General features: G+C 41.1%; 1 long non-coding RNA gene across 1 annotated transcript; it reads left to right on the top strand.

Annotated features, from left to right (window-relative positions):
- Nucleotides 1-15,618: 15,618 nt before the first annotated feature.
- LOC143436636 (uncharacterized) lies at nucleotides 15,619-81,879 on the top strand. The gene is made up of 3 exons (XR_013106520.1): nucleotides 15,619-15,705; nucleotides 48,142-48,262; nucleotides 81,421-81,879. It is a non-coding gene; the product is annotated as an uncharacterized LOC143436636 (long non-coding RNA).
- The last annotated feature ends 55,020 nt before the right edge of the window (nucleotides 81,880-136,899 follow it).

The following is a 136,899-nucleotide window of genomic DNA, read 5'->3' as shown; positions in this document are numbered from 1 at the left end:
TTGATACAATGTCCAATTAACCCTTTCCATCCATACCTTTAAAAGAGCCCTTATACAGCCTATCTCTGGAACAATAAAGTAGATTTGTCTCGCTGCAGAAGTCTTGGAAGTTCTTTTGTCATTCTTACAGTCATCTGAACCCTGCTGGTCATTTCTGATCCCTTTGTCCTCAGGGGCCAGTGGCCAACAGCCTCCAAGGAAAAGGGAGGGTCATGCCTGTTCCCTGAGTTGGCATCAGGGCATGATGGACCAAAAGAAAGGTAGAGATTGGCATTTGAGAAGTAGGTGGTAGCACAGTCAAGAACTAAGATTGGTTCCTGTCCCCTATTGCTGGAACTACAGACATTGATTTCACAGTTCCTGGAAGAAGTTCAGCCATAGAGCAGTGCAAAAAAAATAAATAAACACATCAGTCCACAGAGGCCGAGTAGCAGGAGGGAGCTGAAGTTGCATCTTCTAACTTGTTAGATGTGTCTAGCCTGAAGCTAGTGGATTTGCTGACTGTGTTTCCTTTCTGTAGGGACTGAACGTCTGTGTCTTGGAAGTGTACGCTGCTTTCAAGAGAAGCCCCAGGCAGCTGCTCTGACAGCACTAGCTAGAGATTTGTGCTCTGGCACGGTTTTATCTACAGCCTTTGCTGGCCCCTTCACCGTCTTTCTGTTTCTCCAGGGTCTTTCTACTTGCAAAATGGAGAAAGCACACATTTAGCCATTCCCGGAGAACGGAACAAGACTGCTTTATGGAGAGGAGACATGATCTCATAGAAGAGGGATGTTTATTTACCCCAGGCCTGGAGAGGTTCATGCTAAGAGCATAGTTTTAGCACCAATGAGACAAGCACCTGTGAGGGAGCTAGCTACACCAAACAGTATTTGCCTTACGGCTCCACCTTCTAAAGGAATCAGTAGGTTGGAAGACCAACTCTCAGAGTTACCTTTTCCTTTCCAACTGACTTCAATTTTTTATTCTTGCCATTTTCTTTTCTTTTCTTTTTTCTTTCTTTTTTTGGGGGGAGGGGTCTGGACGTCTCTTTTCATTTGGAGAGCAGAGAGGGTTTCTTGAAATTTATTGAGAGAGTGGACCTAGCAGACATTAGTGTAAGTGGTGTTTCTTGGAGAGACTCACAAAATAATGTACTGTGGACTTGGCTGGACCTTGTTGGCCTCCATGACTTTTTATTGGAATCTACTTTGGTGTCATCTTTTTCCCCACTCATCCTCCTGTGGCTAAGGGTGTGGGATCTCCACTGACATTCTCTGGCTCCTGTATGTTGAGCCTTGCAGTAGTAGGAGACTTGATTATTGGAGGCTAGGAGTAACCTGGTAGTGGGTATATTAACGATGATGGAAAGGGTGTGGGAGGTGATGGGAAGAACTGAGGTCTGTGTTTCCATGGTTACCAACACTCTTAGTGGTTTCTGGGGTAGGAGGCAATTTAATGAACACATGAATGAGCTGTTAGAACAAAGTAAATATAGTTTGTCTATGTATAGACACTAGATCAAGTAAATATTACATGTCCTCAAGAGACAATGTATTTTTCTCTTTTCTCTTTTCCAATTTCCATTTTCTGTTTCATTTCATGAAATAATAATAGCAACTTTACAACAACGATTAAACTAATAAATAACATTATGTATTGGTGCATGAGGACAAAAATGTGCATTATAATACTAATAGTTTATTTATGATATTGTCTCTACTCACCCTTTCTGTTTTTTTAGTAAGGTATCCGGGGATCTCAGAAAAGCTGTCAAAGCAAATACACACACACACACACACACACACACACACACACACACACGCACACATATATATTATTTATATAGTTATGTGAATATATATCTGTCTTCACCACACATAAAAAAGTAAGGAAACTCTCAGAATAAAAATCATTAGACATGGAAGACATTCACCAAATTTCTATATTACTGAAACTTGGTTCTATGATTCTCAAAGTCAATTTGGACATTCTGGAATATCAAGAGACAAAATCTTAGTTATTAACATTATTCTCAAGTTGAAAACCATATTCAGATGGCTTTTTTTTTTTTCTGGCAAAGCTTTTTTTTTTTTTTTTTTTTTTTTTTTTTTTTTTTTTTTTGCCAATTTCAGTGATTTACAGATGTTTAAATAGCTTGGACCAAGACATTGTTCATTGTTTTAAAAAGTCTTTTAGAGACCAATGTAATGTTACAATAGTTTGTTTTTTACCAATTAAGCTTATTAAAAAGTTCTCTCTCTTTTATTATCATGATTCAATAAAAGGAATGAAGATTTAACAACATAAAGGTAGGAACAATATAATTCCACAAGGACTTTAATTTCATTCAACGAATCCAATTTTAACATGTGAGAGACTTTTGGGATCATTTATTTCAGTTTACTAAGAATTGGTGAAAGATTTTGTCAGTGTAGGTGATATTGCTGTGTATGGAGAGAAGTTTAGGGAATAATGATGTAATGCATTGCTCTGAATGAGATAGTTAAGAAAATTTTAATTATTTCTACAAGTGAGATGGAAAAAGCATACCATAGAGTTGGGAGTCACTTGCTCTGGGGCAGCTATTCCGACCTGTTGCAGTTAGCAGGCCTTGGAGATCATCTTACAGCAGATTGCTTCCTACTCACAGTGTGTGTGTCTGTGTGTGTGTGTGTGTGTGTGTGTAATATATGCTCAGAAATTGCAGCTGCTAGTATGGAGTCCACCTCTGAGAAACACCGCTGTTTGTAAATCCAGGGCAATTGACTTGTTTCAAGAGAAGGTTATCCTGTGAAGCTGAGTGGAGAAGATCTGCTCTTAGTGTGTATGGGCAACATCCAAATCAATCATGGACCTAGGGAGAACACACATGAACTGTGGATGTATTTTTTATTCTCATTTTTCATGAGATCTGGAATGAACTCTTGGTCTGTTGCACTAGACATCAGAACCCCAAACTCTCTAGCCTTTTAGACTCTACATCTTAAAGCAAGTGGTCCCAAGCTTTTCAGGTTTACAACTGTGGTGTGAGAGTTACGTCATAAGCCTTCTTGGTTCTGAGGCCTTTAAGTTTGTTCTGGACCACCCTTACCAACATCTAGTGCTTCCAGCTTAAAGATGGACTGTCCAATGAAATCATAACTGCCACAATTGCATGAATAATTCTCCAAACAAATTCCTTCTCAAAGAATTGTATATTATCCCATTGGTTCTGTCTCTCTGGAGAATTTTCACTAGTATGTTAAGATGGATGGCAAAAGCTAGAATAATCATTTACTAGATTTTCTCTCTAAAGACTGAAAATTTCTCTTTCTTACTTCCCGTGATATGTAGCACAGTGTTATTTCCCTTAAATCCTGTATGGCTTCTTAATTTGCACATCTGAGAAGTCTCTCCTCTGGGAGTACACTGTATGTGCCAGCTGATTAAATAGTAGAGTAAGCATGGAAGTTCCTATCTCTATAGGTTACTGATGGTCTAACTGCCTTTCTTACACTGTAGCAGAATTGGAGAGTGTAAAAATTAGTGTATGATTCCTATGTGCTTTCGGTTACATCAAACTCTAATGGTCTAGAAAAATTTCAAAAATCTTTAAGAGATTTTGAAAATCAAAATATACAGAGAATCATAAACATGTTTGGATATTTTCCCAAGTATCATGGGTAATGTTGTGGTTTGACTATGCGATGCTCCTCATTGGCTTGGAAATTTTGGCCTCTAGCTGTTAAGGAAGGTTATAGAAGCTTTAGGAGGTGGAGGTTTGCTAGTATAAGCACATCACTGGGGATGGGCCTGGCGGTTTTATAGACCAATTCCTAGTCTCTCCATCTGGTTCCGGTGTGTGAATGAAATGCGGTCACTCAAGCTTCTTGACTACTCTGCTTTTTTTCTGCCGTGATGATTTGTATTCTTTCTGGATCTGTAAGCCAACATTAACTGTTACATTTTTTTTTAAATTGCTTTTTGTTAGGATATTCTATCATAGCAACAGAACAGTAACTAACACCGGTAAAAAAAATGAATCTTGGAGCCAACCAGAGCACAGGAGGTTTTTTTGTGCTTCAGAGGGTACACTCTCACCCATATCATATCACGATGCCCCGACTAGTCAGGAACTTTCAATGTAGACTAGGCTGGCCTTGAATTCACTGAATTCTGCCTGCCTTTGTCTTCTGAGTCTGGAAATGGAGATAGATGTTGTCACTCTTAGCCTCTCTCTATTCTTATGTGCCACCCTTAGAGTATAATGGGATAGACAAGTACAGACAGGTCCAAATATGACTTACACGGTGGAACTTTTTTTAAATCTTTGATTTTGTGGATTTGTTAGTTTAGTAAGGCTATTGTGGATAAAGATTCTTGTCTGTGTGACTTACCTGGTAAGGAGCTGCTTGGTTGTGGGAAAGAGAGGTTCACGGCTTGTTCTCTGCTTATCATTGTTTTACATTTTATAGGTTTATATAGACAGGGATGAGGGAGCAAATTGTGTTATAGATCTGAGCTGAGAAGCAGAGAAGGCAGGATGAGAGCAAAAAGAGAGACAAGTTACAGGTGGCATAGGATGGGACACATGAGTTAGAGCCCTAGGAGTTTTAAGTTATTTCTAAAGCTGACATAAACAGACTCCTTCTCTAAATGTGATATCATTTAAATGAGATCAATATTTTACTGATTTCGGCCAAAAATGTTGCATCTTCTGCCTGACTTCGTAAAGTGGATGTCCTCGTTTCTTCTTAGGCATGCTCACCTTGCTCAAGCTCTTTCATCTTGGAAACACAGAGTGTCCCTTCCTGAGAGCTGCAGTTAGTGAACATTTGCTTAGAGTGACATGCTACATTTCATTCAAACGTGTCTCCAAAATGCCACATACTATTAGAAACTGCAGTTCTTGCTTTGTTTGCAGACAATTCAATTATGGAAAATACCCAGAAAGAAGTTGTGAAAAGCATCTTATGAAGCAGCCAAATAGGTCTCTGCTTATATGTATTTTAAAGAGGTATCAGCCTGTGAGCTTGCTGGTAATTGACCACAGAATTGGGTTGTCTGTTGAGCAAGCAGGTATTGAAATTGCAAGGGGAGATTAAATGCATAACAGTCTCCCTTGTAAGAAGCTTTAGAAAGTTCCAGGACAAAGAGAGGGCAGAGTGAATCTGTGTCTGATCCTGTTTGGTTTTGTACTTTTCTGTGATTAAGGTTAAAAACCACTCCGATGGTATCCCGTTAGCAGAGTATAGTAATATAACCTCTGAGAACTCTGAGGCAGGAGGATTATGAATTTTCAAAAGTAAATATTACCTTTGTAAAAAATTATTTTCCTTCAGCGACATCACCAGCATTATCATTCTATGTTTGCTTTCTTAATTAATTAATGATAGATTGCATCAGATAAGCTTAGAGGGAGGCCACCTTTCTATCTGTTTGAGCCTTATTTACTCATGTTTGGATCATTTGTGTATTCAAGATTCACATGCAGTGTGGCCTCTTTCTAGTGTCCTCCGTGACTTAACCAGCATTTGGGTAGGCCACTGTCATGTTGTCATTTACAATGTCCTAGTCTGATGGTGGTACAATTCTAAGGTTCGTGTTTGGGCTTAGAGAGGTGGAAAAGGCCCATTTGACTTTCAGGTAGATCATGTACATCTTTATCCCAGTGGGCACTCAAACCTTCACAAATTTGGAAAGTTCCAGGTAAAGAGGGTTCATTTGTTTACTTCCTGAGTGACACTGTGCCCACGTGGGAGAATACGAAAAAGAGGCTGGCTAAGGCAGGATCTGAGAATTCCTAGGTGGCATTAGCTAAGAGTCTTAAGCCATGCAATTCTTACCATTTTTAGCTTTTTTTCCTTGTATCTCATCCATTTCAAGAAAATTTCCTGAATGTTTGTTGTATGTTACTAGCTGTGACAACTTTGGTGTTTTTTGGATGACAGGAGCTTTACCTTACGTTTCTTTGTGACCCTCCTCCTTTCCTTCTTCTCTAGATTGTAAAGTACCATGCATTCTGTAGGTCCTCGATCGTTACTCCAAATAGAAGACAACACTGAGCAAGTGTCCCACTTTCGTTATATTTCAAGCAAGAAGACTGAAGGTAGAGGAGGTGAAAAGAGCAGCGACTGAGTTCTGTGTCTATCACATGCCTTGTGTTATCCAGTGGTTCTGTTTGTGAGCCCAGAGAAAGGACTGGGGTCTTTGAGAAGTAGGGTAAATGTCCTTTATAAAGATATCTCATAGGTAAGAGCACCGAGGTCATGTTAAATGCTAGTGTCTAGAGCAATGGTTTACACACATACCCAGTGTGAGAGCCATGCATATGATCGCAAATGTGCTGGGGGCTCCAGGGATACAAAGAGGCTGCAATGAGAAGGCCCGATGGACAGCTGACCAAGAAGTGACAAAGAAATCATGAACTAAATGTCTGATTTTCTGCTCCCTGTGAGCCAGTGAAGAGAATTACTGGGTATATAGGATAGGCATTATAACTCTTAGCAGTCAAGAAAGGCATGTCTCCATTTGAGCCAGTTTCCTTGTGATTCATGGCTACTCTATTGAAGCATCCAGTTTTTATAAGAAATATAGGCAGTATGCCACAGAGTGCCACTATACAAAAATTCAAGGCATTTCAGAATATGAGATAGATGGATATTGGTTAAAATCTTTGAGTTTGTGTTTTTTTTTCTCACATGCATATATACAGTTTGTTTTAAGGTAATGTAAACAATTTAAACATGGGGCTGTATTAAATGTAAGGTCCTAGGCAAATGCTCTTCATAGTCCCCATGATAGCCATATCCTCATATGCATATGAAAACTGAGACTCAGAAAGAATGAGAGACCTGAAGAAGGTAGCACTAGCAGATGGTAGAAAGAGGGTTTAAACGCAAACCCACTAGCTTCTAAAATTGTTTTTATTTCCTTTTTAGCTACTCCACATTGTTCAGGCATCCAGAATACTCCAGTAGTCCCTATAACTGTTTTACCTTTATTTCTAAAGCCCAGGGAGTGGTGGCTGTGCCCCATACCAACACTGCTGCCTTTCTGGCTGTGTATTTTATTGTAGACCCAATAAGAAACATATTGAATAGTCTTTTAAAGCTTGCTTTTGTTGAGTCAAAGAACCTGCCACAGCAGAACAAATATTCCAGAGAGCCAAAACAATATCTTTAATGACTTGATAATTAAAACAACACGACACAAGCACGATTTAAATGTAAGCAAATTACTTAGAAAGGAAAAAAAAACTCTTTCAAATGATCTGCTATTTGTTTAATTAGAGAAGAATCTTGTTTTATATAAAGCCACAGACAATGAAGTCCTAAATAAATTGATTTCTTAAAAAAAAAAAAAGTAGTAATTAAACAAGTTTTCCCTAATAATGAGCTGGGGTGGGGGTAAGTATGAATTGTCAAGGATATTTGGCATGCAGGATGCATGGTGGTTGATGGTGACATATTTGCTTTACTCTTAATTTTGAGCTCCTTAGAGTAGGGCTGAAAAAAAAAAAGTTGGCAGAAGGAGTTTACTTGGGAAGTGGTCCCAGAAAGCACAAAGAGGAGAAGAAGGAAGTAAGAGAATAATATAATAACGTCTGTGTCAACACTATTTAGTGTGGGCAACTGGGACTCCATCCTACTGGGGAACCTCAGAGAGTCCATGTACAACAGGCCTTAAAATGGTCTTGCTGAGGAGATGCTGAAGCCTTGTAAGCAACCGTTGTTGGTCGAACGTTGCTATGAGAGTGTTAACTCCTAGGCATGTTTTAGTTAAGCTGTTTTGACAAGCTTCCAAGGAGCTAGATAGGGCTTTCACTCATAGAGGTAGAGAGATACCCCAAAGAAGGGATCTGGGAAGTCTTGACAAGTATATAACTGTCTTTAGTGTTGGTGTCTTAGAAATAGGTCTAGGAGACACGATGTAGAGTATCACACTGTCACAAGTAACTTTAATGACAACCTTGTACATCAGCTCAGGACAACAGGAGTATAATATAAACCATAAATGTGAGACCCACAGTTAATGTCCCCTTTTCTGTTAGACACATTAAAACATTAAAAGAATCAAAAACTAACTTGGTGTGTTTCTAAAGTATTATCATCTCAACACATATTCAATGGAAATGAATTATTAACAAATCATCACAAATCCCTTTTCTTCCCAATGTCTTTGAGATATACCTAGCATGCATTTCACAGTTAGAGCACATCTCCATCTGGCCCAGTTCCATTTTTAATGCTCAGGATCCGAACACGGCTTAGGGCTACTGTTTGGGTGCCACAATTAGGGAAGACATGAGGAAGACACTCACTGAGAAACTCATAAAAATGTCTATGATTGTCTTCAAAAATAATCTGCAAGTCATAATGTCTGAAGATATGTTTGTGTTGCTTTTCTTGTCTTATGAACATCTTTGAGGAGTGGCCTTTGGTACTTTATGGACTCTTTTATGCATATTCTCTGTGCTTTTGACTTCCTATTCTCTTCTCCTGATTTATGTGCCGATTCCATGATTCATTTCTTCTTTATGATACTGGTCAGAGAGCCTGCAGGCTCTCACCCTGTTTAGTATAGGACACCTATCAACAGGGCTTCCCATAAAGCTCAAGAGAGCAAAGGGATGGTAGAGGAACCATTCAACCTGCTCTTTCAAAGGTTAGTACTGACAAATCCGGTTCTGCCTTCTAACTACGGCATTAAAAACCTTAATTTTTACTTATGCAATGTATATTTGAACTAGACCACAGCTTTGATAACTTTTTCCTCTTTCACAGTTCTTTCTTTAACAAACTCTCTGGACACTCTGATAAACAGCCATACCTGTCTGTAGTTGATAGCTATGTAGGTAGCCTTATCTGACCAAGCTTTCACCCCAAATGTGTTAATTTCCTTTCTGCCTCTAGCAGCCTGTTTGTGAAATAAAGCACAACAAAAAACAAATCATACATTGAGCTTTCTTGTTTTTCTTGCAGTCAGCAATGACCATGTGACAGAGCTGGCAAATGCAGTGTTAAGCCTGCATTGGCTGGTGCCTCTTCTTTCTCTTCTCCCTTCCTGGAACTAACCTGATTCTGGTGATGTGGAAACCCCTCAGTGGTAGAGAAGCAACCATCAGGAGGATGAAGGTCAGAGTGTTAGGGACTGCCCAGAAAAGGTAGAGGAGACATGTTATTATGGATGGCTTTTGGACTTGCTTGCCAGCTTAAGAAGAGCTTCCAGGATTTTTATGTGTAGCATAAAACACATTATGTATTTAAGGCACTATTAATTATTTTTCTTATATACACAAAAATGAATTCCTATCTGAAATAGGGAGGCCTTTCCAAATCTACCACTGGGCGAAACTCAGGATGCAGTTGCTTTCCTCATACTCTCTACAAGAAGCTAATTAAGCAGCCATCCAGAAACACAATTAGAATAAACAAATACACAAAACACTGCAAATCTGAAGTTGACAGTTCTCAAGGGACCTAATTAGATATCTCACATCTTTGAAAAAGTATAAACCATCAAAGCATTTTTTACCTTCATGTTCTTGCCTAGAATTCCCTTACTTAAAATTACTGTAATTTCTTCTTTGGAACATCACTCTTTCCATTTAAAGGAGACAAAAATCATTGAAGATCACTCATCTTTGGGTCTCCATATCTTTGGTAAGCCTGGCACATACAAGGGGATTGGTAAACACGTATTGAATGGGTACACTAGACACTGTGCAAATAAGATCAGGATTTGTTTATTTTCATTCATGATTGGAAAACCTGACTTTTCACAAGCTGGCCTTGTCTGTGGATAGTATCATTATAAGCTGTACCAACCCTAGAGATGTCCTCTGGGGTTGCCCTCCCCTTCCTTCCCCAACAGGAGTAGAGACAGAGGGATGAACAATTCAAACTAGGGAGGCATCTCTGAAGACCTGCTCAGCACAGAATCACTAATAACTGTAAATAAGAAATGTTGTTTCCAACAGGATTAGCACACATATGAACCCACAGAGACTGAGGCAGCATGCACAAGGTCTGCAAGGGTCTGTAAGGGTCCAGGTAGAGTCCAAGAGCTGAAAGAAGTAGACACATTCCCCATCCCTAACCCAGAAGCTACTGTGGGAGTGTTTGTGGGTATTGAGATGAGACACAGGCTGATGATCTCTGGCCTTGTAACTCTCTCCAATCCTGCGGCTAAAAATCAAGCTTGATTTTTGTGTCTAATACAATTAGCCTGTGACACATGAAGGTTTACAGAGCTCCATTTGCAGCTTTTATTCTACAGAAGGCTTGAAATTAGGTGTATCAATTTAGGGAGTTCTATAAAATTATTGTCAGTAATTATGAATATGTCTACATAGTGTTATGTAAGAAGGTACATCTTCATATTGATTCTGTGGGAAATCTGTCCAATAGGGTGGGCTGATCCCCAGAAATCATCAGGTTATATAAGAGTGACAGGAAAGGTATATCAGCAGAAAGAAGCAGCTCACTATCACAGGCCGTGCAAAATGGTGGGCCATCTCCAGAAAACTTATTTGCTTGCCTTAATCTTTCCTAGATGGCTTCTGACAAGCTACCTCCAATTGTTAGTTACCTGCAAATAAAAAACTGGTTTACTTCAAGGAAGTCTCACAAGGGAAACAAGCTACTTTTAAGGGTGGGACTCATGCCCAGCAAACAACTCACACAAAGCCAACTCAATGGCATTTTTGGAGGTTCTTTATCTCCTAATGTAAAGTTATGGCTTTTTAAAAACCTTATATGTCCTATGCTATATATTATGACTTCTGATTTTTCTGTCTTTATGGGGTTCCTGTGTGTGAGAACATGTGTGTCTTTGTATTTATATGTGGTTCTTGTGTGTGTGTATGTGTGTGTTTGTGTGTGTGTGTGTGTGTGTGTGTGTAGGTTTTTTTGGTTCGTTTTCTGGTTTGGTTTGTTGTTTTGTACTATTCTGATCTCTCTCTCTCTCCCCTCTCCCCTCTCCCTCTCCCCCTCCCCTCTCCCCTCTCCCCTCTCCCCTCTCCCCTCTCCCGTCTCCCCTCTCCCCTCTCCCCTCTCCCCTCTCCCCTCTCCCCTCTCCCCTCTCCCCTCTCCCCTCTCCCCTCTCCCCTCTCCCCTCTCCCCTCTCCCCTCTCCCTCTCCCCTCTCCCCTCTCCCCTCTCCCCTCTCCCCTCTCCCCTCTCCCCTCTCCCCTCTCCCCTCTCCCCTCTCCCCTCTCCCCCCTCCCCCCTCCCCCCTCCCCCCTCCCCACTCCCCTCTCCCCTCTCCCCTCTCCCCTCTCCCCTCTCCCCTCTCCCCTCTCCCCTCTCCCCTCTCCCCCCTCCCCCTCCCCCCCCCCCCCTTCCCCCCCTCCCCTCTCCCCTCCCCCCTCCCCCTCTCCCCTCCCCCTTCCCCCCCTCCCCTCTCCCCTCTCCCCCCTCCCCTCTCCCCCCTCCCCTCTCCCCTCCTCCCTCTCCCCCCTCCCCTCTCCCCTCTCCCCTCTCCCCTTTCCCCTCTCCCCTCTCCCCTCTCCCCTCTCCCCTCTCCCCTCTCCCCCCTCCCCCCTCCCCCCTCCCCCCTCCCCTCTCCCCTCTCCCCTCTCCCCTCTCCCCTCTCCCCTCTCCCCTCTCCCCTCTCCCCTCTCCCCTCTCCCCCCTCCCCCTCCCCCCTCCCCCTTCCCCCCCTCCCCTCTCCCCTCCCCCCTCCCCCTCTCCCCTCCCCCTTCCCCCCCTCCCCTCTCCCCTCTCCCCCCTCCCCTCTCCCCCCTCCCCTCTCCCCTCCTCCCTCTCCCCCCTCCCCTCTCCCCTCTCCCCTCTCCCCTCCCCCCTCTCTCCTCTCCCCTCCCCCCTCCCCCCTCCCCTCTCCCCCTCCCCTCTCCCCCCTCCCCCCTCCCCCCTCCCCTCTCCCCTCTCCCCTCCCCCCTCTCCCCTCTCTTTATTTTTGAGCCAGGGATTCTCTGTATAACCACCCTGGATGTCCTAGAACTCACTATGTAGACCAGGCTGGCCTTAAACTCATGGAGATCCACCTGTCTCTTCCTGCCAAGTGCTGGGATTAAAAGTGTGCACCAACACACTTGAGTCTGTTTTCTAATGAGACACAGAAAGGTTGTAGATTTGGATGAGAGGAAGGTGGGAAGCAATTGGGCAAGTAGGGGGAGGGAAAATCATAAGCAGTATATATTTGTAGTGGTTTGAATGAGAATAGTCTCCATAGATTTGAATGTTTCCCTAGTGTCACCAGGGAATGGCATTATTAGGAGGTATAGTTTTGTTGGAGTAGGTGTTGTTTTGCTTGAGAAAATGTGTCACTGGGGAATAGGCTTTGGTGTTTCAGAAGCTCAAGCCAGGCCCCCTCTCTCTTTCTCTCTCTCTCTCTCTCTCTCTCCCTCCCTCCCTCCCTCCCTCCCTCCCTCCCTCCCTCTCTCTTCCTGCTGCTTGTGGATAAGATGTAGAACTTTTAGGTACTTCTCCAGCACCATGTCTGCATGCATGCCACTATGCTTCCTGCTATGACAATAATGAACTAAATGTCTGAACTGTAAGCAAGCCCCAATTAAATGATTTTTTTTTTCATAAGAGATGCTGTGGTTATGGTGCCTCTTCACAGCAGTTGGACAGTGACTAAGACAATATTGTATTAAAAATCTATTTTGAATTAAAGAGACAAGAAATAGTGCTTCACAGAGATACTGTCAGAGTATAGCCATGTCTGTGGCTACATCATTTACAAAAACCAGTAAGTTAAGTCAGCTTAGTTGTCTACCAATAGATAGACGAATGAATAGAGAAAAAAGTTGATATTGATACACTTTTGAATTTTATGCAACTGTAAAGAAAAAAGAAATTAATATTTATAGAAAAATGAGTGGAATTGAAAATCAGTAAGAGAAATAAGCCAGTTTCAGAAAAAACAAATATTTTTTTTCTCTCAGAGGCAGAATGTAAATATAAAATTCTCTCTCTCTTTCTCTCTCTCGCCCTCTCCATCTCTCTCTCTCTTCCTCTCTCTCTTTCCCTCTTCTTCCCCTTCCCCTCTCCTTCTTTCTCTCCATCTCCATCTCCATTCCCTCTACTCCCCACCTCTCTGTGTGTAGAAACACAAAAAGAAATGGCATATTTCCATTCTATACTTTCTTTGGTTAAAAAAATATCCTTATCCACGCACTTGTTGAAAACATGGGCATTTTCTCTCTTGTCCATGAGGATGAAATTTAAAGCTCTCACTTAGAAGGATTAAAACCTGGGAGCTCATCAAATATGTTCAGTAACACATGTGGGGTGGTGGGTGTTAAAATGAAGCCCCATTAGTTTACTCAAGATCTGTACGGTCTCCTGAGGATAAATCTTAGGAGCCTCACATTTGCCTTAATATACTGCTCAGTGGTTGAGCTTTGTGACTTAACTTTGGGTTGGAGCAACTGTGCCAGATGTCTTTCCCTGGACAAATCACTTATGTTTTCCTGAGCATTGGTTGAATCTTCTTCAAACTGAGAGCAATAATATAATAATATCACTGGTTTATCATGATGACTAAAGTAGGTATTAGATGTACTGTAAAATACACAGCACAGGACTTTGTGTGAACCACATCCTTCAGGAGTGCTGATTACTAGTGAATTGTATACTTACATCTTAAACTATGAATTACCTCGCAAGAATTTATTTTAGATTAAGGTAGGTGGAGATGACTGTCTTAGTCAGGGTTTGTATTCCTGCACAAAACACCATGACAGAGAAGCACGTTGGGGAGGAAACGGTTTATTCAGCTTACACTTTCACATTGCTGTTCATCACCAAAAGAAGTCAGGACTGGAACTCACACAGGGAAGGAATGTGGATGCAGTAGATGATGCAGAGGCCATGAAGGGGTGTTGCTTATTGGCTTGCTTCTCCTGGCTTGCTCAGTTTGCTTTCTTATAGAACCCAGGACTGCTAGCCCAGGGATGACACCACTCACAATGGGCTGGGCCCTTTCTCCTTGATCACTAATTGAAAAAATGCCTTACAGCTGGATCTCATGGAAGGATTTCCTCAAGGGAGGCTCCTTTCTCTGTGATAACTCCAGTTGTGTCAAGTTGATATGCAAACCCAGCCAGTCCACTTGTCTTCAGGAGTCCTTGGGCTTCAGCATAGTTTCTGTCACTGAGGCAAATGCTTGTGATAAATTTGCTTATGAGGAGGGAAAGCTGGGAGACAGCTCAGTTGTAAAGTGCTTGCCTCGTAAGCAGGAAGAGCTGCGTTTGATCCTAAGTACTGACATGAAAATAGCCCTATCATGGTGGCATACACTTACCCTATCAAAGCTTGGGAAGTGAAGCGAGGAGAACCCTGGGGGATTGCTGGCTAGCACATGCTGTGCTAGTTCCAGGCCAGTGGGAGACCCCATCTAAGAAACAAGTGGATGATTCCCAGGGCACAACATCTGAGGTTGATCTCTGATCAACACACCCACCCACTCATACTCATTACACAATTTATAGAAAGAAAGCTTTATTTTATTCTGCCTTGTAGTTTCTAAACGTTTTGGTCCATGGCTGGGTGGCCTTACCAAGAAAGCACATCTTTGTGAGACTGTGAGATAAAGGATACCTATTCACTTTATGGTAGCTGTGAAGCAGAGTCTGGGATGTGAATGTCTCCTTCAAGGGTGTATTCTCAGTGGACTAACTTCCTGTGCTTAGAACTTATTTTCTAAAGGTTCTACCATTTCTTTACAGTGCCATAAGTTGGGGACCAAGCTTTCAATACAGGGGTCTTTGGGTGGGGGGAATTAGAGAATCTATAACAATTTCCAAATTTTTTGTTCAAATAAATAATTATAGTGACATACCTAGAATACTCCTGGTTTTACTGTTTCACTTACTGGATGGCCTTGTTTGGAAACCATTACAGAAAACTAGAATAATAATAGTGGTCAAAGACTTTCCCTCTAACTTGACCTACAAAGTAACAGAAAGTTAATTTGATCTTCCTTTCCTTAGCCCAGGCACATGAATAAGAACAATGTCTGATGTTAAGTATTAAAGACTCTTTCTTTCCAAGTGCTTCCAACAGTATCCTTACAGTTATGTGAGCAGTATCCTTATAGATATGTGAATAAAATTGGAGTTTCTTATATCCACAGACCTCTTATTGGTGTCTAGTTCTAACCCTACTTGGGGGCAGATCAGCAAAGGTTGGCTTGGCAGTCGTGGAAGAATAAAGTGGCTCAATATCTTTAGACTTGAGAAAGCTTAGCCTTTAATTCAATCAGGGATATGGAAGAAAGAGGAGGAGGGGGAGATCTTTGTTTTGTTCCAACTAGTTTACCTTGAATCTGCAGCTGGTTAGAGTTTCTCAGAGGCTGTTAGTTCCAATTACTTTGGTATACACTCTCATATGTATGCTTGATGAATTTAGACGCAGCAATGAATTTATCTGTGCACCAGCCATAAAATTTCCATTACTTTTCTTAATGAATTTTACATTTGATTTTGAAAGCTTTTTTTTTTTTTTTTTAAGACGTTGCTCATTTGTTTCTCTGAGCCTTCCTCCCCAACCCCTTCTGCATAATTTGTGTCAAAATAAAGAGATTCATTTGGAAAGAGAATGGACCTTTATACGAGCCATTTTGTATTCAGGGACAGGGAGATCTTGCCTTTCCCAGTGTCAGGACACTTTAAAGACTGCACAGCATTACAAACGTCTTGGGCTCCAAAGCAGCATAAAATATGAAGCCTGAGGTTTTCCTGAAAGTTCAGCTATCAACTGCAAAGGGAAAGGTAACTATTTGTGTAGCAAGTCATAGAGGAGAAAGAGGGGAAATTCTGCTGCAGAAAACTCGGGTATGAGACTCCCACTCCTCAGTTTGGCTACCTTGACCAGATGAGAAGCACCAGGTGTCAGGCATCCGATGTTTGGCTAAACTTTGTCCCTAAGTTTCTCAGAGCATATAAAGAACTGCCAGAAGTAGATAAGCTGGCGTGTCTCTATGCTCTGAGCAATTTTCCTTTCACATATAATATAATGGCTGGACTTGACTCTAGAAGCAAGAGTTACTTTTGCTTTCTGGAAATACCAGTCGAACAAACACTTTTCTTTGCGAATTTCAATCATTCTATAATCAGAAAATGTGTTGTAGAGGCTGTGGCTCTAAGGAAGCAAGCTGTGAATGTTTGTGTTGTCAGGTATCTGAACACGCTATGTGTTTAGAGTAATACTATTTTTCTGTGCTGTGAAGAGGAGGCTCTGGCTTAGGAGTGTTAACGTCTGAGGAATGCAAGAGAACAGGAAGAGCTACAAGACTCTTAGAAGGGGAGCCAGATATGTCTGGGGAAGTCAATACTAGGGACTGTACCCTTAATCAACATGCTACACATGCTGTGGGGGTTGAAATAGCTCAGGCTAATAATCATGGCTCAGTCTTCTTGTTGATGAGTTGATCTGTTCTCATCCTTTTAGGAAGTGATTGGTTTCTTTGAGAGGAGTTGACATTTTCAACATGCCTATTGGAACTTGTGAGAAACAGAAGAAAAGGATCACTTTGAAGGCAGGTCTTCACTTGGAGCTCTCTGAGCTGTGGCCAATGGTCTTGATGATTACAGAGCAAGCAGTATTTTAAGCACAGGGGATGATTTTCTATCTGAGGAAAAGGATTTCTTAGAGTATAGCAGGCTTAAATTCTAACGACATTCATGTCTAGGAGCTGCATGCTTTTTTTCCTCTGCATCCAGTGTTTTCTCTTATCTCAAGGCCTCCGGTAAACTGTTGATGATAGTGTCGCATAATAATGAGCTTGGTCAACAACATATTGTATATACAACAATGAGAGGAAGTGGTGATGTTATTTTGCAAGGTTGTAGTAAAGCTGAAAAATTCTATTGCTTTAATGACATGGTAGCCATAGCAATATCATAATATAACACATAAAGTGTTTGTGGAGATGTAAACAAACCTATGCACAGCAATATAATTATGCATAAAATGCATGATACTTGATAGCAATGATGAGTAATTGTTACTGGTATGTGCATAGTCTGAAATATCCACCACAGTTTCATGTTTTGAAGGGTGTTCCCCAGCATCTCTCTCTCTCTCTCTCTCTCTCTCTCTCTCTCTCTCTCTCTCTCTCCCCCCCCTCTCTCCCTCTTTCTCTTTCTGTATGTATAGATGGATCTGGGGCTCCCTATCAGGAGTAGATCACTGTGATCAGGCATGTGTTTCTTTTTGTTCTCTGGTTTATTTATGATTGGTGCAATGCTCCTGTTGTCCTGAACTAAGCTCTTCCACCATGTCTACTCCACCCTGAAGGACTGAAACTGTGAAGCTAAATAATAAACTTTCTGTCAGGAATTTTGTGACTATGCTGTTCAAAGTAACAAACACTGAAAATTGGTATCAAGAGTAGGGTTGTTGCTGTAAGTCTATGTGGTTCTTAGACTTTTGGAGATGAGTTGAGGTAAGAATTTTGAGAAAATTGGAGATCCATGTTAGAGAAATTCTAAAATATTGTCAGTAGAATTTAATGGGCCATTCTGCTGGGAGCTTAAAAAGACAGTAACACTGTTAGAAATATGAAAAACAAAGACAGAGTTCAAGTACTTTGTTGGGAATTAAATTAGAGGCCATTCATGTTATATAATATCAAAGAATTTGTCTACAATGTCCTGACAATTTGAGTAAGGCTGGATTAAAAATGGCCAAGTCTGCTTAAGGAAGTGTTTACTTATGTTTAGCTGTCCAGATACCCATAGGCTGTAGCAGGTTTGGCTCAAGGGACCTGACTACTTCTTGATCTAGTGGCAGAGCTTGGCATCATTCACATGGTAGTAGTGGCTTTGTAGGAAAGTGGAATGAAAGAGTTTATGGAGGTTCCTACCAAGATTTTTGAGACTAGAGAATATGTAGCAGAGTTGTGTTCTCTACATGAGTCTCCTGAAGAGTCAGTGCATGAAGCTTTGATGGTAGAGCATAAGTTGAAATAGAGTGGACTGTCATCTGAAACTCTGATTACTACCTTCTGTATCACCCATCCCACTATGAGTAATTCTGCATTAATTGCATGCCCATTGTCTAGTGAGATGCTAGAGTGGACAGATGGTGAAAGATTAACTATGGAGTGTGAAAGTCTATCTTTGTACCTATGAGGAAATTATTATCCATGCTGTGGTGAGACTTTCTGGTGGTAAAGCTGTTTTGGGGTCACCTATGCTCTTGTAAGCAATCCCTGACCCATTTCTGTAAAGAAAGCATATTGGTGGAATCAAAGGAAGGGATAGGTTTTTTTTCTTTTCTTTTTTTAAATCTCCCCAGAGAGTGAGGTCTCCTAGTAGACTTATAGAGTTTCACAGTTAATAATTTACCTTGAGTATCAGAAAAGATATATCTGTGAACAGTGGAATAGCATTGGGACTGTTAAGACTTTGGTGACATGTGAAATTGGGCTAAGTGAACTTTTCATTTTGAGATAACTGTGAGTGAGCCTTTTAAGAACCACAATGATAGGCTATGATTTGAATCTGGATGTTCCTCTTAAACTTCTGTTTTAATGCTGCTCTCCAGTTGGTGGTGGGGGCTGCATATTGTTTGGAATGTGAGACATAGATGGGAGGAGTGGGTCCCCAGAGGTTGAAGGCTATAAACTCTCCCCTAGACCTTGTCTTACTCTTGTTTCCTAGTTGACCTTGGTATGAACAGCTTCTGCTGTATGCTTGTGCTTTTCCCACTACAATGGACAAAAATATATAATCATGTGAAACAATGAACAAAAATAAGTCTTTCCTCCAATAAGTTGTTTCTATTGAGTAGGATGGTCACAGTGATATGAAAGTGACCAATATATTACTAAGCCCACTTGTAATTATTTAAGGTGTACTCTTATATCCATAAAAATTTTGCATTGAAAAAATATGCAACATTATGCTGGCAGTAGTTTAGTACCTCTACTGTGCCAGTTATGAAGAGATGCTATGTTCAGTGATAGACTTGGGTTTGGGTATATATTCTCTATGATGCTTACACAATGACATATTGCTTACCTACAAATTGCTTAGATAGGGTATTATTTCTGTGAAGAGATACCATGACCATGTCTACCCTTATAAAGGAAAACGTTTAATTGGATCCGGCTATTAGTTCAGAGGTTTGGTCTATCATCATCATGGCAGGAAGCATAGCAGCATGTGAGCCAACATGGTGCTGGAGAAGGAGCTTAAAATTCTACATAGGGATTCAAAGGCAGCAAGAAGAGAGAGACATTGGGCCTGGCTTGAGCATTTAAAACTTCAATGTACTCCTCTAGTAACCCACTTTCTCCAACAAGGCCACACCTACTCCTACAAGGCCACACCTCCAATAGTACCACTGTCTTTGAGCCTACGGGTGCCATTTCCATTCAAAACACCACAACTGATTAAATTATACCCATCTTAGATCTTATACATCGTGGAAAATTAAGGCAAAATTCGAAGTAATTTTTGTTTAGATCTGTAAAAGAAGAAGAGCTACTCTGTACATGGAAATGAATGATATTTAGAAGGATTCTAATAGTAGATAGAACCTGATATTTGAAAGGTATTTATGATCAAAAATGATGAAAGAGTAGATAGGAAAAAGGAAATAGACAAGTAAGGAGGTTCTGGCAGTGTGTTGAAAAAAAAAATAAAACAAAGGCCTATGATTTCTTAAAGAGAGAGCACTGAGAGGATGCAGGACACTCCTTCCTTTGGAAACTCTGCTAGTTCCTGTATCTTAGAAAAGTTTTTTTCTACCATGGCTTTCTAGCACCATGACAGTCATTAACTGTAGAGCAGATATCCATATTGCCTAGGCTCAGTGTGTGCTACGTGCTTTTTAAGCTCTGTGAGGTGCACTCCCTTAGAGGTGAAGCAGCTGAAGCAAAAGTGGTAGTGTAGACCGAAAAATTATAAAGACCATTTTATGAAATATATACAGGCTTTTTCTTTGCCCTTAGACCTGAGCAAAAAGAGTGCAGGTTCCAGAAAGTGGAACTGGATGTAAGATTTCAGGCCTTTACTGCCCCGGGATACATTCAGGGAAGAGCAACATTCCTCAAGCCTCAGGGTGGGGAAGGCCCAAAGCAAGAAGACACATTCCTGACCACAGAGAAAGATGCAAGTCATCTGGGTAGTTCCAAGAACTAGCTAACTTTCTACTGTTCTTGGTTACCCCTCACCCCTTGAGGTCTTCTCAGTATTACAGCCTGCTGATGTTCAAAATTTATAAAACAACCAATCATATGTAACTGTGCGAAAATTCCTCCCTTTCCCCACCCTGTGCTATAAAAAAGCCCCTCAGCTTGCTGACCTGGGTCAAATTCTGTTCCTGCGTGGAAGAGCAGTTTGACTGTTGGCTAGCCAACTCTCCCCAATAAACCTCTGCTGATTGCATCCAGGAACGGTGTCTTGTGATTTTGGGGTGGCCGTGATTTCCTGAGACTTGAGTAAGGGTCTCCCGAGTTTGGGGGTCTTCAGTAGAATTACTTTCCCAAGACTTACCCTTTAGCTGTTGTGTTTTACTCCCTCAATGCCCTCTTCTCCTCAAGCTTGGTATTGTCTTTAGACAAATAAAATGAGATTTGTGAGATTTACATCCCTCTTCTTTTCGAAGACAAGTGTTTCATTTGTTATCAGCTTAGCTTCCCTTGAAGTTAACATATAGAAAACTTGAGTGCTCCTTGCACACTAGCCATCCGCCTCCCTCCCCCCCCCCCACACCTCTCCCTCCCCGCCACTTACCTGACTATGAATCCCAGAGACAGTAGCTGTTCCCAAGAACAGGGAAGGATTGAATTTGCTATGTTGGAGCAAATCACACATGTTGTATGCCACTCATTTGCAAATTCACTTTTGAATTAAATTACTTAATTTCTAGGTTGGGAGGTGATAACTTTTTTTTTTTTTTTTTTTTTTTTTTTTTTTAAATTAATGTGACTCTGTCCTAGACAGACTGTGAGAGAGATATGTGAGATCAGGCCATGGAACTCCAAGAGACCAGTTTCCATCTCTTCAGTCTTTGTTGTGACTTGATTACCTCTCATAGGCTCATGTTTGGAACATATAGACACCAGCTAGTGGTGCTGATTTGGGAGACTTTAAAAGGTGGGGGAAGTGGTCTACTGAGGTCAGGCCTTCAGGTTTTTAAAGGCCACCTCCTTCTTGTTTGTTCTCTGCTTCCTGGTCTCTCTAGATTTGAAGAAAATCAGTCACATTGTCTGGTGGCCATGAGCTTCACCATGCCTTCCCCACCACCATGGACTCTGAGCCCTTCAACCACAATCCAAAATAAATCTCCCTTCCCTTCATTTACACTTGTAAGGTCACAATGACTAATTTAGTCTTCTATGCAGATCTACTGCTATTGGAAAATAACAAGAGGCCCCTGCCACCACCTCCCACTGCATTTGTGACATGCTGGGTATTTCTGTATGGCTGAATGGTCGCTATTATGAAGGTGAAGAAGCTGCTTCCTGTTACTCTTGGGTGGAGAGCCCCTCTGGAGGCCCATGGAGCTAACTCACAGACCAAAGGAGAACCAGAGCTATTCACTTCAGCTGTGTTCACTCAGCCTGCTGCTGAGAGAATCTGACATGTTCCCCTCTTTAACCTTCCAGAACTGTCTTCACCTTTAATTTCTACCTGGGTCTCGAAAAACATTTGATTTGGATCTCTGTGCAGGATTGTCTTCCCAGTGGGATCAGGCCGCATCTCTCATTAGTCCCCCTTGCTGATCTTCACAAGAAAGGTCTTCCCAGTGGGATCAGGCCGCATCTCTCATTAGTCCCCCTTGCTGATCTTCACAAGAAAGGGCGTGTCCGCGAAGGGTCTCTGGGTAAAGACTGTTCAGGGCTCAGAGCTCTAAAGGGGCAGGTTTGGCTCCACATGATAAATCATTCCTTGACCCCAATTTTTACACCCTGTAACTGTGGGCTGATGAGGGTGGGAGAGGATAATGTCGACTCTGGAGTCCCGCCAGCAGGAAGTGTGGAAAGCTGGGAAATTACTCTACCTCTGAGCTCTCCATAGCATTATCAAACATGCTCTTTGGCAGCGGCTGGGTGTTCACATTAAAGAAGGGGTTGGAGGAAGGGGCAATGGTGTTTGGAGAGTAATACTTGTTATACAGCTGTAGGGGAGACACCTTTGCCTATCATGAAAGCCTCAGGTGTTCCCATTCCCTCTTCCTTGTAATTACTCACTATCTGTGGCTTAATAGACCAGCAGTTCCTGTGGAGAGTGGGCTCATATATGAGACCTGCATTCCTTGACCCAGGTTTTTGGCGGGATGAGTTCCAAAGGTGAATGTTTCATTTGAGCAACTGACAAAGCTTTTAAAAAAAATAAATAAATAAAAAATAAAAAAAAAGGGCTATGTACAATTCCTCCGGGAAGGGAGTAGACCTTCCCTCTGGGTGTGGGGTGTCTTTTCTCTGAATCACAACAAGGGCTGTGGTTTGTGACAGTGAGTTCTGTTTGGGCAGATTTGGAGTCCTGCTAACGAAAGCATTGGGTATCTTGAAGGATGAGGTCATTCTTCATGTACCTATCAAGGCGGGCAGTCACTTTTGTGGCTCTTCAGTTCCTCTGCCCCATCCTAGACAAGAAGCCGACAGACGTGTGCTGTCTGACTTTCAAGTTTGTATCCTCAGAGTCTGGAGAATTATCTACGATGTGAAGACATTGATTTTAATATAACTTTTGATGCAGTTGATTTCAAGTGGTAGATGAGACTTTTTTTGTTTTGTTTTGTTTTGTTTTTTTTCAACTGGATTTTCCTTGTAAAAGAAAAGTAAGTTCGTAGTCAAAACCGAGAGCATGGAAAAGTCAAAATGAAAATGAAGTTTAGTCTCTGAGGGAAAGCACAAACGAACAACCTTCTGTTTCTTTCCAAACTGCGAGTGAATCCACCTCACCAACACATTTTTGTTTTCACAGGTGGAGTCATGCTATGTTCATGTAGCTACAACATTTTTTTTTTTTTTGGTGGTTAACTATCTATCTTGAGCATCTTTTCCCAATCTTTGCAATGGCTACCATCCGCTGAGAGAGTTTCTGCCATTTCTTTAACTGATTCCCACTTGATGGGCGTGGAGGATATGTCGAGATTCTCAATTATTAAAAAAGCCGCTGCACCAAATATCTACTTATTTTTATGTTGCATATTTTGCATAAGCATTTGCACATAAATGCTTAGGAGAGTAAGTTTATTAGACACCGCCCCTTTCGAAATTGGCACCAAGTCACACGCTCACCAGTAGAGTGTGCAAATAAGCATTTCTTCACATCTCAGATAACACAGAGTGTTAGCAAATGCTTTCAACTTTGTCCATCGACTAGGGCACAGGTATGAGCCACTGACTGAGGAGTCAGGCTCAGTGAAACACAAAGGGTCTTGAGCCAGATTACTGCTACTTACTTTACCATTTGTATCTTTGGTCTTTGAGGGCTTGTTTGGAGATCCTAGCAAGGGTTCTAGCAGCTGCTTCCATAGCTTTAATAGAGACTGGCCCTCCTCTAACTGAGAAGATCTTCCTTTGCCATCAAGTATACAGCTTCAGAAAGGATGCATACGGAATGACGTGGTAACGGAGGAAGAGGACACCTGTTCATCCTTCCAGATCAGCTGATTCAATTCCGGTGATCAATGGGGTGCTACATATCACAGGCAGATTGCCTTTACAGCCTATCTTTCTTTAACTTGCCATAAAGAATTTTTACTATTTTATATAGATTTATTGATTTTTTTCCTTATATTTCTGAGTTGTACGTGACATCTAGTAAAGATGTTTGTCATTCAGGATTATAAGCAGGATTTGCTTAGCTTATTTTAAAAAGTTTTTATTGGATATTCTGCTTATTTACATTTCAGATGTTATCCCCTGTCCCCATTCTACACCCCCCCCCAACTCCCTATCCTGTTCCTACTTCCCGCTTCTTCTATAAGGGTGTGCCCCCACCCATCTACCCACTCCCTTCTGCTTGTTCTCAAATTCCCTCACAGTGGGGTATCCCGCCTTCAAGGGACCAAGGACTTCCTCTCCCACCAATGCTTGACAAGGCCATCCTCCACTACATATACAGCTGGAGCCATGGGTCCCTCCATGCATGTTCCCAGACTGGCAGTTTTGACCCTGGGAGCTCTGGTTGGTTGGTTGGTACTGTTGCTCTTATGGGGCCGCAAGCCCCTTCAGCTCCTTCAGTCTTCTCTCTACCTCCTCCATTGGGGACCCCATGATCAGTTTAATGGTTAGCTGTGAGCATCCGCCTCTGTATATGTCAGATTCTGGCAGAGCCTCTCAGGAAGCAGGTATATCAGGCTCCTGTCAGCATGCACTTCCTGGCATCCATAACAGTATCTGCGTTTGTTGACTGTACATGGAGAGGTAGGGCACTCTCCAGACGGCCCCTCCTCCAGTCTCTGCTCCACACTTTGTCTCTGTATTTGGTCCCTTGTGTATTTTATTACTCCTAAGAAGGACTGAAGCACCCATATTGTGGTCTTCCTTCTTCTTGAGCTTCATGTGGTTTGTGAGTTGTATCGTGGGTATTCTGAACAATATTGTGTTTAGCTCACAATATTGTTATCTGTATTTATGTATCTGCTACAATAGGTCTTAAGGCCTATTGTATGTGCTCATCTTTTGTTCAAAGAGCTATTCAATTTCCTTTGGCTCTCTTTTTCCTCATTGGTCTGGGAGGAAGCTTTCTTACTTGTTAGCAAATAAAATGCTTTTTGTTATACAATGGTTCAATATCTATGGGAGATCTGTTCTTATTGTACATACAATTCTCTCATTCTTTTTGAGGAGCCTTTTGGAATTCTTCCGGAATCTGGAATCTGAAGATTAAAAACAACGCAAAAGAAGAAGCTAGTCTTTTCCACAAGGCAAGAAATGGAAAGAAAACCTGGTCTAAGACCATGCATAGCATTCTGTATAGTTTGGGCTGTATGGAAAGACCAGGTAGGCTTTACATTCTGAAAAAGCTTCCTAGTTTTTCATCATGGTTCCAGCAGTGGCTCAGATTCCTCCTTGGAAATGCAAGCCTACCAAGTGACTATTCCTTCTAATCTGCTAGGTTTTGCTTCAGTTAGTAAAACATATCCCACATACACTGGGGGGGGTCAGTCATTGGCCTTCCTCTCCTGGGCCAGGTATGAGCCAGTGGTTGAGGATTTAGGCTCAGGGATGAGAACTGTCTCCTATCACCTATTCACTTTAAACACAAAGAGTTTTGAGCCTCGATACTGCTCTTTACGTTAGCCACTTGTCTGCCTTAAAGCCAAGGATCTGACTTACTAAGAAGCAATTAAATCAGCTCACTGTTTAAGAAACTAATAATGGTGGTATCTCAGTCTCAGAAAAGGGGACTCCTTGCTCAGGAAGCACATGTTTTAGGGACTGTTTCCTCATATGACTCTGCTCAGATTTGAATTCCAAACTTCCCCCCTTGGAAATGTTAACAAAACAGAGGAGTCTTGGCAGGAATCCCTCTTTGCTCAAAAGATCTAGATCCTTATGCAATAATTAGACTATTTACATCCCATAGACCCATCAGGGATACTTTGAAGCCTACCTACAGGGGATTTTTTAGCATGGTTCTTTCATTTTCAGTTAGAACTGAAATTAAGAAGATAATAATAAAAGTTCAAACTTTATATCGTACAGCGCACACACACACACACACACACACACACACACACTCACACACACAATCAGAAAAACCCAAAAGTTTACTTATAAACCTCAGTTCAACTGTTAAGGCTTTCTAATTTTCTTGTGTCTTTTCACCCAAAATGAAGAAACCCTCCAGGGATTTCTCTAGCAGTTTTCATCTGGTTCTGTCAAAGCACTTTATACTCACTATCTAATTAAGGCTCCAAACACCTCAGCAAGAGGGGGAAGAAGTATCAACACTGTAAACCTGACAAATAGAAGCTCGAGTCCTGGAAAAGCTAAATAAAACTGCTCTGGGTGCAGGGTAAGAGTGTGGTGGATTTAAAACATGGAAAAGTTTGCATTCTGTGAGGTTGTGCATTCCTCAGTGTCTCCCAGAGTACCCAAATTGCATAATGAAATTCGGTGTTACTGGAATATCTGACTGGAGTTTCAGAGAAACAGCAAGCTTTAAGTACATCAGCAAAGAAACCTTAGACAAAGAAACACAAAGAACCTAGGTGGCCTTCTCTGCTTGCAGGACTTATTTCTTGGTGGATGAGTAGGAGCCAGGCCATGGAGAGAATGGTTCCTTAGATATGCCTAGCCAAGGTATAGAGGGACAAGGTATGAGGGACAACGTAGAATCTTTCGTTGTGTGTCAGGCTTCTTAGTTGCAAGGAGCAGAAACCACCTCAGGCTTATGTAAACAAAAAAGGAAATTTGTCGGAAGGATATTAAGAACTTTCAGATTTAAGAGCAACATCAAAGACTGCTCTCTTCAAAGACAAAAAAGAACCAAGCAAACTTGTAGGTAGGTGGATGGGTGGTGGGTGTGGGAGTGGGCACAGGTGTAGAGAGTAGCATCGGAGGAAATGGTCCTGAAGAGGGAGTCATTTAGTTTGCGTTTTGCTAATATATTTCTGATAAGTATGACTTCAACAAGCCAATGGGGGCCACCAAGAATGGGAGTGGAATATGGTGGCTTGAATATGCTTGGTTTGGGGAGTGGCACAATTAGGAAGTATGGCCTTGTTGGAGGAAATGTATCACTGTGGGAGTGGGCAATGAGACCCTCCTTCTAACCACATGGGACCCAGTCTTCTCCTAGTGGCCTCCAGACAATGATGTAGAACTCTCAGCTCTTCCTGCACCATGCCTGCCTGGATGCTGCCATGCTCCCACCTTGATGATACTGGAATGAACCTCTGAACCTATAAGCCAGCCCCAATTCAATCTTGTCCTTATAAGGAAAAATAATAGTAATAAAAATGATTTCCATTGTCCCAGCTTTTTTGTGACCATAGTGATGTCATAGCAGTGTCTGTTTTGGCAGTCATTATCCATTGGTCTATCCCAAACTATTTGACCTATCTCAAGTCATTTTCCCTGAGGTTACTCAGGGGCAGGAAAGAGAAAGGATCTGGTTCCTTCAGCTTCTATAGCAGAGAGTAGTTTTATGACACAAGGAGGGTTCCACAAAGTATATCAGGAAGTATGGGGGGGTGGGTGGGGGCTGCTCACAGATGGAGAAATAGAAGACAGCCACCAGAATCACCCCACTCCATGTGAGCATTCTGCTTGGAACCAAGAAGTCCAGAAACTTACAGTATGTTGTGTGGAGAGAATATGCATGCATGAATACACCCAACCCATGCTCTTGTAGGGGGGTTCCTGGCTTATTTTTGTTCTGGTATTAGTGGGAGATGCATGGTAGAAGAGATCTGAGTTTGTGTGATGTTCCTTTTCCTGATACATCCTCCCTCCACTTTCCTTCATTAGTTATTTATAGTCAAACAGGTTGAGGTGCATAGATGTGTCACTCTCTGTTCCCTTTGGTGAGTAAGGACACTGGTAACATTGTTCTGTGAATAGATGCCTCTGTTATTTGTACCAGGATAAACTTTGACTAATCTGAAAATTTCCCTCCTGCTCGCAAATATCATATTTCTCTTTTATTGAGCCTACTTATTCCTGCTTCCTCTCAGTCCCTATAGTCTATATATTCCCTAGTAGACAACTGGTGTAGCATAACATTCTTTGTTTGCGGAGATGAACTGTATTTATTTCTTCTTTCCAGTACTTGAAAGACTCCTGGAGCACAATCTTTTTTGAGAAAGTGGTTTTCAGAGTGCTATAGTTGTATGAAAGTTAGGCTATTCAGTGACTCTTCAGTCACACAAATGTTTTGACACTGCACTTTCCGAATATACAGTGACACCAAATAATCAACAGAGGGTTTCGGTGCTCACTCATTCTGTACACTTCATGTCCTATCTTGTGATCACTCTAAAAAAAAATCACTTCCATCACTCAATTATTTTGATTCTGAGTTTGGATTTCTGTAATTTCTTATGCTGGTTTAGGCTTCCAGGACAGTTATAATTTTTGAAAATAGATTTTTTTTTGTATAATATATACTGATTATCGTTCTCCTCCCTCTGCTCCTCCCAGTGGGCCCCCCCCCCCCCCGTCTGGATCCATCCCTTCTCGTCTTTCAGAAAGCAAACAGGCAACTAAGGGAAAATAAAAATAAAATAAAATAAAATAAACCCAAACCAATACATTGGAATAGGACAAAACAAACAGAAGGAAAAGAACCCAAGAGTACGCATAAGAAACAGACATAAACAGAGACCCACTCATTCACACACTCAAGAATCCCATAAAAATGCTCAACTGGAAGCCATACTATAGATGCGAAAGACTTGTAGGGTAAAAAGATAGAGGGGAAAAATATAAGCAAGATAAATTAAGATAACATTAAAAAAGAAAGGAAAATTCCTGACACGGCATGACGAGACAAAGAGCCTCCAAAGATGCTGGTGAGTTGCTTCCGCTTCCTGTTGGCCATCTACCGATGGGCCTGCAGCCTACCCTTAAGAGTACTTTGTTTCTCCAGAGAGACTGCCTTGGAGGAAACTAAATTTTCATTTGAAAGTGATTAGTAAGTGACTATCACTTCTACTTAGGTATGAGGGCATATAGCCACTCCTTTCAGTTTTAGAATCCCACCTGGTGCAGACCTGTGTAAGCCCTGCATGTTGAGCCAGTCTCTGTGAGCTCATATGTGTGTTGAGCTTGTGGATTTAGAGAGCCTTGTTTTCTTGGTGTCCTTCATTTCCTCTGGCTCTAACGCTACTGCTAGCCCCTCTTCCTTGGGTACCCTGAGCATTGAGGGGAGGGATTTGATTGAGACGTCTCATTTAGGGCTGAATGCTTCAAGGTCTCTCACTCTGCATAATGTCTGGCTGTGGGTCTCTGTATTAGCTCTTGTCTGCTGTATGAGGAAGCCTCTCTGATGATGGCTGAACAAGGCCCTGACCTATGACTACAGCAGTAGATGGCTGTATTTTTAAGTCTATTACTGTCAGTGTAGCTTGTAAGATTGTAAGATCCCATAAAATTGGGGCCCAGACCCATTGTTCGGTCCAACGCTGAGTGCAAATGACTTCTGATGAGGGTGACGTTAAAGATGGTGCTGGTCTCTTGTAGATGGAAGAAGCCTGTCCTTCTAGACATATCAGAAACACCTCTTACTGCTTTCAGAGAGTGTAACCAGTTATACCACCTGTCAAAAAACAGGCTTCTGATATCTATCACCTTATTCCCGAATACTGTGTTTTTCACTAGCTAAATCTCCAGGTATTGGGAATACAATTTCCTGCTCTGTGAAGGGCTCTGTCTAAAGGCTACTATTTGCTATCCTTGACTGGGTTTCAGTAATAGGTTAAAGGATTTCTCTATGTGAGTTCTATTGAGCACTTTGGCTGTGTACGGAGAGCAGGTGCAATTTCTCAGCTATTAGCCTAGATACTTCTTGTGCTCCTGAAATATTGTCTTTGTGCAGGTGCCAGCTTAGGTTAGACACAGCATCAGGACATCCCGAGACCTGAGGAGTTCTCCATGCACTGCATGTCTGCTTTCACATTTGCTAAGCTCCCCACAGAAGGGCTGGTAAGGGTATGCAGAGAAAGCACTGAATGTTTAGTTTAATCCCCACTGACTGAAGGCTATACTAGCTATTGAAGAAGGAAGGCTCTGTTAAAGTTACGTCAGCTTCCAGGTATGGTGGCTTATTCTGCTAGTCCAAACACTAGAGAGACCGAGGCAGGAAGATTAGGAGTTCAAGGCCATCTTCTTCTACATAGGAGAGTTTGAGGCCAGTCTGGGCTCTATAACAACCTGTCTCTTAATAAAAGTAGTTGCACTTGCTTTTGAAATGGCAAATACTAACTCCTCTGCTTTGTGTTACCTTACACTAATTCTAACAAGCTTCAGTTGACAGCCATGGTGTTCTGTACTAAATCAATGCCTCCAAGAGTAGGAGGTCCAAGGTCTAGCCTCTCAATGTCTCATTTTTTTCCCCTTAAGGCATTTAGAACTTGACCGTGACCTTGGCAGACTCCTTCAGATTGCCATAAGCTTCTTGGTTACCCATTTGATTAAGTGGAGAGAATGGTACTGGATTGCTGCTGTGAGGATGCACCAGGCATTGCTTGCAAAGCTCTTCCCTTCTCAGAGCGAAGCCCTAGAGAAAGGATGTGCACTTCAGCTCAGAGCTGCACTGCACTCTGAAAAGAGACTTCTCTTTTTTTCCTCTTTTCCCTCGCTATTTATTGTTCAGTTTAGGGACAGGAAAAACATCGGCACAGATAATCAGGGGCCAAGAAAATCCAAGCAAAGGAATCATTATTGTTTCCCGGGTCTGGAGCCAGAGATAAAGCCTGAGGGCAGTATTGCTGTACAGGGACAAGGCTGGCTTCTACATTCTCCATGCGCAGTTGCATCTGACCTTGCTCCCAGTCCTCGTATCCAGCACATATTTAATTTTGTTCTTCGTCTGTTTTCACAGATATCAGGTAGAAAAAAAAGTATAATAAAGCAAAGACTTTACAGATGGAGGAGGCCTGGTTGCATTTAAAAAAAAAAAAAAGATTTTTAAGAAAGGAATTACACTATACAGAGGAACCTGGAAAGGAGTGAAGACAGACAACCCATCTGAAGTTTATGGGCCACAAAGGTAACCAAGAGACTTTGTTTCCAGGGAAACTGAGAGAAGATGGGTAATACATGGGAAGTGCTGAGAAGAGTGTCTGGCACACAATAGGCTTGCAATAAAGGAAACTGCTTTTGTCCCGCTGCTGTTATTATTGGTTCTTCCCCCCCTCCCCCCACTGTGTTCCAGGGTGCAGTTTTCCTGGAACCTTCCTTTTCTGAGTTTTGGGGATTCTCCCTCTTACTTTCTGTTGATACCATGGAATTATTTCACACGTAGAAATACACGGGCACCTGCATTAGCCAGTTTTGCATCACCAGGACCAAGGTACCAACAAAACCACTTAAGGGAAGAAAAGTTTAATTTGGGTTGTAGTGTCAGAGGGTTCATCTCATGGTTACTTGGCCTCATGATTTTGGCCAGAACATCCTGGTAAACTGGAACATTGTAGCAGAAATGCATAATAGGAAGTAAGTGAAAGGGAGAAAGAACAAGAGAGGGGGAGAGGAAGAGGGAGGGAGTGAGAGAAGAGAGAGAGAGAGAGAGAGAGAGAGAGAGAGAGAGAGAGAGAGAGACTTGTAGACTTGTATTTTGGTATAGTCTTCTAAGGATGGTCCCAGTGGCCTGCTTCCTTCAGTAAGGCCCCCACCTCTGAAAGTTTCCACAACCTTGCAAAATACTGTTACCAGCTGGGGCTAAGCAGTGGGAGACATTCCATATTCAGAATAAGCCAGGATGGTAGGATGGTAGGTTGGTAGCCACGTTGCTTATTTAACAGCACAAGACTGCTCTCCCCTCGTTATCCCACCGTTGAGAAAAGTTCACTGCCCTCCTTTAAGGAGGAGTTTGTCTAAGCATATCCTAAGGTCAATACTAGCCTTTAAGCCTTAGAAGTATGTAATCATATCAAATTAAACTTCAGGTAAATGAATTATACCAACTCAAGCTTTCAGTAATAAAGGGTTAAGGCAGACTGCATAAATGAGACGTCTAAGGCCAGAGGAAACAGGCAAAAGCACTATTTTTTTTTCCAGATCAGGTGCCATGGAAAAGGAGGTCATGATGGACAGTTGAGGGTTTAAGCAACTCTCAAGTGTCCCAGCTCCAAGGGAAGATGGGAGTATCTCCTTGACTCGTTCTCAAGTAGCAAGGCTCATAAATGAAAGGCTTCATGCTTAAGCCTGACAGGAGAAAGGGCCAGGGGTTTCCGTGTTTTAGCGCTACAGTTAACACTCCAGGCAGCAAGGCTGGCATGATTCATGGTGTTGTCAAATGCTGTTGTAGTCTGAAATGTCACATTAGGTAGCTTGGTTGCTGTCGTAACTACTGTGAAGTCCCAGTAATAGAGGATGAGGGCTCTGAATTTATGCATCTAATTCTGTCTATTAACCATGTCCTTTATTTTTGGATATCTGTTACTTTGACATCAAGAGCCTAAGAAACTTGCTGACCCTAGAGGGACTGCCCCTTCCAGACCTGGCATATTCTTAGAGATGGCTAACAGTTTGCCTGTGAGGACCATCAGTAACACTTGCAAATATAATCCAGGCAAGGAATAGCCCTCTGGACCTCTATTCTTCCAATAGGGGAAATCTCATATTCAGCACTGTAATTCCTTTTCTTAATTGCTCTAGGGCTGGGTACCAGGCAGCCAGACATAGTTTGTGCTTCAGAGACCACTGGAGTTTTTCAACATGGCCAAGTCTTTGCGTGTTTATCTTTTATCTCCTGCTTCTTTTACTGGGAACCCTGATAGCCAGGTCCTTGTCTGTATGGTCCTTCCTCTTGGGATCAACGAGTATCAAAAATTGTCAATATCAAAAACTGTTAATGGCAGCTGCCTCTTGATTGTTTGATTTTACCATACTTAAGCAATAAAAAGCCTACATTTTATGACAGTTTCCCTATCTTAAAGCAGTGCTGAGAATGGTAACTATGGGTGAAGTTGTGGCTGAACCATAGCAAATACATTAAACCACATGAGAAGTCACTAACGAAAAACTTGGAAGTGGGAACCTCAGGTTGTAGGGTGTCCACTGAAGAGTAGGTTGAGTGAGCATGGGCATGGACAGTGGCCAGTGTACGTAATTCTGATCAACAAATTCTGTAGCAATTGGCTCAGAACAGTCAGTGCTTTGCCAGTGATTGTCAGATTCCTCAGTTTTTGTTCCTGCCTCCAACTTAGAATATGCTTCTCAAACAGGTCATATAGGATGTCCTGACCACCCAGTTAGTCAACCCTTAGTTTTCCCATGCTGTTTCATGTGCAATATTCCTTCCTTCCTTCCTTCCTTCCTTCCTTCCTTCCTTCCTTCCTTCCTTCTTTTTCCTCCTATCTTCCTCCATTCCCTCTTTTCTTCTTTCTTTCCTCTTTATTGTATTAGCATAAATTAGTTATAGATAAAATGGGTTCATTATGATATTTTCAAATAATGCATATGATGTATTTTGATCATATGCATTCCCTTATACTTTTTAATCTCTTCCTACATCTGCTGATTCCTTTCTTCTTCCCAAATAGTTATCTTAATAATACTTCATGTGTGTGTGTGTGTGTGTGTGTGTGTGAGAGAGAGAGAGAGAGAGAGAGAGAGAGAGAGAGAGAGATGCAGTTAGTTATGTTAGAGCCTCTTACAGTAACATGGGTGAGGGACTTGGTACAGGAGCTTGGGTACTTTCCCAGTGGCTACACCATTGTATACAATGTCTTTTTCTCCACCATAATTATTAAAACTATGAAAAATAAACCTCAGTGAAGGGTGGGCCTCAGGGGTCTCTCTCCTAGCTTTCTACTTCCATTCAAGTGGTAGTTTCTGACTCCCTTGCTTTAGCGCTCCCTGAATAGACGGCCTCTCTTTCTTCTCAGTCTTTACTTATTTTTACTTAACCTTTAATAACAAACCAGTATTTCTAAAATTGAATATACTACATTATCCATCAAACTCATTCTCTTTTCAACTGTCTTTCAGGGGGCAGGTTCTTCCCTCCAGCAAACTCACAGGTGAATTTTAATAACTTCTCTCCTTATTTCCATCACCCCCGAGTCTTAGTTAGTTATTAACATCTGGTATTTATTCTCACTATTAACTCATTCCTCTCCATTCTCCAGCCACATCTATTGCTTGATCACCAACAATCTTCAGTTAATAGGTTCCTCCTGGGTCTTCTATTTTTTCCAGATAATACTTTCTAAAGTACCATTTCTTTATATGTATTCCTCTTTCAAGAAAAGACTGAATCTTGACTCTAACTATGCAGTGAAATCAAGAACTTTTCACAGATTACATAGTCTTAAAAAGAGTTATTTTTTTTGTCTAGATTGTCTCAGGATGACCAGGTCTATAAAGGATGAGTCTGAGAAGCTGTATGTTAGTCAAGTGCCCCAGTTGATTCTTAGGTACAGGATAGCTTCTAGTATCTTGAATTTTAATACATACAATGTTCACCCAGGGGATCTTGTTGATGTACAGTTTCTGGGTGAGTGAAAGGAGAGAGGGAGAGGGGGATCTGAAGAAATGTATGTACACTTTATACTACTCCATCGATTCCTTATGATGCCTCTCTGATGATGAATGTATCTGTTGCGGTTTGCATATGGAGTCTCTTCTCCAGGCTCCGTTTTGTAATTCCTTGAGACAGGGTCTCATATGTTTCGGGCTGGTCTGGAAAAAAACTGTTATATAACTGAGGATGACATTGAAGTTTCAGTCCCCCTGTTTCCTCCTTCTTCATGCTTAGATTAAAGGCAAGTGCCATTACACTCAGTCTGTGTAATGTTGGGAATCAAACCCTGGGTTTTGTTTATGGTAGGTAATCACTTTACCAACTAGGCAAGCACTTTCTCTACCTCAGGCTCATATTTTGAAAAAAAATTTTTTTTTTTTTGTTACAGCTGCTGGTACTATTTTGGGAGGCTGTAGGACCTAACAGGAAAAAGAAGACATTGGGAGTTGGTCATTGTAGGTTGTAGCCTGATCCCTGGTTGATGCCTGGCTCTCTTCTTCCTGGTCTACTGCAAGGGGTCTTAGCCACAGTCTTGTTCTCTTCCATAGCTGCAAATTGAGTGGTTCCGCCATACCTCCCTTCCTGTGAAGACTAAAGTATTGAAATCACAACACATTTTTTTTTTAACTCCTGCCTTTCTAGTCACACTATATAGTACGTCTTCTTCAGTGTCTTAAAAATGCCAAGATATCATCTCAAACTTAGGAATACGTTCAAGAAAACATTCCCTGGGTTAGACCTAATTTGACTTTATTTTCCACAGACTGGTTTGTTTTATAACTCTACAGGGGCATTGGATAACTTATCAAATTTATCCAATGGAGGTGAAAATAATAACTGTTTCTGGGAAGAGGTAGCTCCAAAGGTCATGATTCTCTGTCCTGTAAGACATTAGTCAATTTTGTGTTTGGAACAGCAGACTTATTCTAACATTTATTAATTGGGTTTATATATTACACCTTCTCCTCTATCAATCAATGAATTGAATAAAAATGCTTGACATATATCAACTGCATGGGCCATAACTTTACCTCTTTAAAAATATGCTTGAAGTTCCTGAAATTCTTAAATAGGAGTTTAATCAATGTATTGTAAAATTAATTAGGTTTGTGAGATTAAGGTGCTGTGTATTAATTTTCTCTGAAATAAAACTATTCACCTTGGAATGAAGCTTGTTAAGACATGGGATGCTAGAAGGGAGATTAAAGCAACAGGGTGTTGTAAGGGGATGTGAAATATTTCATCCTGCTGGGAAGCATGTTAAACTCAAGAAGTAAACAACTCAGTAGCTTCAGGATGCCCCTGAAACTGACCAAATTTACTAGGCCCTGTCCTCTACAACCATATATAAGACAGTGCTGAGGGATATTCTCAGACAAGCCCAACTGCCTGGAAGAAGCAGAGTCCAGCTTAACTAGCTGCAAAAGGATGCTCCCCAGCCTGTTGAGTTGTCTATAGGCTGTGCAGTGTGCGCCAGGTTGCTTTTGTGAGCTGACACTCATGCTGGAGGTGGGCTTTGGTGATATACCTGTCTTTGGGTCATTTCTCTCCTGTAAGTAACCCCTCACCCATTTCCCTATAAGTAAACCCAGCAGAATTAATTGTTTCACCAAGTTGGACTTCTAGTGGTCTCCCCAGGAATAATATTACACAACAGAAGGTAATAAAGGCTTACATTTGAATAGATGATACATCTTACAAATGCCAAGCAGACAGAATAACTGATAGATCAAACAACGCGTAAACAACCCAAAGGAGTGATAATTTCAAACATGAACAAGCCAGATGAATTTGTACACTCTTGCTTGCATACTAGGATGACGGTCGTTCTTCAGACTCTTTTCAGCTACTGACCTTTCTCCACGTGTGTGTCATCAATGGAAACAGCCAGTCTGAATTTGAGAGCATCTGTGAGGGGAGCTGCCTCCCTGAAATCAAACCGTCAGTTAAATCTTGGCTCTGCCCTTAGTAGCTTGTTCTCTGTAAATTGAGGTTAATAAATCCCCATGAAAAGTGTCTGGCACGTAATAGGTGTTCTGTAAATGTTAGCATTCTTTCTTGTGAGCATCTTTAGAGGATGAGAGGTGGACAAGGGTGGCCTCGATTGGAAAGAGTTATGGAGAAAGAGTTAAAATGACTTAATACTGTTTATGTGGGGCCATAAAAACACCATCTGCTGGAACTGGCCAGTTAAGCTACCACAAAGCTGACGGGCACCAGCGCTGTGCTGATCAAAGAGGAATGACCAAGGTCTTGCTGTTTCTATCATTATTCGATGGGCTGCCATCTCGGGACGAGCCTCCTGTTTACTTACTACATAACCGGGCTGTTCAACATTTAAAGATTTATTTTGGCCCTTAAATATTTATGCTATCCCCAAATCTTTTATTGCTACAGTTACTGCTGGAGGAAAAAAAAATAAGACTCAGGAGGTTACAGTGTGGTATCTCAGCAGTTCTAGACTTTACTATTAGATTGAGTTATGTTTGATGTTGAATTAGATTCAGACGAGCGAATTAATATTAAACTCTCATTTTGCTTGATGAGGCAGATGTGCCTGGGAGAAAAGGATAAGGTTTATTCTTTTTTTCCCCCTCCTCATCAGTCAATGAAGAAAAGGCTGCTTGTTCTGCAACTCACATTGCTGAGCTGTAAGTGAATAGCAGTGGATTCAGAACCTTGCAGGAGGTGGGGGGATGCTGCAGGTAAAGCATGATGCTGAAGGTTGTCCCAGTAGTAAAAGTAAACTCAGTGATTGCTCTGCAACCTCTCTCAGCACCTGCATTTTGATTCTTGGTACCCATTAGGCATAATGATAGTTGATTCCACATCCCTGGGATAGCTGGCCTCATTTGGATGATTAAAGAGAAGGAAATATATGTCCCAGACACCTGCCAACTTGCAATAATAATTGCCAATATTTGCATAATGTCTTTTTCTAAGAACCCCAAAGCCCTTTGTCTTTGAAAAATCTATTCCTGATAGGGAGGATGTAAGTTTATTTCCATTTTTGCAGCATCCAAGAGCCATGGTAGGTTCTAAATATTTGGTCATTCTGATAATCAATTTTTCCTCCAACCAAGTACTAACCAGGTCTGAATCTGATTAGCTTATGAGATCAGATGAGGGTAAGGCTGTAGCAATGATAACTTCAATGTACTACAAACTTTACTGCATATTGAAACCACCTGGAAGTTTTCAGCTATACGGATGCATGGCTGTCAAGTTTTCTGGCTGATGAACTAACTGAGCATCAAGTCTTTTAAAAGATTCTCAAATGATTGGAATATACACAAAACCTTGGGGACCATGTGGCTACATTTCTGTGAAGTGTTAAGAGTTGGAAGAATTCCCGATGGCTGTTGGAACTTCTCCTCCTCCTCATTACTGTTCTTTTTGTTCTTGACTGACTCTGCTAGTACATTGATACATTTACAATACAAGTATGTGCTCAGTATGTTTCAGTAATTGATGGACCTCTTTCTTGTATAATGATATGGCCCTGTAAGATTATAATACATATGAAAAATTCCTATCACCTAGAGACATAGACATCATGATGTCACATGTTTTTATTTTTATTTTTTGGTGACAACAGTGTATGTGGTCACAACCTACTACATGACCTGTTCTATGAAGGCATCGCACATACAACTACATAAAAAGCATTGTATTTGATACACAAAATTATCTTACTGATTATGTAAGTTGCTATTCTTCTATTGTCATTTTTGAGTGTATTCCTACTTCAGAGAAATTTTTCCTGTGCGTAGACTCTTATCTTCTGTTTACCATGTCTTTATATACATATTTATCTTTACTATTGGCATGTTTGGGCATGCAGGTTCTACAATATGAGTATGGAGTTCAGAAGACTGCTTTGCAGGGTCAGTTTTCTCCTTCCATTTTTATGTGGGTTCTGAGTTTTGAATTCAGGTCGTCAGGCCTGAACTGCCAGTGCCTAACCATTGGTCAGTCTTCCCATATCATATAAAGTGTTAGATTTTATTTTAGAATTTTTAAATGTAATTTATTTTTGTTGCTCTTTCCTGTTCTTTCTTCCTCATCGATCTGCCCTTCTTTGCACTCTTCCCAGTAGCCTCATAGATCCTTTACATATCACATGGGTTGTGTCCCCTTCTTCCTCTTTTTCAATATTTTCTCCCTCTTGGGGTCTCTTTTAAAAGTTTATGATATAGTCATATTCACATTCATCTATCTATCTATCTATCTATCTATCTATCTATCCATCCATCTATCCTCTATCATCTATCTATCTATCCATCCATCCATCCATCCATCCATTTATCTATCTATCTATCCATCCATCTATCCTCTATCTATCTATCTATCTATCTATCTATCTATCTATCTATCATCTATATATAAAAGCTAAGATCTTCACATGAATGAGATCACATAGTATTTGTCTTTTTGAAGGTAGGTCACCTTAAGAAACATAATTATTTTACGATCCATTTATTTTCCTAAAAATTTTATTTTTATTTATAGCTGAATAAGTCTTCACTGTATATATACATGCCATTTAAGTTATCTATTCACTCATTGATGGAGATCTAGCCTGGTTCCATTTTCTTGCTCTTCTGACCAATACAGAAATAAGGATGCACGTGTATCTCTTTGGTAGGATACAGATTCCTTTGGGTCCGTGCTTCAGAAACCATGTCTTGATTACACCATTTTCTCTTTCCTTCATTTAATCTCATGCTATCTTCTTTTCACCATGGTTTTAGGAGTAGTAGGCTATAGACTTGGTAAGTATCTACCAAGTCTAGGTTTGGGTGAACATACCAGTAGGAAAAAAATAGCCACCAATACATTTCTTAGAGTGTACCTGTGCCATTAAATGACCTATGATTGTGATTGTGCAGACCAATGCCCTGGGATGATGCCACCCCTACCTACAGCCAAGAGGAAGCTAATTCTGATCATTGTCTTCCATGAGGAATTATATTTGTTACATTCTAGGAAAGGTGATAAAAATCCATGCAAAGCTATGGTTCTATAGGCAATGAAACCAAATCCATCTTGTCAAAACTTGTAGTTTATGGAATTAGCTTTTCATCAGGGAATGGAGATTTAAGGCTGGAACAGCTGAAGTTCTGTGAGTCACAGTAAAGAAAGATCCTATCAGTGATGAATGAGTGTATGGAGGGCCTGTGTGGGAGGGGGCAGGGTGTTTTATTGTTAACCTTCCTAGCTGTTCTGGTTTTCACAGGATGTTCACTTATTGTTGAGAGTTGGGAAAGACAAGGGGATATCAGTGGGTCCTGGGTCCTTGCATCACTACTGATGACTGAGTCATGAATTCTGATGTGGGACCAACTCCATTTCAAGATGTATAGATTCTATGCTGACATTTACTGAGCTGTTTTGTGGAAACAGCTGTTGCCTGAGCAAGGCTGACTTCTCGGATGTCTCAGATGTCTCCCCATCTGTCTGATTCTGAAGAAGGAATAAAAGAAAAACAGTAAGTATGAAAAATGGGGCCTACACAGAATCCATGGAAAAGGCGGAGATGATTAGACAGAAGGCAGTAAGGTTTGAGTCATTTAACCAATAAAGGTTTGTTCTTTTAGTATCATCTTTTAGCGATAAAGATGAAAGTCATGTCCTTCAGTGACGCTAATGGGAGGGAAATGAAGTGACGAGAAGTGACATTAGGCAAGCCTGGACTCCAGCCAGCTGCTTGCTCCTGTGAGCCCCCAGCAGAGCCTAGAGCATCTTGTTCATCTGACTGCATCCTTTGTGAACAGCTACTTCTTTCTGTAGCTCTTTCTGTGTCCCGGAATGTTAGGACAATTGTAATGTATTCTGGAGGCACAAGACATCTGTGAACACGCTAGAAATTGAAACATTTCTAGGCAGATGTTAAGATGAATTGCTGGGAAGGTATATTAGTTTTCTAGGGCTACTCATAACAGATAACCACAATCCAGGTGTCTTAAAAGAACAGACAAGGATGCTCTCTCAGTTCCAGAGGCAAGAAGTTCAAAATTAAAGTGGCAGTGGGCTAAGTTCCTCTGATAGCCCTTTAGAAGAATCTTTCTTGCTTCTTTCCGCTGCTGCCTTCTGACATTCCTTTGGCTTGTAGCTGTAGCTGCTTTGCTCTGACCTTGGTCCTTATCCCCATAAGCTGTCATTTTCTTGCCTCTCTGTTTTCCAGTATGTTATCGCCGGGCAGTGGTGGCGCACGCCTTTAATCCCAGCACTTAGGAGGCAGAGGCAGGCGGATTTCTGAGTTCGAGGCCAACCTGGTCTACCAAGTGAGTTCCAGGACAGCCAAGGCTATACAGAGAAACCCTGTCTCGAAAAACAAAACAAAACAAAAACAAACAAACAAACAAACAAACAAAAAAGCCAGTATGTTATCTTCTTATCATCCCATCCATCTTGAATCTACAGCCCACCTTAAAATTCAGACTGTCATAGTGTGATGGCTATTCTTGGTTGTCCACTTGACTACATCTGTAATTAAATGAAACTCAAGTGGTTGTGTTTCACCTGTGAAAAAATTTTATTTATTGAATTATTTGAAGAGTGGATACCTTCACTGAATCTGGATCTTTTGAGGTGACAAGACCTACCTTTAGTCAGAGCCACACCTTCTGGTGGCAGCCCACATAAAGGACAGAGAAGAGAGAAGCTTTTGCTTTTTGCTTGTTTGCCTTTACCCTCACTGGCAAGTTCATTTTTTTTCAGTGGGATTAGAGCTTACTTCTTCAGGATTCTTCATATCTGGAATACCAGCTGAGACATCCAGTCTTGTCTAGAGTCACAGTCAATCCTGTCACTTAGAAGTGGCATGGTCTTGAGCAGGTTGCTTCTCCTTTGATTTGTGGGTTAGTTTGTTAATACTCTATTAACAAATTATACTATTGTTATGTTGGGTTGCTATTTGTACTTATCTGATCCAAGATGGTGACCCCGTTATTTCTCACAAATAAACCTGATCAACAATACGTTAACCACACAATCAAGTTAACACTCTAAGGTGCATGGCATGAAGTAATCATGGGCAGCGCTGGCTGTTTGACACTTCTGGTCATCTTCCCACTTGTTTTCTTCACACATCTCTAATATCTGCTTTTATGAATTACTCTGAAATATTAGGCCAATTCTACCTACAAAATACCTTTCTGGTTTGATCCCCAACTTCCATATAATGGAATTATAGGGACAAAGGATACTGAACTCCTGTTATGGGGTAGTCTCCGCTGCTCCTGCTGATGGAACATTAACTTTACTCTCCTGTCTGAGCCTTTAGTCACCTTCATAGATGATCGACACTTCTAACAGTCCCTAATGTCTTTCTGATCTTCCTTCTTTTCCTGAAGTAAGGCTCCTGTGGCTTATCTATTCCCTGCAATATCTTCACTCGAGAACCAAGGCAGTTAACTTGTTTATATCCCTTTTAGGCAAGACTCCCCCCACCCCCAAATATCTGTGTGCTCAGGAACTCAGCTTGGTAACTAGCTGTTCCAAAGGACACAACAGTTCCAAAGAACACAGACCCCTGCCCTCCTCACCTTCATGGTGTTGGTCCCAGAGCAAGTCAGGAGTTTAGGAGTCTCAAATACATGGAATCAGGAGTCTTTGAGCCGGGGATCATCATCTGTCACAAATACATCGGAACTGTGCTCGAAATAAAACCAGAGCAGTGGCACGTGAGTTGAGCTGACTCACTTGCACCCTGCGAAGTCTGGCATGTGTGGGTGTGTAATCAATGAAAAAGACACATGGGAACATTTCCATGTCAAGCAATGAAATTATGGCCTTAAGCTGTTGCCAAATGGAAAGTGACTTCTAACTGCTTGAAGAGACGGGTGAAGTTACTTTTGTTGAGAAACTGGAGACAGTGTCCAAGCCTCAGGTCACTTCAGCAGCTGAAGCAGTTGTGGGGCCCCTGTCCTCCCTCTACTTAAAGAATAAGAGGTTCAGCCAGGTCACATGGTTAACGGGAAGGCTAAAACAGACAGCAGAAATTAATGATTTACTCAATCAAAGACCTTTAAGTCAGGCAATAGAGATGACCCTGGCTTATTGATTATCATGCACTGGCTTTAAATTATCCTCTGTGTCAGAGAGGACAGCGAGAGAGAGGAGGTGGTAAGGAAAAAAAGGCTTAAAGAAGGTCAATAAGTCATCCTTGGACAAGTTAAAGGCATCAAGCCCAGGCATGCAGTTTCCTTTCAAGTGCATTTAACAACAGAGAGAGAAGGAATGAAATGGGCTTCTAATTATTTAAATTGGACCCACACTCTGCTGAGCAGTGCGGTAGCTAGCATTCTTCCTCTTCTCGAACTGTCGGTAAGGCCTGAAGAAAGAGATTAAACATGTCAGCCATAGGTGTGGATATAATTGGGGGCAGTAATTGGGAGAAATCCAGATACCCGACTGTGACTCTCGGCTAGTTCTCTCTTTCAAAATCTAAATTCATATTAACACGTTGATAGCCTTATCCAAACTGGATGGAATGTATTAACAATAGAAATAATTACAAAAGTGACTTGCATTCAGATAACCAGATAGCCACAGCCTGCTGCTAGTGTGACTTGACAAAGTGGGTGCCTACAGCGTCTCCCCTTTTAAAAAATATTGTTTTTTTTTTTTTTTTTTTTTGAATTCCAAGTTAGGTCTGGTTTTGGTTTTCTTATTTCACAACGTTCATCTCCTCAGTGGTTAGAGTTATTGAGCAGCTACAAATTATGTTTATAATGTATTTGACACTTTTTGGCATTTAAAAAAATATCTAGGTATTCAATAGAATTAGTTTAATGTGAATTACTGACCTAGTCAACAAATCCTAGAGGTTCTCCAGTCTCTACCTGTAGGCAGGCCACCATGCATGGCTTTTTCATTGTGGGTGTTGGGGATCAAACTAAGGTCCCCATGCTTGTGAGCCAAGCACTCTCTGGACTGAGTCCTCTCCCTCACCTTTTCTAATCAAGGTCCCTCCCCTCATTTTCCTTCCCATCTTCTTCATTTCTTGCATTAAACATTACGTGCATCCCGGGTAAGCCCCAAGGATTTGCTGTGGAACCCTGTATGTAAAACAAAACCAAGATTCTTGGTCTAGTGAACATGTGAAAAAGGTAAAAGAGAAAAACAGTAAATAAATGAAGAGTGACAGAGTGTTCTAGAAGTTGTAGTATAGTTATTTGCAAAGTGGAGTATTGAGAGATAGGGTGAGATTAGTCACTTGGCTATGTTATCAAAGTGGGGCAGGGCTTTGATGCGCAAGAATAACCTTCATCAGACATAAGGTTCTGGGAAGGTCTGAAGCAGAAGCAGGCGCAGATAGATCTAAAATTAGACTTTTCGTAAAGTGAATTACCATGAAAACTACAGAGCAGAATTTCTACGGTCAAATAATTTTGTGAAATATGGCAGGCACTATATCACAATTTTATACTCCTATTGGAATATTGAGGACTCTGGGAAACGCTTCAAAAAATAAATCTGCTTAACTTATACCATTCAGCCAGCGTGTGGGATTATAGAACCTGAGATAAAAAATTTTGAGCAAAAAAAAATTTTTTTTTTTGATAGTGTAATATTGGATTTTGGAAACACAAATAGGCTGACAGATCTTGGCAGGCAGCTGAAATTTGGTTCATGGGACGTTCAGAGATGAAGTGCAAGGAGAACGGGCCCACTTGATGAGCAGCAAACCCTAAAGCATCCAGAGTGGGTCATGGACAATACTGCCATCTTATCCAGAACGGGTCCATCCAGAGGAAAGGTTTCAAGGTTTCAGTGGGAAATGGGCCTGGGAAGGAGGGGCAGAGCTTGTGGACTGGTTTAGCTTTGTGCCTTCCATTTATCAGTCTGGTTCCTTGAATGGAGGTGGTAAGGTTGCTAGGGTCAGATGATTGTGGTGGGGTTGGCCCAGGGGGATAAGATGCTGTCCTGGGGAGGGAATAGAATGCTGGCATAGGGGTATGGTCGAAGGAATAGAATACTGGCCCGGGGATGTGTTCAAGGGGACAGGATGCTGGTTTTAGTGGGCAAACATCGCTTCTTCAAACAATTCCGTACCTTTCTGAGGTGACTCTATTTGGCAACAGCTGGGCAGGTACTGGGAATGTTCCTTAATGTAAGGCATTTGTTCCCCCTCTTCTCTTCATGAAATCTAAGTTCGTTCTGAGAGGAGATCCATTCCGCCATAGCTAAAACAGACCATCATCATGCCATGATCCAGTGTTACATTCCTACTAAGAGCTCTTCCTATTACATTTGTTTCAGGGAGAAACTTTGCTCACGTACCTAAAACGGTACTTCGCACACAGTAGGACTGAACATTTGTTGAGTGAAGGATGCAAATGCCTGGTTTTCAAAGAAATCTTGTGTTTCCTTTTTCTTTGGGAAATATGTAGATGAAGGCAAAGAGTACAGTAGGCAAAAACTAATGTTTGTTGAACTCAACCACATGTTGAAAGCCACACAGGCTTTCTCTAAGATGCTTCCTTCAGATGGTTCTTCCCCTGAGTGGGCACTGTCTGATGTCACCCAGGCACTATGCACAGGCTTGAACAAGGCATGAGGTCTCTCAGATTGATCCGAAGCTCCATCAATGCAGGGTCACAGAGAAGATATTGAGCTGAGCACCAGGAGATTAGAATCTATAGGCCATCCTATCATTAATCAGTGTTAGGTTTCTGCTATCTAACGTTTGACTATAGAGAAACCGTGGACTCCCAGTAATTTCTCTTATTTATATGAAGTACACAAAGATTTCCTCCCAAACTTGACAACTTGATAGTGTAACATGGCAGGGGTTACTCTCTCTGAAGTCTGATGGTTTGTATTGGTCACTGGTCCTGTTTCCTGTTTGTGTGCATTTTAGATTGGGAAACAGATACGTTCATGCTTCTTTTTTTTTTTTTTTTTTTTTTTTTTTTTAAAATTTTGATTTACTATTTTTTAAAGTTTTTAGAAAGAGGTCCCTCACTAGATGGCACTGTTGTATTAGAGTTCTCTAGTTTCTGGTTCTGGTTTTAAAAGTTCAGAAATAATACTGTCTTACTACCCAGAGTTTTCAGGTGCTGCTACAGGGGCAGGGTGGGAGATAAGCAAATATTATGCATACATTTTATTAGTGTGGGCCCTAAAACCTAGTTTAAGCTTTAGGACTATCATAAAAGAGTAGTTTTTGTGGCAATACACTAATGGTTGGCTTTACTGACAGACTGAAGAATAATGTCTATTTAGAGATTATGTAATTAAAAGAACGGTCTCTCTGCTTCCAGGGATTCAGTGGTGGTGCCAGTGGGGATGATTTCTGGAGGACTCTTGAGGCTGGCAGAGGCATGGAAGGGCTGAGAGGCTGGCACACTCAGTCTGTGATCTTACGCTTCAAGCCAGCTGACTTTACCCCCTTCCTTGAAAACCAGATTCTCTCAAAATGTCCCTCTTTCTGTCCAGAGTACTTTTTTTGTCCTTACTTAGCTCCCCAAGAAAAATGGAGTTTCAATCACTCTTTTATCCTTGTAGTTCTTCAAGACCCACAATTATTCATCCTCTGAAATTCCTGACCATTGTTTGCTTTTCTTTTCCTATCAAAGTCATGGTTGAGGTCTCTGCTGTTTACTCATATTGGGCACTGTTCGCTGGAGTTGAGTCCTTGGGTTGCTCTTGTAGCCCTTGTCAAGGTTCATCCTCACTTGCAGGTTTCATGCTCACAAGTCAGTAGGGCCTCCCATGTGAAAGAGATGCTCTGGCCTGGTATCCAGGGCCTCCCCAATCTGAACAAAATTTACTTTTCAGACATAGCTCCAATTCTTCTAATGAAATAAAAACACACACAGAGAGAGCATGTATCCTCCAGTCTGTTATGTAGGTGCGCTGCCCGTAGTAGGGGACTCAGCTCAACATGGAAGGCTGTGCAGCCTAATGAATCTGCCTCAGTATGTCAGTGGTCTCTCTACTCGGGTACACCTGAGATTTTTAATGTCACCAAGAAGAGTTTTAGGAAGGCTTGGGGAAGCCAAATTAGCAAGTTTGTTAGTTAGGAGAAAGGACCACCTTGCTGCACTTAAAGGGTGCCAGGGCTGGTGACAGGAAGAGAATCCATCCCCGCACCTCACTAACAGCTGTATAAGCAATTCTGGGACTTCTGGAATTACACGGTGTAAACGGAAGTGATGTATAGGAATGAGGAAGTAGAGGAAAAATATTATGGTCTATTCATTTCCTTATTGAAAGTTTTTTTTTTAAGTGAAATTTGAGAATGCTTTCTAAGGGTACTGGGCAGGTTTAGATTTGAGGAGGAAATATAATTAAGACACACTATGAATAAGATATAAAAAAATCAAAATAATTTTGCTATAGATAGGTCACATAAAGGAATTATGACATATATTTTTGGCCTGAGCATGGTTCACTGGCCTCAATGCTACTTTTGTTTGTGTTATTTTATGAAGGGGATTTAATTTCTGTGTGGGGAAGTTTCCAATTGGCTATGTTGAAACTTTTTTCTTTAAATATTAAAAAAGTGTATGGTGTATGCATATGTGTATGTGCTGATGTTCATGATCCTGCATGTATGTAAATGCCAGAGGAAGATGGCAGGTGTCCCACCCAGTCACTCTTCGCCCTATTGCTTTGGGACAGATCCCTCACTGAACCTGGGACTCACTGACTGTTTCAGCTAGGCTGGCTAGACAGCAAAATCTAGTGGGTCTACTGTCTTCATCCCTCACTCGATGAGATTACAGGAATGTATAATGTGAGGTCAAACAAGGTTTTCTGGACGTGTGTTTTAGGATTGAATTTGGGTCTTTGTGTTTGTACAGTAAGTACACATACCCATTGAGTCCTTTCTTCAGCCCTATGGTGAACCTATTTTATTAAAAAAAAAGTTGTGTGTGGAATTCAATGACCAAGCCAGATGCTGCACTCCCTGAGCTAGACAAGGCAGTGGTCTCTCATATCTTTAATTCCAGTACTTAGGAGGTCCAGGCAGGCAGATCCCTGAGTTTCAGGCCAGCCTTGTCTACAGAGTGAGTTCCAGGACAGTTAGGGATACATAGAGAAACTCTGTCTCAAACAAACAAACAAACAAACAAACTGTGTGTGTTGTATGTGCTTGTACGCTTGTGTGCTTACATGTGTGTATGTAAGTGCATTATCTGTTCAGGGTAGAAGAAGCTGTCAGATCTCTTCCAGTTGGAGATACAGGCAGTTGTGAGCCAGGCTATGTGTGGTGCTGAGAGCCAAACTTGGGTCTTCTGCAAGAGCAATATGTGCTCTCAACTAAGGAGCCATTTCTCCAGATGCATCTCTGAGCCCCCCTCCGACCCCCCACTTTGAAACTCTTGATTTAATGAGCAAAAGAGGTTAAGTCAGATCCAGGATCTTGGATGAGAGGCCCTTTCCTTTTTTGTGTTCCCATAATCTTTCATCTTTCTATCATACCACAGGTGCTATTATGCACTTGCTGATACATCCACAGGAGCTGTTTAGCTTCTACGAGACATTGGTTGTTGAAAGGCCATATTCCCTTAGTGTCATCAGAGCCTGTCCACTTTGGGAACCAGGAAACTTTATTTATGACTTTCCTTTACCTTTACAATGCAAGCCCATGAGTTTAGAGGCCTTGAGGATATATAGATCTGAAGCCTATACCCATACCAGGTTACAGGGACACTGGAATTCTTTGTCCAAAGACTCTTGTTTGTGGCTTGCCTGAGTTTCTTGACTATAGTTAAGACTATGTATCCATAGACCCAAGAAGTGACTGAAGAATATTGTTTGTAGGGAGGAGGCATGCGTGGCAGAGCTTGGACCAAGTTGGCCATCTGTAGTTGTGTGAAGTCTCAAAGAATTCAAAACAAAGGTGGTGGTAGAAGGAGAAGCAGTTAGGAGCAGAGTCAGCTTAGCCTGTGCTGTCATGTGCTAGTATACCACTCCGAGGAGCTGGGGATCTATAAACCAAGCCTGGGCTTGGTATAAAGATGTATTTGTCCAGATAAGAGGCTAACCTTTTCATTCTTTATTGACTTGGTTTGTGTCTTGTAGATATTCATGTGTGCAGCAAGCAGGCTTCTGTCAGTATTCCTCTCCTGGATCCTACAAGTGTTTCAGGTCGAATTGCCTATAATAACCATGTGACTTGAACATCCTCATCCTTACTCCATAGGTAAGAAAATTGACCTTCACACAAGCTTAAGTGCAATGTTTCATGGTCTTAACAGGCCTATATTTCTATACCTGAACAGCTCAGAAATCAGGATGGGTGTCACAAGCTAGGCTTTTGAATCATGTGTAAATTTAACTAACGCTGTCACGCCTTTGCTAGATGTGGGTAGAGCATGGTAGCTAGCTGTATGTGTTGAACTGACGATGCCATACCTAGATTCAAGGATGCCAATAGCATTGACCAATTCTTCTGGGGGGAAGCTGTGGTTCAAATTCCATCAAATTCACTTCAATGCCCATGACTTAAACTAGCCCCAGCATATATACTTTTCTGAGAAACCTCACCCCTTTCCACCTTTTGCCTTGAGTTCTCTCATCATTTTTGCAGTTGTGAAAACATTTCCAAACATATGCTTGCACGTTGCAGTGGGATTATGTTCCATTGACTCTAATTACGCATATCTTCAGCTCCTTGTGAGCTCTGTCGACAGACGTGCATGCATTTTCTAGATGTGGGTAGAGTATACTCAATGACAAAAGCAGAGGATTCTCAAGTTAGACCTGGGCTGTCTTTCCACCTCTCCCCTTTAAGCAGCACAGCAATATTGAAAACTTTAACGATCGTCACCAGCCTTACTTTTCTCATTCACGAACAAGGCTAATAGCTCCCATCTTAAAGATACATGGTCAGATTTAAAAGTGCCTTGGCATAGTGTAGGTTCTCATTAAAAACTAGACTCTTTGGACACAATGAGAGCTAAACAAATGAACAAGCAGAGACACACACAAGTTTCTGCATTGCCTTGTTTGCACCTGTGCTGGATTCTCTTATTTCATCAGCCGTTTATTCAACTGGTGCTTGCCTCCTATCTTGTGTGGAAGACACTGGGCTGGGCCACTGGGAAAGAACTGTGAACTAAAGCAATGATGGAGACTCCTGAAATGTGATAAGGGAAGGAGGAAAGAGAAGCCTGATGGGAGATGAGAAGGAGGAATGGAAAGGGTGGCGGAGGAAGGCTGGATGAACTCTGTATTCCCTGCAGCTAAGCATTCGATTTTCGGACTTAGAGTTTCCCACAGGGCTCATTGTTTTCTCTGTGCTATAGAGTTGGGCAATTCCTGTAGCAGCCCTTATTTAGGAAGTGTGCATCCTCTAACTGCCTTTCCCTCTGCACCCAGTCTGGGGAAAGGGCCCATCAATGTACTTCTTCCAGGATACAAACCATCTGCTCATGTCCGTGATCTGGACTTCAGATTCCCAGCACTTCTCATCCCCAACCCAATTCCCCCTAACCCAAATCTGTATTTAACTTACGTGGGAATTCAGGGTAAGTGGTGTTTTATTGTTTTGGTGGGGATGCCATCCTGTGCCTTATAGGATATTTAGCACCATCTGAGGGCTATCTGCCTCACATCAGTAGAAGCCTCTTCTTCCTTCAGGGTGTGACACTCGAACACATCTCTAGTCTTTGCCAAACATCTTATGGGGGAGTTCAGTCAACCCTGGTTGAGAATCGCTGCTTGAATCCCTGTGGAGATTTGCCACACGGAGCCTTTGCTTGGAAAATAACCCTCATTGATATGGCTGCTGGAACTGGAGACTGGGACGTTTGTCTCCAGAGTTTCCAGAAAGAGGATAAGACTGCCAAGGTGATTGGATTGCATTCCTAATGAGCTGAGCTGCCAACATCTGTTTGTGGTAATTGCAGACAGCTGTGAGGCTGGCATGGCTGAGACCTTGACAACCTTCCCCTGGCCCTTCAGGTATTCAAGCTGGCCTCTGCCATGTTGTTGCATCAGCCTCTTGCAGGAAGACACTGGCAATGTCATTACATTCTTTTGAGAGTGGTATCAATGCAGACAGCCTTCTAGGTTTGATGCTTCTGGGTTGGACACACACACCCTCACCAATGTGTGTGAGGTATTGTATAAAAAAAAGCAAAATGTATCCAATAATACTTACACAAGACAGGTATTCACTCTGTATGTGCTAGGTCCCTCAATATGACCTTTGCTTATATTATTTACACAACAATTTAAAAAGACTTAAAAAGACTTACTTTATTGTTGATTGTGTATGTGTGGGTATGTCAGTGTGTGGGTCTGTGCACATGAGTGCAAGTGCCCATGGAAACCAGGACACGTTGAAGCTCCTGAAGGTGGAGAGACATGCTGGGAACTATGTTCCGGCTCTCCGTAGGAAGAGTATGTAGTCTCAATTGCTGAGTCCTCTTTCTGGCCCCTTAATCTGTTTCTTAAACAACTTTCTGAGGTTTTTTTTTTACTGTACCATTTACCTGTTAGAGCCTAGCTCTTTCCAGTGAGAGATGGAATTAGGTTTACACCTAAGTAGCTGATTCCCAACCTGTTCAATATGAACTTGATTTCCTAACTTATGCTTTACTTTTATTGTGTTATGTGCAGAGGTATTTACTTATACTTAAAATAATATAAAAGTCAGGCAGCCAACCTACCAGTTGGTCCCGGTAATGTAGTAAGAGTGATTTTTGGGGTGGGGGCTTCTTTAAATATTTGTATTTTCTAAATTATTTCTTAGTTGGAGGTTACGTAAAAGTCCCGAAACTTGTGTGTTTGGGGGGGTTCTGAGGACGATCTATGAGCAAGAAGAGTATTTGAGAACCTGACTCCTGTCTTATTCTTCAGAGTACATTTTGAGGACAGAGGTGACAAGTGACCACCTGGGGCTGATTGTCCCTTCTGGGTGTGCAAGTAACTGCCTTGTAACTGGATTCATCTTGGCTGACATCACAACTTACCCTAGGGCATCGCAGATGGTAGAACACTGGCATTTCCCGGAATCAACTCACTTAAAAAGCAAGTGCCTCCTCTTTTGTTGTTGTAAGGCCATTGTCCCCGAGGGCATCCTGTGGCAGCTGCACACTCATCCTGATGGTATTCCATCCGGAGGCGGCAAGCCCGGTGGCTGCTTTGCAGACTTTGGGCACCAGAGGATAGAGAAGACTTGCCCTAGTGTAAGGCTTTATTTGGACCATGTCCAGATTCTTAGGAGTTGTATGAATTCTCATACGTCCTTCAGGACAGGCTGGAAAGATCTCTCGGGAACCTGTGTGGCTTGTCCCAGGAGCTTGTGCTACTGTGTAGGACCACTTCAAAAACACCCAGAGTTGATGCTTTCCCTTGGAGAGAAGCTGCTGTTGCATACTAAGGGGGAAAGGGGTGGGGACAACATTCTAGTCTGTGTTCTGTTTAACATTCGCACCCTATTTTTACTTTACCCTGAAAGCCTTATCATGCCTGTGGAAGTTGCACGGCCGCTTAGCATAAAGTAGATGAATCCTGCTCACCCTTTAGAAATTACAGAGCATGTTCATAACCATAACTACCAGTTTGCCTTGGACTTCTGGTGTCAATGCAGGGATAACACCCCCCCCCCCCCCAACCTTCTTACCACAGGTCAAACAATGGGAAGGAAAATGAGGCTTAGCTTTTTACTTCATAGTAACCGGGTAACCAGAGAAGCCAGAAGAAGCCGGGAGGCAATAATAATTTTCAAAGATACATTATCTCCATTAAAGCTAAAACCCAGCAGACCTCCAGCGACTCCAGGGATGTGCGTCAACACTGCCTTTAAACTCACTCAACCTATTTTGTCCCTTACTATTGCTAATTAGAAGTAGTGGGACCTGCAGCTCTATTGTTGATAATTTCCCTGCCTTTCCCACCTTGATCTTCCCTAATTTGTTCCACATAGAACTCTAAGGCTAGACATATTCAAGACTCCATTTGTCCTCTTTGGTCCTATGTGTAGCCCTGGGCTTGGGTATCCTGGCTTTTTCTGTTGTTACCGAGCCGTTTTCTCAAGGATGCTGATGTTCTCATTGTAATTATTCTTTGGGGGCATAAACATGAAATGTTTTTTTTTTTTTTTTTCTCTATAAACCTGCAACCACGCAGTGACAAAAGTCCCATAAATCCCCAAAGACAGTCTCTTTAGTTTCCTAGATGTTTATAAATATTAAAATAGAGCTCCACTTCGATTTGGGTCTTTAAATGTGACTCAGATCTTTTATTTGCCGCACCCTCACCACCTTCCCCTGGCACGCCTTATCTATTGTCTGGGAGCTAGAGCTCTCAAATCTGCTCTTCACTTTCCTCACCCTGGTAGGTAACTTGTTTGAGTATGGGCTGGAAGTGCCTTTTTGAAGGCTTAACTTTGCCTGACCTGGAGCGCTTTCAGAGTCTGGTGGCTTTGGGTTATCTCATGATAACAGTCTGGATGTCAGGCTAGGAAGGCTTAGTGTGGTTCTGCTCTGCTTCAGCGACTTTCATGGTTAGTGAAGTGAGAGAGACCAGACAGTCCTCCTCTCCATCTGTACGTTTGTCCAGGGAGGGCAACCCTCCTTCTCGATGCCCTGAGATTGGGCCATGTTTTAATCTCCCGTATAGGAAAGTAGCTTCTCACTTGGTGGTTCCAAGGTATCTGCCTTCTCTCTGTGCTATTTCATAGGCGGGAGATGCTGAGATTTTTTGCTGCAGGGTGATTGGATGAGGTGGTTTCCATCCTTTTCCTCTCAGGCATCCTGTCACGCAGCCCTTTTCACCTTGATGGGATGGGCATCTCTGGAAAATCTTACGGAATTAAGTGGGCACTAATCACTTTCTGAATATCACCTCTCACTAAAGGTCTAGATCAAACTTCTCCAGTAACTATGTATGACAACTGCAGAGAGCCTGATCTGTGACTCTGCCACTTGTCAGGGAATGTCTGTACCTGGTGGTCATCCTGTACCACCTAGGTATTCTCCAGAAGCCTTTTGTTTATTTCCTTGGGTGTGGGGTCCTGACATCCTATCAAAGACTCTGGAAACCATGGCAAAGGTAAGACCATCACAGTGACTCTGGACCCTCTCAGCAAACCCCCCTCAAGCACTATCATTTATGGACTGTGAAGGAAGAGAGATTTATGGCGGTGGAAAGTAGAGGAATGTGAGTTAGGCTTATGATCTCTGAGGGAGTTCCTGTGCTCCAGGTGTTGGCAGATCTGTTTAAAAAAAATGTGGGGTTTGTACAGCTGCTTCGTCCACAGCTTTGGACTTTTGTTGCCAGTTTTGAGTACACTCAAAAAAAAAAAAAAATCCCTTTTAACATACTATTACTTACTCCCAAGATTCCCAAGTGCTACTTATATGCTCCATGTGGGCATCGCCACTGATGAATTTATTTAACTTCATCATGACCCCGTGAGGGAGAGACTGTCACCATCGTCACTTTTTTTTTTTTTTTTTTGTAGATGAAGGATCCCTGGCACATAGACTTTTGTAAATTATCCAGAGCTCTAGAATTAGCAAGGGAAAGGAGGCAGAGTTTGAACTCGCATGTCTGATTCTACAAACTGGAAGCTGGGATTATGGTAATGAGCCAGTTAATAGAGTTTTAATAATGAGTGCAAGTAATAAAGAGGAAAAAAAAAGGTTTTGGTTAACATTTTGTTCTGGCGCCACAACACTGTGTTTGATTTACTTATTTATTTTTCACTCACTCAGTGATTCTTCTCAATTAACAGTACTTGTCCTTCAGGGTAGCCTCATGCCAAATGGAATGCTAGCCACGGGGAAAATGGCCTCAATGTTTTTGCTCAAAGATGCCTATGGATTGAGGAGGGATGAGTGAACTGCAGATAAGCGATGGGATTTGGGAGGGGATTCAGTTCAGGTTAGAGGAGGATATGAATTCTAAGCAACACATCGTCTTGCTCTTCCGGGAAGATCGTGTAAAGCATCACAGGTGAGATCAGAGTATTGTTTGTCAGATTATATTTAGTCTTTGTCCTTTAAGAAATGAAGCAAATCCCTTTAAAGGAAACAAGGGTAAGAGAAAAGTTGAATTTTTAAGAAGGCTGCTCTGGTGACCATGGGGAATAAAGTTTGGAGGGTCAGGTGAAGTGGAAGTTTCTGGTTGTGTCATGTGATACGGACTCAAATGAGGTTTTGCTGAGGCAAGACCCATGGGAAGACATGTGACATTTATAGAGAGTTTAAATAGGATTCAACTCTTCGTTGGCTACACATCTTTGCTCCAAGTGACTTGTGCAGATTCTGCTGAAGCCTGAAGGTTTCTGCTGGATCCTGCCACTGTTGCTGATTTGTGTTTGCTGAGCCTTTTGAACTGGATTGTTGGTCTCCTGACACTACTGATATGAACTGCTGGTATCCTGACAAACGGAGCTTGGAATCACCCCAAATAACTACTTTTAAATGGTCCCACATCCCCTTGTCCTATGGTAATCTTTTCTCCATTACCTTTGGATGATGAGCTAGAAGGGGGATCAAAGCATTCAGGAACCCTCATTAAAGTAGGTTTTGAAACATTTCAGCCTACAGTTGGGTTGAGATCACGTCTCATGGATGAGAGGACCAATTAGGAGGCAACAGCAGTACTGATAGATGGTAAAAGAATTCTGACGGAAGTGGGCATGGGGAAGAAAGGGAAGCTAGGCAATGTTAATTAAGTGGGTTAATTACCTTAGATGCTGTCTAGTTAGGGTTTTACTGCTGTGAACAGACACCATGACCAAGGCAACTCTTATAATGACATTTAATTGGGGCTATCTTACAAGTTCATAGGTTCAGTCTACTATCTTCAAGGTAGAAGCACAGCAGCATCCAGGCAGGCATGGTGCAGGAGGAGCTGAGAGTTCTGCATCTTTATCTGAAGGCTTCTAGCAGAATACTGGCTTTCAGGCAGCTAAGCCCACACCCACAGTAACACACCTACTCCAATAAGACCACACCTATTCCAACAGGGCCATACCTTCTAATAGTGCCACTTCTTGATCTAAGCATATATAAACCATCATAGATGCTGATTGGATGTAGAAGGGAAAAGAATTTTTTTAGAGAAATATAAATCTTTTTTAGTAATCTTTTTTATCAAAGGACTATTATAAAACAGTCAATAATTAATCAATCTACATAATATATCAATTAATGATAGCTTCTTCTACTTTTTGTAAAATTACTCCTCTTTTGTCAATTAAGTGATGAGAGAAATTAGGATTTGCATCTCTCTTGAGAATATTAAACAGAGACTTAAATTCTTTTGTGAAGAGCTTAAAATAAGATCTTAGCCAATAAGCATCTCCTGGAAACTTTTGAAAATCATTTGAAATAAGTAAACTATCTTTTTTTTGCCAGCCCCATTATGTTTTTTTTTAAAATTGGATATTTTATGTATTTACCTTTCACTGTTATCTCCTCTTCCATTCTCCCCCAAAACCCCTTATCCCATACCCCCTCTTCCAATTTTTATGAGGGTGTGCTCCCACCATCCTCCTAATCCCGCCTCCCTGCTCTCACATTTCCCAACACTAGGGATCCAAACTTTCGGGGACCATAGCCCTCCACTTCCACTGATGTTGGGAGCCAACTTTTAGCAGAAAGCGGTTATCAGCTTTGCAGCTATCTTGAGCCATATACCCTGACATGAGACTTGGATTACAATAGCCTAAAACAGCTGAGCACACTCTGATAACATCTTGCTTTAGATACCCAGGACTTTCCTTGGGTGTGTGAGATTAAAGGTGTGTGAGATTAAAGGTGTGTGACTTAAGAGTGTGACTTAGAGATCAGATTTAGAGACAAGACCTAAGGGCATGATTAAAGGTGTGACTTAGAGGCTTGGCTTAGAAATGAGACATATAAAGGCGAGAGGAAGACAGAAGAGAGAACAGAGAATCAGACACTTTAGAGAGTAGAGAACAATTTGGAGTAACAGAGATTCAGACACTAGGAGTAGGAGTAGACATTAGACACTCGGAAGAGAACAGATTGAGTACAACTAGGAACTAGGAACTCAAGACTTGGGACTTGAACTAGAAAGAGAGACTGAAGAATAAACAGGATTGAATCACACTCTGTCTGGTCTCCATTCTTCGAGTCTGTCCTCACTTTCTCTCTTGCTGAACCCCGACCCGAGGACCGGATTGGCAGCTTGGGCCAGGATACAGTGGCTGCCAAGCACGGAGTGGAGAGGGCCGCAACATTTTAGGCCACCTAAGATGGGCCAGCCTAGGCCCCAACATTTTTGGCCCCCAAACGTTGGGCTAGTGCGGTTCTCAACATTTTTGGCCCTGAACAGGGACTCGAGCTTAGGCCTCAACACACTGATGCCTAACCAAGCCACCCTCAAGAAGGGGAAAGAATTTTATAATTCAGACATATGTGAGAGCTAGTGGGCTACTAAGAAATGGGGTTCAAATTTTATTGTATAGTTTACATCTAGTTCAACTGGGCTGATCTCCCCCACCCCCATATAGTTGTCTAAGATTAAAAGCATTTCCTAACTTCTCTTGTAGAAGCAAAGGAGACTAGGTATGATCAGCTATGATAAACATAACAGTATTGATGGGTTTCTATATAGTTCATCATAATGGGGCCATTTTACAGGTCTGAGATGTTTATTCTCCTGGAATGCCACCAGAGAAGTGAATTGATATCAGAATCCTCTGATGAGCTCACATAATTTCTCAGTCATGTGAAATAAAATACATATATTTAAAACACCTTTTTAGAAGTTAGGAGGCTATCATTTGAAATGATTGCTGACTGGGAAGGAGTAGTCACTCTTCCTGTGCAGAGCCAGTAGGAAAGGGGCAATATTGACATAGAGCCTTGTCAATCCAATATATTGGGTTTAAAAGATGAGGGTACAACACACAAAAATGCCTCACAATGGCTAGACTGCATTATGATTCCATCATCTGTGATTTCATATAATGGGGCTTTTGCTTCTCACAACAATAATCTTCCTTATTAGGTATTTGCTTGGAATGGAGCAAAGTTATTCAGTGTCAGGGAAGGCCAGTCTAATAGTGTCATGCACAGAAAGGATTCTTGCTTTCATGGCATAGGATGGAGTCCTGATGTGTGGGGAGGTCAAAGCTGATCTTAACATGGCAGGACAAGAGATGTGCACTCCAGCATTTCACCTTCAACCTTAAACATGGCTTTGCCAGGGAGATAGTTCATCTCATTCAACGTGAATTTTCTAGAGAAAACTACCCTTCATGCTTGTTCACTTTTTACATCTTATTTCAGAATAAGGATCGCTGCCTTCCACTGCAACATTTTGGGCAAGCTCTCAGTTTCATGCCGAGCATTTCCTGGGTGTCTTATAGCTTGTGCTTTTCAATGTCAAAACAGCCCTTCCAGCCATTTATCAAGGACATTCAGTTTTTCTGGTCCTGTTTGAAGGGTATTACCTCTTCTGTTCTTTTAATTTTCATGAGAGTCCTGGCAATTAGAAATTATTATCTCTTATTGATGAGGGCTTAGAGGTTTAGGGGAATTAAACACCTTGCTCAAGGTCACATGACAGTGGTGTAATTAGAAGTCTGATTTGCTTTCCTTTCAGGCCTATGGGAATAAGCACAGATTAAATCGACTGGAGGGATATAAGGAAGAAGGGCCAACCTTCCTTGTGTTCTCATCATGCATCTGCTCTCTAACTGATGATCAAGCTGTCTCTTACCCACACTTGCAGGTCCCACATGTTTCCCTGATGCTTTGCCTTACGTTCACGCTGTAACCTGTAATTTTTTTTTCCAACACTAAGAGAAAGTGGTTTTAGTAATTGTTTTATCCTAATTAGGTCCACACATTTGGTGTTGCTAAGCTTCTTTGATAGGACTTGCTTCTGTCAGCTGGACACCTTCCTAATTCCAGGACCAACTTTGAGGATGGAAAAGGTAAGTTCCAAATGAAAAGTTAGATGCAGCATTTTGAGAACCAAGACAAAAATGTCTTCATCTTCATGCCTGTTGGCTACTTAGACACTGAGAGTCAAGGACCAATACCTCTGGCCCTGCGGTCCCATTAGACAACTTTTACTTTCAGCTCTTGCTGTCCTAGGTAGCTCCAAGTAGCTAAGCTACTCTTGAGCTACCAGGCTAAGAATGCTTGGCCTCAAGTATAATAAGCCATGTGTTCCTGCTTTCTGTCAGGGATGTCTCCCTGGCACATTGAGCTGCCCAAGGACAGGAGAAATACAGAGATAAAGATAGCAATACATAGATAGAGAGAACCCCTTGAGGACACCAAATAGTAAAGGGCCAAGATCCATGGATAAGAGCTTTAGGTTCCTGTCCTTCAGGGAGGCAACTCTAAAAAACCCAATTGCCTGAATCTTGTAAGTCCTTAGTAGAGTTTAGAGAAATGCTTTTTGCTGGGCAGCATTTCCTATCCATTATTATATCATATCTCCCGTCTCTTATTTCTGTTCCTGAAATCATCCCTGAAATAATAATAATAATAATAATAATAATAATAATTATTATTATTATTATTTGGTTTTTCGAGACAGGGTTACTCTGTGTAGTCCTGGCTGTCCTGGAACTCATTCTGTAGACCAGGCTGGCCTTGAACTCAGAAATCCGCCTGTCTCTGCCTCCCAAGTGCTGGGATTAAAGGCGTACGCCACTACCGCCCGGCTCATCCCTGAAATTAATGGCTTACGTTACATTATTTTCCCAGGCTCTGCTAATGGGAGAATCCAAGTCAAGGTGACTATATAAGCTGGAAGCAGAATTTTCATTACAAGAAGAGAGAAATATTTGTTAGAACTACCTTAACTAAATGAGACTCAGATGAGATTACTATATAAACATTATTGACAAATATTAATTTATGGGGAAGATTATATACCCAAATAAACCAGGGCACAATGTTTGGCCTAGGGCAAGGCTAGCAATAGACTTACATTCCAAATCTTTGGCTGATATTTTTTTTTTTTGGTTTTGTTTTTTTTTTTGCTTTTGCTTTTTAAACCATGCAATTAACTTCCACTCTATTAAAACATTCTTTCCTTGGATGTGTTTAGGCTGTGGCTTTTTTCACATGTAAGAAAGGTTCAATTTAATTTTGAAGGTACTTTTAGAGTATACTGGCTACATCTTGAGTTTATAATTCTTGGGGACTCACTTTTATGAAGTTCTATGTTCTGAAAACAATGTATCTTTTTCCATCTTGTTTTTTTTTCTTTTGTGGAGTGAGATTCTGAAACATATGGGAAAAAGAGAAAAATGAAAAATGTATAGGTAGTTGTATCTGTTGACCTGAAAGAACACTAAGTGTTTCCTGTTTAAAGATCACTATGCAAATGATATCCATAATAACAGTTTGAGAGTAATACAAACTGTTCCAATGTACTCTGTGGTATATAAAGATTTTTATTTCTAGATAGTTAATTGAGCATGTTTTTAGATTAAAAGATGCATATTGTATTTCTAGACAGTCAAACATGTTTTCAATTCAAAGAACATTGCTTCTCCAATGTGCTATACACTTTTTTCCAAATTGACTTAAAGCCACGGGGTCACCTATTTGGGGCCCCATAGTAAAAGGTGTCATGGCTTTCTTTAAAGTGAACATGAATGAATGGTTTTCAAGTGGAGGAGAGAGACTGCCTTTGCAGGAGTGGTTAGTGGCCCAGTCTTGCACCATAAGAATGTACGAGGATGTGACAAGAAAATTACTCAAAGACTGAATGCTATTATATAACTTCTTATAAGCTGATAAACATGCCAATATCTATCTGTAAAAGAATAATTGGTATTTACTTTAGAGTACATTGACTTCCTCGGGCCATCTTGACTCCTCAAGGAAGTCGGGTTTCATTTGTTTTCTAATAAACTCCACTTTTCCTGAGGTGAGATAGGTACATTTTTTTTTTCATTTAAAGAAGTCATTAAACAATGAACAATAACAACAATAACTATTGCATGCATACAAGAGTCACTTCTGTTAAGTGCATAACAGCTGGAAAAGGTCAGATGTCTGACCTTAGTCAGTCAATAGCTGGTAGAAATGCCTTACACAAAGGCAGTAGAAGATGTAAAGAAAAGCAACACACACACACACACACACACACACACACACACACACACACACACACACAAACACCCAAACCTGTAATTAAAGAAAAACAAATCCTTTTAATACCAAGCAGAGTTTTGTTGTCAACCCTAGTTTTTGTTTCCATCTTTCCTCGTTATGAGAGCCCAATATAACACTTTATAGAGAAATAAAACACTTACTCTTTATGTGCATAAGCATTTTGCCTGTATGAACATATGTCTACCATTGTGTGAAGTGCCTGTGAATGCCTGAAGGGGCCAATAGAACCCCTGGAATTAGAGTTGTAGACTGTTATCAACAGCCATGTAGGTGCTGGCAGCTGAACCCACCAGCTTTTCTGCAAGAGCAGTAAGCTTATAGAAGCATAACTAGAATACAATATGAAAGACAGTCCTGTGCCTAGTTCAGAGTTCTTGTATTTTAAGATTGAGTAGAGTTTGGAGTTTTGTCAGGCAAGTTCAACGCTAATCAGATATGCAGGAACTGCTTTTACAGATGTGCTGAGGACACTGAAGTTCCCTGGAAGTCATTTATGAGCACTTATCTTGCTTTTCTGGTCCCAAGAGCTTTCTAATTTGAGGGGGAAAAGGACAGAGATGGAAGCAACTGATGTGTTGAACATCTGAGGTGAAATTGTCCCTTGGCTTTATCCAGATGCATATTCTCTGGTGTTCTGCTGCTGGTGTTATTTCTCAACTTGCTTCTCAGAGGGATCTGGGTATTTCTTTCAAAGAGCCTGCCAGGCATTCGCTCTTCATCTCTTTGTTCTTTCTCTCTATTGTTTCCTCTACTAGCTAGTGAGTCAAAGGTTTGGTTAAGTTTCAGAATCACCCACGCATATGAACGAACTGAAATAAAACTATGCTTGTAAACATGCGAGGAAATAAATGTAACTATAGAGTTTTAAAATTTGTGGTGTATGCATGTGCATGTACATGCACAGTTGCGTGTGTGTGTGTGTGTGTGTGTGTGTGTGTGTGTGTGAAGGCAAATGTGGAGGCTGGAAAAGGGTGGTGGATTAACTCTACCTGGAGCTAGAGTTATAGGCGGTTGTGAGCAGGTTGTGGGTGATCAGAAACAAACTCTGGTCCTCCACAAGAGCAGCAAGCTCTCTTAACCACAGAGTCATCTGTCTAGTCTGACTCACTTTATTTATTTATTTATTTATTTATTTATTTATTTAGACAGGGTCTATCACGAATTTGGCTAGACTGGTAGGTTTCCAGTATCCAGACCCCATCTCCAGCTTTGGGATCATCACGGATCTGTGCTACCACTCTCTCAGATTTTACATGGATCCGTGAATTCCAACTCAGATTCTCATAATCACCCAGCAAGCATATTATCTGCCAATGACCTCCGAGCCATCTCCTCAACTCTATTTTTAGGTGCTAACCTAATCCTGTCTTTAGCTCTTCATAAGCAATTTGAAATTTTTCCCTTATGCGTGCTCTGTGTCTAGTTTAGGTCCTGGCACATGGTAGAAAGTGAATACTTATTGTATGAGTGAGTGATTCTCTCAATTCAACTTAACCCAGCTTATTACAATAGCCAGTTTAAAACAATGCATCTGAGAGTCTGCATTCTACTTTCTCATGCTCACGGCCACAGGCTAAGTGCTGCTCAGAGACTAGAGTGTTTGTCTCTGGGAGAGAAAAAGTTCTGTTTAGATTCTTCACCTTAGGTGTGGCATGAAACTTGCTGTGTGGAGTAGAATGCTGTGAACGTTGTCTGTAGTCCTATTCACAAATCTCAGGGTTACCTTGAATAGCACCCTCATGCTGATGAGGGTCCTGAAGTGGCTTCTTTCTTCTCTTAACATAGTAATTTTTATTCTTTAGGCCTTTCACTCATTCTTTTACTCATCTGAAGATATTTGTCACCAACTGAGCAGGTTTTGGCCTCCTCAAACATTTAATTTGTCCTTTGAAGGAGCTTGTGAATGCTGTCACTTATCATACTTGGGGGTCTTGGTAAAGTTATTAAATCTAGCCTCAGTTTCCCCATGTACAAATGAAGGTGACAACAGAATCTGTTTTGTCAGGCGACTGTAAGGATTCAATCTTTAACTTATTCAACAGTAAGTTCATAGAGCATTTTAGCCGTTAATTGTAATAATTCTGAATCTGATTCTTGATGATAAATACAGTCTCATGTTTTGTAGCAGGCACGAAGCTCAATCATTAGTTGGTACATTAGTTTTATCTTGCAAGGAAGTGAGGAGTCTTAATAGAGTGTAAAAAAATAACTCTGGGCTTGACGTTTTCTGTGTAGCATCATCAAAGCAAGCTGCCTCGGCTGATAAGAGACCAAGGTCTTTGATTCAAGAGGCTTAACCTTTTCGTTATTTTTTTCCCTCATAGCCTCTAGTTCAAGTGCTTAGCCTTTTACCTCCCACTGTCTCCCCGAGGATGGATTGGTTTAGGCTGACTGCTGGATCTTGATCTTTGGAGAAAGGTTTCTTAAAGACCTCTGTGCTTATATACAAACACTGTAGCACACTTGCTGAGCTGAGAAAGATCTGTACCAGCAGAATGATGAAGCAAATGGATAATAAACAAGCGAAACCCAAGGGTATCTATCATGTGAAAACTCATTGTGAGGACCTTTACTGAGTAAGTTTTCAAAAGCACTGTTATGCACTTAAAAGAAATATACTACTACTTTTAAAATTGTGTTGTCTGTAAATACAATAGGATACTTTTCAAATTGAGGCAATCATATTTCTACACTAGATTTGAGGAGAGAATTCTCTTTCTGATATACAGTGTGTTGTATGTAGATTGAAACAACATTCTTTTCAAGAAAACCCCGTGCAAGATAAAACAAAGACTAAAATGGGTAGAGTCTCTATTAAGCTGAACCTATTTTGGGCAAACCAGACTATTAGACGTAGCTGAAGATTCACAGAGAGATCAGCTCTTAGGTATCTAATTGAGAAGGAGGCTTCATCTTTTTTGTAATGGAGAGGTGCAGCCAGTGTTTACTCCAATATTAGCACAATTTTGTCTGTGTTGCTGTCTGTTTCTTCCTGTGTCTCCATCTTTCTCTATGTCTCTTCCTCTCTTAGTAAGTGTGTGATGAGAGACAGATGGGGGACTGCCCAGTGAAGACGGTGAGAGCCGTATGAAGTAGCTGAAGTAAGTTGGATGGAAATCAGGAGGCAGCTCTTAGTGACTGATGTAATTGGTTCCTGGTAGCCAGAAATACTTTTTCATAGGAAAGAGATTCAGCCTCAGTGTGGGTGCTGAGCTTCTTGAGTGTCCTTCACGGAGGTGGAGATGCAGGTGGATGAGACAGAGTCTTGATTCCAATGATCACCTACAGTTGATGACTCCCAAATCCATCCTTCTAGTCTGTCTTTCTCTGTGTTCTACAGCCACACTTTCAGTTCTTTAGGGAATGATGCCATATGTTCCAGTATGTTTGTAAACTGACAGGGTGATGCTTTCTGAATCTTTCCCTCCTGTTTAATTCCATAACCACGACTTGGGTACCATTCTTGACTCATGTTCTTGTGTTCTTCCAACCCAGTTATGAAATTCTGTCCATTTTACACCTTTAACAGCTTACAGAGTATCCATTATTTTTCAAGTCCATGTATAAGAACAAGAAGTGGAAGCAATGTACGAAAGGAGCTGCCAGAGGAGAGATATGGATTAGATGTAAGGTTTCAGAGCCATTCCCAATGATCATGTTCAAAATACAGTGAACAGAAAATGATCTAGGGACCTTTAACCAGACTGATAAGATGAGTAAGTCCTACCTTATAAATATGTAAAAGATGAACATGCCAAATAACTTAAGCTTCAGTTGTAGGTAGATATGTATGGGATCCATATTCCACCAACTACTGTAGAGTATGAGTCTAGCAATGGTCTGTGGGGCTACAGAGTTATGAATCTGACCAAGATGTGTCAGGGCTGATAGTGTGGTGTTAGTTGTAGTAAGAGTTTATCTCTGCCATGGAAATGGCAGTAGCATCTAGTAGCTTGAGGGCCCTCACTTGACTAGTTAGTTCTATAGTGTGCTTTTGGGCATTAGTGTTGGCTACTTAAACTTGAGCTCTCCCAATGAGTCAGGAAATATGTCAGCTAAGTATTCTTTCATTACAATAGCAGCAAATAGAACCAACAGTGGTGTAAGCTATTGCATTTTTTTCCTGCCTACCCCCCCCCCCCAAGTGAAATAACTGGAGTTAACTAGATATTGACATTTGTTCAATGCTTGAGAGTGCGAGACTGTTTGTCAGTCTCTTGGCCTTTCCTTAAGTTATGGTTTCTGTCAAGGCAGAGTGCAGGGGGCAAAGGCTGGCACCAGTTGAATCTTTCCTTTATTCTTAGATACAGAAGGCCCAGCTGACTCAGGTTTACATCCTGTTAGCTAGAGCTGAGTATTATGGACAACTACTTGAATAGAAATGTAGGGATTTAGTACTATGTTTAATGAGTGTTTGGAGTGCCCAACTTCTACCATAGGAGTCGGGAAGTGGGGGTGCTGAGAAAGAAACACTCAGGTTTAAAAAATGTGGGTACTGCTTCAGTCAGTCCTACAGATCTCTAATGCATTCTACAAACAACTCCGTAGGATCCAAGGCTTAACACTTGTGATGGTTAATGTTAACTGTCAATCTGGCAGAGTTTAGAATCACCTGAGGGATTGTTTTCTGGTCAGGCACGTGAGGAATTATCTTTATTATGTTATTTGATTCGGGAAACCCCATCTTGCTATGGTGGGACTATTCTTTGAGCAGGGGACCCTGGATTGTGTAAGATGAAGAGATGAATGCAAGCAAGCTCGAATTTCTCCCTCTCTGTTCTCTAATTATGGCAATGGTATAGCATCAAGCTTCTGCTAATGAGAGTTATCCACCATGATGGATTATACCATAAACTAAGAACTAAAATAAACCCTTTCTCCTTAGGTTGCTTTCGTTAGTGTGTTTTATAACACAGACAGGAAGGAAGCCAAGACAATACCTGCATGTTCACACAACAAGGGGGCTAGGGATTAAAGAGAAGGCTAAAAAGCATAGGATTACAGAGGGATGCTTGCTTATTGATGGAAATGAGAAAAACACAAAGGAGGAACTCAGTCTTACTTTACTAACTTCATTCCCTGCTGTCAGAGGGGAAGGGCAGGGCATGGTGTTTGTGCTCACAAATTTTTTGTCAAATTGACAAGCTGGGGTCATCTGGGTAGAGGAAGTTTCAATTCAGAAACTGCCCCTATTAGATTGTCTTGCATGTAAGCACATGGGGGCATTTTCCTTAATTAATGATTGCTATGGGGTAGTCCAGTCTACTTTGAGTAGTACCATCCCTGGACAGGTAGGCCTGGGTATAAGAAAGAAAGCAGGCTGAGCAAGCCATTAGGAACAAGCTAGTCAGAACATTCCATCTGCTTCAGTTTCCATCTTCAGGTTCTTGCCTCAAGTTTCTACCCTGATTTCCCTTTACAATGGACTACCAGTATAAGCTGAAATAAACGCCTTTCTTTTCTAACTTGCTTTTGGCCATGGTATTTTTGAAAGCGATAGGAATCAAATTAAGACAGTATATGCCTATAATCTCAACATTTGGGAGGCTGAGGCAGGAGGCTCAGGTGGTGAAGGTTACTCTCAGTTACATAGAGAATTCCAAGCCAGCTTGGACTATGTGAGTTCAAGAAAAGAAAAAAAAAAAAATAAGTGGAGGGCATTGATGTAGTTGAGTATCTAGTTGGTAAAATGCACAGCAATGGTATTTTTAAACTGGAAAAACTTACTTTATCTGTTTTGGTGCCATAGTTTCCTATTCCCCTTGCTTATGGTTTTCTCAGACATGTAGAGGCCATTCTGAATGACCAGCATCATCACAATTGTCTTGACAGCGTGTCTGTGTGAAGGCCTGGCTTTCTGAGGGAGAATTAACTACTTATTAAGGTATCAAGTGAAGTTGGTTACATAGTGATTTAGTAAATCAGTTACAATATAGGCTCATAAAACTACAATCCCTAGTTACTGATTTTATGTTTACTACTTTTTCTTTGGGATGAAAACATATTGGAAAGTGACAGTAAGAACATCCTCTCCCAGGGTCACCAGGCAGTGTTAGCACCCTCACACTGTCAGGTATTCTATACTTGCTGACTCTGTTTTTGGCTAGCTTTTGTTCATCTTTTTAAGAAACTGGATAGCCTTTCCTCTCCTAAGTGATGGAGACTTCTTTAACCAGCAGAGTCAGTCTCTGTCTCATTCCAGAAAGAACCCTGTATGAATGTCTAAAATATGGTTTGTGATAATACTGTGGACTCCTGCCATGATTGACTGAGACTCTCTTAAACCATGAATTAATGTCTTTTCAAATGTAACTTGTTCCTGTCACGTATTGTGATCAAATTAATGCAAAAGTTAATAATGCAATGTTCCTCACTTAAAAAGAAAAATCTCTCTAAACTATCTACAGTTGACATCTCTTTGCAAAGGAAAGAGCAGTTTTCTTTGATGGAGTCTCACTGGGCATAACCATACTTAAGGGTAAGCCCCATCTATGCCCAGTAGTAGATGGCCAACATAAACCAAATTCAGTGATATTTTCTGTAGAGTTTTTGGTCTCATATTGTTTTTTTGTCTTACTGTTCTTTTGTTTGTATACTACAGCTTCCAACTTTGTGTTTTTATGGGTTTTTCTTATGTGTGTATATTTCTTGAGTCTCTCTCTCTCTCTCTCTCTCTCTCTCTCTCTCTCTCTCTCTCTCTCTCCTCTCTTGTTCCTGTCACGTATTGTGAACGTATTTCTCTCTCTGCTATCTAAAGAGAGAAAAAGAGTGCAAGGTTGGGTGGAAGGAGAGGTGGAGAATACCTGTGAGGAGTTGGGGTCCTCTGGAAGAGAAGCCATTGCTCTTAACCACTGAGCCATCTCTCCAGCCCTCAATGTACAAAGCTCTTTCATGTTTTTAGGAGTTGCGGGCTGTTAAGAAGTCCTACTGCAGGTTAAGGCCAAACAGGCTTTCACCACCCATACTTCTGGAATTTGTTGTGCATAACAGAGGTCAACAATTTACTTCCTCCCCCAGGAACTCTCTTTTGGGTTTTCAGAGTACAGAGGGTGGTGGGGATGTGGCTGGATCAGAGTCGGCTTGCCCTCTGATAAGAAAATCAAGAACACACATTCTTCTTGCTTAGAGTCAAATTCAAGTGGCTTTTACATTCCAAAGACCATTATGCCAATATATTTCAAAAACAATTTATATTTGTATTTGGCTGACACCGGGCAAGGCTACCAGAGTGTTTTGTGATCATCATGCTACCTAGGGATGTGGAATTGTTCTGGGATCTTGCTAAAGTGATGGCTTGTTCTTCCTTGGGGGATTGTGAAAATATAAAAAGAAAATCCTTGTGGTTTGGAAAAATCCTTTTTCTGCTTTATTATTCAGAAAGCAGTGCTGTTAGCTTTTTTGGTGGAAATGTTTCCCAGGGATAGGTCTTAATTATTGATGGCCAAGTACTCATCACTTAATGGAATTTAAGCTTTAAAGGAAAACAGGAGAGAACTTTCTTTGCTAATTCATAACACATCGAATTATTTTCCTCACAACTATGGGAAAATAGTTGTTTTTCAGGGGTAGGGGAGAAGAAACACACACACACACACACACACACACACACACACACACACACACAGAGAGAGAGAGAGAGAGAGAGAGAGAGAGAGAGAGAGAGAGAGAGAGAGAGAGAGAAGATTATAAATTGACTTTAAGTCAGGGATTGCTTGAAACTTTTCCTGGCTTTCATCATAACATCCTCTTTACTCTTTTATGTGTGAGCATGTGATATAGAGGAACAGTATTGTAAGGCAGGCATCATGCTGCCCTTTGTGAGGATGTTTCTGTCACAGGAGAGGACCATTCTTTTTGCTGGATGCCTGGCCAAAAAGGCCAACTCATCCTCTGTAACATATGGAGACTTTAGAATCGGGAGGGCCGAGTGGCAATGTTGGAGATGCAAAGTGTATGACTGGAAGGAGCTCAATGCAATTCCTTTGGAAGATCCAGGCCAATTTTAAGGGTTGAAATGACTAATGACTGACAAAATCAAGCAAAGTGACAAGCAAAAATAGAGTGAAGTGGGTGGGCGGCAGGTAGGTGACAAGAGAAAATAACAGGAGGAGTAAGACTGAAATGTATATGCACCTGAACATATCATAATGAAATGCATCATTAGGTATAACAAATACATGGCAATGTAGCATATAAAAAGAAGTCTAAAAACATGGATGTCTAATACTCAATTTGAAGTTGTTTCTGTATATATTTTTTTCCAGAAGAATTCTTTGTTCAAGTCAGTTTTTGCTGAAGTAATTTTTATAACAATCATCCCCTCCTTTTGCCCTGCCCCACAAGTCTCAGTGGCTTACAAACACAAGCCATTGCTATTTTCTTCACAGGTCAGTGCAGTTGGCTACAGCAGCTGTGCTCCAGGCTATAGATGTTCAAGTTTGTTCTGGGGATTTTCATTCTGTGGCTTGGGTGAAGGAGCAGTGGCTACCTCAGGCCAGAATTTCTCAAGAAGCAGGTCAGAAGCACAAGAAGCCATGAAAGCTTAGGTAAGCACATTTAACGACTACTGGGCTCAAGATGGAATATATGGTGTCTTCTCACATTCTCAGGAGCCAAGGAAGTCACATGGTTAAACTTCTCATTCAGGTGGGAGGGGGAAGTCTACCCATCCACTTCAGGGAAGGGCAGAGTGAGTCCCGAACACTGGGGTCAACTATGTTTGCTCAACTCTAGTGAAATTAATATTCTCATATTGGCAGGGAAGATGTGTTTACTCACTGACATGCACATACACATGCCACCTGTGTTTAAGAATTTTTACTTTGTTGATTTATTAATAAAAAAAAAACACGAGCCATAAATCAGTGACTACACCATTCGAATTAGGGCAATACACCCCAGAGAGGTGGTTTGTGACCTCAGCTCATCACTTAAGCACGGGACTCCAAAGTAACATGATAATGAGAATGGGATTTTTCCACACACTGTAATTTCCAAACTAATTCACCCTTACCTCTGGAAAAGGCAAAGAGGAACTGAAGGAATTGGTTATTTGAAACCAATTCCCAGAGCACTAAAGGCAATCGTATTCATTTTTAAGGTTAAAGAGATCCTTACTTAACAATGCACTTACATGTGAGCCTTGAGTAGAATCATTCATGCTGACCCTGCGTATAGGCAACCAATCTAAATTCTTGAGTATCATCTCATTTTATGGGAAAGAAACCACATCTGATTGGCTCTATTGTACCTGCTAACAGGCTTTAAATGGGTCAATGCCTGACCTAGGCTTTTAGTATTACCTCTGCCTCCATAAAGAAATCTGGCAACAAAAGGGGGAAGAGACTTCTCTTGCCAATGGCTGTCAGCTGTTGGACCAGAGAGTTCATTGCCTGTTTCCCACACTTTTAAAATAGACCACATTAGGGTGTTCAAAAGCACACATAAAAGGGACAACCCCAAGCACATTGCATGCTTCCGCTTTCCTCCAGTGTACAGCTTCCTCTCAAGCCTGAGGTGCTTCCCTCTTAGATCTGAAGGGTTGCAAACTGTTAGTTTTTAGCAGGTGCAGCAGCCGCTGTCAATTTCAGACAAATCTCCCATCCTCATCATTTCTTTTCCGTAAACAGAAATTTTATTTCCTTTCCAGTTTCTTTTTTTCTCTGTTTTCGTAGAAGAAGCCTTTACTGTAGGGCCAATATTCTTTTGCTTCACCACAAAGCTCAGGTGAAGAGATGACTCAGCATATTTTTAAAGGAAGGCAAGGCTGAAGGAAAGAGACGGATGCACCTGATGACTGATGACACCCACCCCAAAGGGCCCTCCCGTGTGGCTCAGCTCTGGGTGGCTTCATTATTATTTCCATCTGCCCTTCTTTTCCTTTTTAAAACTTTGCTGAGTTACTTTTTGTTTGCTTTCCAGATCATATTTTAATTATAACATTTCTCTTCTCCCTTTACTCCCTTCAAAACTTCCCACATGCCCTTTCATGCTATCCTTAAAAATCCGTAGCTCTTTCCCTTCATTTACGTTGCATGCTTATATGCATTTGTGTATACATGTATATTCCTAAATATCACCTATTGAGTCCGTATAATGTTACTTGTACTATACGTTGAGGACTGACCATTTGCCACTGAACAACCAGTTGGTGGCTCTTCCCTGGGGAGGACCACCTCTCCTGTGTCCAGCTTTACTCACTTGTCTGTAGTTCTTAGTGTAAGGTTGAAGCCTTGCGGGCTTTTCCTTGATTTACTATAGGCAGGTTTATTGGTGTCTTCCTTGTTCAGCTTGAGTTTGGGCAGCCATGTTGGTGAGACCTTATGGGTATGACTCCTGACATTACTAGGAGACACAGTCTCACAGCAAAGTCCCTGATCCTTTGGCTCCTGCCATCTTCCTAGCTTCTCTTTTGCAGCATTCCCTGAACCTTAGCTGTGTGTCTCAGATTTATCTTGGCTACAATGTTGCATGCTGCCATCTTTCGCGTTACTGCAGCTTTCTTTCCTAAAGATGAGAAAGGCAGAGTGATAGCTCATTCCTTTTGTCATTCTGTTGTTCTTGGTCCACTCTTCTGCATGGCTGTCATCTCAGCCTTGCTGCTCACTGCTAGAGAAGGACCCCTTTCTTTCTCTTGACTTTCCCAAAAGCCATTTGTGTGTTAAAGAAAGTCAGGGTACTGAGTTCTTGTCTGTTAACACCAAATGAAGTAACAAGGAAATTACTACCAGCAATCAGTTGACTTTAAAATTTGAGAGCTCCTTGTTTCTAGGAGCCGAGGGTTTTAGAATCATATATACTAGAAGACTGTATCTCCCAAGCTTCTTGTTTTATAGATGGAGTCCCAGAGAAGTTGAAAGCTTTCCCAAGGTCGGATACTTTATTGGTTGCACTGGGATTAAAGCCCAGTTGTCCTAATTCTATTCTTTCCATTACATTTGATTTAATTCCAGAATCTCGATGACAATTAAAGGCGCAGACATATTAAAGTTAATCATTAACCTCTAAAACAGCAGATTGAGTTTTAATAGAGAGAACACTAAAATTCTCAGTAGGAATAATAAGGAAGCAACTGGGCGAGGATAAAACTGCTCAAGAATAAAACAACTTTTAGACTTTTCAGTTTTGGTAGAAATATACCTAACAAGAAAGTTTATTTCAAGGCTTGCAAACTTAAAGAAAGGAGTCTGGCAGAAAAGCAGAGTGTGATAGTTAAAGCCAACCTGGAGATTTCTTCCAGTGTCATTCTGGGAGGCTCCAGAACAAAGAAAAACAATGTCACTAACAAAGAAAGGAGGGATTTACAAGGGTTCTTTGTCTTTACACTTAAAAATGTATTTTCTTCCTTCTGGGTATATAAATATGATTTTGGGGGTGAAAATTTATTGCAAAACAACCCCGGTTTCTGGCTTTATTCCTGTAGCAATAACAGAATGCAAAACTCCGGTCTCCAGATAGGTGGCAGTACCTTGCAGATAGTGTGTGTGCGCGCGCGCGTGCAGTGAACATTACTGATGATCTTTAAGAGAGTAGGATTCCTAGGCTTGTCCTGTTATTCTGGGGGGTTGGGATGGAAACTGTAAGGCAGATGTTCAGAGTCGTGATTGAGTTGGAAAAAGACTTCTGAGCAGCCAAAGGCCTCTCTCTGCTCTCTTGTCCTTGCTGAGGTGTGTTAGTCCAGGGTTTCTTGCTCCTTGGAACCTATGTAGGCCATGAGCCCTACCACCCTCTTGCCGTAGCTATATTCATTGTCATGTCAGAAAAATAAGCTTTACAAAGTTGTCACTGAGAGCAATGCCAGCTCCGAAAACAAAGATGGAAGAGTGGGCATCACTGTTAAAGTCGCAGGAGACAACCTGGTTCTCAGTGTAGGTCAGGACACCATTTAGTGGGCCCTCAGATGCCTGCCTCACCTCCTTCTTGATGTCATTATACTTGGCAGGTTTTTTTTTTTTTTTTTTTTTTTTTTTTTTTTTTTTTTTTTTTTTTTTTTTTTTTTTTTTTTTTTTTTGGTGGAATGTCAGATCCATGACAGACACATTGTGGGTAAAGACATGGAAGGCCATGTCTGTGAGTGTTCTGTTCCGCTCTAGGATGATCTCGTCCACAGCCTTGGCAGCACCAGTGGATGCAAGGATGATGTTCTGGGCAGCCCCACAGCCATACTGCCACAGCTTTCCAGAGGTGTCATCTGTAGTCTTCTTAGCGGCAGTGATGGCATGGACTGTGATCATGGGTCCTTTCTCAATGCCGAAGTTGTCATAGATGATGTTGGCTAGAAAGCTAAGCAGTTGGTGGTACAGGAAGCATTGCTAACAATCTTGAATAAGTTGAATGAGTTGTCATACTTCTCATGGTTCACACCCATCACAAACATGGGGCATCAGAAGAAGGATAGGGGATGATGACCCTTTTGACCCTACCCTTTTAGTGGACCCCGGCCTTTTCCATGGTGGTGAAGACATGGTAGTCTTCACAACATGCTCAGCATCAGCATCACCCCATCTGATGTTATCATGATCTTGCTCCTGGAAGATGGTGATGGTCTTCCCATTGATGACAAGCTTCCCATTACAGCTTTGACTGTGCTGTTGAACTTGCCATGGGTGGAGTCATACTGGAACATGTAGACCATCATAGATCAGGTCAATGAACGGGTTGTTCATGGTGACATTCACTTTGTGCAGAATGCAGCCCTGGTAACCAGGTACCTAATATGGCCAAATGCGTTCACTCTGACCATCATTTTGTCTAAAGGATGATGCTGGCACTGCCAGGAAGATGTGGTTGTCTTTGGAACTTGCAGATGCTTCTGACTTGTTTGATGTGCTCATGCTGTGTGATCTTTTATATTTTTCAATAGCCTTCTTTCTCTTCTACCATATCTTATGGGAGAAAAGGGCATGGAAAACCATTTTGGTCATTTTTTTCCTCTTTCACACCATTTCTTATTGAGAAATTAGGCTGAAATTGGTTGGAGAGAACCAGGTAGCATTAACAGTCACAGACAGGTTGGGAGGTAATGGATGCAGCTGGAATAACACATGGCTACTTTGGCTACCCCCCATAACCATAGGATTTGGAGGACAAGGTACCCAAATATCAAACTGCTATAGAGGTTGGCTCCTCATGTCATCCCACTTGCCCCTTCTTCATCCCAATACTTTATTGTTTTCTTCTTCCTGTTCACTATCTCTAAGCTGAGCAGGTATGTGCTTGATGTATACAGTAGCCTCTGTCCTTAGCTTTAAAATAACATTTAATTAGACATGTAGCAGTAATGCTAATATTAACTACCTCTTCATGAGCACATTTCTAAAGTCTGTGCATAACTTTAATCACTATACCCAAATGACTGATAGCTATCCTCTCCCTATTTTACAAACGAGAAAAAGGAGTCGAGGTGGGATTTAAAAATTTAATGTATAGAAGGGCGAGGATTTAAGCACATGCTTTTCTACATGGGAAAGGCTGTTTTCTATGCTTTATCAAGCCTGCTGTCACTCAAACTTCTGTTCTTTCTTTAGCTTCTATGTTCACCATCAAGTTCCCTCATAGAAGCATACTATTGTATTTATCTTTTGAAACTGTGTGTGTGTGTGTGTGTGTGTGTGTTGTGCCCAAGGAGGCCAGAGGAAAACCTCAGGTGCCATCCTCAGGAACACTATCTACATACTTTAGGACAGGGTCTGTCATTGACTTAAAGCTCACCAATTTAGTCTAGACTTGTTGGAAAGATAGCTTTCTTTCTCTACCTTTCTAGTCCTGGAATTATAAGTGTGGGACACCATGTTTGGCCAACATTTTTATGTTGGGTCTGGGGATATAACTCATGTCCTTATAGTTGCAAGGCAAGTGTTTTTTAATGACTGAGCCATCCCTTCAACCTGATTTAGCTTTGGCAGTAAAGGTGGAATGGTACTTGGGTGCCTATGTGGTAAGAGTTAGCAAATCATAGCAAGAGATGCTGTGGTTAATTGAAGGCTTATTAGAAAAAAAATGAGACATGAATCCATTCCATTTATCTTATATACTATTATTGTTGGTGAGTTAGTGCCTTTTAGAAAAGAAAGCTTTTTCCATGAAAAAAAAAATCTCCTAGACAAGTCCTTTTCATTTTCATTTCTAGGTACTTACTAAGGTTTGCTTCAAAATACACCCTGCCCCCCTTTTCTAATGGAAAAGGCTTTAGGTGTCAAGGGGTTTCAGATCAATAGTTCCAATGGCAGTTTAAGCTTCTGTTTACTCCCAGGAGATAAAGAAAAGTTGTAGACTAAAAAATATAATGACTGTAGGCTAAAGAATGGAGTCTCCACCAAATCCCTCTACTCAGAGCTCAGGAATCCCCCTTTTCCCCCAATGAAAGAGGAGGCAGAAAAAAATGTAAGAGCCAGAGGGGATGGGAGACACCAGGAGAACAATTACCTCTAAGTCAACTAACCAAAGCTTAAATTAACTCATAGAGGGTGTAGCAGCAATCACAGGGTCTACACAAAAATGCATCAGGTCAGTTTTCAGTTTAGAATTTTTATGAGACTTTCAAGTGTGTGAATGAGTGGGTCTCTGACTCTTATCCCTTCTCTTGGACTCTTTTCCTTCTGTTGGGTTGCCTTGTTTAATTTTGATGTGATGGTTTTAATTTTATCTTATTATATTATATTATATTATACATTTTTATGTTATGTTGTTATCTCTTAGAAGCCTTTCTTTTCTAATGAGAACACAGGTCGTAATGGCTACTGGTAGTGGTTGATAGAGAACAAAGGAAGTTAACATGCCATGGTCAAGTTTAATTTTATTTCAGGATCTTTCTGGAATTCTACTGTGCTCTAGAGGTTAGAAGGCCAGTGCTAGCTTCCATGTTCCCTCGTCCTTGTGGAGTAGTGTTAATTAAGATAACAGTGTGACCATGCCTGCCATGCTATTTATTCATTTATTTCTAGAAAATACTGGAGATAGAAAACACTATATATTTTTTACAAATATTTCTATGAGTACTCATAATAATTCTATGACGTGTGTTATTTTTGCACAAGGAAGTCGGGTATTTATACCTTCTTTTAGAAAAACACAAAGTATGCTTACCTGTAAACAATGATACAATTTAGAATTAGAACACACAGTGAAAACACACACAAATAAACATACACATTTCTCAGTGTTTTCAATTCCTGGCATGTTACTCTCTGAGATTTAGGGATACTAAATTAGTATTCCCAGATATTCCCAGTGTCTCCAAAATTATGATATTTTAAACATACCTCTAACACTCTTCACCACTGTAATTTGAATTGCTAAAATTCTTATTTAAAGAATAAAATACACTAAGCTTTGTAGCACTTACCAGGAACTGTATCCTATAGGAACATTCCATGAAAACATATTTTGAAACTCAGGTCTCTTGTCTAGTAAGGTAACAGCCCCTCATGGTATCACATGTGCCAACTTCAGTAGTTATTTTGCATTAAAAGTGTGCTCTACCTTGAAAGAACGGTTTAAGGATTTACAAAAGTATACTATAGATGTAAACCCAGTTCACATATTGTTATAACATTTTCTTTTAAAGTCATGCTCAAGTAACTCAGAGTCAAAAGTCCTCAAACGTACAATTTGATGCAGTGATGGTTGCATCTATAACAATGGTATTTTCTGCCCTTTAGAAGGAATGTGAATACGTGTGCGACCTTGACGGAAATAGCTAAGCGTTTAACGCTGCAAAGAGGGAAGAAAACAATTTCTTTGGAAAAAGTATACTCAGCACAGTTGCAGGTAATGGCAGCTTTAGTGGTAGACACTCAAAAATTGCAAAAGCAAGGGGCCCAGGATTTACCTGGCCTGGAATAAAGGAATAGGAAGCATGCTCAGTATCACTGTTAAAGAAGAATCCATTATAGCCAGGTCTGGTGATGCTGACCTGAAATCATAACTACTCCAGAAGCTCGGAAGTTCAAATCCAGCTTATGCTACGGTCTCCATCTTGAAAAATAAAGAGGGCTGGGGATGTATTTCAACAGAAAAGTGTTTGCCTAGCATGCATAAGGTCATAGATCCAATGCCCAGCACTGAAGAAAAGTTGGACAAAAAGAGGGTAAGGAGAACATTTCAAGAGCCTGAATTTTTGTAGTGGTTTAACCACGAGGCCATAGTGTTTGAAACCTCATTTCTTATGATTTTACTAAGGTTGCATGATGTCTTAGTTAGGATTTCATTGCACAACCACAGCAATGCTTATAAAGGAAAACCTTTAATTAGGGCTGGCTTACAGTTCAAAGGTTTGGTCCATTATCATCATGGCAGGAAGTATGGTGGCACAAAGGTAGACATGGTGCTGGAGAGATAGCTGGGAGATCTACATCTGGATCCCCAGGCAGCAGGAGTGACAGTGACACACTAAAGTCTCTGAGACCTCAAAACCCACCCCCTAGTGACATACCTCTTCCAATAAGGCTAGACCTCCTAATAGCGCTACTCCCTATGGGCCTATGGGGGACATATTTATTCAAACCCCCATAACAAAGATGTTAGCTTTTTTTTGAAATATTAGAGATTTTCTTCAGATGCATTCCATCTTCTCATTTGAATACACCATAGAGTTAATAACCCATTAATTTATCTATTATTCTTTTTGAGACTGAACACATTTAAAAATAGTATGTCATTTTATTGTTATATGATCTTTAATTCAAATGATGGCTGTTCTATGTGGAGTAGGTACTTTATTGTTCTGCTTTCTTTCTTTTTTTTAATTCTTTGACAATTTCATATATATAGTGAATTCTAGTCTTATGTACGCCTCTCACCTCTCCTCCTTTTTTATCTACTCTTTTTCTCTTCTGCCGATACCCTTCTTTCCTCCAGTAAGTCACCCTCTTACTTTCATGTCTTTTTTGTTTGTGTGTGTGTGTATAAGTTTAATGAGGGCTGCTTTCATGAATGTGGTGGGAAATTTACCCTTAACAACCATTAACTGCCAATAGTCCTCGACAAGGGGTGGGCTCATGAGCCCTTCCCATGTCCATGATGAAATGTTGGGGCTCATCTTGTGCAGGTCTTCTGCTGGTGACCACAGATGCAGGGAGTTTATGAGTGCCGTTTCCACGTCATGTTCAGAGGATGGTGTTTTGCAGCACCGCTTCTCATCCTTCCGCATTCTTGTTTTTTTTTTTTTTTTTTTTTTTTTTTTTTTTTTTTATGTCCCCTCATCTATGACATTCCCTAAGCCTACATGTCTACATGTCCTCTTTATGGCTGATCACTTAACAGCCACTTGTTCTTAGCACTTTGAACAGTTTATGAATCTCCGCGTTAACTAACACTCTGTATGAAAAGTCTGTTCTTTGGTGAAGGTTTAGAGCAGCAGTAGTCTATGCAGCTGAGCAAGCCGGGGGCAGGTGGGGATGGGGTAGGGGAGAACGAGCCAGGAAGCTGTATTCTTCCATGTCTCTAGTTCATTTAAGGTCTCCAGTTACTACAGCCTTCCCCTGGTTGTAACCTATAAGCTAAAGAAACTCCTTTTCCCAAATAGGTTTGGGTCAGTGTGTAAGGGTCTGAAAATTGCTGAAGGAAGACCAGTTAGTATGCAAAGACAAAGAAACAGCCAGCATGCAGGGGTCAACCATCTTTCGAAATGGTGACCCCAGACAAAGATGCTAAGGCTTTCTTATAGGGAACTGGGGAGAACTCTCTAGAAGGATTAGGTAATCTAAAATTTCATTGGCGGGTGCTTGGGTGTCACAGGTGGTTAGTGGTCTACATTCCTGTGTCTTGAACATTTAACTATAGAATTGGATAGAGCTGTTCAGCACAGCTGGCCCACTCTGAGATAAGATATTTCCCCATTTTTGTGATTATCCCCAGGCTGTTCTTTGGGAGGGGGCTTTATGATCTTGTTCTGGATTTTATCATCTGTCCTTGGAGCTAGTGTCTTACGACCTTTTTTCAAAATCAGGCCCTGGTCCTTAAATGGAGACAAATGGGATTTATGTTGTCCTTTCAAGTGTCTTATCGCAGCAACAGAAAAACAAACTAAAAAAACCCCTACATTTTAAAAACCAGTAAAATTTTAAAATAAGTTCATTATATTGAGAAAATGTAAAAGGCTCATGTAGTCATGAAAATTTCTCTTATCTCTCATTTTCTCCAGAGTTATCTTTCATAGATAACCGAATTTAATGGTTTTCTATGTTTAGGTCAGAATTATTTCATGTGTATGGAAGACATGCGATCTATTTCTTTTCTGACTACTGGGAAAGGGATATACCCAGAGAAAAGATGACAACCATGACTCAGTTTCTTTGTAAGCAAGTTAGACTGACTTTTGAGAAAATAGGCTAATAGTACTTGTTAACTAGTGAGTCCTTATCAATAGAAGACTCTAATGTACTTGGATATACTGGCACTGTATTTAGTTATAATAAATAAATATAAGATTCATGGGTTTAAAAATTATGATTCTCTAAAGAGTGTAATATGAACTATATGACTCTGAGATATAAAATGGAAGAGTTCTTTTTCAACTAAAACTCAACTTGCTGTGTGAGGAAAGCTCTGCTGTTGTATGGGATCCTGCAAACATCTTAAGGCTAAACAAGAAAGCAGAATAGTGGGAACCACACACTGCATTTTTATCTAGGCCTGAAGGTAGAAAACCAATTCATACACATTTGTACATGAATAATAACGTATCTGTTCATAATTTTCAAATAGAATTATAAGCCAACTTTTCAGAAGAATATAAGAAAGAAGGGGAGGAAGCAGAGTTAATATTGAGTGAGTTTTGTTTTTTAGCTATAACTCTGAAACCATGTGAATGTCATAGCTTTACAAGTTTAAACAAAATTGAGAACTTCTTAAGGGGGCTTAGAGGGCAGAAGCATGGTTTGCATGTGTGAGGTCTTGGATCCCTTCTTACTGTGTTTATCTCTATATTTTGCTTGTTTTAGTTTCATGTCGATATGGCCACATGAACTTATTTTCATGAGTGCTTACATTGTCCTTCCTTCCTACCTCCCTCCCTCCCTACCCTCCCTCCCTCCCTCCCTCCCTCTTTCTTTCTTCCTTCCTTCCTTCCTTCCTTCCTTCCTTCCTTCCTTCCTTCCTTCCTTCCTTCCTTTCTTCCTTCCTTTCTTCTTTCCTTCCCCATTTCTTCTTCCTTTCTCCTTCCTCCTTCTTCCTCCCACCCTCCTCCTCCTCCTCCTCCTCCTCCTCCTCCTCCTCCTCCTCCTCCTCCTCCTCCTCCTCCTCTTCTTCTTCTTCTTCTTCTTCTTCTTCTTCTTCTTCTTCTTCTTCTTCTTCTTCTTCTCCTTCTTCTTCTTCTTCTTCTTCTTCTTCTTCTTTGAGACAGGGCTTCTTTGTGTTGCCTTGGCTGTCCTAGAACTAACTGTGTAGAGTAGGCTAGCCTTGAACCCATAGAGATATAACTGCTTTCTAGGACTAAAGGCATGTTCTACTACCACCTGGCTTTCTTTTTCATCTTAACTTTTAGCTCCACTCTTAATTTATTTTTTTTGAGAATTTAATTTATTAGTACTGTATCTACATTATTTCCACATTACTCTTCCCCATCTAACTCTTCCCATGTTTCTCTTCTACTCCCCAAATTCATGATCTCTTCTTTAATTATTTTATCTCTCTTACACACACACACACACACACACACACACACACACACACACACACTCACTCTACTCAGTCCCTGGAAAAAACTGAGTCTCCCTTTCTCAGCAGCTATCAAGCCTGTAACTCTTCAACTAGGAGTGAAGCCTTGTGAGATTTCACCCTTGCACACTGACATATTAACTTAATTGTCATTACGCAGACCTTATTTAGGCAACCATACGTTTTAGATTTTATGGTTGTGGCTTCCCTGTCAGGTATAAAAGACACTGTCTCACAGCTAATATCCTGGTTCTCCAATTCTCAGAATCTTTCCTTCCTGTCCTCTGTGATATTCCCTGATCCTTGGGTTTTAGGGACCCTTAATGATACATCTACATCCTTTTATTTAGGTAAATTTTTATGTCTAGTGAAATTGAATCTTGATTTTTCTTAGATCATTTGTCAAAATAGCCTGGTTTATATCTGGCACCTTGCTACAGTTTATTGGTTAAACCCAGCATCTAAATGCCATTTTTTTTTTTTTTTAAGTTTTAGTGATTGCTATAGGGTCTAACTTTGTCTTACTTAAGCTTCCCTTTAAATTCTATCCTGTAACTACCTTTGGAGAAGCACTTTTATTTCCTTTCATTGTTTTTCATTTGTCTTGTTGTTTTCTTTGGGCCTCTTGCCCTGGTCTTTGGTGAATTAACTGAATATTTTCTGTGGTTCTAAATCATCTCCATCATTGGTGTATGAGGTATATGTTTTTGTCATATTTTTTCTATTTTTATTAGCATTTATTAATTGTACAAGATAACAGTTTTCAATATGAATATACAAAAGACACTATCTTAAAGTTGATGTCTTTGTTCTCTGGTTCTTACAGTCTTCTCACTCTCTCTTCTGCAATGTTCGATATTTCCTGGGTATAATTTCCCTATCGTATACAAAAGACACTATCTTAAAGTTGATGTCTTTGTTCTCTGGTTCTTACAATCTTCTCACTCTCTCTTCTGCAATGTTCCTCAAGACTTAAGTGTAGGGCTAGTGTTGTATGTGTAACGATTGGGGTTGTGCACCCCATGATCAGATGTTCTCTGTATTTTGAACACTTAGGTCTTTCTGTAATGGTCTTCATCTGCTGCAAAAATAAGCTTCTTGAGGTGTATCTGCACATATCTTTAGGTATGAGGACAAATGTTTAGAATGCACTTAGAAATTATCCTGGTTTAGGAAAATGGCAGTAGTTGAATTAATGGAAATATGCAACCTGGGGGCGGGGGAGAGGGAGGTGGAGGGGGGACACTCTAGAAAGTACAAGAGACATGGGAGGTGAGACACTCAGGACTCAAAAGGAGTGACCTTAAATGATATGTCCAACAGTGGGGAGAGGGAACTTATAGAGTTCACCTCCAGTAGAAAGACAGGGCATGAAGTGGAGGGATGGGGTTGCCATCCCACAGTCAAAAACTTTGACCCAGAATTGTTCCTGTCTAAAAGAACTGCAGGGACAAAAATGGAGAAGAGACTGAGGGAAAGGCAGTCCAGTGACCAGCCCAACTTGGTATCCATCTCAAGGGGAGGCTCCAAGGCCTCTATTACTATTACTGATGTTATGGTGTGCTTACAGGAGCCTAGCATGGCTGTCCTCCAAGAGGTCCAACAAGTAGTTGACTGAGACAGAAGCAGATACTTACACCCAACCATTGGACTGAAGTTGGAAACCACTGTGATTGAATTAGGGGACTAGTGGAAGAAGCTGAGGAGGAAGGCATCCCCATAGGAAGACCAGCAGTCTCCACTATCCCGGACCCCTGAGATCTCTCAGATCCCGAGCCACTAACCAGGCAGCATAAACAAGTTGGTGCAAGGTTACTGACGTATATATAGAAGAGGAATGTGTGGTCTGGCCTCGGTGAGAGAAGATGTTCCTAACTCTGGAGAGACGTGGGGCAGCCCGGTGGGGCAGCAGCCTCTTGGAGACTGGGGTAGGGCAGGAGAAACGGAATGAGGAACCGTGGGAGGGAGGACTGGGAGGGGTCAATGAATGGATTAAAAAAAAAAAGTAATAAAAACCAACCAACCAACCAACCAACCAAACAGAAAACAAAAGTAAAAAGGGTCTCTTTACATTCATAGTTTTGGTTAGGTTTGCAATTGATTTTTCTGTTTGCTTTGGAGAGATTGCAAAGTTTAGTCTACGCAACCCTGCGTTCTTTCCTTAGAGCATCTGAACCTGTTTATACATGCAGCTTACGTAGCGTCTTAGGTGATGAGTTTCTGACATATTTGTTGTTTGAAGTAACGCTTCCTCTTATTGTGTCTCCCTGTGTCCTAATTCTTAAACATGTGACTGTGCAATCTGAGACAAATGATGAATGAAGTTAAATGTCAGTTTGTAAAATGAGAATTTGAGGGACAGTCTCGGTTACAAACGAACCACAAACATAGCTTAGCATTCAGCTATTATGATACAGTCACACCGAGGTGTCGGCTAACTACACTGACTTTTATTTACTATAATAAACCAATTTCTCATTTATCCAGATGTAATTACTCTGGCAGCCTCATCTATTTGAAATGCCAGAGGAAATAATAATGGGAAATAAATCATTTCTACTCAGCTGAACTACCTGCATCAAGATCATTAAAATAAATTTCACATATTTTTGCTAAAAGGAGAACTCCTGATTCAGAGCTTGCTTGAGTCCATTAAAAATAATTTAAACCAGCTTGTCTAATTGGATTTCTGTTTTTCCTTTAGCAGGAGAGAGAGAGAGAGAGAGAGAGAGAGAGAGAGAGAGAGAGAGAGAGAGGAAGGTAGGTTCAAATGGCTAAGAGATGAAGAATAAAACATATACTATGTAGAATGGGATATAACAACTGTATATTTTCCTTTAGGGCAGTTAGCAATGTCCTATTATCTTTGTGTCTGCCACATAGCACCAGTCACAATGTGTTCAACAAACAAACAAACAAACAAACAAGCAAACAACAAAAGGCTGGATGACAGAAGGTCCATAGGAACAGAAAGAATTAAAACAGGACCACAGCTTGAGGATACTCCATAGGCAGAGTCTATATTATACTCTACTGCACTGTGGGGGAATTTCTATTTAGAGAGAATAGGAACCAGTATAGAGCATTGGCTCATATTGGTATCAGTGACACGTCATTCAGAAAAGGTTACTGTTTTCTTTTCTTTCTTTCTTTCTTTCTTTCTTTCTTTCTTTCTTTCTTTCTTTCTTTCTTTCTTTCTTTCTTTCTTTCTTTCTTTTTTTTAAAAACCCAGGTACTTACTACATTAAAAATGCTTTTCATCCAAATGTTCTCTTCCTGTCTCTTCCCTACTTCTTCTTTTCCAAGTTAGCAAACTCTTTCATGCAACAAATGACTCGTGATCTGATGGTGTTAGTAAAAGTGACCTGTTTCCATACAGAGTCATCCTGCTAGAAGAATCCTTTGTTCAGTCAATTTACAGAGAACAAAATGCTTGCACACACTCCTGGCTTACATGGGAGAAACGCTCTTCCAGTTTAGAGTTTGTGAAGACTCTGGAAAGGTGGGCGTTTCTGTGGTGATTCTGATGATTTGTTTATTCAGATTTCCCTAGGCATGTTCTTGTCCTCAAGAATTGTAAATTTGGAAGTGCTAACAATGGAAATGACAGTAGCTGGCATGCACCAAGCGGTGACATGTCTGAATACGCACACGCATACACCAGGAACTTTGCAAAGAGCTGTCAGAGATTAATTTATTATTTAATTCCCACCATGCTTCACGAGGAAGGAGCTATTATTATCGAGTCTTGCACTTGGAGGGACTAAGGCCCGGAGAGCAACATTTCAGACCCAGGAAATGGTAGCTCTGTGATGCCAGCCTCCGCGGTCTGACTTCACCTGTGATCTTTACATTATCCACACACGTCTTTTCTCTTTCCAGTTATTTCTGGGAATAAAGTAGTCGACAATGGCGCAGTATTCATTTTATGTCCCATTTAATAAAACAGTGCTTTGCTGTGTTGTCGTTCAGTCCTGATGGCAGTGATTAAATTAACCCTTGGTTGGAAGACAGTAAGAAAGTACATCCTGAGGCATCCCATAGTAATTTGGTAGCCGAGGCTCTCGTGGCCCCTCCCTTCCTGTGTACTCACTCTTCCTCATCTTTTCCTCTATCCTCCTATCTCTCCTTCCCCTTCCATTTTCTCTCTCACTCTCTTCTCCTTCTCTTAGTTCTTTCTACCTCCCTCCCCTTCTTTCTCCATCTTTCTCTATGTACCACTTTATCCTTCCTTCCTTCCTCTTGGGCCCTATCCTGTCTCATCTTACCTGAGCTTCTTACTTGCTCTGAATTACTTGGGTACTTTAATTATTTCCCTATTTTACTTTCCCTTTAGAGCTCCTTGATCATTATTTTTTTATTTATCTAAATGTAATTAAATTTTGTTCATATCCAATATTTTTGTATTCTGGGGACTAGAGAGGTGGCTAAATATTTGTACTGCTATTCCTGAGGACACAAGTTCAAATCCCAGCATCCAAGTTTCGAGCCTCACAAATGCCTTTAACTCTAGCTCTGGTGGGAACTGATACCTTTATGGGCACTACACTTATACAGGCATGTGTGAGCATGTGCAGAAGAACACACACGCAATTTAAAAATAATAATTTAGGATTGAGCATTAAACTATTTTATTCTGTAGATACAGGTCATATTGTGAAAAAGTTTGAAATATTTTTATTCAAAATGCACTGGAAAGAAAAACCTGCAACTCCAATTTGCATTTGTAAATGCAAATTTTCAAAGAAAACTTTTTTTTTTTTTTTTGTAAACATCATTAGCTGATAGGAGGTTATGCCAAGTTTAATTATCTTGGCACCCAGCTATGGACAAAACAAGCAACAACCATAAAAAAAAAATATCATGCCACTGATCTTCCCCGCCCTCACCGAAATGAAGCAAACCAATATGTATCCTTGCCGGAGGGTGAGAGACGCAGTGATGCCTTGTATATGACTTTAATAAAAAACATGCTTGTCTCTTAGAATTTTCCATGAGCGAAGTAGGAATCTGGGAGTTGAGGAAAAGCAAAAGATGGCCCCATTGGGGAATACTGAGAAATGAAGAGAGGGGGAGTGGGTGGAACTGATAAGATAAACCGCTCTTAGGCTGTCTGTCAGGTGTCAGAAGCCATGCCCCTGAAATTGACTTTGTGTGTTGCACTTCTTGAAGGTGAGCTTGGAGTGCAGCCTTTAGCAGTCTTTTGGGGAGGAGAAATTCAGTAGTAAATATCATACTCCCTGTGTGTGCCTATGGCTTCTTCTCTGTCATTGTTCATCAGGACCATTGACATAGTTTTTTTAGATAAAAATGAGAGCAACTGTGGGGTTTTTTTTGTTTTGTTTTGTTTTGTTTTAATTAAATTGGTTCTCTCTGGTCTCCTTCCCACAGTTGGTGCTTGCCACTCTTTCCCATTTTATTTTAGGATGCCCTTCTCGAGTATGATTAAGAATGTTGATATTGACTTGTGAGGAGCGGGTGCGCTTGAGCGCTGCTTCTTGGCGGTTTGCGCACCACCCGCTTTTCCCTAAGTGAGCCACAACCGCAGAACTACTGTGCAGACTCACTGCCATGCAGTATCGGGCTGTTTGAGGTGCACCAATGAGGCATGCCCACATGGCAAGTGCTGATTGGGACAGGCAGGGGTATAAAAAGGACAGCTGTTAAGGGGCTGGAACAGAAGGGCATCCAGAGAGAGCAGAGGACAGAAGGGCATCCAGAGAGAGGAGAAGACAGAAGGGCATCCAGAGAGAGAGAGAGAGAGGAGAGAGGGGTTTTGAGAAAGAGAATGGTTAAGGATCTTGAATAAACTGCGTTGAGAAGAACTCCGGAGTTGCGTAGTTCCTGTCTGCTGGTCAGATAGAGAAGCAACATTGACTGTCTGACTCTTGTCCTGACTTTAATAGTTATCTTTGAGAAACTCTTTTCTTGCTTTCCTGGAGCCATTGCAGTCATTCTTGGAGCTTATTAATTTTCTTCCCATGTATATGGTAGAGGCATTTTAAGGGACGATCATGATTTACAGTGAGGCATGGAATTTAAAGTTAGAACTTTTCTTTGAGCAGTTAATCAGAGTGTGAGTAATCTTTTTGTTGTTGTTGTTTTTTTTTTGTTTTTTGTTTGTTTGTTTGTTTTTCAAGACAGGGTTTCTCTGTGTAGTCCTGGCTGTCCTGGAACTCACTCTGTAGACCAGGCTGGCCTTGAACTCAGAAATCCACCTGCCTCTGCCTCCTAAATGCTGGGATTAAAGGCGTGCGCCATCGCCCGGCTGAGCGTGAGTAATCTAATTGCTCTCCCCTACCCTATCCCATTCTCAGATGCCTCTAACTGTCTCTATCCATTTAATAGTGGTGGCACATGGGTTACAGTACCACTCATATCCTGTTGTGATGGCTTGCTTAATAATCTCCCCAGATTCACATAGCCTAAATACAGATGCTGTTGGAAGAAGCAAGATGCCTGTGAGCCCCAATTTAATTCTCTTCTCTCCTTGTGTTTCACTGTCTTAACTCCACCAAGAAGGGACCTAGAGATTTGATAGTCCCTTTGCTTATTGCTTTGAAGAGAGGGTGACCTTGATAGAAAGCTACTGTCTTTTGTAAGACATGAAGACTGTTAGAAAAAAATTGCCAGAACTCTGATCTAATTTTATTCAGGGGTCAGGCTGGTACACAGATCTATTCACTCCCCAGCCTGTGCCTTGACATCAAATTGCCCACCAGAAGGATACCAACTCCCAGTGTAAAACAGAACATGTGATGGATGACCCTTTTACCGTTTATAAGAATATTCCTGATGCAGGATTTTTTCCCCTCTTATTTTCTAAGCCCTTCTGCATTTTTCAGTCTACTTCTCTCAGCAAAACCAGGCAAAGGGAAAGATGATTAAGTCTCAGAAGAGGCATGAAATGGCCTGAAGCTAAAGAGGGAAAAAGTTTAGGGTGGACATTTTGAAAGATGAACACCAGGAGCGATTAGGCAGTGGAATTGAAGTCCCATCCCTGCAGAGAGCTGAGGAAAGGTTAGATCCGATATTAACATTAATGAAGTTGAGCCAAGCCCTGGAGAATAAAGGAGTCCCTACTGAAAGGAGTGGGAGGGAGTCACAACAAAGTTGACAGTATGTGCTTTTTCTCCTGCTTCCTTGCTAAGGTTCCGGAAAGACTTTCAGGAGGCAGCCAAGCATCTAGATTGCAATCTCTGGCAACTAGGATACTTCTGTAAATTTAGATGATTCTTTACTTACTCAACAATATATTTTTAAGTGTCTACTACATGCCGGGTATTGCATCTTCAAGAGTGCAACCCCATGAAGACATCTGATACTATATCATGGAGTGGGGCGGGTTGCACAATCTGGGTATATGCTGCTGTCCAAAGTGGAAGAGATAAAGAAGACGGATGAAAGATCTCAGAATGTCATAGTGCCTGGCAAAATGCCTTGTCCTTTCCAGAGCAAGGCATGGTACACAGATAATTTGTTTTGTGGACTGGAGTAGCAAATGCTTCTCCTTTCTTCTAGTGCTGCCAGGTGGTGCAGCTGGCACTCTCAGACAACTCCACAGAGCTGGTATTCATTTCCCTCTGACGGTCTGGTACTTGTGTTCCATCCCCTGGTCTCCCCATGAAGCTCTCTCTAAGAAGGTAGACCAGTAGGATGACAGTGTTCTCCCTTATCTGTATACGATTTCTGAGGGATGAGAAGATAATGCAGGAAAATAGACCTTCCTTCTACACAAGCTCTGCCATTTGTCTTTCAGGTTTCTCTGGTAAAGTCTATCTCTTAACTCTTGCTAGTTGACTGGCATTTGGCTTCTTATTGTCCACAGTCTGTTGGACATGTTCTTTGTTATTGGTCTTCAACCTCATTGTGGAATTAGGTCAGCAGACATGTTTACTAGGGCATGATGATTTTAAACTGACCCCCACCCCCATCCCATGCCATGTTCACTTAGAATGTGCTTTGTTTGGGAATGCAGGTGCCCCATGGCAGCCAGGATGCTCAGGGCACTTTGGAAGTTTATTTCAGAGGAAATGCTTGAAAACTAATTCCCAAAGGATGTAAAGGAGTTAACTAGTGTTAGAGATGGGAGTGGGCAAGGGTTATTTCAAGTGGAAGGGATCAGGGACCAGCCAAGAGAGCCTAAAATGAAGGGTGGGTATGGACATCTGTATGCTGGGTGTAATAATCCCAAAGGACCCACAGCCATTTCAAGAATTTCCTTTAGTTGGGAAGGAATTGTTCCAAGGACTTTCACATCCTTTATGATGATTTTCCTAGAGGCAGATATTGGGAGACCCCAGCTGGAGTTAGGTGAAGACCTAGTGACCAGCCTGGGAATAAGATGAGATTAGTGGAGACAGAGCTTCTACCAGGTCTTTAGTTTTTTCTTGAAGGCTCTCTTTTCCATTTTATAGCTGTTAAAGAACTTGAAAAAGCCTCTGTGAACTCCTATGTATTTTCTGCTTTTATTTCTATTTCCCTCGATGTTCTGGGAGCCCACCCTTCTCTCTCTGGGACCTTTTCCTTCTCTCTCCCTTGCTTCTTATTCTCTCCTTTCTTTCTCCATCCCTCCCCTTTTTCTCCAAGCATAGAATGACAATTAGATATAACAAGGGACAAAACAGTTCATTGCATTTACTTTCATCTTCAGTTGTTGGAGGATCTGAGCTGGAGTCTAGGTCTCTGGGGAAACATGAATACAAATCATTTGAAAATTAGATTTGTCAAGGAAAATACGAATTAAGAGACAAGAAGCTGAATTTCTTCTCTGCTAAAAATAAGAAATCGCTTTCCCTTAAAGGAAAAAAAAAAGATTCTGAACATTTACTTTTGAAAACTTGTGAATGTAGTTACTTTCTTTGTCTTTTTGAAATGGCTCTTTTAGAAACTAAGCCTTTTGTCAGCTTGGTGACCAAAGGGTCTGGGAGCCGTCTCTTTGATATATGACATCAGAGAAGACAGTGTTGCTATTTTACTTTTTCTCTAGGATATTAGGAGCCCATTTTCAGTGCTTGCTTTAAGAGATTCTCCTTCTTGCTTTAAACAACTCCCACCTCATCTAGTCAAGAGATTTCTCCTCAGTTACCAGGTAAACTTAGAATAATTTATGGGTAAACTACGGTGCTTCTTAGGATAATGCATGTGTGATCCATGTGCTCTTTAGTCTTACTTGAGGACCAGTTCTATTATTCATCTGGAAACATCTGTAAGATGAATTGTATTGGATTTCTCTTTGTTTTTAAAGTTCTTGCTGTCTTATCTGTGACTTACTATTTATTCAGTCACCGAACTGTTTTTTTCTAACTCAACCACATTTGCGGAAATAATTTTTTTGGGCAGAGAAAAGTTATTTATTATATCTCCCATGTAGAGCTAGAGGAGAGAATATTTTGTTCATTTTTCTTCTCAGAACCTCGTATGAGAACCTAGTACCCCGAAAAATGAACCGGTTACACTCTACCTCTCAGTGGATGTGTGCAATATGAGCTCTATTTGGCAGACAGAATGCCAGCCCTTTCAAATGTTCCCAGGTGGACCAAACACTGTTTGCTTTCAGAAGTTCTCTGTGAGGCTTTCATTTGAAATTCATAAAAGTTATCAGCCAACTTCCAACAATTGTTTAGTAAAAAGCAATTAGCCAGCCAGAAATATAATGGCTTTTATGTCAAAATATGGTGGAGACAGCTGCTAAGCGGGCCACCGATGGCCCCCAGGCCATATGCTGTGAGTCCCAGGCATATGTGTAGCCAGGCACAGCAGCACAGAGCATATTGGGAGTAATAAACCCAACTCCCCAATTTTCTTCTCTCACTCACCCACTTCTCCCCACTCCAGAGAAACTGACAGGAAGAAATTCTCTGGAGGCAACTGCCACAGTCAAGATAGACAAACTCCGTTATTAGGCTGCCATCTTAACTGGTGATAGATGTGCAAGGCACTAGGTCCAGCATGGTTTGGATAAATTCCATGCAAACCTTATTGTATTACAGAAAACGGATTTTAAAAGACGTGTCTCCACAAAACAGCAACAATATCAAATCTTAATGTAACATCTCTCATTAAGAAATCAAATTCTGAATAAAGATGCTTATCTGTTATCTCCTTCTGGTTTAATATCTGTATGGAAGAGGTTTCTAGAGTTTTCTGTTTCCTGAAGAGATGTTTTTACTCTCTGCAGGGTGCAGGCACTGTTGTTCATTGCTTTATCTTGTTCCCCAGGATATACTGAGGATAGCTCCACACATCTGTTTTTAGAAATACAAATCTAGACACATGTTTATTTTAATTATAGGGGGTGGAGGAAAAGGAAACTCCTGGAGTAATTTCTGCCATCAAGAAAGGACATATTTTTGCCAAAAACATGTTCGTCTGAAGAATGAAATGCAGGCAAAGAAGCTTTTGCACATGGAGAGCCTTCCCATCCCAAAGGGATGTTGTGGTTCTTAAACACTCTAAAGCCATTTTTTTAAAATTTTATTTATTTATTTATTTATTTTAGAGCACTCTTGTTGTCTGACTCTCCAAGTACAGTTCTAGTGATGGCTCTTTATACTTTATGGCCACTATAGAGGGCCAACAAAACCTTATTTTGCAGCTTAAGAAAAGGAGTCATGAGGTTTGAGGATAATAGGAACTTTTCTCTTAAACACACTAGACAGAGCAGTGTGCACAGAAGAAACCCAGAATAGCTCTTAGAAAAGAGACAAATCAATCCCTAGATTTCTACATTCAGATCTTTCTTCCATCTTTCCCCAACAGCTTCTTTAGCAGAGGTGTGATGAAGGGGTACTCAAAGGACTCAGCATACAGTGGCACCTCCCCCCCCCCCCGGTAATTTTGGCATAAAAAGCATGCAAAGATAGATCAGCAAAGAAAGCAGCATGTGGGGTTGAAGTCTGGGGAGACCAGGCACGCATCTCCTCAGCCTGGTCACAGGAGTGCTGAAGAGTCATAGCAGTCCTGGTGAGATTTCCACTAAGGAAGCATGAGGCTGCTCACGTGAATACTCTCTGCCTAGTGAGTACCAGAGCTTCACGCTGTATGTAGCACAGGTATCTAGCATAAACCGTGCTGAGTGTACAAATACTGTAGGCGCAGTGAGTAATTCTTGCCAATTTGTGAAATGACGGGGAACTTGCTGAGATGCAAATCCCAGATGCCAGCTGATGGTCACTTTGTAAGTAGATCTTCCCACCAAGAGCTGTCCCCCACATATGCCATGGACACTGTGACTTCTTCTGCATGAAATCTATAAGCTGATTGTCACATTTCTTTTCTCCCATTTAATCTCCCTGTGTTGAACCATGAGGAATTTTACTGATGGTCCTTGGAAGTGTAGATGGATTTATGAGCAGTGAAAGGTAGAGTCTGGCCTATTGATGTAAGTGCTGAAGCATGAGGTCTGTATGACAGGAAACATGGTGAAGATTTAAAGCAGGGACTTTACAGTTTGGACATCTGAATCCAAATCTCCCTTTATATTTCTACAGTACTATGACAATTTCCCCTCTTTCATATTCCTGCCTTGTAGGTGATCCACCAAGTATGTAATGCATGTACATATATATATATATATATATATTAGTTGAGTAAATTTCATGGAAGTTGGATAATTTTGGATATCACAATGATGTCATATGATTGCCTTGTTGGCATATAAATATTTAAGTGAGTTGAAAATGAAATTAATATTATTGGATGTAAAATCCTATATTCTGACTTTGGTTTGGCGCTGGGAGTCAGTCTCTCTCTCTCTCTCTCTCTCTCTCTCTCTCTCTCTCTCTCTCTCTCTCTCTCTCTCTGTCTCTCTGTGTGTGTGGTGAGTTTGTTCAGGACAGAGTTTCTCTGTTTAGCCTTGGCTGTCCTGGAGCTCACTCTGTAGACCAATCTTGCCTGGAAATTAGAGGTCTTCGTGCTTCTTCCTTCTAAGTGCTGGGATTAAAGGCATGTGTCAATATGCCCAGGAGTGGTGGGATTTCCATTCCATGCTTTTTACAAATAAGTCTGCATACATTATATGCATGAATGAACAAGGTTCATTACTTAAGCTTTTTTTTTGAGAATTCCATACATGAACATTGTATTTACATCATTTCTACTGCACCTTCCCCAGTCTAAGTCCTCCCATGCCTCCTTCAAATTGTTGACCTCTGTTTCTTCAACTGCATATTGTGCATTGTGTAGTGTGTATTTTGATACACATGTGTGAGTCCAACTAGTGTTGACTGTATGTCTCTGTGTTTAGGGATGATCACTTGGGTTTGGATAGCCTATCTGGGGCTAATTCCTGGAAATGACTGATTCTCCTCTCAGCAGCCATCAACTGCCTCATAACTGTTGATCTGGGAGTGGTGCTTTAGAAGAGTTCCTCTATCCACATTTTTACATCAACTGCAGGTCTAGTTAGGGGTAGCATATTGTCAGGATTTCGTGGGCACAGCACTCTGTCTTCTATAGAAGACAGTATCTTGCAGCAGACATCCTGGTTCTTTGGCTCTTGCAGCTGTTCTGCCTGCCCTTGCATTTCAGTTTCTGAGCCTTAGGTGTTGTGGTTGTAGTATAAATGTATCAGCTGGTGTTGGGCACCACAAGCCTGTTGTTCTTCACATTTTGATCATTTGTGTCTTTCTGTGAGGTTCTCTATCTGTTGCAGAGGAAGCTTCTTAGCTTCTTCTTCTTCTTCTTTTTTTTTTCCCCCAAGACAGGGTTTCTCTGTGTAGCCCTGGCTGTCCTGGAACTCACTCTATAGACCAGGCTGGCCTTGAACTCAGAAATCTACCTACCTCTGCCTCCCAAGTGCTGGGATTAAAGGCGTGTGCCACCACTGCCCAGCAAGGAAGCTGCTGCTGCTGCTTCTTCTTCTTCTTCTTCTTCTTCTTCTTCTTCTTCTTCTTCTTCTTCTTCTTCTTCTTCTTCTTCTTCTTCTTCTTTTTTTTTTTTTGATATTTTATTTACATTTCAGATGCCATTCCCTTTCCCCATTTCCCCTCCCTAGAAAACCCCTATCTCATGCCCTCTTTTCCTTTTTGCTTTTATACATTTTTTTAAAAAAATGTTAATCAAAGGTTTTATAAGTTTGATAATGCTCAATCAGAAGTGTAACCCAATTCCCAACCTAGATATATCAACTATCTTTGACTGGTGGAGACACGTGAATATCTGCCTCCATGTCCCACCCTCTCTTTCTCTCTCTCTCATCACCTAGCTGAGGAAGCTTCTTTTAAGACAGGTGAGAGCTTCACTTATCTGTGGGCATAAGGATAAGTAGAATTCAGTTTGAATGAGCATGTTAAGGTGAATACAAGGATATTGCTTAGGCAGCCTGTGCTCTTAAATGCTTTTAATCAGGTGTGGGATCAGATGGAGCAAGGGATTCCCAATAAGGCAGTGAATGGACACTTTCTTGTGGGTAAGGTGGCTGGAAACACAGAAGGTTCCTCAAGGTAGGAAGTTAGGCATGGTGGCTGTGGCTACAGTGGCTCATTAAAGGCCTTCTCCACAGTTCCTTACTGTGTGGCCCCAATGACATGAGAAAGTTCTTGGGTTTCCAAAACAGCTTTATTGGCATGATGGATGATGGTTGAATCTGGATGTACACCCCTGTGAAACTCAGGGCAGATCTGAGTTAACTAGGGAGGAAGAGAGGGAGGAGGGGCTGGGGAAGAATGCTTAATTGGCTCCGCCCTCTGGCCTTTAGCCATCTCATTAGTATGTAAATCTCTCTAGGCCCTGAGGCCTGTAGTCACGCCCTTTACCTGTTCTTATTGGGCAGGACTGCATTGCCCTGAATGTGACTGAACAGTGCAGGTCAATGGAGTTCCAAGCCATGTGTTAGGAGCCTAGATTCTGGGAGCATGGCAGAGTAGATGCCCATACCTTACAGGCAGTGGACACCTGTTGGGTCTCCGGGCTTTCCAGCCAGTGCTTCGACCAAAACCAAGACTCTTTTCATGGCCTTACACTTTCATTCCCAGAGACTTCTGTAGAAGGACAAGCAAGTAAGAGACACCAGCTTTTTCTAATAATTCACCATTAATGTGTTACCTGCGTTTTATTTCTTCTAGTTATACTTGATTTTAAAATCTTTGGGTTTCCAAATTGCTGTCTTCTGAGTTACACATTGAACAGGTTAGAATTCCTAGGGAAGGAGAGTTTTCCTTACTTGCTCTGTTCTTCAAATAGTTGTAGGTTTGATGTGCTTTTCTTTTTAGAACTAAGCATCTTCATTGCTTCTCCTCTGCTATAAAATCCTTAATTCTTTCAGCTTGTCTTAAGGTTCATTTAAGTCTCTATTTTTGTTTTATAATTATGCATAGAGGTCAAAACAGAAAATACTTTCTCTGTGGTTGTTGTGATATTTTCTCAATTTTCTGGCAGGCGAATTTAACTTTTGTCTTTAAGAAGGCCAGACAGACTTATTTCTCCTGCACATGGATATTTGAGCTGATTTTCAGGTCTCAGTTTCTGTCATTTTCAGACACACAGACCTGATACAGAGAGTTTTGAGTGCTGGTGTATTTGTGCTTTGAAGTCAACTGCTTAGTATGTAGATATTTTAGTCTGAATGGCTGGCCCTGATCCTCGGACACGCATGTAGCACCTTGGATACTGTCAATCTAGTCTCTGTGTTCTCAATTTCCTTATCAATAAGACATGGAACAAAATACTATTATTTATTTTATTACTAAATATGGCATTTCAGCATGCTTACTGCTTACAATAGTATCTGATGCTATTGTATATAGAAAAAGAATCCTATGCCACATTTCAATGGCTCATAGGTTGTAAAGAATTGCCTTGAGCTGTGCTTTCTTTGACCATTCTTAGACTATTTGAAAGGAACTGTAAGACAGACTATGTGGTCTCACTGATTTGTCTTTGTTAGCTGTATCCTAGATTCCTTTGGCAGAAGTCTGGGTTACTCTAGGTTATACATGGACATGTGAATTTTTTTGTGGAAAGAAGACAGCATTATCTTATGATTAACAGAAAAGCAACTGACTTTGCATAGTTTAAGGCATGGCTAGAAATCTCTTATCTATGGAAATTGTACAATATCCTTCCTCTTTCCTAGCATTTCTAACATTCAGCACTCATTCCTTCTTCCAAGGCCAATACACTTGTGAGTGGGTTCTAGTTTCCATGTGACCCCAAGAAGAAAACAGTTCAAGGTCCACAGAAGACTATCACATACCATCAGACAACTAAACAAATTAACATTCCTCATAGAGAACTTTTCATGATATGAGGGGGAAAAATGATCTAGTACATAGTAGGCACTCAAAAATGGTAGTTCTTTTCTCTTACTTTGCCTGGCTATCAGAAGCAATTTCTCCTCTCCCCAGTTTTTCTTTCAACCTTTCTTTTCCTTGGTTAAGATAACCCAAGGATAATTGTAAAGTGTTCTTCCCATAAACTATGAAATGAATAACGTCAACAGAGGTGTGAGGAAGCCCTGGTGTTGAAACTGGAGTGAGATTGGTCCCCTATCCTCCAACCTGTCTGCACCAACTTGGGAGGAAATTCAGGAATTATATAAAGCAAGGTGAAGACTATTCCTTAAAAATGATTCTGTGAACATATGTACAAGTTTCCAGGTGTGAATGTGTGTGTCCAGGATTGGGGAACCATCTTGGCAAGGAGAACTAAAGGCTAACAGGCGTGAATTAATCCAAAGTGATAGGTTGCAAAATGGTTTGACCCAAGCAGCAGACCCAAAGTGTAACTTTTCCTACTGTGCCTTCTGTGTACGCTCTAGGTAGCCTGTTAGGAGCCGCATGAACGTGATAGCATTCGCCATTACAAGATGGCGCTGGCATCCTGTCCTCCCACAAGTAAACAACTAACTATGCAGGTGCAAAAGGCAAAAAGCGCGCCAAAGTCACTGCCCATCCCGGGGCGTATTATGAGTAATGAGTGAACAGCCAATCAGAAGTGAACACGCCACTCTAGGGTACATATAGCAGTGCCTTTTCCAGGCTTGGGGTCTTTCCGCTTCTGCTGATACAAGAATAAAGCCTCGTTGTGGTAACCACCCGAACACTGCCTCACGTGTCTCTTTCGAGGGCGAAGGGGACACGGAGGGGCTCGGAACAGTAGCCACCTTCAAACTTCCTCTCTTAAAAGATATGAAATCAAGTTAAAATAACAGGTTTTATTTGGAGGTGTGGGTGCATGGTGGTTTCTTCAGTCAAATCAGCAGCAAAGATATACCACTTGAGCCTATCAGAATTCAAATAGCTTAGGACAAATAGATAAAGCACTATCTCCCAAAGTTTAGCATTGTTGTACATACCCAGAAAAGAGCTTCATGATTGACAGATTTCTTAATTTACAAATGTTCATATATCCCTGTAAGTTACATACCTAGTTATTTGTGTGTATGTATTATATGTGTTCATGTGTGTTGTGGTATGTGTGTGTGTGTGTGTGTGTAGGTCAAAGGTCTATGTTAGTTCTCTTTTTCAGATGCCCTTCATCTTGTTTTAAAGATAATGGTCTCTCACTGAACTCACTGATTTTTGACCTATGTTGACTGTCCAGTGAGCTCCCATGAATTTCCTGTCTCTAACCGCTCAACCCTGCTATGTTGGAGTTGGGGATCCATTCCATATACAGCTGTCAAGCCTGGATTCTATTGAGGATGCTGGGAAGTGCTTGCTAACAGGATCCTGGCATGGCTGTCTCCTGAGAGGCTCTGTTAGAGCCTGACAAATACAGAGGCAGTTGCTTGCACTCAACCATTGGACTGAGCACAGGGTCCCATATGGAGGAATTGGAGAAGGGACTGAAGGATCTGAGGGGGTTTGCAGTGCTGTGGGGGGAGCAACAGTGTGAACTGGCCAGACTCCCTTGGAGTTCCTGGGTATTGGACCACCAACCAAATAATACAAATGGAGGGACCCATGGGGGTATGTGGCTTTGTTGGACACCAGTGGGAGTAGTGGCCCTTGGTCCTGTGGGGGTTTGATGCCCCATAGTAGGAGAATGCCTGGATGGGAAGGCAAAAGTGGGTGGGTGGGGGAGCACCTTCATAGAGTCATGGGGAGGAGGCATGGGATAGGGTGTTACTGGAGGGGAGACCTGGAAACATTTGAAATGTAAATACAAGAAAATATTGAATAAAAGAAAAAAGTATCACCAGCAAAACCAGAGCAAAACAGAACAAAACAAAACAAAACAAAATGAAACACTCACAAGTGTACACTTCTATCCCCGGGTTTTACATGGGTGTTAGCGATTCAAATTCAGGGCCTCAAGTTCCTTCAGCAATCCTTTCATTGACTGGACTGAGATGTCTCCCCAGATCACACATACCCAGCCCTACATAGAGATATAGTAAAGTAAAAAGTCCTCAGCCGCAAATTTGCACAGTAGAAGTAAATCCATTGTTTATGGTACTAGATTGTAGATCATTATATGTCTGTGGAAAGACCCCTGAAGACAGGCAAAAGCATGCATTCTTCATTTTAATCTTTTCTAGAAAAACAAAACCCATTTCAAACAGAAGAACAAAAATGTTGAATCTGGGAGGCAGACAGATTAGTAGGGAGCCTCCTGCCTAATGAAAAAAAGAATCGGGGTCTTGGACGTCCCTGTGAGCCCATATGCACCGCAAAGACTGTAGGCAGCAACTGTAACCACAGTGAGGCCTCCATTTGGCCTGCCACATGATCCTTACCAGCTTCCCTGGGATGAGGAAAAACAATTTATTCTTCTTCACTAGCTCAGGTTGTCTTCACTACTTACCAGCAGGAGTTTCTGAAAACTTTGTTCTTGCCAGTTTTAGGGATTTTAAAGAGAAACAAAATATAACACATTTTTTAACTGGGGCAGGAAGAAACCAGTCCAGCTCATTAGTGCATGGAAAACAGTGTCCGCTTTGGGCTAGATCAAAAGGTCAATGGGACTGAAAGGCCTTCTTTATTAACTAAATACCCATTACATGGGTCATGTCTAAGGCCAGCCTGATGGGTAGGTAACTCCCCATATGGTTTCATTTCAGGACTGAAATACCACCCCCTTGATCCTCTAAATGCCAAATATGGTTCCTATGTGCCCAGTGATGCCTGAAATGTGTTTTATAGAAAAAAATGTCTTTCACGGAGCAGTCAGTAATAGGTTCATGGTGAAAGCACCTTAGGTGTGACTTAAGAACACACCGAGGTGCGAATGATTGGCCAGGGCTCTCTGGAGAGGAAGCTGAGGAAAGAAAAAGGCTCTGTCTCAGATGGCAAGAGAGACACAAACAGGGAGAAAGGGCAGAGAGAAGACGGAGGGCCAGGCAAGCCAATCTTGTTCATTTTTGTTTTTCAAAATGAGATACCAGGAACTCATCCACAGTATCTGGCACATGGCAAGCCTCTCAGTATGAATTTATTCCTGTTTGTAGTGTTGACAGGTCATGTCATTTTGGAGATGATTGTATAGAATCCATACGATAATGCGTTGGTGAGTCAAGCGAAAAACTTGTGTTTTATCTTTTTCTCGTCTTTCTGGAGCCTAACCTATATTTTCATTATTCCTTAATCATTTGCTTAAGAGGTTTTATACCAAGAAAAGAGTGATTGTAACTGTAAATGTAGTGGAAAAAAACCCCAGAGATGCAGTGAAGCCAACTTCTATATTTAACCACGTACACATGCCTGTGTGATATTTGTGTTCTTCCTATTACTAATTTGTACAAATGGAGGATTGGAAGGTGATGTGTTTCTATTCATGTGGAATCACTGCCACAGTCTCTAAATGACTCTTCTCTGGACATACCACCTCCACGCAGGCTTTCTTGAGTGATCTCAGCTACTGCAGTGCACTGACATCCATACCTGACATTTGGCCATTCATATATATTTTGTCTCATAAACAAAACTTACCATACTTTCCCTGTGTCAACATGAACATGGCTGTTCACTATTTAACATGCCTATGGATGGTTTTTACCACCCACCTAGACTTAAGACTTATTTTAGGGTCCATGCACTAGAGAGAGTCTAAGAAGCTCACTGGCAGTCCTTTCGCTCTGCTAGTTTTAGCCCTGTATCGTCATCCCTTCCTCTTGTTTGCATAGGGGTAGCCCTGCTCACTTGTATTTAATAAGCAGAAGAAAGCAAAAGTTGCGGGACATCACTTATAATATTAGGTAACCAAAGGGTTGTGATTTCTGCCTACCAGAAACCAGCTCATGCTTCCATGATCAACATTGACTGGTGCTACTGGCAATGTTTCCAGAACTATGGTAAGGGGCAGAAGGAAGCTGTGGTCAGTATTAGATACGGACCTCAGTAACAGCTTGGAGGAACTTAGTCTTACCAGTAGTCATTTGAGTGAGTTTACAAATGGCTTCCATAGCAGCAAGAACCTGCAAGAAAGTGGCCACAGATGCCAACTTGATTTCAGTGTTATAAGAGCCCTTGAGGCAGAGACATCCAGAAAATTCAAGCTTAATTCCTGATATACAGAAACTGGAAGTGTCTGTTGTTTACGCTTTTGAAGTTTGAAATAGTTTTGTTTGTAGTAATAGCCGATTCATATGATACATGCCTTAGAAACTAACACACTTAGCGTGAACAAGCACCGGGAATACTGGAGACAGTGCTTTTCGTCACCAGGGAAACAGCTATTTCTTCTCTTTCATAGGGGAGAGGGTAAAAGGTGGAACTTAGTATTTGCTCTCAAAGTTTTGCGCTTAATAAAATCTGAATCCAGAGGGTCAAATGAATACACGAAGCAGCCTAGGAATGCAATGCCAAATGAAGATGATTGTTCCGGGTTCTCGGGGCTTCAGAAGTTGAGTTTTAGTGTTAATATGAAGAGGCCAAAGAGAAAGGAACAATGAACTAGGAAAGAGGAAAGTGACATTCCTTTCCTTCCTTCCTTTTCTTCCTCAGGACAAAACTATTTTATTTATGGTACCAGTAACAATGTTATCAATGTTAACAATGTTGTATATAGCATACTAGTATGTATTTCTTTAAAAAAATTAAAAAAACTCTTTTCTCACGCAATACATCCAGATCACAGTTTTTTCTCCTTTCACTCCTCCCAGCCCCTGCTCTCCCCATCACTCCTTCTCCATTTCTCTTCAGAAAAGAGTGGGACCTCCAGCAATCTCAACCAATGGCAGAATGACAAGTCGCAATAAGACTGGGCTCAAACCCTCATATCAGGGCTGCATAAGGCAACTCAGTAGGAGGAAACGGATCTCAAGGGGAGGCAAAAGAGTCAGAGACACCTCCACTGCCACTGTGAGGAGTCCCATGAAAACACCAAGATAACAAGCATGACCTATTTGCAGAGGACCTGGTGTAGACCAATGCAGGTGCCATGATTGCTGCTTCAGTCTCCGTGAGCCCTTATGAACCCTGCTTAGTTGATTCTGTGGGCTGTGTTCTCCTGGTATTTTCTACCCCTCTGGGCACTACAAGTTTGTAATGATTATGGGAAAAAGTGACTGGAATTGGAGGACATTTGGGGGTGATGTGGAAACCTAGTGCATAGAAACTCCCAGGATTCTATGACATTGACCCTAGCAAGGATACCTAGGAATGGAGGATACAGAGCACAAAACTGGTCCCCTTCTGTAACCAGGCAAGGCTTACAGTTGTGGAATGAGACACCAACCTAGCCACAAGATCTTTGAATTACAATTTGTCCTGCCTGCCTTTGCAGGGATAAAGGTGGTAGAGAAATTGTATGAGTGGCCGAGAACAATGATTGCTTCAGCTTGAAATCCATGCCACAAGAGGGAGCCCATGCCCAGCACTGTCAAAGGCCCCAGTATACAAGTCATGTGTGTTGTCTGGGGGCTTGGTGAACTGCAGAGAACAAGCCTTGTTTAAGAGAAGAATAGCGTATGTTATTGTACCCTCTGTAAACCTCTCTCCTTCAGGACCATATTTCTTCACACCTGGCTATCAAGGGCTCACTGAAACATCCCTCAATAAGTCCTATCCCCAAACACAAGAAGCCTCAAGGTTTTGCCTCATCCCTACAATGGCTGATTGTTGAGATAGATATATGAGAGACTGCAGAGATTAAGTGTCCGTGTCTCAGTGTGGGACAGGCTGAGGATACTCCAGAAATCCTCAAAAGATTGTCAGGCTCAGAGAAAATCACATTCAGGGCATATTTTCTCTGAACTGCATTTTCCCTTCACTTTGCAATATTGAATTGCCTATGAGCAGATTCCAGTCAACCTTCCCCACCCCCTCCATCTCAATTCCTAAAAACAACCTAAGACAAGGGGTTAGAAACGATTCAGTTTTACTGATTGTTGCCTTGCATGGAGATCTTGCCTGTCATATCTTGATTTTGAAAGTGGAAGTGAACCACTATGATCTTTGTATATCGACGAGAAATTCAAATGTAAGGGGACATCTGAATGAAACAGAGGACACATATGGTTTAGATACAGTGAATGGCCATGAATATGTGTTTTCAAATCACTGCATGTGAAGCTGAATTTTTTTAAATTGCAAATTTCAATCTTGGTTGATGCTGTTTTATGTTTGCTGAAGAGGAGACTTGGGCACGTAATGTGTAGATGAGAGAGGAAAAAGTGGAAGAAATTTACATTTTGACCTTTGTACTGCATTTAAGTTATGGTTATTGTTTTTCTTCTATTCAAACCTCAAAGCAGATGTCTATATTTTCATGGGCATTACAGGTGGAGAAGATTTCTCTCTCCCATTAGTTCTTTGGAAACCTTCCTAACGTTGTCAGAAAATTTAGATGTTTTCAGCTGACACCTGCCATTCTTCTGTAATAAGTAATCACTATACACCCACATTTATTCCTTCATAATGTTCTAGCTTATGAAATACACATCTCTTTGATGGAGGAGTCAAATCTACCTACCTGTCTGGGTATCGTCTCTCACTTCATTCCCTATGAATAAAGAAGCCTTTTAGACAGTCAGGATAGGATACACTACCTTGTAAAGAATGAAATTCATTAAAAGGAACATTTTTTTTTTCTTCTCCAAGTTGAGCTCATCTTCTGTGTCCCAGTGTATCAGTTTGACTCAATACTTTGTTTCAGGGGGAATAGTTTCACACTCACTTCACAGTTTAAACCAATTTGATTTTACTACTAATTTGCCTTATTTTAGCTTGGATCTGCTGAGGTAGTTTAAGCTGCTTCCAAACACTTACTGCCTCATTAGTTGATAACTGTAGTCTAATGGCTTTCAGACCAAACGAGGGCTTCCAGGGTGTTGGACACTGGCTGAAACGGTTCTTTGCAAACCAAAGGAAAGGAAGCCAGGATTGGATCTAATTCCATCCTTTGTTAGCTTTGGGATATTTAGCACTTATTTAAATGAAGCTGTAATTATTTTCAGTGTTGCTGATTGATGGGAAAGTCTCTGGGCAAATAGACTGAAGCCATCACATGGTCTGTTGCATAACAGAGTAAGTGCCTAGCAAGAGAGGCCTTTTCTCTAAGACAATCTCTATGAGATTGTTTTAGGTTCAGATGACTATTAAAGCCATGAAAAAATCGGTGACATAAACCTGTGTGTGTATGTGCTTACACATGAACATGTGTATGCTTGCGAAGATGTATATAATATTCTCACATATCTGTATATACCCACATGCATATGTATATGTGTAGATGCATATACATTTATAAATACAAATATAAATACACTAAAATCTGACTCCTTTCCTAATTCCTAGGGTGTCCACTATGATTTTTGGTTAGGATAGGCTCACTCAGCCATCTTTTGTTTTTCATTTTTTTAAATTGGATATTCTACTTATTTATGTTTTAAATGTTATCCTCTTTCCCCAATTTCCCCCTCCAGGAACTCCCTATCCCGTTCCTGTTCCTCCTCCCACTGCTTCTATGAGGGTGTGCTCCCACCCATCTACCCATTACCCCTGCCTACCCTTGAATTACCCCACACTGGGGCATCCTGTAATCATGGGACCAAGGACCTCCTCTCCCACCAATGCTTGACAAGGCCATCCTGCACTGCATGTACAGCTGGAGTCATGGGTCCCTCCATGCATGTTCTCAGGCTGGAGGTTTTGACCCTGGGAGCTCTGGTTGGTTGGTTGGTACTGTTGCTCTTCCCATGGGGCTGCAAGCCCCTTCAGCTCCTTTAGTCTTCTTTCTACCTCCTCCATTGGGAACCCCATGATCAGTTCAATAGTTGGCTGTGAGTATCTGCCTCTGTATATGTCAGATTCTGGCGGAACCTCTCAGGAGACAGGTATATCAGGCTCCTGTCAGCATGCACTTCCTGGCATCCACAACAGTGTCTGCGTTTGTTGAGTGTACATGGGATGGATCCCATGTAGGGCAGTCTTCAGATGGCCCCTCCTCCAGTCCCTGCTCCACACTTTGTCTCTGTATTTGGACCCTTGAGTATTTTGTTACTCCTAAGAAGGACTGAAGCACCCATACTTTGATTTTCCTTCTTCTTGAGCTTCATTTGGTCTGAGTTGTATCCTGAGTATTTTGAGCTTTGGGGCTAATATCCATTTATCAGTGAGTAAATACCATATGTTTTTTTTGGTGATTGGGTTACCTCACTTAGAATGATATTTTCTAGTTCCATCCATTTGATTAAGAATTTCATGACTTCATTGTTTTTAATAGCTGAGTAGTACTTCCTTGTGTAACTATACCACAGTTTCTGTATTCATTCCTCTGTTGAAGGACATCTGTATTCTTTCCAGCTTCTGGCTATTATAAATAAGGCTGCTGTGAACATAGTGGAGCATGTGACCTTGTTATATGTTGGAGCATCATTTGGGTATATGCCCAGGAGTAGCATAACTGGGTCTTCAGGTAATACCTTGTCCAATTTTCTGAGGGACTACCAGACTGATGTCCAGAGTGGTTGTACTAGCTTGCAATACCACCAACAATGGAGGAGTGTTCCACTTTCTCCACATCCTCACCAGCATCTGTTATGCCCTGAGTTTTTTGATCTTAGACATTCTGACAGGTGTGCAGTGGTACCTCGGGAATGTTTTGATTTGCATTTGATTTCCCTGATGACTAAGGATGTTGAACTTTTTTTAGGTGCTTCTCTATCATTCAAGTTTCCTCAGTTGAGAGTTCTTTGGTTAGCTCTGAACCCTGTTTTTAAATAGGGTTATTTGATTATCTGAAGTCTAATTTCTTGAGTTCTTTGTATATATTGGATATTACCCTCTATCAGATGTAGGATTGGTAAAGATCTTTTCCCAATCTGTTGGTTGCCATTTTGTCCTATTGACAGTGTCCATTGCCTTACAGAAGCTTTTCAATTTTATGAGGTCCCATTTGTCTATTCTTGATCTTAGGATATAAGCCATTGGTGTCCTGTTCAGAAACTTTCCCTCTGTGCCCAAGTATTCAAGGTTCTTCTCCACCTTCTTTTCTATTAGTTTTAGTGTATCTGGCTTTATGTGAAGGTCCTTTATCCACATGGACTTGAGCTTTGTACAAGGGGATAAGAATGTATTGAGTTGCATTCTTCTACATGCTGACCTCCAGTGGAACCAGCACCATTCACTGAAAATGCTGTTCTTTTTCTACCGGACAGTTTTAGCTGCTTTGTCAAAGATCAAGTGACCATAGGTGTGTGGGTTCATTTCTGGGTCTTCAGTTCTATTCCATTGATCTTCTTGCCTGTTTCTGTACCAATACCATACAGTTTTTATCACTATTGCTCTGTAGTACAGCTTGAGGTCAGGTTATTCCCCCAGAAGTTCTTTTAGTGTTGAGAATAGTTTTCTCTATCCTGGGTTTTTTGTTATTCCAAATGAATTTGAAAATTGTTCTTTCTAACTCTGTGAAGAATTGAGTTGGAATTTTGATGGGAATTGCATTGAATCTGTAGATTGCTTTTGGCAAGATGGCCATTTTTATTATATTAATACTGTCAGTTTATAAGCATAGGAGATCTTTCCATCTTCTGAGATCTTCTTTGACTTCTTTCTTCAGAGACTTGAAGTTCTTGTCATACAGATCTTTCACTTGCTTGGTTAGTGTTACACCAAGGCATTTTATATTATTTGTGGCTATTGTGAAGGGTGTCATTTCCCTAATTTCTTTTTCACCCTGTTTATTCTTTGAGTAGAGGAAGGCTACTGATTTGTTTGAGTTAATTTTATTTCCAGCCACTCTGATGAACTTTTATCAGGTTTAGGAGTTCTCTGGTGGAAGTTGTGGGGTCACTTAAGTATATTATCATATCATCTGCAAATAGTGATATTTTGAGTTTTCCTTTCCTATTTGTATCCCTTTGACCTGCTTTTGTTGTCTATTTGCTCTGGCTAAGACTTCTAGTACTATATTGAATAGGTAGGGAAAGAGTGGGCAGCCTTGTCTAGTCCCTGCTCTTAGTGGGATTGTTTCAATTTTCTCTCCATTTAGTTTGATGTTGGCTACTGGCTTGCTGTCTATTGCTTTTACTATTTTTAGATATGGGCCTTGAATTCCTGATCTTTCCAGGACTTATACCATGAAGGGGTGTTGAATTTTGTTAGATGCTTTCTTAGCATCTAGTGAGATGATCATGTGGTTTTTTTCCTTTGATTTTGTTTATACAGTGTATTACATTGATGGATTTCTGAATATTGAACCATCCCTGCATTCCTGGGATAAAGGCTACTTGATCATGATGGATGACTGTTTTAATGTGTTCTTAGATTCAGTTTTTGAGAATTTTATTGAGTATTTTTGCATTGATATTCATAAAGGAGATTGGTCTAAAATTCTCTTTCATTGTTGGGTCTTCACGTGGTTTAGGTATGAGCGTAATTGTGGCTTCATAGAACAAATTGGTTAGTGATCATACTGTTTCTATTTTGTGGAATAGTTTGAAGACAATTGGTATTATTAGGTTTTCTTGGAAGGTCTGATAGAATTCTGCACTAAAACCATCCGGTCCTGGGCTTGTTTTGGTGGGGAGACTTTTCACGACTGCTTCTATTTCTTTAGGGGTTATGGGACTGTTTAGGTTGTTTATCTGATCTTGATTTAACTTTGGTACCTGGTATCTGTCTGGAAAATTGTTCATTTCATCCAGATTTTCCAGTTTTGTTGAGTATAGGCTTTTGTAGTAGAATCTGATGATTTTTTGAATTTCCTAGGTTTTTGTTGTTATGTCTGCCATTTCAGTTCTGATTTTATTAATTTGGATACTCTCTCTGTACCCTCTGGTTAGTCAGTCTAAAAGTTTATCTATCTTGTTGATTTTCTCAAAGAACCAGCTCCTGGTTTTGTTGATTCTTTGTATAGTTATTTTTGTTTTTACTTGGTTGATTTCAGCCCTGAGTTTGATTATTTCCTGCTGTCTACTCCTCTTGGGTGTATTTGCTTCTTTTTGTTCTAGAGCTTTCGGGTGTGCTGTCAAGTTGCTAGTGTATGGTTTCTCCACTTTTTTTTTTCTTAGAACTACGAGTTTTCCTCTTAGCACTGCTTTCCTTGTGTCCTATAAGTTTTGGTATGATGTGCCTTCATTTTCATTAAATTCTAAAAAGTCTTTAATTTCCATTTTTTATTTCTTCCCTGACCAAGTTATCATTGAGTAGAGCATTGTTCAGTTTCCACGTGTATGTGAGCTTTCTGTTGTTTTTGTTTTTATTCAAAACCAGCCTTAGACTGTGGTGATTTGATAGGATGCACGGGATTATCTCAGTTCTCTTGTATCTGTTGAGGCCTATTTTGTGACCAATTATATGGTCGATTTTGGAGAAGGTACCATGAGATGCTGAGAAGAAGGTATATTCGTTTGTTTTGGGATGAAATGTTTTATAGATGTCAGTTAAGTCCAATTGGTTCATAACTTCTGTTAGTTTCATTGTGTCTCGGTTTAGTTTCTGTTTCCATGATTTGTCCATTGCTGAGAGTGGGGTGTTGAAATCTCCCACTATTATTGTGTGAGGTGAAATGTGTGCTTTGATCTTTAGTAAAGTTTCTTTTATGAATGTGGGTGCCCTTTTATTTGGAGCATAGATATTCAGAATTGAGAGTTTGTCTTGGTAAGTTGTTCCTTTGATGAGTATGAAGTGTCCTTTCTTATCTTTTTTTGATAACTTTTGGTTGAAAGTCGATTTTATTCAATATTAGAATGGCTACTCCAGCTTGTTGCTTGGGTCCATTAGCTTGGAAAATTGTTTTCCAGCCTTTTACTCTGAGGTAGTGTCTGTCTTTTTCATGAGGTGCATTTCCTTATGCAGCAAAATGCTGGGTCCTTTTATGTATCAGTCCATTAGTCTATGTCTTTTTATTGGGGGATTGAGTCCATTGATGTTAAGAGATATCAAGGAAAAGTAATTGGTGCTTCCTGTTGTTTTTGTTATTAGAGGTAAAATTACGTTTGTGTGGCTATATTCTTTTGGGTTTGTTGGAAGAAGATTACTTTCTTGGGTTTTTTATGTTGTAGTTTCTCTCCCTGTGTTGGAGTTTTCCATCTATTATCCTTTATAGGGTTGGATTTGTGGAAAGATATTGTGTAAATTTGGTTTTGTCATGGAATATCTTGGTTTCTTCATCTATGGTAATTGAGAGTTTTGCTGGGTATAGTAGCCTGGGCTGGCATTTGTGTTCTCTTAGGGGCTGTATGACATCTGTCCAGGATCTTTTGCCTTTTATAGTCTCTGATGAGAAGTCTGGTGTATTTCTGATAGGTCTGCCTTTATATGTTACTTGACCTTTTCCCCTTTTAATATTCTTTGTTTGTTTTGTGCATTTGGTGTTTTGACTATTATGTATCAGGAGGAATTAATTGCTTTTCCGTCTAGTCTATTTGAAGTTCTGTAGGCTTCTTATATGTTCATGGGCATCTCTTTCTTTAGGTTAGGGAAGTTTTTCTTCTATAATTTTGTTGAAGATATTTATTGGCCCTTTAATTTGGGAATCTTTGCTCTCTTCTATATCTATTATCCTTAGGTTTGGTCTTCTCATTGTGTCCTGGATTTCCTGTATATATTGGGTTAGGAGCTTTTGCATTTTGCATTTTCTTTGACCATTGTGTCAATGTTTTCTATGGCAACTTCTGCACCTGAGATTCTCTTTTCTATCTCTTGTATTCTGTTGGTGATGCTTGCATCTATGACTGTTGACCTCATTCCTAGGTTTTCTATCTTCAGGGTAGTCTCCTGTTGAGATTTCTTTATTGCTTTTACTTCCATTTTTAGATCCTGGGTGGTTTTGTTCAATTCCTTCACCTGTTTCGTTGTGTTTTCCTGTAATTCTTTAAGGGATTTTTGTGTTTCCTCTTTAAGGGCCTCTACCTGTTTACCTGTGTTCTCCTGTATTTCTTTAAGGGAGTTATTTATGTCCTTTTTAAAGCCCTCTATCATCATCATGAAAAGTGATTTAAAATCTGAATCTTGCTTTTCCGGTGTAATGGGGTATCCAGGACTTGGTATGTTGGGTGAACTGGGTTCTGATGATACCAAGTAACCTTCCTTGGTTTCTGTTGCTTACATTCTTGCACTTGCCTTTTGCCACCTGGTTATCTATGGTGCTCTCTGCACTCACTGTCTCTGTCTGGAGTCTGTCTCTCCTGTTGTATTTTTGGTTGTTTCAGAACTCCTCAGAGTCCAGCTTTTTCTGGGTGTTGTGGGATTGGTTGCAGAAGTAGTTCCCAAGGTCTGCTCAGTTCACCAGCTCAGATTGGGAGGAATCCATGTCAATGGGTCAGGGTATGGTGCCCTTATGGGAGCAAACCAGCTAGGAGTCAACTGCTCTGGGTGCAGTGGATCCTTAACTGCTCTGAGTGATGCAGATCCTTTAGGATGGGTCTGAATATGGTGTCTCACTGGGAGCAGACCAGCTGAGTCTGCTCAAGCAGGAAGGACCAGGGGGAGGGAGTGGAAAGGGAGTAGTGTTTGGGAGGGCGGGGTTTTGGTGTGTGATGCCTCCCTAGTGTGCTGCTGCTGGTCTCCCAGCTGCAGCTCTGGGACTTTGGATCATGGAGGAGGGTTCTTACCAACTGCTCTGAGTGCAGCAGATCCTCTGGGATGAGTCTGAATATGGTATCTTCCCAGGAACAGACCAGCTATGAGTCTGCCCATGCAGGAAGGACCTCCCTCAGCCATCTTAAAAATAGTTATGAGTCTGATTTCAATCTGGATTGTTCTCTACAAATTCATGTTTTGAGTTCTTATTTCCAGCTGAAGGCACTGCTTGGAGGTTGGGCCTGAGTGGTGAAAACAGGTCACTTGGGTAGGCTTTTGTCCCTGGCCTCTGGTTCTGGCTACCCTTCCCCACCCTTGACCACATACCTTGTGGATGGGTCTGGTCTACCTTCCCTGCTGTGATAAACAGATACCTCTGAAACCATGAGTCAAACCCAATCTGTCTTTGCTTACATTGTTCTGTCAAGGAGTTTGTCACAGAAACACAAAAGGAACCAAGACACTTTTTTTTTTTTTTTTTTTTTTTTTGGCACAAAAGAAATGAAGATGCATACTGAAGCCATATTGACTCTCAAAAGAAGTTGAACAAGCTCTTACTTGCTGTCTACCCTTGATTCTGACTCTATCTTTCTTCAGTTTTAGACACTCATTACCCCTCTCTGATCCCACCAGGAAAAATGGACAGACTACTTCTCAACCTTTGTGGAAAAATTCTATTTTGTTTATCGTAGGCAGTATAGTCCAATTCTCCTTGGGTCATAGCTTTGGGGATAAGCCTAAGAGCAAGCCATTCAAGGCAAACTTGGTGATATAGGAAGTGTTTTTTCCCCCTCTAATGAATTTATATTGGTGATGAGACCAATTCCATTTTTGTTACTGTGGAGTAACGTTCAAGGTTCCTACAATTGCAGCTATGACAGTCACCTTGAAAGCATGTGGCTAAAAGCCTAGATACCTTTATGCTAAGCACAGCCTTACAGATGGATAAAGTTCTCCAACAGTTGCCTCAGATCTTGGTAGCCTACATGCGCACTTCTTGCTGTTTGAGAAAATTCAGTGTCTCTATTTAAGCCATTCTTAGTTTGGTACTTTCCTGCTTGCATCGAAATCATTAATTGCCAATGCTCAAAGAAACAGTGGAGACTAGTAATCCTGCTTCTTTACTCACATCTGTGTATTCAGGGTATTTATAATCAGACCCAATGGAACTTTCTGTATATTATTGGCTCAGTTGTTTGTATTAGCTACTTTTCTAGTCACTGAGGCCAAATATATATAAAGAACAGTTTAAGAGAAGAAACTCTCTTTTGGTCATCATTTGAAAGAGTGGGACGACAGGGAAGGCATGACAGAGTTCATAGTGGCATGAACATGTACAGGGGGAGACTCCTCATATCTTGGTTGACCAAGAAGAAAGAAAGAAAGAAAAAAGAGCATGCCAAGAAGAAGCCAGGGATAATACATACCTAAGGACCCATCCACATTAACTTACTTCCACCATGTAGATCTTTCACCTAAGGGTTCCACAGCTCCTCAAAATAGCACCACCAGCTGAGGACTACATGCTCCAATACAGGAGCCTATAGAGATAGTTTACATCTTTGTACTGTAACAGGGAGAATAGGCAATATCACAGACTTCCACTTGAAATACTGGAGGGGTTATTCAGTAAATAGAGGTCCAAAAGATGATAAAAAGAGTTTTAGCTTTTTATATATTTTGCCTTCAATATTTCCCTTTGTTGCTCATGCAGCTAATAACTATTTACTGGGTACCTATTTAGGGGGAAATATGGGGATGCCCCGGACTTCTTGGGGGAATCTTTATTTCAGTAATACAATACAGTTTTTATATTTACTTGTTTTTTTTTTTAATGCAGAATGTCAGGAAAGCACTGTTGAGTTGTCAAAATGCAACAAAGAACATTTTAGAAGGAATGGATGTATGCTTAAAAAACGATGACGGTAGCACACAACTTTGTATTGCTTTTGTTTCCTTTTTTATTCTGATAGTGCAAATGGTTGAAAAATCGTGAATTGTCGGGTGGAGGATTTTCTTTTGGACCTCTTGTCTGGAACTAGATGCATTTCCCTTTCTAGATTCCTAATTTGTGACTACACATGTGGGAGTGCCTGCCTGCATATACCCACTGTAAAGGTTCCTTCCTAGTAATAGTAGAAATGGAGTCTGAACTGGCCATCATTTGTATAAGGCAAGACTTCCAGTGGTGCGATGGGGTTGCGTTTAGTTGATTTTTTTTTTTTTTTTTTTTTTTTTTTTTTTTTTTTTTTTTGCCAAGAGAGTCCTGTGGAGATTCCTAAACAACTCAGGCTGATGCTAAGACAAAGGGTTGCTCTGTCCAAAAATTGACAGTGGGCTCCACTGTGGAGGACAACACTCACACAGCTCATTGAATGTAAAGAGGTCAAGCTGGTGCCTTCATGGAGCCTTCGCTCCTATGTTCTATTCTCTTTGGCATGGGAAGGTACACTGCAAGCTATAGAAAGACAAACTGGACAACAATCCAACCACAAAACCTTTGACCTTCAATCTGTCTTGTCTGAAAGATGTGCTGGAGCAATGGTGGCATAGTTCTTATGGCTGTTAGCTTGAGGTGTAGGCCTTCTACCAGTGGGAGTGGGTATATCTCTGACTCTTTTGCCTGCTCTTGGAACTCTTTTCTTCCTATTGAGTTGCCTTGTTCTGCTTTGATATAAGGGTTGTTGCCTTGTCTTATTGTATCTTGTTTTGTTGTGCTTGGTTGTTGTCTCTTGGAAGCCTGCTCATTTCTGAAGGGAAATGGAGGAGGGTTGATCTGGGGGGAGAAGGGAGGTGGGGGTGGAGCTGGGATGAGTGGACGGAGAGGTAACTATGGTTGAGATATATTTAAAACTCAAAATTTGATTAGAAAAATTAAACAGAAATGAAAAAAATAGTCTCAAATAATCTAGTCCATGGACATCAAAGTAGGTTGGTCAAACCTTAGCAAGTGTCTCTTAAAATTTTTGCTGATGTTAAACCTATCACTAATTCTAGCCTTCTTGTATTTCCATTTGGGATGAAGGAGGAAAACAGTCTTGAGAGGCTTCTCTATGTTTCCATGTAGATTATACCATTAAATTTGAAAGATATTTCTAAAGAGCAGCTTCAATCCAATAATCACATTTGTTTGTTCTGATTTTCCCTGGAGTTTTGATTGGATGGGGGCATTACTTCTTGCCCTAGAGCTGCAGCACTTAATCATGGAGGAAATGAGTTGAGCTGGTAGGCGGCTGACTCAGGGCTGTTACTTTCTGAGTTTCTAAGTTCATATCATTGGCCCCTGGTAGGATTATTCTACTATCAAGGAAAAAGTATTTGCAGAGAGCCTTTGGTCAGGCAAGGATGAGTCTCTGCATTTTGCAGTTTTTGATAGCTGTGGTATTCTGTTTAAAACAATAAATAATCTATGAACAGTATATCTACAGTGACTATGTTGATAATATTTTATTTGATCCTTTGCTTTTTCCTGTAGTTGTTTTTACTCCATTGATTAGTTCCCAATGAACCAGGAAACTTTGTTTTAAAACAGTTCTATGGACTGAACCATTAACAAAAGAGCATACATGAGCTGGAACAAGCACAACCCCCCCCCCCCCCATATATAGCAGATGTGCAGCTTGGTCTTCATGGGGGTCCCCTAACAACTGTAGCAGGGGCTGTCATTGAATCAGTTGCCTACCTGTGGATCCTGTTTCCCTAACTGGGATGCCTTGTCTAATGTCAGTTGGAGAGGATGTGCCTAGTCCTGCAATGACTTGATGTGTTGGGGGGGTTGGAAAGGGGGGGGGAAATTCCTCTTCCCAGGAAATAAGGGGGGAGGTTATTGGCAGGAGAGGGGTAGATATTGGTGTGTAAAGTGAATAAATTAAAAAGAAAACAGCTCTATGCATTTTAAAGGTTTAAACTTTTTCAATGATTTGTTTGCATATGTATCTGAGAGTGGGTTTGTACACGTGAATGTAGTGCTCACACAGACCAAAGGCATAGGGCATAGAGCTGGAGTGACAGGTGGTTGTGAGCTGCCCAGTGTGGGTGCTAAGAACAGAGCTCAGGTCATCTGCAAGAGAAGTTAGTGACATTAACCACCGAGCCATCTCTGTGGGCCCAGTTCTATGAACTTCAACCCTAAAAAGCTACTGTCTTGAACCCCTATGATCCTGTCACATTGTGAGTTAAGCTTCACCATCTCTTCCTGTCATGGCTACAGTTTGAATCTGCATAGCAGAAGAGGTGTCTGGAGTTGGAGCATACATAACCTTGGCCTTGTAATTACTTTAAAGATCAAGTTATGTTCTGAATCTTAGTCTAGCATAATAAGTTGGAGGCATGTTATATCTATCTATCTATCTATCTATCTATCTATCTATCTATCTATCTCTCTATAAAATACATATATGCTATCTATCTATCTATCTATCTATCTATCTATCTATCTATCTATCTATTCCATTTTCCAGGTAGATGTTCTAATTTATTTATAGTTCCCATGTTTTCAAAGAAATTTTTTCATTAAAAATTTTATTTCATCAGTTAGAGGCAGTGGTGCAGAAAATAGATAGTTCCTGTGATAAACTGTTAACTATATTTATACTTATGAAAGCCTTTAATGTGAATGTGAATAGGAAGCTAGGTGACCTATCACATTTCTATGACTGTGGTCCACAGGTGGCGGATGGTGAACAATATGCCACAGTATTAAAGTACAGTTCTTTTGATTTCCAAGGACATACTAGTAACACAATTTAAACATCAGTCATGAACATCTTTCTTAACTCTCCATCTATTTGATCAGCCAAATATAGACTTTGTATTGTGCATTAATTAGATTATTAAGAAATGTTCAAAAAAAGAAATTGTTCAGCTTTTGGTTTTGTTCTTAATCTGGTATTCAGATAAAATGAGAATGTACAATTTATGATTTTTAAAAATCAGAAGCCAACTAGAAAAAAGTGTAAACTTATTTATTGAAAATATAAATGTATATGTATATTATGAATAGAAATGTATGTTTTTCTAATAATACTGAGAAATGACTTTCTGATGATCTCATTGATTATAAGGCTGTTAGGTTTCTTTTTGATTCCCCCAAACCTCCCCCTTTTCAATTCTTCCCTGATGTTAAGAAGATGCTGAAACTAAATATAGTTGTCTCAGGAAGATTATAGGTATCTGCAAAGCACAATTATCTCTACTGCTTCATGCTTAACCCAGGTGAGAATGAAATATAGCATTGCATGCTTTGATTTTGTAGACTCTGAAGCTCCTATGGTAGCAAGAGGGTTAGGTTAAACAAGAATTAAGTTGTCCCAGATGAACTTTTGCTAAGTGGATCACACTCATATAGAGAGGCTTGGAAAACATAAGATCCTGTCTGTAGATTATCACACAGTCTTCTTTCTCTAACATAGCAACTTACTTTTTCAAATCCTCCTTACCTTTTGTTTTCTCAGGAACAAATGAGAAGGATTTATGTCTTGCTATGGTGTGTATGTGTGTGTGTGTGTGTGTGTGTGTGTGTGTGTGTGTATGTATGTGTACACGCCAATAGCCTCATGATTGTTAAGAGTTTCTGACAACATGACACAAATTAGAGTTACTCAGGAAGAGGAAACTTCAATTGAGAAGCTTGTCACCCTCAAATTGGCCCATGGGCACATCTGTGGGCATTGTATTTTCTTCATTAATGATTGACATGAGAGAGCCAGCCTACTGTGGATGATGCCATGTCTGGGAAGGTAGTCTTGAATTGTATAAGGAAGCAAGCTGAGCAAACCATGTAAAGCAAGCCAGTGAGCAGCATTGCTCCATGGTCTTTGCTTCCGATCCTGCTCCCAGGTTTCTGCCTTGGCTTCTCTCAGTGATGGAGTGTGACCTACCACTCACCTTTCAAGTTGCTTTTGGTTTCATCACAGAAACAGAAGCAAAGCTAGGACAGAGATTGGTACCAGAGAGTAGACGCTTGCTATGTTAGACCTGACCATGTTGTTTTAGAGGAATATTGTGGAAATATTGGAAATTTTACTGCTCATAGCTTAATGAGACATGACGGACACTTGGACCATAATGTTGAGAAGAATGCAGATGGTGGAAGCCTTGCGTTAAGTTTCAGATGGAAGTTTGAGAGCCCATGAAAGTCTTGATGTTTTGAAATAAGAATCTGGTTTCTAGTCAGCTGAGGGTGAGGACTCACCTGTGATTAACAAGAGGCTAAAACCAAGTATAATTTTTGCTTTACTGGGACAATAGCCACTGGCTAGCTGAGGTTTTAAAAATCAGCTGTGATTAATATGAGTCCATCATCAATGAAGTCAAATCTTTGGGAAGTCTTTCCTCAGGGGAGAAACTATAGTATGGGTGAGGACAGGATGCAGTAGGAGCGAGGCAAGGCTGCAAGTCAAGACGTCGGTCACACTTACCATTGTCTAAGTGCCTCCCATGTGGTACTGGTTTTAGAGGTATGGACGCTGCTGGACTGAAGGTGGTCATAGAGAGGACCTGAAGCTTGGCACTATATTGCACGGTTAGAGTCTCTAAAGAGAGGTTATGAGGGATTTGGTGGAGGTGAAGCCCAGTTGTAGTGGAACCTCGCCATATTGGAGACGTTAGGTTATGGAAAGACTGTTAGGATACTGGCAGCTATGGAGTGGAGTGGGCCAGAGTCTGGGAAACAAGCTGTGTGTTTGCAAATGGAAGAGCTGGAGAAAGTGGAGCTGTCCATGTTCTTTTGAGCACAGGAAATTGTGATGAGTTCCAGATAATGGTCACTGAGCTAGCTCATACTACTGAATTTTGGTTTTGCTTTGCTCCGATCATGATTGCCCTCCTATTATGGCCTCTTGAAGTAAGTAAGTATATGGTTTGTTTTGGATTTTATAGAAACTTGCAGTTAAGAGATTTTTGATTTAAAAGAGACATCGGACTTTTAAAGTATTGAAAATTTAGAGACTGGAATTTTTAAAGATGTACTAATATCTTAATTTAAATACTAATGTAAGTTTGGGACGAACAAGAAAGAAATGAGAATATCATTCTTTTTTGTCATATTTATTCCCTCACATATTGCCATGATTTAAACTTAAAATCTCCCATAAAGGCTTATATCCTGCAGGCTTGGTTGCTAAGTGGTAAGATTTTTTTGAAGGTGATTGGCCTAATGTGATTATTTGTGTGTTAAGTTGACAATGGGTCAATTGTGCTGTCTTTTTTTTTCAACTAGACATAAGCTACAGTCACCTGGAAAAAGGGGGCCTTAGGTGAAGAATTTCCTCCATTAGACTTGACTATAGGCATGTCTGTGGGGCCTCTTCTTGATTAATGATTAACATTTTTAAAAGAAAGAGCTGTCTCTCAGGGTTAGAGAGATAGCTCAGTGAATAAATGCTTACTGTACAAGCATTAGAACCTGAGTTTGAATACCCAGCACCTACAGAGTGGATCATATTGAGAAAAAGGGTTGTTGACCTTACATCTTCCAAGAAGTAGAGAGAAAAAGATAGGGCAGTGTTAGGGATGTCACACTCTTTCAAGGCCCCCCCTTTCCTTCATGAAGAGTAGGCTGCAAGGTCCACAGGTAGGTGCAACCTGCTTCTAACTCTCTGCCAGCCCCCATAAAGCAACCAGTTATGATTCCATTAATAGATTGATCCATTGATGAAGTCAGAGTTTCCATATACAAACAAATTCCAAAAAAAAAAAATAAATAAAAAAATAAAATAAATCTTACCACTTGGCAACCAAGCCTACAGGGTATGAACCTTTACGGGACATTTCAAGTTTAAATTGTGGCAATATGTGAGGGAATAGATATGACAAAAAGAATAAATGATATTCTCAGGAAGAATTAGAGTTCTCCTAAGAAGGAAGGAGAAAAGCATCCCATTTTCTCTATTTATTTATTGACCAATATAATATTTATATAATATAATATAAAACATTTAGCAACAAGATTCTTATAGTCTCTTTTTCATTGCCATTACAATGGATTTTTGAAAACACGAGTTTCCAAAGAATAGTCCTCTTCTGATTTCATTTTTGGTAGAATGTGAAAAACTATGTAAATCTTTGTTCTCTATTTCTAGGTTGGTAAAGAGAAAAAAATAGTGATACTGAAAATGTTATACTATCGAGAGGACTCAAAATATGCTCCATCATATCAGCTACTATCGTTTCTCTTTTGCTATATGTTTTACTGCTATATTAATCAATGACTAGAATATTATTTGCAAGCAACAAAAGCATTAGAAATGGTCGACTTGATCAGGATTTATATAATGTGATGAGCATTGCATAATCATCTTCTTTATTTCTTTCTGGGAGCTTCTTTTTTTTTTTTTTTCCCCAGGCACCATCCTTTGTCCCCATGTGACGGGGAGATCATTCAAATATCTTCAAAAGTCACCTTATGAGAAATAGCAATCACCTTCTTCCTTCTAGATATTTGAGTGTGCTGAGGTTCTTTCTGGATGGCCAGCTCCAGTCACTTGCGTATCTCCGTAACAAATGTTACCTATACTCGCTTCAGCCTGAGAATGGAGTCCTGTTATGACTCTGTCGGCTGACATGGAGAGGAAGCTATTGAGAGAAGGAAGGCTGAATGCAAGGGGCGGGGGCGAGCATTCAGTACACATACTTTGATTTAAGAAGATAGAAAAGGAACGAGAATTCTTTTCTAGTTTGACTTGCTACTTAGTGTTGTAACCAGGGATGAAGCAAAACTCAACAATGACTTTTGAATGCAAGCAATAGTAAAAGTTAGGGAGAAGAAGAGCCTGTCATTTTTCAGCTCCACTGGGGGACGGAAATGACCAGCATGGTGACAGAAGAACAATCTGCATTAAGAACAGTTATGCTGGCTAGTTTTATGTCAACTAGATACAAGCTATAGTTATCTAAAAGGAGGGCACCTCGATTGAGAAAATGCATCCCTAAGACTGGGCTATAAGCAAGCCTGTGGGGGCATTTTCTTAATTAATAATTGATGGAGGAGGGCCTAACCCATTGTGGGTGGTACCACGCCAGGGCTGGTGGCCCTGGTTTCTATAAGAAAGCAGGCCGAGCAAGCCATAAGGAGTAAGGCAGTAAGCAGCACTCCTCTGTGGCCTCGGCATCAGCTCCTGATCTGCTTGTGTTCCTTCAATGATGAACAATGATAAGGCAGTATAAGCTAAAGAAATTCTTTGCTTTCCAAGTTGCTTTTGGTTGTGGTGTTTTCATCAGAGCAATCACAGCCCTAACTAAGACAACAGCTTAGGGAGGGGGAGAAAATTGCCTTCACTTAACAGGGACATTCTAGGCAGCAAGGTGGAATGACGCAGTAACCCTAGAACACAGCTGAAAGGGCTAGATGAATTTCTGACCAAATTTAATTGTGACCAGATTGTGGGAGTGAACGTTTCAGTTTGCACCGAGTTAACTGTTTTATTTCATGTCTCATTTTTAATGCTTCCACATAGCCCTCTCGCTTTTCTTCTAAATTACATGCCTCATTGTATTTGCGTTCCTTCTGCATTTGACAGCTCCGTGGCTTCCAATTTTGCTTCTGCTGCTTTGATTATTATTCCTGATTTGGTTGTTGATGAGACATGTGGTTTCCTTCAATTAGCTCTGTCACTCTTACAAATGTGTGTGTCTCGCAAGTGTCCTAATTAAAGTCAGGAGGAGGAGGGGGAAAAATTACAGGCAATTACAACAGTGCCATCCTCCTCCCGCTCTCTGCTCTCCTCTCCTCGTCGCTGGGGTGCATTCTTCTGTATCTCCATTTTGCAAGCACACTGAGCAGTCTCCCTCTTTAAAATCCCATTAATTTGTTTTCGGAACACGATATGCAGCTGTGTCACTGTGTCATGCATTAGCTTTCAGGAAACCCCATAGCTTCCATTTAGTTTTATTAAGTGCGGTCCCTTCCCTGACAGTTTCTACAATACTTTTAATTCTTCCTACAAGAAGGTAGCTATCACGGCCCTCTATTGTCACACTAGTGTTCCCTAGTGCTAGTAATAGAGTCTCCCTAGTGCTATATAGTCTTGTGAGTTCATGGTCCTTTTGAGTGGGCTTCAAAGTCCTCCTCCAAAGCTGTGGTCTTTGGTGTTCAGTTTCCTATTGTGTGGGTTTCCTTCCATTCATTTGATTCACTCCAATTCAGCCCTTAGGGACATTTATTGAGCATCTTGGGCCAGGGCTTCCAATGTGAATAATTGAGACAAGGTTAAGACGACGTGGCACAGAGAAAAAGGTCAGATCTCAGAATCAGATGAAACAGATTCAAGTGCCAGCTTTGTCACATGCTAGCTTCTGGCCTTGGATAAATCACTTAGGTGATTTTATTTTTCAATCTGTAAAATTATGTTAATAATACTTACCTGGCAGGATTGTTGTGAATATTGGAGATAATGTATGCAAAGTCGCTAGCTTAGTGCCTGGTGTAGTTCAATAAACGGAAGCTACAATTACTATCATGAATAAGATATAGTGTACTTAAAGGAACTAACCGTCTACTCGGAGACAGAAGAGTAAATTAACTTTTATAACATATTGTTATATGCGTAATAATGGAAGGATGAAGGTGGGAATGGGTTATACTCCCTGGGGCTGTATGTGCTCTTTCCTAAATGCTTTGCCACTTCCTGCTACATTCTGCTCCCCTCTCCTCAACATGTTTCAGCCAACCAAGCCTTCCTATACCTGTCTTGCGTGTGTGTGTGTGCGCGTGCGCGTGTGTGCGTGTGTGTCTGTCTGTCTGTCTGTCTGTCTGTCTGTGTAGAACATGGAACAATCTTGGATGTTGTTCCTCAGCTTCTGCCACTTGGCTTTCTGAGACAAGTTCTCTCATTGGTCTGGAGTTCACCAAGTAGACCATACTGATGTCTCTGTGTTAGGTGGCAAGGCTGCCACTGAACAGCGGTTAGAGATGTGAGCCAGAGAGTAAACTCAAGGAATTCTTGGGTAGCAGGTCTTCAGTAGCTGCTGCTATAGACAGCTACCCAGCCCTCCATATGACTGTCACTGTGGCCTTGGTCTAAGATAAGAGAGCAAGCAGATGGGAGAGTCACAGGGTGGCATCGGACTTGTACCCTTAATTTGAGAAATGTCTTCCCCAGCACTGTCACCCCTCTTGTCTCGCTTCTGCCTTCCCGGCTTCTTTTACCCCATTCTTTTTCCTAATGTGTGCTCTGCGGGATCAAACTCAGGGTCTTATGTTTGCGAGGCGAGTGCTCTATGAGTCAGGTCTCCGTCCGTATCTCATAGCCTATTTTCATTTGCTCGCTGTTAACTGAGCTTGGAAACTCTTCTTTTGGGTTCTTACCTGTTGGTTTTTTTTTTTCTCAGTATTTAACCCCCAATTTAAATGTAACCCTCTAGAGGGCCTTTCTATGTAGCCTCATCAATTTTATCTTGTTATTTTGAACCATTTAACATTCTTTACATTGTAGAAATGATGTGCAATTAGCTACCAATTCATTGGTTTATATTAATTTTCTGATTCTTCATGCAAGTATATAAATACCACAGAGAGGGACCTCAGTCTTGTTTTTGTATAGGCCTTCTTCCCTGATGATGAAAAGTATGTCTAACAAATGTTTGGGGCACTGAACAGTGGTTGGAGATGTAAACCAGAGAATAAACTCAAGGAATTCTTGGGTAGCAGATCTTCGGTAGCTGCTGCTGTAGACAACTACCCAGCACTTCATAGGACTGTCACTGTGGCCTTTGTCTAAGATGAGAGAGCAAGCAGATGGGAGAGTCACAGGGTGGCATCTGACTTGTACCCTCAATTTGAGAAATGTCTTTTTCGGAGCGTCTAAAAAGTGATTTTTGTAGGAACGCATCCTTGCTCATGGGCTTCAAATAAATTATTTGCTGGAGGCTGATCTCGGAACACATCATTGCCTATATTAATTTGTCATGGAAACCTCTCTCTCTCTCTCTCTCTCTCTCTCTCTCTCTCTCTCTCTCTCTCTCTCTCTCTCTCTGTGTGTGTGTGTGTGTGTGTGTGCACCTGTGTGTGCATATGGAGAAGTTGCTTTGGCACATCTTCCTTTATTTCTCTTTATCTTCTTCTATTAAGACAGTGTCTCTTCACTAAGTCTGAGACTTGACTAGCCCATATATCTAACCACCTTTTCAGTTAGACTGCTCCCAGAATTCCTTGCTTTCTCCAGTGCTTGGGCTGGTGTTTCCCACCATGCCTGGCTTTCATGTGTGTGTTGGGGAATCTGAACTTTTGTCCTTTACTTGCACAGTGAGTACTTTACCCATGGAAATGTCTCCCCAGCCCTGGAAACCCATGTTTTTTTCTTTTTTTTCTTTTTAATTGAATCCTTTCTTAAAGCTTGCTAGGGTGCAAGATGAGAATGTTTGTTGGAATTAGACGAGTTGCTCAGGGCTTTGAGGATGTGCTCTTAGAGTTTTAGCTTCAGGGGCTTCTGAAATTTCCTAGGAGGCATGAAGCTTTATAATTGATATTCCTCTCCTGTGCTTGAAGTAGATTCAGAATAAATCATCACCAAATGTAGCAGGAAACAACTTTCCATTCTAAAATAATCCAATATATGTTATTCCTTTTAGGTCGTAGTTGTGAAATTTTGGGCTTTGTTTTTAAATCCATGGACTAAGAACTGAACTTGACTAGTTACTGAATACATTTGTCCTATTTATTCTCTTGGGAAAAATTCATTTTAAGCTCATATGCACTTAGAGAGACTGAGGTGCTATGCATGTGGCCTGTACACGTCGGTACCTGGTTCACTGGGTATATATTATGGAGTGTGTGTATGTATGGATGTCTGATTCTTGTGCATCCTTTGGGTTCTTTTCCTTCTGTTTTTTGTTTTGTCCAACTCTGATGACATACTTTTTGTTATATCTTATATTATTTTTTGATATATATATTACTATCCCTTAGGAACCTGTTCTTTTCTAGTGAGAGACAGAAAGAGAGTAGATTTGGGTGGGAGGGGAGATTGGGAGGAACTGGGAGGGGCAGAGGGAAGAGAAGACATAATCAGGATATATTATGTGAAAATTTTTTTTACTTACAGTCACTTGGAATGTCAATAAAACAGTAGGGTTTTCTCTCTCTCTCTTTTCTTTTTTTTGTAATTACAGAGTGGTATTCAGTTAGCAGAACAATAATTTGTATAAGCTGCATCAGAGACAACTGGAGATGACAAAAACAAAACAAAGCTGAACACCCCTCTCTCCCCAAAAATCCCTGCCGCCCCCACATATTACTAAATTGTGGTATGCGCCAATAAGAACCTGCTTTAAATTTCCATGCCAATTTACAAACCTTGGACTGTACTGAGCAAAGTTAGTGGCTATTGAAAATATCAGCAGCACAGGGCTATGTAAAGACATTCGGTTGTATGTTAACTACACACACACACACACACACACACACACACACACACACACTGCACAGTTAAAAAAAAAAACAAATCCAACACAGTCTTACATTTCAGTTTCTTTTCTTTAAAAGGAGTGAGTTGTGAACAAGGGGTTTAAGTGTTTTATAGACAAGAAAAATGCACTAGAACCCATTTCAGCCTTCTCATCATTTTCATCTTTATCTTCCTCCTCTTCCTCCTCCTCTATCTCCCCCCTCTTATTTGTTTTCTTGTTCTTTTCAGCCTTGATGACACCCTTTCCCTACTGCATACAGTTTTCCTTTAGCTCTGTTGGCTACAACATCCTTCTTGTGTGTGTGTGTGTGTGTTTTTCCATCTTGGCATCCTTCTTGTCACAGGGCTGCTTGTCACCTGTAGCTGTGCTGTTCCACAACTCTCCTAGTTTCTTCGCAACATCACCAGTGGTCCAGCCAGGATGTTCTCCTTTGATTTTTGGTACTAAGAACATAACAAAAAGAAGGCAGAAAGAGGCTGCTTGTGTGCATTGGGGTTCTTGAACTTCTTTTTGGTCCCCCCCCCTCGGGTGGGAAGATGTAGGTTTTCATGCCAGCCTATGCCATGTCTTCCATTTGCTCCTTTTCTTTAACAGACTTGGGTTTTCTGCGTCTCAGAGCATTTCTTACTGAAATCCGAGGAGCTGACAGAAGCCTCTGGGTGCTTCCCAGAAGTTTTGCACAAAAAAATTCATAGAAAGACATTTTGCCTCTTGGCTTCTTAGAATCTCCTTTGCCCAGGTTCAGTTGCTTTTCCTCCGAGATGCACAGAGTCACCCAGTACCCCCTTGGTTAACACTTCTCCTGGCTCTATGGAGCTAAAAGTACTGCCCCTCCTATCTATTTTCAATAAAAGAGGGAGAAAAGAAAGAAAAAGGTTATTCTTGTGAGAAACAGGAAAAGAAAGAAAGAAAGAAAAAGTGTGACAATTGAAGAAATAACAGGTTGGGAAAAATATTAGTTCAATAAGAATCTACTTCTACCATTAAAAAAAAAAAAAACTCAGCTGGAGACACATAGCAAACCTTCCTGTCTACTGATGGGACCAGGCACACCATTATTCTTTAAAGAGAAGCAAGTTTTAATTTTAGTTTTATTAAGACTTCTATCACTATTGGGTAAAAATATCTATGAAACATCCAATTAGCTTCTATCAGATGGTTAACCATGCTGTAAAGTCATTTCCTTGGTGTTTCTGTGGCTTGCCATCACATGCTTAAAAGTTTTCATATGTAACTAATTTTTTTAATTGTCTCTCATTCTCTATTCATAAAAGAGCCTGAAAACTTAAGACTTAATATCACTAAAGTTTTATCTTTGCATGATCACATTGAAATGTAAATCTAGGTTTTCTCATGGTCTAGGAGAAAACGATGAGGCTAAAAAACATAATCTGATTGTTGCCATTCAACTTTAGTTAGAAACACAGGACTAACTATGGAAATGTTGGAGAAGTAATGAAACCCCAGACAGAAATAGAGAGCAGAGTCTTCCTGTAGTTGGAGAGTAGAAATGGGAACACATCCTCACCTGCCTGGGCCAAGTAGGATGCACCATTTCTACTGAGAGGGGCTGTCAAATGCTTATAAACCTTCTTACAGAAGGCATACTGCATAACCACAAAAGGGTTTCTAGCACCTTAAGGCTATCTACGTAGGAAAGCTTTTAAAATTAACTACCCAATGTTTGCTTAATATCTAAATTATTGATGTTATGAACTGATCTATCAGTGACTTCAAGACACAAATAATAACCATCATTCTAACTATTTGCTTATTAGTAAATCATGATAGAAAGCTTATGCATTTAATAAAATAAATTTCCTCAAGTACCTGGACATTGTAGACTTCAACAAGACCCTTAAAACTTCTTTGTGATTTTGTTATGAACAAAATTCTCTAGAAGTTTTTGATAATGTTTTGAATATGCTAGGGTATAGGCAGAAGAAACACAAAATTGCTCACTGGTAAACAAGGTATTATAGTTGGAATAAAACTTATTACCATAATACAAGTAGCATGAATTAAAATGTCTTTTTCATGCCTCTTTGAAGACTCACTGTCATGTTTATTCTTAATGGTATTTTTTGCTACTATTATAATTCTCGCTTCTATTCTTACATTAACAGTAGATTTTTTTTCAGAATGTTTTTTGAGAAATAGTTAAGTTACAGCAGATGCACTACTTTGTTCCCATCCTAAACTTGTAAATAACCTAATCAGACTCAGCTGGAAATCAACGTCCTAGACTTACCAATCTGAAAGGCCTGGACATGGCTATTATGGAATACCAGACAGAACTACTTAAGAAGGAAGGGTTTAAAAGGCTCCTAAGAGGCTTCATTGAGCATTGGATGAAAATAGATGCAGAGACCCACAGCCAAACAAAAGGCAGAGCCCAGGGAGTCATGTGGAGGAGTAGAGGATAGGATTGAGTGAGCCAGAGAGGTCAAAGTCACCACAAGAAGACCTACAGAGTCAACTAACCTGGTCCTGTAGGTGCTCACACTGACTGAACCACCAACCAAAGGTCATGCAGGGGCTGGACCTACACGTTTGAGGCACATGCTCAGCTTGGTTTTCATGTGAGTCCTCTAACAATTGGGCGACCCCCTAGCAGGATTGCCTGGTCAGGTGTCAGTTGGAGAGGATGCACTTAGTCCTACTGAGACTTGGTGTCCCAGGGCAGGTGGGTACCCAAGTGGGGTGTTCTCTGAGAAGAAGCAAGAGTAATGGGAGGAGGGATTTGTGAGGGTGGGACTGGGAGGAGAGGAGTGACTGGGATGTAAAGTGGAGAAATAAATAAATTAATGAGGGGAAAGAAGGATGGGTTTGTTTATTTTGGTTCAGGATTTCAGGTCTCAGTCCATCATGATTGTGCAGGCATGGCAGTTGCATGGATCCATGTTGGCAGGAGTGTGTGACATTGGCTTTTACGTGACAGCAGACTGGGAACTGGACAAAGTAGGTTGGAAGCAGGTATGACCTTCACAGGCTCACATCCTTCTACTACCCTGGCTCCATCTGCTACAGTGTGCCATTTTCAGAAAGGCTCCACAAGTCATGGATCAGGCATTTAATATATGAGCCAATGGGAGAGCAGTATGGATTCCAGCCATAATAGCTACTGGCTGAATGGTTTGCACAGGGTAACACCTGAATGTTGGGAAAATTTGAAGCTGCCCCTTTTGGGTCAATGGTAGAGCTGGGGAATACTATTGAAAATTATGAATTCCAATAGATCGTTCTGGGTGGTGTTGGTGGTAGAGTGGTGAGTGTAACAGCCTTTCAACTAGATGTTTCCAGTTTATATTTCTGCCTTCTAGTTTTCCTTAGGTATAAGTTCTCATTTTTCTAAGGCCTTCCATCATATTGAAAATTTATTCATAGCTTAATGTATATTAAAATGTATCAAGTTCTTACTCCAAAGGCTCATAAATCCAGACACTCTCCATGCTTGCCCGCCATCGTTATCAAGTCCCAAGTTACACTGCGACAAAGTGGTATTTCAGTGGGCTGGCTTGAGATTTCCTTGCTTTCGGAGGGAAACCTGAGTTCAGTGGTCTTGACAAAACATTTCTGCCCTCCTTGTTCTTGTAGTTGGTGCTCTATTGACTTTCTGTAGACAGCCATTCATATTGAAATGGGCGGGTTTCACTTATGGGCCCTAAATGAAACCATCACTTCATTTCCTGGATGTAGGTCAATCAGTCTTCCTGATTTCTATAAGAATGTTGGAACTCTTCCAGAAGAAATTCGGCATGGAAAGGAAATGTACAAATGACTTCTTTCTATTGCCCCATGGAATGCCTAACTAGAAGGTTCTGACAATGACCTGAAAGAAGAGGAAGAACACTTGTCTCTTTGTCAAGTTGGTGAGAAAAAAAACTGTAGGTCCTCTGGGAGTGAGTGCAGAGTTGGGGACTTAGAAAGATAGCCAGCCAGGACCTCTGCCCCATTCCACTGACCAGTTGCTGCTGACAGCTTCTGGTGCCAGCAGAACCAGTTTTCTGCCTCGGGTATTTCAAAATGTCACACTTTCTCCAATTCTGACAGTCAGTCCACAGCTTGCCCTAAATGTTTCCATTTTATGCCTGGAAGTTAATAGGAGCATGGCTTGTTACATGCAAAACACATTTGGACTAATAAAAAATGGATGAGACCACCTGGCTGAATTTCTCTTAATCTAGACCTTGGGCTCATTTCTGCCCCATTTATTCAAGGTTGGGGCTGAATCCTCCTTGCCAAGTATAACAAGTGCGATTATTTCTGTTTGATTTTCTTTCTTTCTTTCTTTCTTTCTTTTTTTTTTTTTTTTGCGTGCACATTTTTCTGACTTCAGTCCAAGTGAATATCCATCGAAGCAAATGTAAACCCTAAATGTTTAAGATTGCGTTCTATTCACTCAGTCTGCCGGTAGGTGGCAGTAGTACAACACATAAAAGTTAAGGTGCTAAATGGCATCAAGAGGATGATGATGATGATGATGATGACGACGGTGATGATGACCATGATGATTACGACAATGAACCAATCATCCAGTTTTAGAAGGCACTGGCTGTATTCCAATATAAGTTTCTTGATGTTTTCTCATTATTATTATTATTATTATTATTTATTATTATTATTTGGTTTTACAGCATCCCTGAGATGGGAGGTCAAAAGTTTGGTCATTTGTTTATTTGTTTATTTGTCTGTATTTTGGGTAGTAGGAATAATCAAAATCAAAGCTATGAGAGATTCACAAAATTAGCCTAGAAAATTATTGCCAGAATTGGTCCTGAAATTTTGATCTTGAGATCCAACTCCAGCCTTTTATTCACTTACATGTCTTTCCACCTAATTTTCTTGCATGTACTTTAGAACTTAATTTTACCAACGAATTATATCTGGCCCTTGAGATAAAGGAAAGAGGCTGAGTAAGCCACGCATTTATAGGGTTAAGATGGAAAGCAATTGTTCTTGAAAAAGCAGGAGAGTAATGTTTTAGGTTAGCATGTGTGAGCTTCTTTTGTGTCCAGAACGCCTAGTGTGGTGAATACTGGGCTTTTGTAAATTCAGAGTCTGTTCCTTTGCATGTCACTTTGGACATGTAGATACTCCTAAAGGAGGAACCCTCAGACCACCTGAAATTATATGAAATGGCCTAGTGCAGGGGCTAAACTTAGGCTGGTCCATAGCTTCCCACAATGAAGAAGAGAAGCTGTGTATAAGTAGGGAAGGGGACCCCCTCCCCCACGAATAGAAGTATTTCTCTCAATTGTACTCTGCAGTGAGTAACCACCAGAGGCTAAGCAGGGCCCTGAGGATGGGAGGTCTGTGGGTGGATCGAGCAATGGATCAGACTGAGTTATCAGATGCTTGCGCTTAAGGGCATTGGGATTAGAAAAAAAGTTATCTTTACTTTTGTTTTTATTCTCCATATTGCTTTTGAAGCAAAATGAGTCATGCAAAGAGTTCTACTCCCGCCCTTTTGGGGAGGGGGAAGGAGGGGTAAGTATGCAGTTATGACTTACGTCGTAAGTGTGTCAAGGTAACTGCAGTGCAGCTAGAAGCAATACTTTCATTAAAGTACTTGAGAGATGTCACCCGGGGAAATGGGATTGAAGGATTTAAACTGTAGAGACTGAGGTGTCACCAGTGAATTAGGACATTTGATTAGGTAGCAGGGGCATAGGGCAGAGGAGACAAAGTTTCTGTCTTCAGTGGTGGAGGGAGGGGGTAATATATTTAAAAAACAAAACATTTTTATCCATTGTTGGGTAAAAATAATGACATGCAAAGTCTGGCTTTTGAGCAATTGCATATAGTCATTGTATTCTTGGCAAAGGGTTATGAACTCTGAATGCTCCCAGCACAGGGAACGCTGAAGATAAGAGAACAATGCAAGACCCAGACAGCAGGGGAAGATTTGTGTCAGAATCAGAGCAGAGACATCGCCTGAGATTTTAAAACAAAGAATTCTCTCAGATCATGTCGGGAATGAGAGATGGGGGCTAAATGCAGAGGACCATGGTGTGCCTTCATTGCTGCCTTAGAAAAGAAATCACAAACTCTATGGAAAATGCCGTACAACCAAACAGTTATTATTATGTGTATTTTAAGTCTCCCGTATCACCTCTACTTATTCTCTCATTGATATTCAATTTCTAAATATGTAGCAGAGAAAATAATGGGTTTCATTATGATTTTCCATATATGTGGATCACTCGTCTTGACGTTTTTGAATTAAAAATTAGGAAAATAATTTTGTATACGTGAGTGTTTACATACATGTATGTGTATCCACCACATGCAGTAAGTAGCACCTGTAAAAACCAGAAGAAAACTGCCAGCTCTCCTGGGTCTGGAGTAACAGATGGCAATGAGATATCATGTGGGCTCTGGGAACCAGAGCAGAGTCTTCTGCAAGACTAGTGTCATTTTTTGACTGCCAAGCTGTCTCTCTAGTTCCTCTTTTTGTATTTTTCCCCTGCTGTGTAGCTCTTAGCTGGCCTTGAACTCAAGTACTAATCGTAGGACTATGCTAATTATGTACGCCTTCTGCCTCTTCTTAGCAGACCTGGAGGAGACAGAGAACTACTTGGCAGTGGCATACAGGTATCGGGCATTTTGTATTTACTTTCCCACTGCTTATATTATTTAATACCTACTGATTGAGAATCAACTCTGGGGCTGAAACTCTGTTACTGGTACCAACAAATCCTCTCCTCTAAAAATCACAGTCCGTGGTGTTATGGATATGATGACAGAAATGAACACCGACTCAGCCAACATATATGAATGTATATGTGATTAAAGCGTCACATATACATCACATATACACATGCATACAGGGCAGGGGGATTAGCAGCTTGAAGATCGAGAGTGTAGGCCTAGGGCACATGGAGAGTGATACTCATTTCCATGACTTTTCCTGGGACGAAGTGAATAAACGTCTACTTGCTCCAAAGACAGGGCGAAGAAACGATCCATCAAAATCTAGCTTTGTGAGCCAATGAGTTTAGCTGGGTTATTGATAGGTTTATGGGTAACTGATGGACAGCTATACCAAAAAAGACAAATTTTTCACCTCTAGAAAGTGTTAGCTCCTTGTACATCTCTGGGGAGGAGAGCACCTCGTGATATGTTTCATGGACCCCTCCCTTCTTAATAGGGTAGCTAATGGTCTTGATCTCCTGATGTTCACTCATGACTTCAAGCTGGCAAAGGCCATGTGGTACCTTGAAGATGGAGTTCCACAACAAGCACGGTTTTGCTTTAGAGGCAGCAGGAAAAGGGCTGATAGCTCTCCGCTTAAGAGAAAGTCAAGACTAATTTTCATTATGTATATAGGCCTGTGAGTGTGGAGGCCACTCGCCTCTATTATCCTCTATCTTATTTTGGGATAGAGTTTCTCACTGAACCTGGAGATGGCCAGCTTGCTAGACTAGCTATGGATCTTCTTCTTCTTCTTCTTCTTCTTCTTCTTCTTCTTCTTCTTCTTCTTCTTCTTCTTCTTCTTCTTCTTCTTCTTCTTCTTCTTCTGGTTCTGGTTCTGGTTCTGGTTCTGGTTCTGGTTTTTTTTTTTTTTTTGTTTGTTTGTTTTGTTTTTCGAGACAGGGTTTCTCTGTGTAGCCCTGGCTGTCCTGGAACTCACTCTGTAGACCAGGCTGGCCTCGAACTCAGAAATCTGCCTGCCTCTGCCTCCCAAGTGCTGGGATTAAAGGTGTGCACCACCACTGCCCGGCGGATCTTCTTATCTTTAGCACTTCTAGTGTTAGAATCACAGATATATAGATACATATGTACACACACACACACACACACACACACACACACATTTGTATATCTGTGATGCTAACACTGACAGTGGTATACACACACACACACACACACACATTTGTATATCTGTGATACTAACACTGACAGTGGTATATATACACACACACACACACACACACACACACACACGCGCATGCACACACACGCACACACACACGCACACACACACACGTATGTATTCATGTCTGTCTGTCTGCCTGTTCCACCATGCCACCATGTCCAGCTTTTTATGTGGGTGCTGGGATCAGCATTCAGGCGCATGCTTGTAATGGGAGACACTTTATCAACTGATCCATTTCCCCAGGTCCCAGTAACTATCATTTTTCATGAATATATTTCTGAAGCTTGAAGTCATGAAAAGGACATAATCATTTTGGTGGCAAACAGAGATAAGAGGATCATTTCAGAATGATAGGTAACCTGTTGAAGCAGCTGGGAAGACAAGGGCTGACGCTGCCAATGTACTTAGCCGGGAGTTGTGTCTTTAGATGGTGCTCTGTCTGTACATGGAGCCAAGTAAACAGTGGGTTATTTAGAGAGAGTGATTGGCTAAGTGGAAGATGGAGTGGAGGTAGTGCATGTAAACGTGTAAACGTAGCTTACAAGTGTTTTGGAGGAGGGAGTTTTTGTTTACACCTCACAAGGTGCAGGGAGGGTAGTACTATAACTATCACACTTTATAGAGGAAGAAACGGAAACTTGGTTAATGATGCAGAAATATTCCTAGTTACTGATGGAAAAATCCCGACTTTCAAGCAGTTTAAAGGAAAGTTAGTGGCGTGGGGTTCTCTCCGGCTGTGAACATCTCACATTCCATCCCCAGCTTTCTTTCTTTTTCTTCTTCTTCTTTTTTTTTTTTTTTTTTTAAATTTTATTAGTCATTTTATTTGTTTTCATTTCAAATGATATCTTCCTTCCCGGTTACCCCTCCACTAACCTTTCCCCATCCCATCCTCCCTTTCTTCTCTGCTTTCCCTCTATGAAGGTGCTCCTCCATCCATTCACCCACTCCCACCTCACCCCCACCCCCATGCTGGGGCATCAAGCCTTCCTCCTCTCCCATTGATGTCAGATAAGGCCATCTCTGCTACATGTGTATCTGGAGTCCTGGCTTCTTCCGTGTATGCTCCTTGGTTGTAGGTGGTTTCGCCACTGCTCTGGTCCTGTTGTTCTCCCAACTTTAGATACTTTTGAAATGGATGGAAACGGCCTAATGCCTCATGTCCCCTTCTGTATGAGCATCAGCAGGCAACATCCTCTTGCTAATCTTGATTTCCTGCTCACTTTGTTTTTATACTAGAAAAGGGGCAAAATCTCTGCTTGTCAGCCTGCAAATCGGCCGTTCTGAACCTTCTTAGTGCTGTGACCCTTTAATACAGTCCCCCATGTTGGAGTGATCCCCAACCTCAAAATTATTCTGTTGCTACTTCATAACTGTAATTTTGCTGCTGATAGGAATTGTAATGTAACCACCTGATATGCAGAATATCTGATACGCGAGCCCTGTGAAAGGGACATTTGACCCCCCAAAGGGGTTGTAACCCACAGGTTGAGAACCACTGCTCTAAATACTCCTTTTATACATACGTTTTGGAAAATAAATTAGGATAATAAAAGAAACCACTTCTTGTTTTTTCGGTGTGTTTTTTTTTTTTTCCTACCAGATAAATCTTGACAAGGGTATGCTTCTGTTTGGTTGGTTTACAAATGCTATACATTTGACCCCATAGTCCCTGGGCTATGTACTTGCAGCTGGTAGGGTTGATAGTATTGAAGTTTTGCCACCTTTGGTGCAGATGGCTTAGGTGGGATAACCATCTCCTAAGCTTTGCTGTTCTTTGCAGGCATCCACCGGGCATGAAACAGACACTCATTTGGATCAGACTCTCCGTGCTGGCAAGGGCTTTCCATCATGGCCTCTGCAATGGAGATAGATGATGTGTGCAGTGATTGCTGTGACCTCCTTTGACTTTAGTATTTCTAAGCTTTGAGAAGAATGTCCCGAGGTTAGAGACTTAGAGCAGAGTAGGAATGGAACATTAATTTACGTACTGTTCATCATAGAGAACCATGTTATGAAAATGCTTCAACTATAAGCAATGGCCTGGTAGGGGAAAACATTTAGCAGGCAGCTTGATTCGAGTATCTGTAGAGAGTTGAAGCTGTGGAGAATAACTCAAGGACATAAACAAAAAAGAACACTGTTTGCTGAGACCCTTTTTCACCTTGCTTTAAGAAAAAAAAAAAAAGCTATGAATAGCCAGCAGCTATGGTACCAGGACTATAGCCAGCAGACCTGACCAGGACTTCAGGGAAAGGGGATTCTGATGGCTGGGTGGAGCAGAGATTGGTAGGTGCACAGAATGAAGGGGATGGGGTCATCCCAAGACAGGCTCATCCTGAGTCAAGGCACCCTGATTTAACACAGCCTTCTCAGCAACTACATACAGATCCAGATGCATACTTGAAACACTGCAAGGACCATGACAGCTTCCTGCAAGAAACTTGAGACTTAGACTTAGGCACAGGATGAATGGGGAATGGCATTGGGGATAATGACTACTTATGGGCCAAGTAGCCAAGCAGAATTACTTTGAGCAAATCACTAAGAGCCCATAGTTAGTAAATTGGTTCAAATTTAGAACTTAACTTGAATCCATATATCTCCACAGCAGTCACTGAAACTCAGTTCCAAACAGCACGGTCCAATGGGGGGCATATAGGCCATGCTTGTTTCTTTCTTTAAAATTTTCACAGAGATGTATGTTCAGCCATGTTCCTCGAAATGTCTTGGGCACCCGGGGATATAGAATAGACAAGGAAGTTAGGATATTTACCTTCATAGGTTGCACTTTTTAGTTACAGAGAGAGTAAATGATTTGCCCAGGTCACACAGTTATTCAAACTAAAAGGTGTGAGCTGAGATTTCCCTAAAGTCCCATTCATGTATAACACTGACCCAGTCTCCAGGCATTGGTATTGGAGCGTGCGTCGGGCCTCTTTACTTCTAGGCTGGGCTCTTGCATTTCCTTCCCTCTTGTCTCTGTGATGTCACTTCCCCTCATACCAAGCAGCTAGTCTCAAGCTCCTGGAGATTTAAGGAGTCCCAGAGTTGTAGAGATAGAGACTATCTTCAAAACGGCTTTCTTTCTCTGTAGCTTGAAGTATTTTAGAGCACACAAACATGGCCGGAGCACACAATAGCCTATGACATGGACCTTCTTGGGTACCCAGGAAGTGGTCACCATGTGTTTTCTCTCTCTGTTAAGTGCTCAATCACCTCCTTTTCCCCAAGGTCAGGAGATTAGCAAAAAGTAGAGGCAGAACGTGGACAAATGTATGTTTGGCTACAAATCATGCTTTTGACAACTCTACGGGGAACGCAAAAGGAAGGACTGTTGGGGGCTGTTGGCTGCCGATAAGTCTCAAAGTCTTGGCGTGGAGTCAAGTCAAAGTCACTCCAATCTCTCTAGCATATGTGGTAGCTTCTAGATCTCAGACAGGAGAAATAGAACAGAGATGTGTGTTAATCTTTAAGCTATTATACCAAGCCTCTTCTTCCTCTGGTATACTTTCATCTCGGTATAGAAAGATCATTTAAGTGACTTTTCTCTCCACATCTTACCACCCTGGGGCCAGGAGGAGACTATTTATTTGGTTTCCACTGCTCCGAGGAGAGCAAACCAAGTGGAAAAGATAATGAAGAAGTTGGGAGGGGAACTGTTTTGGTCCTCTTCCCCCCCCCCCCCACTTGATTGTATTTAATAGTTTTGAAGAGTGCTACAAAATAATGTGTCTGTCGGAACACTTTCTGCACAGCTTCTTTCCGGCCAAGAATTTTTTTTGAGAAAAGAAAACTATAAATAGCTGACGATAAAAGAAGATTGCTGCTGTGATCTTTGAAGAAAGAAAGGGAAAATACAAAGGACTGCCCTGAGAGGTTTTCAAATCAAAATTATGGATCCCTTTCCTTGGGGGGTGGGGGGGGTGGGTGGGGGGGTGGGGGGGTGGTTGAGTGGGGGAGGAGGCTGGGATTGCTGCTTTTTGGCAGACATGTGGGATGACTGTCTTTCTCTCTCTTGTTTGTTTTCAAAGATGTTTTGACTTAGTTGCTTTCACTGTGTTAGGTTCAGAGCTCTTCACATCCATTAGGGATTTTAAATGAGTTGAATTTTCTGGAAAGGTAGGTAATTTACAAGTAGAGGTTTCTTATTCAAGAGGTAATCATGCCGGTTTGTGTTAGTCCAAATTTGCATCTCTCTCTTTTATTCTCTTGTCCTCCCTTGCCTAGAGAACAGAGTGGGAGAGAAATAAACATTAAGGTGCAAAGAATAAAAAAATGGCAGTTTTGTTAAACACACGGATGCTCTTTTGTTTCTCACGAGTAAATCACCTCTAGTTGCTTGCCAAATGTTTGTCATTGTTTTAACTTCGTATTTTTATTACCCAGAGTCAACTACAGTGTTTATGAAAACAGAAGGTGGAAAGAGGAATTTCTTTTGCTCTGACTGGAAGTATCTCCCCTAGAGGCTACTGTCCCCCCCACCCCCGTTTTGAATATCACACTGAACTCTATTTTTGCAGTTTTCAGTTTGATATAAGAGTTAGTTTCCAAAGGTGGCTGGGAAACTGATGTGTTCATTGAATAAAGACGAGCAGCTTCAGATTTTATGGACCCATTGATTTGAAGGTACACTTACACTTTCCTGTCTCGCTACAGCTACATCTGTCTTCGGGTGCTAGGAACCCCGTGTGCCGCTGTGGACAGAGTACAGGAACTGACCTTAGGCTTGGAAGGATTGATGGACTTCTGTGGAATTATCTCCGTGTGGGAGGTGAGAGTCAGGCAAGCAGAAGCCATATGTTTCTGAGATCAAAGTCACTGTGAAAGCTCAGGAAAAACAAAAGAAATTTGAAAATGAAAAAAACGAGAACAAATTCAGAGAAGAAACTTGCCCAGGGGGCATTTTAGATGTAGATCTGTGATAATAACATTTCCTTTATTATTATTATTATTATTTTTTAAATGAAATGAATTGCTTTCCAGGAACCCTGAAGGTCATTGGTACCAGCTGCAGCATTACACTGCAAGGAGAGAGAAAGAAAGAGGCACAGGTGAGGACCGGGGAGGAGTCAGACTTTGCACAGCTGAGCCGGCCTGGATAGTTGAGCAAGTTTAGACTTTGTCAAATGGAGCTGTCTCTAGGATTTAGTTTCGTTGTCATATCTGGGTCCAATTAAAAGGCACACTGTGTTAGGAGGCAGGAGAGGGAGATGTAAACTGAATTCTATCTGTAGTCATTTAATTTACCTGATCAGTTTATTTGTACCTCATTGTCATTATCAATAAACGTAAGGATTTCAGCTAGACGGTATGTAATCTGTCAGGGTCTAGCTGAACTGTGATGTAATTAGGATTCTTACCATTTGTTTAATAAGCCAAGCCATCAACATGAATTTACTCTGCATGCTGTGATGGGGTATAAAGGAGTGAAAACTTGCTTCTTGTTTAGCATCTAGCCCCTGTGAGTCAAATTGTGACTTTTCTGAGACACATGTCCCAAGAGACCTAGCACAGCACATGGCAAGCAGAATCCCCACCAGAACGCCTGCCAAATGATAAGGGATATTATTTTGTACCTTGTTAGAGTTAAGGAGCTACCAGGGTGCATACAACATGTTATAGGACTTCCAGTGAGTTGGCTTTCTTTGGGCAACCATGGTATGGAAGTATTTTGCAGGGAAAGGGAATTTGCCCTAGGTGACTAGTCACCAGGTCAATTCCTTTTGGATGCCAGAGGTAGAAAGCCATCTGTTTCAAAGCTTCAATAAAAGGACAGCAGCAATCTTCTTTGGCCGAGCTCTACCCACAAATGTCGTAATTCAGGCCTTTGCAGACTGTGTTGGACAATGGATCACAATGAGATTTTTGAAGATAGTTTGAGGGTTGTTGAAGGGAAAGCAGCAAATATTTTCCATCCGGGAGAACAGACAAATTTATAGACTATTCATAACTTACGCCGGTTTGATTTATGATTTTTTCAACTCTGGTGTAAAAACAATTTGCATCTAGTAGAAATTCTACCCTGAATAGTGACCCTTTGCTGGGATAGCAACATTCGTTATGATGCTCTCTAGCTATTTTGGGCTGTCAACCACATGTTCATGGAGGGAATAATCCTATTCTATAGTGTACAACTGTGTTCTTTCATGTGCAAATATATTTCAAGTCATGGTGTTCCATAGACTATGTGTAAAATTGGTATAGAGTATAGATTCTAGGAGTCTGAAATATCCTTCGGGAAGCCCGTGAGTTTAAGGCTTGGTCCCCAATTAAGCATATATACAGAGGTGGGACTTTTGAGAGGTAATTGGATTACTAGAGTTCCTGACCTCAGGAATGACTAATGCGTTATTGATTCAGAGCTTAATAATAGGTTTGGCTTTCGTTACAAAGGTGAACTCTTCTTCTGCTTTCCAGGTACCATGAAGTGAGCAATTTCTCTCCACTGCAGGCTCCCCGACATGATCTTCAGCCTCATCCTAATGGGATTAAGCAACCATTGAGTAAACATCCTAAGACCAAGAAATGAAATACGTCTTTCCTCTTTTTGTGTTATCTCAGGTATTTAGTCACAGTCATACAAACCTGAGTGGCACATATGTTTTCAACTCACTCTGGGCTTATTGAGACATGACCCCATCAGTGAAAGATAATTTGCATTTTGTTTGGCAGATAATGTGCGACTGATTAATATACTTGGCTTTGTAGTTAGTTATTCTTTAAGTATCGGTTAAATTTGAACCATCTCCTCATCTCTTTCCCCTTTCTTCTCCTTTTCAGCTCTGGGGTTATAGGCACAGGATAGCCATGCCCAGCTTCCTACCTGGGTATTAGGGCTTTGAACTCATGC

Source organism: Arvicanthis niloticus, chromosome 23 (assembly GCF_011762505.2).
Source record: "Arvicanthis niloticus isolate mArvNil1 chromosome 23, mArvNil1.pat.X, whole genome shotgun sequence".
Taxonomy (NCBI): Eukaryota; Metazoa; Chordata; class Mammalia; order Rodentia; family Muridae; genus Arvicanthis; species Arvicanthis niloticus.
The sequence above is the reverse complement of the archived record's forward strand: the minus strand, read 5'-3'. Positions and strand labels throughout refer to the sequence as shown.